General features: G+C 41.5%; 2 protein-coding genes and 1 long non-coding RNA gene across 4 annotated transcripts; 1 reads left to right on the top strand and 2 right to left on the bottom strand.

The window, feature by feature from the left end:
* Positions 1-13,562: 13,562 nt before the first annotated feature.
* LOC141009917 (uncharacterized) lies at positions 13,563-26,074 on the bottom strand. Of its 2 annotated transcripts, XR_012180161.1 has the most exons (5): positions 25,987-26,074; positions 25,725-25,793; positions 22,272-22,326; positions 16,655-16,746; positions 13,965-14,102 (listed from the first exon to the last, which is right to left on the bottom strand). It is a non-coding gene; the product is annotated as an uncharacterized lncRNA (long non-coding RNA). The 2 variants fall into 2 exon arrangements; XR_012180162.1 differs by lacking the exons at positions 13,965-14,102; positions 16,655-16,746 and adding an exon at positions 13,563-13,781.
* Positions 26,075-84,854: 58,780 nt separating this feature from the next.
* On the bottom strand, positions 84,855-87,277 carry LOC141009622 (5-hydroxytryptamine receptor 7-like). Its single transcript, XM_073482301.1, has 3 exons — positions 86,922-87,277; positions 85,448-85,761; positions 84,855-85,336 (listed from the first exon to the last, which is right to left on the bottom strand). The coding sequence occupies exons 1-3, from the start codon at positions 87,275-87,277 to the stop codon at positions 84,855-84,857; spliced, it is 1,152 nt and encodes a 383-aa protein (XP_073338402.1).
* Positions 87,278-93,001: 5,724 nt separating this feature from the next.
* On the top strand, positions 93,002-140,460 carry arfgef3 (ARFGEF family member 3). Its single transcript, XM_073481320.1, has 42 exons — positions 93,002-93,329; positions 96,430-96,481; positions 101,492-101,573; positions 102,118-102,258; positions 102,748-102,816; positions 107,826-107,942; positions 108,947-108,992; positions 110,572-110,656; positions 110,988-111,092; positions 111,474-111,566; positions 111,875-112,115; positions 112,397-112,509; positions 112,845-112,977; positions 113,116-113,395; positions 113,507-113,720; positions 113,839-114,191; positions 116,079-116,245; positions 116,793-116,955; positions 117,098-117,205; positions 119,124-119,339; positions 120,730-120,840; positions 121,888-122,038; positions 122,632-122,940; positions 124,270-124,403; positions 124,753-124,898; positions 125,208-125,387; positions 125,466-125,607; positions 125,713-125,835; positions 126,123-126,226; positions 126,345-126,489; positions 126,590-126,718; positions 127,187-127,363; positions 128,347-128,461; positions 129,136-129,238; positions 133,672-133,803; positions 134,136-134,266; positions 135,039-135,257; positions 135,352-135,523; positions 136,169-136,270; positions 136,853-137,229; positions 137,616-138,090; positions 138,715-140,460. Exons 1-42 carry the CDS (start codon positions 93,245-93,247, stop codon positions 138,904-138,906), a joined length of 6,732 nt encoding a protein of 2,243 aa, XP_073337421.1. The 5' UTR covers positions 93,002-93,244; the 3' UTR covers positions 138,907-140,460.
* The last annotated feature ends 3,719 nt before the right edge of the window (positions 140,461-144,179 follow it).

The raw sequence follows: 144,179 nt of genomic DNA, 5'->3' as shown, positions 1-144,179 counted from the left end.
ATTTAATTAGAGACAGCAATGACAAACACTTTACAGCTAAAGTCACAGACAGAAGGGAGAGGAGGAGAGCACTGCAGCTACTCACTGAGTCTAACAATCATCATCATATATTAATACATTCAGGTGCCAACGTCACTTTTTCATGCTCAATCTAACACACAGCTCCGTGCCTCTTCAAACTGAGGTACTAATCCATTATAAACTCAATCAGGAACCCTGATGATAGACACTCATGCATGCAGAGCTTTCTCTGGATATGGTCACCCGGTGAAGGTAGCTCCAGAACTACAGGGAGCAACATAACCAATAACTGCTGCTCATAATCACAATACTCTTTGCTGTAGCTATCTTTGGATCACCGTGGGCAACAAGGCTCAGCTCAACCGGGCTCAGCTGCCTCCCAGTGAACACGACAGGACACCAGACTGGAACATGAGGAGTTTTTTTGACTAAACCAAAAAAAAAAAAAAAAAATGGATCGTGGAAAGACAAACCAAGACTGTTTTGTCGAGTCTTATTACGTTCGTGTCGAGTTTGACTTAAGTGTGTTTTACGATGATTAATGAGGCGATTAAGCTCGTCTTAGTGTTTAAAGAGTCAAACAGGATGTCTACTTCGACTATTCCTCCTCCTCCTCCAGTTGACTGGCTCATGATGGAAACAAACTGTAGGGAAAGAAAAGGGATTCAGTGGACAACGTGAGAGCAGCTAGACGACCTTGACTTTGCGGATGACATAGCTCGTCTCTCACACACACACATACAAAAGAAAGCAGCAGAGGAAGGACAGACTCTCACAACCTGCGACAAAACGTGGCCCTGCACCCAAAACAGAAAAGACACAGGTGATGAAGATTCTCTTCAAAATCAACAACCCTATCCTCGTGCTCAGCCCTGCCCCATAATGCCATAAAAACAAGATGAATAAGGCTGGAGTGGTGTGTTAACATGCTCAGGAAGATCTGGAGCTCAAAACCAACACCAAAATACTCATCTTTTACTCAAATATGAGGCCGTTGAAGATGGATCAGAGACAAGGAGAACAACAAAATACACAAGTAACAGGCTGCAAACATTCATTTAAAGCTGCCGCAGGAGAACATCTGGTGGAGAGACAACTTAATCTACTAGGACCCTTGGAAAAGAGCCCACTGACTCACAAATCCGAAGGAGGAAGTGGAGTTGCATTGAACACACCCTCAGCAAACCTGCCAAAAACATCAGCTGGCAAAGCCCTTAAATGAAAACCCCCAGGGACGAGGAAGACGTTGGAACAGCTGGAGAAGAGGTGGTAGAAATGTCAGCGAGTGGACTCAACAGGGGAGCTCTCTAAAGAACAGCCAACAACTGAGAGTGCTGGAGGATATTTATCAATGGCCTACGCTCGCTGGAGGAGCTCGAGCAAATAAGTAATTAAGCTAAACCTTTGGGTGCTCAAATACAAATAAAATATAATGTGTTTCAGACCTTGATACCTTCTCCAAAGGTCTTAACCTCCTGCACATAAAGGATTAAAAGTATTTTTAACATTTGTAGTTCACAGCTTGAAAAGTGTGAAAATCTGTTGCTTGTGTGTTTTATCATAAATGAAATGGTTTGGACTCTTGGTTTGACCGACAGGGCTTTAGAAAACATTTGTTTTGGATTTTGAACAGGCATTTTTTCAAGATTTTCTGGCATTTTTATAAACTTCATGATTAATTGATTAAAAGCTGATGCATTAATCAAACACAAAACAATCGGTAGTTGTTAAAAGTTAATAGCATTGAAATAAAAAGTTAATTTCCTGGTGTTTCTTTGCGTTTTGTGAAATGAATGGAAAGTTAATTGTCTACACAGTGTTATGTCAGAGCCGCCGTCGGTGTTTTAGCTCGTTCTTATAAACTTTAAACCTCTTTAGTGCCTGCGGTTGTTCCTCTGTCGAGCCGCTTCATAATGCAGATATTTCTCATTTCCTCTCCGTTCTGCTCTGCTGCCACTGATATGTCCATATCGACTGTTGATGCACGTTTAATCACACGCGTACATTTCTTCTTAATAGCTTAGTGCCAAAATGGTCTTTTGTGTGTGTTTACAAAGTCCCTGTTTGCCCTTCTCTTATTTATCTCCTGCTCCTCTTTGATTTATCCCATCACTACCTGCTTCTGCTGCAGCTGGAGCCCAATTTCCCCTCAGGGATGACAACAACTAATCTAGTCTATTGATATTTTTCAGTGGCTTCATCTCTTATAATCCTAACAAACTGCTCCGAGCTCTCTTATAGGGTTTTCAGTTTGTCACTCCCTGAGGCCTCGGGATTTACAGATGGAGTGTGTGTTTGTGTGTGCATCCTTATCAGGCTGTCTTTGTATAAATCATTCCTATTTGTGGTCTGTGCCCTTGAAGGAAAGGCCACGCTCCAGATGCATTATTAAGATTATTTCCGATCTGCTCAATACAGCAGAGAATTTAAGATCTATTAGTGTTTTCTGGTAAACTCGTGGTAGAGGTGGTCGGCTGGTTTAGCGCGACCTCAGCAGAGTCAGTCACAGCTGGATTCTGTCCTTGCTCGTGTGTCCTTGAGCAAGACAACGACCGCCCTGAGATGACGTATGAAGATTACACCAACAAAGTCAGTTCTGAGGCAAAAAGTACAATACATCTTCAGTCCCATTGTAAGAATGGCTCTGTCTGTGCATGCTGCTGGATTTACGGCTTAAAACTGTTGGGAAACATAATGCGGCAGGGATATGTCACCCGGCTGACAACAGGCCTTCAGCGTCTGAGTTAAAACTCCCCTTTGTCCCATTTTCTTACATACTGTCTGTCTTTTAAGGTCAGCCACAAATAGATGGAGAGAATGTGCAGTGAACAAGTAATTTAAAGCTTTCATTTTCAAGTTACTTTCATTTCTTCCGCACCCGAGCCGGCAGAATTTATTTCAGCGCGGATGATTGGAAATTGCAGATCATATTCTGCATTTTGCACAGCGCTGCTGACACTTTCAGGGTTACAAAGTTCCATTCCCAGTGGATTTACACAGTAGCATGAATGCTAACAATGCATTTGAAAGAGGCACCTGGGATCAAAGTGGCCACCAAATGGCAGATTTTATGTTAATCTAAATTCACAAGGCAACATAGCTAACCTTGAAAGAGCTTTGTAACGGTGAAGGAGGGAATGTGGAGGGGTGTGTGGAGGGCAGGATTTGTACAGCCCGCGGGGGAAGCAGCTGTAATGAAATCCAGATTCAAGACAGTGCTGAACTCAAGAGGAAGGTTACGTCCATTTATTTGTGCAGCACGTTTTTAATAAAGGTGTTAAAGTACATGCATCTCTTCAAATATTTAAACTTTAAGTAGAGCCTGAGGATTAAAAGTATGATGCACGTGTCAAACTTCTTCTTGTAACGAGTTACACCCACATTACACAATCCTTTGTTTGACTGTGCATAAAATATTGTTAATTATCAATTTTCTCTTAATTAATCATCTGTGAAATTAATCAGTGTCATTTTCAATTTATTTTAAAAGCCAGGTGGGTCTGGAGGAGCGGCGCTGAGCTTTTACTCATCATCAGGTATCTAAATCTTTAGGAGGTAGATCTCAACTTCTTTAATGAATTCATACAATGTTTAATCAAATCTTTCACCTTTCTATATACAGTATGAATGCAATTATAATACAGGAGCTCCTGAAAATATAACATTCATCACAGTAGCAAGCATTTTGTGGTAATGATAAAGACTTTAAAAATGACCTCAACAACTGATTCAGCTAACTGACTTACAATACGCTCCTTCAATCTTATTTATTGGAGCAAAAATTGCTGATTTCACCCTGAGTTGCACACAAGAAACAACGCCCGGTGAAAGCATATTTATTTTTAGTGCTCGTCTGGCTCCCGCTGCCGCTTTGTTCATCTGTTTGAAAGGTGGAACACAATCAGAGCGGATGTTTCATCTAGACGTTGCTCTTCAGGGTTTCAGAGGATGAGATAAAAAGTGATTCGGTTTGATTTCTCTTGGGGAAAATCATTTGAGCTGGAATCGTAGAGAGCCGCAGGATTTATGCCATCCTCACATTGTCCAACATTCTGGCGACATGTCATCTCCGGGCCTCGGGGTGTTTTCAGAGGGCAGGTGGCTGCTGCAGCAGGGACGTCACAGTCAGTCTTCACACTTTTTGGATACTGAAGGCAAGCAGGGACAACATATCTGTTTTGCCACATGCTGCATGATGATATCCACTCCAAAAGGTGACTTTTGTAACTTTGCACACTTTTTAAAAGAAAGCTGTGATTCCTCGATGTCCTCCGTCTGAGATATATAAACACTGAGTGAATGAAAACTCTCACACGGCAACAAAAGGTTTATTTGTAACGACATACAGGAGTTTGCAGGAGGTGAAAAGAGACCAGATATGGGACTAAATGTACTCTTTTTTTGTGTTGTGCTGGTAAAGTTTTTACAGGCGCCTGCAGTTAAGAGCCGATGTGACATTATTCAGTTATCATATCACTGACAAGGAGCTATCTACTGCTACAATAGCAATTACAAAAACTGTGGGACACTGGTTTTCCTGTCCATGCAAATGAATGAACAATAACTTTTTCCCATTCTGAAAGCTTCTGTGTTTAAAGATACACAATCATCGTCCCCTCTGGGCTCATTAGCTGTGACTGTCTGTTGTTTTGCTTTAGAATAAAGGACAGAAATCTCCAGGCAGCGATCATGAAAGCACGAGGAGGGATTGACTGAATTTAATCACAAAGAAGCATAAAACACAGAGGATGACGTTAGCTGGCTGTTAGCCACCCCAGGACAGCAATTTGTTCTTGGACTGCTTTACTGACCATCTCAAACGTACCACCTCTCTGTGCATGTGTATGTACCAGCAGCTCAAAGTTCCCATTATGCTCAGCACACCCTGCAGACTACACATGACAGCTCTGGTATCTGCCTAGAGATGCATAAACCAGTAAACAAGTCACAACTGTACCCGTAGTTTTCTCAAAAAATAAAGACATTCAAACTAGATTTTGACAAAGGGTCCCTCGACGTGGATGACAAGTTTCAGCCAGAATAAAATGTCAGCACTTTTTCCTGCAAACGTCAGATACATTATATTTGTACCATGCTAACATTTCCTGCCAGGATGGCTGCTGAGTGGCGAGACTTGCCTTAAAGGACTTTGTTTCAAGCCTCCAGGAAGAGCGCCAGGCTTCAAAGAGTTTTCGTAGTCCCATAAGCTGACATCGTGAAAGAAGCACCTGTAAAAAACGGTGGATACGTCACAACCCCCACAAAATGACTTATTTCACTGAATTTGATCCATTTGGTCCAATAAAGTTTGGAAAGTCAAGCATTCAAGTTAGCCGGAGGCTAAACCGGAAGTTAGCCGGCAAAACTCTCTAGTGTGCACGCTCTGTGGGAAGATCTCAATCTATTTTGTCTTTGAATGTCGCTGAGCAGCTTTCATAGGACAACACTGTGAGCAGATTTAATGTACCTTCCTTGCTGTGTTTTTTGTCAAAACATAAAATTTTTTATTTGAACCTAAAGAAACTCAAAATTTCAACATATCTGTGGTTTACATAAAACATACATTGCCAACATTAATCCTGCTGATGGGGTTGCAAGCTGTGCCGACTAACAACAAATACACCACTAGCTGGATCAAGATTTTCTTTTTACCCCAGTATGTGGTGGTGCTCACTGCTTTTCTCCACAGGTGCTGGCAGAATCAGCACAAGATGAAACTTCCCTGTAGCTGCTTTAAAGAACCAACCCGACGTACACTACATTAGAAGAGATGAGCCCCTGATTCTGCCTGTGTAGGTTCCACTTGTTAGAAAAAAAACCCACTTCTTCCAGCACTAACACCCTGGAGAAGTGTTTATTAAAGCGGAAAGGTTTGAGCTGCTGCCAGCTGGCCCTGCACAGCCTTCTGTTCTCACCACCACCACCACAATGATGCAATCACCATTTTACTGTATAGAGATGGGGTTTTGAACCAACATGGCAATGACTCATTAAAAACAGACATGTCCTCTGGCCTGCTGAAAGATGTGATATTGGCCTCCTGCTATTGTACGTGCATGTGTGTGGGTATGAATACTGCAGCTGCCTGGATTAATAAAGTCTATTATGGCCCGAGCGCTGCATCTAATGAAAAGGTTTGACGCTCTCCCATTCATCCGGCTTAATGTTCACTATATTCCACTTTGCACTGTAAATCCAGGCCATTTGCCGCCATACAAATGGCCGTTAATGCCGAGGTGACTTTTCAAACCCATGAACCTCTTCAGCTTATATCACGGTGAAATAACACTTTGGTTGGGAAAGAGACACCGAGGAGAAAAAGTTCTGAAGAAATTGCTTTTTCCTCACCTCTTGGATGACCTGCAACTTTAAAAGTAATAGCTGTGGGTTGGAACAGGTTCAAGAGAGGAAGGATGAGGACACAGATATACATCTAAATACATAAAGATGGAGGAGGCACTGAAAATGTTTTGGGAACTTCAGCTAAAGTGGGGGATCTTTTTTATCACATGCATTTTTATATTGGTGTAATTTCAAGAACTAAAGGCCATTAATGAGAAAACCCTCGACTCAAGTGAGGAAACACTACAGCAATCAACAGACGATAATGCTACACACACTTCAAGAGAACAGAAGGAGGGAGGTCTGGTTACAAACACTTAAAAAATGAAGCCTGTTCAAGGAATGAGTATGATAATCTTCAGTAGGAATCTATGCAGAAAAAGTTGTATTGAGACTTGACATTGATTTCATTGAGCAGGATATCTTTGTTACAGGTGTGAAGGTTGGGACTGCAGGTTTAGACAGCCTTTCAGACCAAGTGTGAAACCACTCGACATTTTCAAGAAGACCACGGAACAATTTCCAGCCCATTTTGTTGGTGACAAAAACAGGTTTTTTAATCCAAAACATGTTTTCCTAAAGTCGTGACAGTGATTTCACAACATACATTTTAAAAATTCAACATAAAGAAATGCAAAGCTTCAACATGTCCGTGTGTGCATTTCCAACATTTATTTATGTGGTTGCAGTGTATTGTTCCTCAGCTGGCAGGTTGACAGATTGTTAATTAGCAGAGTTGAAGCACTACTTTTGAAATCCCTCTCAGGATTTGAATTTCATGTAGTTGTCTCCTCCAAAGCCGATATCAGACTTTCACCCCTGGTTAGAGAATAGCTACGAATAGCAGAAAATACAATAGTGGCTTTATGACATTTTCCTGATTTGAGACTCTATGTAGAAGATGGTGGGGATGCTTTTCTTTGCCACATTCAAAGCACCCGACAAGCTCCCCAAACACAAGAAACAGATCACACCGTTTGTCAGTGTGCCTTCCAAAATGGCCAAACATTTTCTACTGGGACACGCCTGTTGGCAGGAAGATGGTTCTTCTCTGCCCATCCAGAAGGTTACAAAAATGAATCACACAGATTTTATTTTATTTTTTTCAGATCTTGCCACTGCTATGATGATTTATGCACACAAACATAATTAGGGGAAAGACTCTGGAGATGATGAACATCAACTTTTGGTAGGCAACAGGATGCGAACAGTGTTTTATCATGTTCAAATGTTTTAATCCACTACTGCATATGGTTTGTTTTCTGCATCTGTTTCATGACAATATACCAAAAGTCTAACATAGAAGCTAAATGTATGAGCTATATTTCACAGCACAAACAGTCTCTGTAAAATCCAGCCATGCACGGCACTGAAAATCCCACGATCTGGACTTTAAACCGTTCAGCAGAGCCAATTACTTCCAAGAGTCATTTAGACCCTCGTTCATGTTTTCCTATTCAGGGCAAAATACTTCATTATTCTGGCTCGTTCTGGAGCTCGTGTATGGGTTCTGGCACGACTTCAGGTTCCTCGGAGTAATTAAAAATGAGCTTTAACTCCGGCTCAGCAGGGTAAAAACAAACAGAACCCCAGGCATAATTTCACATTAAGGGATATTAAGTGAAATGTGTTTTATCCTGATGCTCACAGTCAGAGGCCACTTTTCTGTAGTATTGCAGTCTCTCACATCCTTTATAGCCACAAAAAGATCCATTCTTTTTAAAGCACCTTTTGTTCAGAGACTCGCTGCTGCAGTGATGAATGTAATGCATCACTGTAGGTGAGGAGAATGGTGATTTTTCCTTCCATGTTGTAACTTTCTAAAAGTCACAATAAATGTGGGATAAATCATCCGTACACTTCACATCCAGAGTGTCCCACTGATTTATAGACGGAAACACCTTAACACCGCGAAGAACACACAAGATAAATGCTGTATTTCAGACGACTCAGAAGTGGAAACTTTCCAACCTCAAAATCAGAATTCCTACTTCTCTTCATGAAGAAGCAGTTGACATCACTGAGAGACATAATTTTGTTACTGTCAGCCAAGTTTTTTGTTTACTTACAGTACAATACAATACAGTCTTGCAGAGGGAACACAGATTTCCTTGTGAGACGTTTGACTAGGCTGGAAAGAAAAAAAACAAAACATGGTAAGGCCATTATCCCCTCCTAAGCAATTACTCTTGCTCTTCCTCTTTGTAGTCCACCGTCTCTGATCCCGCCAGAAGTAATTTGTTGTACCCTAACCCGAGCTTTAAGGCTGAGTTGGTTTTCCAGAGCTCGGCAATCAGTCGGTCTCGACTGTATCTGAGCCTCAGATCACTAAACTAACCAGTAACTCATTAATCAGCATGTGTGAACGGGACAAATACGTCTCTCTCTCTCCAGACGTGCTTATCAGAGGATGCACAGGCATAAGTATAACACACACTGCATCACTTACTAGAGGAATCCATACAAACCACATGCTCGGTTGCACACACACACACACACACACGCCAAATATGCTATAATGCATGTTTAGCACAGAGCATGTAATTATGCATCATCACAAGCATAAAAAGAGAATATTACACAGAGTGGCATGAAGTTGCATGCTTACATAAATTACAGACACACACGCAGAAAGAAGGTCCCTGGTAATGAGGCGTTGGGGGTTAAGCTTTCAATCTGCATTCTCTCTTTGTTTACTGGATGTAACTTCTAATTAATCATGTTACCACAATTAATCATTTGTCTTTGTTGAACAGCCACTCCAAGCCAAAACCACTGAAGCTGGGAAGTACAGACTGTTTTCTGTCTTTAGAATGGGTTGCAGCGCGCTTTTATATCTAAGACAGCTGGATTGTTCTTGTGGAATAAATAATTTAATGAGGCTGTATTAAAAAAAAGGGACATTTAATGGGATTGGAGCTGAAAGGTTCAGCCATGACAGAAGTATTCAGATACTTCCTAAAGCAGAAATACTAGGGAAATACAGTATACTGCAGTAACTTGTATCAGGGCTGCACGATATGGTCAAAAAGGGATATTGCCATTACGATATAATTCATTATTATTATGGATGATTATATTTTATATCACAATTTCCATTGTCATTGAAAAACTAATAAAATCATGATGATGTGGGATTTCTCTCCTGGTCTATGCCAAACAAACATGTTTTATTACATCTGGAGAACAAGTTCTGCAGGCCGGAGCGTCTCTGCAGCGCTACAACATTTAATTAAAAAACAGTTTTTTGACACGTTTTACCTTTTATAAAATAATTGCAGATCTTGCGATTTCGATTATTTTGCAATTTATTGTGCAGCCTCTAACTTGCAAGCATGTTTCTGTCTTCTGCCTGTATGAGAACAATCAAATGAAAGTGTCGACAAACACTTGATCATTTCAACTAGAAAACAGAGGTTGGACCTCTGGAGTAAGATGTTCTGGAGAACCTTCTCTTGCCTCAAAAAAAAAAAAAAGGAACCCACTATAATCCCAACAGTTTCTGAAAATGTCACATTTTCGATTGAGTCATTTCTTTTTGACAGTTTGCTTAAAGTTGAGGCCAGGTTGCTTGATAATGCTGGAATCTGGCCTCAAATCATGAAAAAGTAGTGAAAGTACAAGTACCTCAAAACTATTCTTCCTTACAGTACTTGAGTTGATGTGAGACTTCCACTACTGGGTTCAAGGAAAGCTAAACTTAAAGGACCATTTTACAGGGGAAAGCAGTAGGTTTTTTATTACCCCATAAATGCATAATTACCGTATTAGCTGCAGTATATGTGCAGGAAGTTCAACGGGATGTTGATCACACCAATGTCTAACCATTAATAAAGGTCACACAGTGATCAGGTATTAATTAATCCAGCTTTAATGACCATTTCACGTTCAGCTAGAACGTTTTTCAAACACATCTCCCATGATGTGTCTTTTCAGCTCTGTGACATCATCGAAACAGTTTTAACCCGAGTGCCAGAAGGAAGCTAATGTTCACAAGGTCGAAATTCTTCATCCACATGATGACCAACGAGCCTCCAAAATGGCTCCATATTTCTTGCTCTCTGTTGGAAGCGGCTCTCGGCTGCAGCGCTCATATATTCTCTCCAGAAATCAATAGCTGAGGCCGGCTTGCCTCGACAACTTTCTTCTCCTCTCTCGTCTGAGATATGAGGCCTAGCGGTCAAACGTCAGCTCCGCTCTCGCTTGGTGGACGACTCCAAGCGTGAATTCAATAACCTGAGTCAAGTCGGATCTCTTCAGTCCGTTCTTTTTTGCCCCTCTGTCTTCACCCTGTTTCTCCCCTCTTATCTCCCTCTGAAGGAGGCACTGAGGGAGTGAACGTCCATGGGGACTTAAACTCAAGTCAAATCACATCCACTGTAGACTTTTCACAAGAGGTTTGTCTCAACATCAGGAGTGAACTTTCTTCTTTCTGCACAAGGCCGCTCAACCCTTGTGGCTAGTACAAGACAGACTATGCTGTTGCAATTTTAATCACACGTTTTGAGACCTGTGTGTGCTGTAATTTGGATGCTAGAGGCCTAAGGAGGAAAGTGGGATAGCCCCACTGGGATAATGCCTCAAACTCTTGATTTCCATTAAACCTGCACAGTTCACTAAAACATCCCAGAGGGTCGCGAAGATAAGCAGATGATCAATCTGGCGTCCTCATGAACCCCCATTTCTGTAGGTTTTACACGTCCAGTGATGGATTATGTGAAGTTCAAATGAGGAGATGCTGATAATTGGAGGTTTAGATGCTGTAAATGGCCTCTGAGGTCTAGTGAAGGCAGTGAATATCTAGCTGGTCAATTTCCTTAAAGATAACATAAAACACTGTACTGTGACTAATAATGTGCTTCTCAAATGTTTTGTTTTTTGCTCACAAAGTTTTATTATCTTGTTAAAATCCCTGAAATTAAAATCTACTCCAATAAAAAATCACTGAATCTGTGACTATGCAAATATGTGTCATTGTGTCAAGTTTCACTCCGCCACAGGCGACGTCTCCTATTTCATTATAAAGTCTATTCTCAGTCTTTGTGCACTGGTGGCTTCAATTTTCCACATCATACCTGTGTTTGCTGAATATTGGAGCAGGATCGGCTTCCAGATGATTGTGAAAAAAAAATTACCTCCGACACGAAAAAAGTGCACTGGAACAGTCATCCAAGTCGGAAACTCGAAGATCTGCGTAAGCCAAGCTTCCTGAAATAGTTTAAACACATATGACATCACATCATTATGGTGGTGCACATAGTGAACAATCACTTTTTACCTCATATAGTGTTTGTTTTGTGAAACGTGCAGTAGATAAAACTTTGAAGTTGTCCTTTTCACTTTCATTTAGTTGATCTGTGCTCAGTAGAAGCCTTTGAGCGTCTGTATTAGGAGCCGACTCCTCCTGACTTTTTTTAAGAGCCTTCAACTGTTAAATCAGCTGCTGCAGTTGCTTGTGAAGTGTTGACACTAGCTTGGCAGCCTGGTTCCCTACAATCCACTGCCATCTCCTCCTCCCCTGCAAATAAAAAGGTAAATTATAACTCTGTTACGGATTTGAGTTTTCTTTAAAAAAACATTCCTCGGAAAAAAGTTATTAAAAAATCTATGACATCATCACAATTTCATGTCCTTGGGCTGAGCGAGAAGAAACTCTATTGTGCAAATACAGTGGGCCTCAAACCCAAGAAGTACATCCAGAGGCTAGAAACTTTTTTGCCGTATGCTCCAAGCGAGTCTGGACTGATGCCACGTTTGCATTCAGTATCTTGTTCTTATAAATCAATGCTCGTAGACAATAATACTGTAGATCTAGCAGCAGACCGCCAACACCTTTACTGCCAATCCAGTGTTGTCTGAGGCAGAAGTTTGGTCTGGTTTATTAACAGTTTTTATTATTTCTTCTTTTTCTCTGCAAGTGCTTAACACATCTGCTGATTTAAAATATTGTGGTAGTCAGAACATCTTTAGTCTTCGAGAGGATCAAACAAGAAACTGTACTTGAGCAGGGCACAACTTTGGGGGCGTTTTGATGTGATCACTTGGACAGAGGTATGACAGTGACATCTCTGGATAACCACAGTGATGTAGAGCTCTCTGATCAATTGCAGAGGGCGGTTTGATTCAACCGACACCTCCATGATATGTAATCACAAGACGGAGAACTTGGACTGTGACCACGTCACTTTTGGAAGTTTCTGGCCGACGGTTACACTAAAACCAACATCCAACTCGTCACCCCAAATCCCATTTGATGGATAGATTAATTTCCATGCCTCAGAGTGCAGGATGAAGATGGATAATGATGACATGCATTTGACATATAATTTGAAATGGCAGAACAATTACTTCAGGGATTTCATTCAGCCCAGTCGTTTCCAAACCAGTCCTAAAGTCTGCCATATTTGTTGAAGTATTAAGTTATATTTCGGAGTGAAACTCAGAATGACACTTTGATATAATGTCTGACAATATGTAGAAGCTCAACGCGACTCTCTGTGTGAAGTTTCAGGCTGCGGAGGATGTTTAAATTATGTTGTGACTTCTCAAATATTTAACCAAGACTTAAATAGAATCATTATTCATCCAGTTAGATTATACAACAGGAAAATACTCTTAATGAAATTCACATAGAGGCACTTCCATTTACATACAGCAGCACCACACACTGTGACTCACATTAGAGAGACGACAGGACCTAATTTATCCTGCATGCGTTCCTTCTTTGAGTGCCGGAGGAGCGAGTGGGTGTTTCCACCTTAAAAGTTACATGAACAAATGTATTCTGGATGGAGAATGGTTTTAGAAAAGAAAAAAAAGGGGGAAACTTTTGAATTTGGCCTCGAGAGACCATTGTGACACTTTGATAAATGTCTTTTGCTCAGAGAGGCGCAGAGACTCGGAGACGGGGTTGATCCAGAGCAGGTTCCCAGCCTCGGGGGCCGAAACCCACCAGGCAGCCTGCGAGAACGCGTTGGAGGGGCTGAGATATGATTCATGTGATCCGAATGAAGTTTGTCTTGTTGTTGAGATGTTCTGCTTAAATGAAACGATGCTAATTTGCAGTATTAAGTTACACCTAGATAGCTGGTGGGTACAGGTTTGAGAGGTTTGAGGTAATTAATCGAGCAAAATAGCAAGAAAATAAGAGAAAAAAATCAAATGTTTGTTTCTTGCTTTACTTCTGTGAGGCGCTGAGGTTGAGCAGCACTGGTTCATACGCTGCGGAGCAGAAACACAGACTTATAATAAGTCCAGATCAGATGCAACATGTCCCTCGTGGTGATGAAAGGATGCTTCATTCTGCTTCTGGGTCTCACTTTATCTCTGAATTGCATGCGTGCACACTTCCTGTTCCAACCATTTCTGGGCTGATGCTCTCATTCATGTTTGTCCAAATTACTTGCGTTGTGTTCATGCTGTGAATAAAAAGGGAATGATGAGACAGAGTGAGGGAGAATTACACGCCATAGCATTGTAATTACAGGGTTCTGGTTGGGTTCAATGTTGTTTTTTTTACCTCCCATAGAACAAACAAGTACAAACTTTTTTAATTAATCTCTTTCAGACCCTGATGAAAAAACTGAAAATGTATCCTCAGCCACATATGAAGGTGTTTATTGAGGAAGTATGCTTGAAGTATAGTTGCAACGGTGTGGCATTTTCACAAACATCACAGTTCCAAAGTTTCATGATATAGACAGGTGAAGTCACGCCCTTCCAGTGGACAACCATGGGACCTTATTTCAGAAAAAAAAAGGATGATAGTGAATGGTGAGTGACATCCAGAATAAATCAAACCAAGACCTTGAAAGTATGTAATTTAAATGACTACACACCCAACAGTCGCATAAGTGATTTACATCATTTTCAAGACAAAATCTTTGCTGTAGCTGCTGAGTTAAAAGCTTTAGCGTGCACTCCATCTGATATGGGTGCACAAGCCCGACCGTGCATCCATATCAGATCTAGGGTGTAGATTAAATGTGTCTTTAAATGACCCTGGGCTTCTGGAGACTTTGATTATGCAGGACAAGCTACATGGAGCCATTTTCCGTTTTGTTTTTTCCGCCTTAAAATAAGTCTCCAGCTACTTCAGTTGTTTAGGAGAAGGCTGCAACGCGGTTTCGCTGTGAAGCTCCAGAAATAATGACAGATTTTTCACTTTTGGGTGAACTTGTCCTGTAAAGGAACAAGAACCCTAATTTCACAACATATTATGTCTAGACAGACATGAAACTTAAATAAATGTAGCTCTTTTTTGTGCTACTCACAAACACCATCAGTCCAAAACATTAATAATGCTCATTTCACTTGAAACGTGCCTTAAACCTTTTAAACAAAGCAAATACAAACCCTGAAACAAGCGGATTCCTGGAAACTGTTGAGTGAAATGATCCGCGAGCACAGTGAGACGAATTCATTACAAACAACTGAACAACAAGTGAAATGAACCTGCCGTAATTATTCCAGCCCTCTGCCAAGTTTGTCATTTTCTGCACGGCGATCCTCAAAGCAGCGCCGACACTCGAATGCCAGTTGAGCAGAAATAGAAACAGTGTGGGGGAGTGATGGTAGTTTGTAAAAGGACGGCCTGAGCTTTGTGCTGCCTCCGTGTTTCTTCCGGCGTACATCATTAACATTATTGTAAGTGTGAGTCAAAGGCCTGTGGTCAGCTACATTGATCCAACATTTGCAAAATGTATTACATTTTTGGGGAGCTCTCCTACCTCGACTTTGAAAAATTAGATTGAGCTGTGACAGTGAAAGTCAACGATTAAGGTCATTACATAGTTTATATTCTCTTTTAGCTTTTTGAAGACGAGGCAGTTTCCTCCAACTGCCAATGGTTAGAAGTTCAGTAACTGTCTTTGCATTACAGCTAAAATCTGCTACTCTTATCCGAAAATTACAGCAAAGCTAAAGTCATCTCCACCCTCATTGTTTTTGATATGCAACAATCAAAGTGAGGCGTCATTGACTGTATAGGTAACATGGTTGTGCTTTATTACCAAGACAAACTGACCTGAACAAAGATAAAGTTAGCCAGAGCCAAGTCAAGTCAAAACTGTTGCGGTCATCACTCAGGCCCTAAATATGGTCCAGTTAACTCGCCAGACAAAACTTTCTCTCTCGTTGCCTCGCCCTACGTTACCTTCCATACATGTGTGCACTACAGAAGCCCTGAGGAGGAAGTGAGGATTTTTTTTCTCTGTTCCATTTTATAAGTCGGGTCTAAAGTAAATGCTCTCCTGTGTTTATGAGTTGAGATCTGGTGGATTAAAAAAAACAAAAAAACAAGTGAAAATCAGATTTTTTATGCATCCGATTTTTTTTTTTTTTTTTTTTGGCCTGGAAAAAAATGATTCACTCTGGTTTTTTTTCGCTCAGTTCCACAAAAAACAAACAAACACTCAGTTACACACACAGAAAAAAATAATTAGTCAATTTAAACACATTTAAAAACCCCAAAAAGTTTTCTCCTGAAAAAAAACACAAAAAACAATCACTCAAATCACGTTTTCACAGATGGAAAAACAATTAAGGAAGTTAAGGAACCAGATTTCAAGTCATAAACACAGGGGAGAAAATGTTTCAGATCAGACTTAGAAAACTGATCACCAGAAAAAAAATTAAAAAATTCTCTCTCGCCCCTCAGGGCTTCCGTAGTGACCAGATGAGAATGGGTGAAACTCAGGACAGGGGAGTTGTGGGTGGGCGTGGTCACACGGTCACCAGGTTCCACGTCAGCAATGGATGGTTTAATTTCCTTCCACAGTCGCTGTTCGTTAACCCACAACACTACTGTACACAGCTAAAGAAGAAAAAAAGAGTCATGTAGGATACGAACTGCTGTAGCCGATGCAGAGCCGGCTGCAGGGTGACAATCTTTTATTAGGCTATAACTAATCAAAACTCTGGTTATTCTTATTTTCTGGACAATTAGGACAGGATGCGGGATTCAGGACAACCGCCTCTAATTTGGGAAAGTCCCAAATTTTTCAGGACGTCTGGTCACCCTCGCGTGCACCTCGTTTATCTCCTTAATTTTCAGTTGGTCTGAGCCTTTCCAAGGTCGAAACAGCCGCCTGCATTCGAAAGCGCTGGTTCCTTTGCAGACATGTTGCACATGAGCGTAAAGTGTAACTGCTCCAGTTGCTTAATTTGCAATACTGCTAACATTAAAGAGCAACATTAAGTTGACCTGAGCCTGAATGGTCACTGCACTCCTTTAAAGGCCATTAGATGTGCGTCAGTGTGTGTTGAGTCTGGAAGCTCCGACAATATTCACCTGCTCTGATGAAGCTCGTTATAAAAGGACATGTTCTGCCTCCCTCATCCAAAATAGAAGCTCACATACGCACAGAGCTGACCCTGCACAGGCTACAGAAGGACAGAGAAAGACATAATGAGTGTAAATGTGATGTAACATCATCCCTGACGGTGAACTAAAAGAAGCCTCTCATCCTTAAGCTGTCTGGATTTTAGTTTTGTTTTGCGGTCGCTGCAAAAAACAAACACTCTTGAACCCTTTTCTCTGCAACTGAGTTAAGTAAATGCTAAATTTTATAGAGGCATAAGTCAAAACTCTCCATATACAAGCTCATACGTACCCACAGTCTCCTGTGAAGATACAGACACCTGAAATATCTCAGTGTTTCTGGGTCAGCGGTAGAGAAAGTGCTAACGTGCGTGATGAGGCGAGGAGGAGGTCGGAGCAGCGCTCTCGGTGGATGGATGGATGATTCTCTTTGATGTTCACGCTACACTGATGACCGACTGTGCATCCTGGGAAGTTTAATGAGGACCTATAGATTGTGTTTCTGTTGTTTTGCTTTCAAGATGAATCCAACAAAAGTGAGCTGGACCTGGATTGTCAGATTAGTCAACAGGAGCTGTGACTGAGCAGGAGTAATGCCAATAAATGACATGGAGGGGAGCATTAAAACATCCTGAGGAGGGGTTTTTGTCGCCTGGTGTTCTGAGACGAATGCTACACATCCTCCTCACTCTCATTAAGATCTCCATCGAGGAAAAACACTGACATATCTTTAAAAATCTGATTATTTAACCACATTGTACTGAAAATATATGTATCTGGGTCGACCTGAGCATGTGAGCTTGGTTTAAAACTAGACGTGACATGAAAACTCAACACAGAATCATGCAGGAGAGCAATAAAACGTTTGAAATTCATGCCGATGATAAATTGAGTCTTCACTTCATGCTGCTGCTACTTTGGGGTCCTATTTTTTTCCCTGTTTTGAATCGGAAGTAAACTTTTACTGAGCTCCTCTCTGAGCAGAGAGCTCGTTTCTGCCTCTGCTCACACTGTTTCTCTGGCAGGCTGTTGACCTGTTGATGAGAACATCCTGTTAACTGCTTTATTTGTGGCCACAGGGAGGCTCACTGGCAGGGCATTCAGAGGTTCGTGCAAACACTTTAACCTAAATTAGACCTGGACCAGACTGCGGCCAGCAGCCTGTTTGGACCATGCGTCATCTTTGACCCTCCCCTCCACGACCCATCGTGTTAAAGACAGTCAAGGCGGACCTCCAGCGTCTGCGACACCAATGTTTTGACCCAACTGACCCTCTAGTACTAGACCCAGATGATGCTGTTCCACCCGGGAGCGATCGTTGGCGGTCTCAGCTTAGTTTGTCCTGTTTTTGTTCTCCAAGGGAGCTCAGCTGTGGTGCAGTCTGCTGTGCACTGAACCCTTATGGTTGAAGTGGAACATGGACAGAGTGTTTTTCTCAGTTAGAATAAGGAGCGCTCTCCCAATATGTCAAAACAAGTTTGTTTCAGTGCTTCTTATAACACAGAGTGAAGAATTCATTTATAAGAAATGTCATTAAAATCATGTACTCATCAACCAAAGGCTGACTTTTTAATAACATGTCACACCGACTCAGAAAGATAGAAGAGAAGATAATCGTGTCACTTTGAGAACTAATTTATCACACCGTTCACTTCAGGGAGGTCGACCTGCTTTATTCTGTTATTGATCCGGTCAAACTTTCCTCTTCTCTCAATATTTAGGAAAGTGCTGAGTCATCTCTTCTCCACATCTGTGTCAAATACTTCATCACATCACTTCATGGTGAATTTGCATTTACTGTATTTCTTAAGTTTCTCCTAATCTATGATTTTAATGACCATTTTTCTGTTTAGGATCATTGGAAATGGTAAAATAATTGCCACATTAATTCATTTTATTCTACTGATCTCATGTGAATAATTGATTCTGATCATTTTCTTGAGAATTTAACCCTTTTCATTTAAGGTTTTGTATCATCTATGTTTTATGCTGCTATTCCAGTTATATTACTAAACTATCAAAACACCAAAATGAGGGAATGTCTCAGATCATTCTGGCTCAAAACACCGGTTTTGATTAACACAAACACGGCTGGAAATTGTCCCGAGGTCTCCTTAAAAATATCCTGTAGTGTCACACTTACAAATGTTGAAATGTCTCGAACTGCGCTCACTGGCTTGCAGCCTTGTCGCCTAACTCCAACACCATCCCCTCCACCTCCAGATATGAAAGTTGGGTCATAAACATGTAAGTCTGGTATCTAGCCTATGACATGGGCTGGCTCGGGACTGCTGCTGGTTATTAAACTTCCTACAGTTGACCTCTACGACAACTTGCAAAGGAAACATAATGTGAGGGAATTGAACTCTGGTTCTATAACAAGAGTTATATAGTTGTGTAACCTGTAAAGCTGCAGCCGCCGTCATAGTTTCTCTTTACTTATCCTGTTTGTTCCAGACTTAATTATCAGTTGAAACAGCAGATAAATGCAGTGCTGTTTGGCAGCTCACACGGCGAGCCTGTATATTAGCCCTTCACAGCAGCACATAACACTTACGTAACCGCTATGGTTGAAAACTGATCCTCTCTCATGGCAGAAATCCCAGATCAGGATTATCGCCAAAACCTAAATGATCTGTAGGCCAAATGACATCCAGGCACCAAGTTTCTGCCAAATCTGTTGATTTATTGCCTTCTAACATGTCGTGTTCAGGCCGCCGCTGGCTGGATTATCCACACCAAATCAAATTTGGCATGTTTGCACAGGAGTAAGTGTTGGTTTACAACCACAGTCGCTTCAGTATGTGTGTGCAAGCTGGTCAGCCAGCAAGTCAAACTTGTTGATACTTTCTCTCTCTCTCACACACACACACACACACAGACAGACAGACAGACAGACAGACAGACAGACAGACAGACAGACAGACAGACAGACAGACAGACAGACAGACAGACAGACAGACAGACAGACAGACAGACAGACAGACAGACAGACAGACAGACAGACACACACACACACACACACGCGCATTCCTGCTGACACCTTTGGCTGAAGTCTGGAGAGCAGTTCTTCTTTTCTTTCAGCTTCACTGGCTCACAGTTGGGGTATCGAATAGATTATAAAAGTTCTGCTGCTACTTTTCAAAATCACTTAATGGCTAAGAGCCAAAATATACAAATGCTTCTGCTTATTTATGCTTAAAGAATACAAAGTTAACCCAGCAGCTCCCATTTATCTTTGGGCAGCAGTCAGTTCGTTAAGCCTCCAGTCAGAACAAAATGTGGTGATGCTGCACATTTCCTCGAGTGAACTTTCCTTTTGTTAAATAAATTTTAATGAAAGTCCTTGTCCATTAGGCTACTTGTCAGTTTTTATTAAGTTGTGTGGGGAATAAGGTCCCAGAACAGAGTTTGAAGACAGGACGGTGGCTTCTTACAAGGGTCCTGCTTTGTTTAGTAAGTTTATTCAGTCATGAAAATCAATCACTGAGCCTGTTTACATGCACACTAATAAACCAGATTATTCAAGTGGTCACGGTAACAGCATAATGCGATGTGCTTTATCGGATAAAAGCCATTATCAGATTATGAAAAATCCGATAACGCACCTAGTTTTTTTTGCCCAATAGTCCGTTTCATTCTGCGCATCTATACCGTTAATCTGTTTTCTTTTGTTCTTTTACATCTGCACGTGTAAAAACGTAAAAGAAACCGGATGTCGTTAAAACGCAAGCAGATGCAGATGTGATCAGCTTATACTCTCTGCAGCTACCGAGCTTGTGCAACGCTAGTGCTACTTGCATTCATGTAAAGTACATGTAAACACGTCAAATCAGATTATTAACCTGATTATTCCCAGTTATCGGATTATTGTGGTCATGTAAATGGGCTCACTGAAGATTTTTCCTCTTCCGATTAAAATTACTTCCCCAAAAACTACATAGCACAACTTTAAATCAATAAAAACAAATTCACAGAATAGAACAGATCTCCTTGTAGGAATCTAAAGATCTGAAACATGCATTAAAAAAGAAACCAACTCACTTTCTTTCCACTTTTCAATGTCAGACTACTTTCTGTTTTCACTTGTATCTAATGCACATAATCCTTCACAGCTGAGTAAAAGTGATTTCAATAGAGTGCATTATTTCCAGATGAAAATCCTGAGCTGTGCTCGTTTTGTGAGCTGAGAATGATGAGTGAAAATCATCAGCAGGATGAGAAAGAAGATGACAAACATCCCTGAAAGACAATGTGGAGTGAAATAATTAAAATGAACTCCATAAGCTTCACATTAATGTGACAGCAAACGTAGACAGTACGAGTAGACGGATGAGTTTGTTGCGGATTTGCAGGAAAACCTTGGCTCACTGTGATTTGCACATTTTGTTAAATTAAAACCTCCTGACTATCTGAATGGGGTATTTACTGAAGAATACCCACGAGTGCTCAATTACAGCATTTACAATGTGTTTCTGTAAGGTTGACCCTAGCTGAAGGTGTACTGCATGTAAAACAAAATGGGCTCTAGAGACATTCGGGGTCATCCACACTGACAGACTGCATTCAGAGAAGAAGAGAATAAAATGAGGATCAGCAGGGCAGCAGACAAGGTCACAAGTTCAGGTTCATCTTTTCTTATTCAAAGATGTCTGTTATCAATGAGCAGCTGCGCTCTTTTTAGTTCCCGAGACTCACAGAGAGATCTGAGCACAACAACAACCACCACAGTCTGCAGGCGTGATCAGACAGACGTTAGCACCGTGTGACAAACACAGCATTGACACAAAAATAGACTCCGGAGAAGAAAAAAAAGCTGCATCTCACTCAACTTTTATCACAACAACAACGTCCTCCAGCGAGGGACTGAATCAACACGGTTTGCTAGAAAATAGTTTGTATCTGGTTAAGTTTAGAAAAGCAAAGCTGACGCACAGACAAACACGATGATTGATTGATTAGCATACTAAAATAACTTGAGGCATAAATTTCCCAAAGCTATTCATTCTTGCAATCTGCTATTAACAACTAAAATATGGTTAAAAATGCTGTATTCTTCTGGTCAGACACTCACAGCACTGGGATAAGTTAGCAAAAAGACTGCTGTCTTGCTTTAATACTCAATAAGTCAACAAGTGACTTAAGGCACGACCACATAGGTTGACTACGAAATCAGCTTATTACGACCCATCCTTATGTTTGTTAGGCGATGTGGCCATAGTTATTATCACGGCAGCAAAGGAGGAAGTCAGGTAAATTATTGGAAAGGGTGACAAAGTCTGCATGTGGAGGAAGTTGGTGAGGACGATGGTTGAGTTAAACAAGCCCAGGACTGTCACCCAGGAGACAGCTGTCTGTGTCCACTGTGAAACCAAAACTCAACCGTGATTACTTCCCCTTATTAAAATAGTAAAAAGTTCTGTCTCCTACATGAATTAAGTTTTCTTGCTAAACTGACCAAACTGCGAGCGTATGACGAAGGTCCGGCAACACACACTGACAAATCGATCTACTCAGTTGTTTCCTAGGCATGACACATGGCATGATATTATTATTATTAAATGTAAAACAACGGTCTGTCTCTTACCTTAATCAAATTATGACAGACGCTGGTCTCTGGCAGGTGGTACTAAGACGTAGCACTGAAAAAAAAGAAAGAAACATTGCTACGGAAAAAATTCCAGGAAGCAATTACATTTCCAATCACAATGCAGTCAGGAGAACACATTAGTAATATATACACATAATTTGAAGGAGGCAGCGTTCATCAAATACACTTAAGTGCACATTACTGGTTAACTGTCATTGCAATGATGAGTTAAATGACTGTCGCTGCAGCTCATCCAGTGGTTAAAAAACACTTTTGCATTGTTTTGACAGATTTTCTCAAACTGAGCTGTAGCAACATGCACTTACATGCACCGACTGTTTGTGTTGTTCCTGTATTTTCTATCTGAATGTGACTTTGGTTAACAAACATATTTTTAGATTTCCTTCCCCCTCTTACAGCCACATTTTCCAAACTTGGCAAGAAATTTGAACCAGGAGGCTTACGATCCAGATCGGCATTGATCAGGCTGCCCAGTTATCTGTATTACAAAAGAATTTAGAAACCATGTGGGGGGGGTGTGTTTTCTGTTTGCTTTCTAATTCTGGCAACGCCTGATAATCATCATTGGTGTAATGCGGTTGATCCGTCTGTATGTCAAACACTTGTAGTCCTTGGCACGGTATCTCAACATTTGACAGCCAGATTGTCAAGAAAAGCGGTACGTATTATGATGGAAAGTCTCCAGTTATTATTCCCTTTTGCAGCTTAAACCAACTCACTGGTCCATCTGGAAAACTGGAAATATCTATTAAATCCTTTGAATACAAAACTTTGTACACAGGATCTCTCTTAATTTTAATTTCATGAGAATTACAGCAAACATTGCTCCTCTCCAGAGGATAATTATTGGTTTTATTGACACCATAACTGGACAATCTTCGCATTTTTAGCTCCACCGGCTCTAAGACGACCTTGATCATCAGTATATTGTTTACTCCATCTAACACTCTTGTATTGGAGGACTTTAATTAACACTGCTGCCACTCAGGGACACTAGTGGGTCAATTGGCTTTTAGTTTTCTTATTATGAGTGTAAATTTCAGCAGCAGTAGAGTCCTTAGAAGAACTGTGTGCCAAGAAAAGAAAAATTAACACATATACAGCAATTACCTTAATTACTCATGTGTGAGAGAGTTCCTACTGGACTTGAAACCAGCATAATATTAGACCACAGAAATACAGTAACATCAGTTTAACAGAACAATACTGCATATTACACCATTCTGAAATTTCACACTTGAAAATAAAATTGATCGCTTATCAATAATGTGCCCCTGATCAGTCAACTAACAACTGAACAGATCTTTTACTGAAGCTCTACTGTGTTCAAGCTGCTGTCAGTCAGAGGTCCGGCCATCAGTGAAAAGCAGACAGCTCCATTAATCAAGTGAGCTTTTTGTATTTCACAGCTCTGTGCTTTTAAATAATTTGTCAGAGAACCTTAAGGCGATCACTCTCTCCTCCGCAAAAAAATTTAACTAAGCTTAATAATGTGTCAGAGCGTTAAAGGACAGTTCATCCAAAAATCTTAAACTAAGAAACTTCATCCAACTTTCCATCAGCATAGGGAGCGAGTACGTAATGACTGGATTTACATTTTAGGAGGGGGAATTACATTAGAGAACGGGCATTACAAGTCTGTCACAGCCAGACACTTCATCCATCTGGTGCAGAAGGACTGTGAGATTTAAATGCAGACAGATGAACCTAAAATGTAGCAGAAGGAGCCACTGATGAGAAGTTAATGCTGTCAATCACATGCGAAACATAAATTAGGATTAATTGCAATAAATCTTCTATTTCTGTACATATTGAATCCATGATCCATGAAAACATCTTCAGAGTCACAGGTAAGAAGTCAGTTGCAGTGTGTCTGTTTCCCGACTTCAGGGACGGCTTCTTTCACATGCTGCGTTTCTACACTGAATGCTTCACGTTGTGCTGACGAGGCCCGTCTCTTATTTTAGAGGCTCCTTTGAAAAGCATCTGAGGAATAATGTTTCCTTTTTCCTGGAGGGAATCACCTGGTGTGTCCCACAGACCCAAGTGCATCCAGTCATCCTCGTCCACCCGTAAAGAAGTTGTACAAAATGTTACGTTCCCAATGCTGCAGTAGATACATCACGTAGACGGGTTGATCATATGGATATATTTACTTCTTGCCTGATGATTCCAACGTATTTTTAGTTCATTTAAGTCAGATTTCTGGCATCAGACCTTTGAACAACTTGACAAAACAGGACCTGAATGTGGCATTAATGCTGCTGACTTGTGTGGAAAGCGTAGGCGGGAAGCAATGTTTACTGATGAACAATGGACATGAATATGATACACATACATATCACTAGAGAGGGTGCATGCATGATAGACGCATTTTGTTGCCCCCCATACTATTTGCTGTTTATGGGGGAAAAAATGCAACACCACAGCACAAAAAGTTACAGCTAACAGATCAACCTGCTGCAAACCTTTTACTACATGTAGCAGTTACGGATGCTGATGAGGAAAGTATTTCATGCTCACAGGTTCCTCAGATGACAGGTAATAGTTCAGCACACATCGACAGTAATTGTATCTGGAAATGAACCCACAGGATTATTTTCCCTACTGTGACATCACACTCGTTGTTGGAGGTGAAACAAACAGGACAGGAGACGTCTTTTTGAACGTGCAAAGAAGATAGAGCGTTGATATTTATCTCTTTTTTCTGCTCATACAGTACGTCAACATCTCATCAGTTCACATTCCTGTGCTTTAGTCAGTTGCTCCAACACATTATTAACACAAGTTGAAACTTTGTGTACTCCAGAGCGGCCTCCAGTTTGTGTTTTGTTATAAAATGAGCAGAACACACGTCTGCAGATTCTACCTTTTTTTTTTAGAAACAGCCTTCGCCTCTTTTTCGTGGCGCGGCGCTGTAAAACAAATGCATATTTGGAGCTCCGGGCTTCATTTTTCATTAGATGCCGGTTCCTGCAGGTTCATGCACTACATCACTTAACCATGGTGATGTACTGGCACTGACAAAAATCTACATATTTCAGATTGATAACCTGAATGACCTGTTTGTTTGCAGCTCCAACACAACGGCAGATTAGTCACCATCCTTATACCAGATACCCATATCTGTGTGTGAGAAGAATCTGCACCGATGTAGAGATTATAATGTCTGCAGCAAATAACAAACAGAAAACGTCTTCATTACCTGAGAATAACAGTGCCATTTATATTTAGTCTTTCTAGTCTTTCCACTGAGAGATTTTTCTGTTGTTTAACCTAAAAATACTCTTTAAAAACACTCCTGATGAAGGATAAATCTTTTTTCCTCCCACATGCTGCTGAACTTTTGTATTTTCTGATCAACTTCATTTCATTTACATAATCAACAAGATGAAAAACAACCATACTTCCTGTTTCCTGTGAGCTCACCTTGACTGACGTGTCTTCAGTCTCAGGTGGAGGACTGCTCTCAGTCCTGGAGTCTCTTTGTGGCTGTCTCTGTATGTGAAGGACACACCTTTTTAAAATATTAGCCTCAAATCCCAACATGACACACTGCTTTGTGGAGATGTTCACACTGCAGTATTGTGAATCTCTGGTCCTCCATGCAGCTGTCATTCCTCAGTCCTTCCCCAGTTCACTTAACACAAACATGTTTTAACGTAGATTAAAACACATTTAGCAAACGTACCTTTGCTGCATTCAGTCAACATTTGTTCCTTCGTCCTTCAGTTTAAACCTCAGTTCCTTTAACTTGACTTAATTGTAGGAAAACACAACTGAACACCTGAATCAATCAGTGTGTGTGCAGCCTGTGAGTGCAGGTGAGGACTGAACCATGTGTGTCTTAACCAGAGGGGTGCAGGAAACAAAGAGAACCTGTTGATATTTATTGTTGATGTTCATTTATCTTATTGGACTGTCCAAGCCGCTCAGTTGGCAGAGTGTTTTCCTCACATCCAGAGGCTTTATCATTTGTCTTTTTTTGAACAGGGTTTGAATCCAACCTGTGGCTCTTTGCTCCATGTGTATCCCCCCTCCTCTATTTCACCTTGTTGCCTATCACTCTTCACCTGTTCCATAAAAAAAGCCATGAAAAAGCCCCACAAATATAAAAATACATTTACAAAATATTTCTTTCTACGTCTTCTACTGCAGCAAGAAGAAAAAAACAGTGTTTTTGGGACGATCCTTCATAAACAGTAAGCACATTTTACACAATCTTTAACAGTTTAAGTTATTTTTACTTATTTGATTTAAAAAAAAAAAAAAAACAGAACAAGTATTACTACTACTCAATATTAGTTAGGGATATTGGGATATGGGCGCATATAAGCATATGCATGGATATGCAATAAATAAACTATTAACTTTATAAATTTTGCTCTGATTGTTGGAGAGGTGTCTGTGAGACATGGAGACTCAAACTTGTAAATGAACCCACTTGTAATTATTGCAATTGCTGAAACTGAAACAAATTAATTACAGATTTATTTGCAGATTTTTTTTCTTCATTTTGTTGATCAAGCCATTAAAATATCTGAAAGTTTCCATTTAAATTGACCATTGCAACATTGTGTTCTGTTGCTCCCCAAAATATTCAGTTTTACAATCGAGACAGAAAAAAGAAAAGCAGACAAGACCCACTGAGAAGCTGGAACCACTGACTGTAAAATGATTCAAACAATTAATCGATTATCAAGTAAAGTCAAATCAAATGCCAGTATCACACAGCATGCTTCAAAGGACTTTATATAAAAGAAAAATGAAAAATCAAACAGTATGTCTCCAGCCTAGAGGAAACCTAACATGCTGTGCGACTCCCCCCTTCTTCTTCTTCCCACTCAAGACAGGCTGACTGCACAGTGTGAGTCGAGGTTCAAAGCAGCAGCTGATTAAGACTTCAGAGCTGAGTGGTGCCCGAAACAACAAACGCAAGTTCACTCACTTCCACCAAAGTCTCAAGAATAAAATGTTTTCTGCGAACCACAGATATGTTAAAGTATAATCTGTCATAGGTATCATATTAATATTTCTACAACACCTGCCACATCACGCTCACATTACCTGAGTATGAGCTGACTTTCACGTCAGGAGGTGGATGGGATGGTGTTGGCGTTACTAACCCGACCACAGCATTGTCAAAACGTAACATTGAAAACTGATCCTAAAGAAATGTAACGTTTCTTAACATATGATGACACTCGAGTTATTTGTCAGGCAGGATTTCTGATTATATCATCTACATCTACAAAAACCATTATGGACTCTATGTGACACTTGCTAACCCTCTGACTTTTCCCATTTCTCATGCTTTCTGCAGTTGTGTCTGCAGCAAACATCCAGCGATGTTTAATTTACTTCTATTCCTGCAAATGATCTTCCCTAATCCACCTCACTGATTGTTGTATAGAAATTGTTTTCAGTCAGTTTTATTCCCGCCAAGTTCTCATTTTCATTCTTATCTTTTTGTTGCCTTTTCCCTCCCTGATTTCATCACTGTTCAACCGTCCTCATCCTCATCCTCATCCACCTCCACCTCCACCTCTCCCAGGAGGCAAATTGCTGTCAGTTGGGGTTTAGAAAACCTGCAGTCATGCATTGGTCCAATACAGAGGTTGGCTGAATTTCCTTGCTTCAGTAAAGATAATCTATTCGACAACTTTCTTCAATTTTTTTTTTGGGGGGGAGCAATACTGGTGAAGTACATGATTTATGTGACATTGTTGAAATGAAGTGGCTGATGGGTAAATTTCAACCTCATTCAGGGAAATAAATGCGTACTCTAATCCATGTAAGGCCGCCCCCTCTTTAACCTGTTGTATCTATTTATTTTCCTTCATTTGTTTATCTCAAAGGCCACAGACTGTCTTTAACTTAGCTGCCATATTATAATGTAATCAGCACTGGAGCTACCACTGAGGACAGTGAGGCTGCTGTTTGTCCTCAGTAGTGCTTCGAGGAATTTATTTCAACATTCATAATCACACACAAACTGTGATTCTGTACAGCCAGTGTCCTTAAAGGTGACTGTGCATCGAGACCATCATACAGGGAGAAAAAATTGGCAGATAATACAACTAAATAGTTAAATGAATATAATTTAAAGGTGCCCTATAAAGTTTTGGTGGAAGACGTTTCCATGTAATGGCTCGTTGACTTTTACTGGCATAGATACGTGTTATAAATACCTACAAAACAATGATTTTGTTGGGCCTGATGCTGCTGTGTAGTTGAGATCTCGAGAGAGACTTATAGGATGTGATAAGAACAGTTAAACATCGATTTTGACTTCCTGGGAAACTTTGAGCGTTTCTCATGGGAGCTGAGTTGTGGTGAGAGAAGTTGTACTCTCAGTATTTCTAAGATCGCTGCTACAGCGCTGCACTTCATATTTCTGATATTGTCTGGGTTTGTGCCAGTGTAATTTTGTTCTTATTGAAAATGACAATAAAGATGTGCTTGACAGAATAAAGGAAGTCTTCTGAAAGACCAAAGGCCCATCTATCCCAGTAAAATGTCTGTCCTGTCAGCTGAGCAGCACATATTACAGCCTCCTCTGCCTCGGCAGTGATAGCAGGAGGGGATAAAGACTGAGGGAAGTCTGGATGAGGTGCAACAGGCTTAAACAAATGAGACAGCTGGAGTAAATACCAGCACAGACTAAGCCGGTGTTCAGCAGTGTGGCTCGCTGACATGTGCGTACGCTGATTATTTCTTGGATTGCTGATTGTTGGCGTGATTTCTCAGTCTCGATGTGTCTCACATGTCTAATTAAAATCATTCAGCATTAAAAAGAGCATCAAGTAATCTGACCTCTGTCAGCCTCCTTAAAGCACAGCAGCTGCAGCAGGAATCACAGGCTTGAAGTCTCTGGTGATGGAAAAACAACTCCGTCACATAAGGAGCTCATTTCATGATGTTTGGCAGCAAATTTGTTCTTAATTGTGACATGTTGCTCACAAAGGTCTGTTTAATCTAGATCAGTTTAAAACCTCAGAGAAGGAGCTGAAACTCCACAGAGAATGAGAAGCAGTCGATTAACTTTAATTCAATTAAAATGTGAAGAAAATAAATCACCCACCCCTGTTACAAACTGTCCAGCCAATCACAGACAAGCTCTTGACCCTCCCCTTTTCTGTTAAAGGTCGTCCTTTGTCAGGAAAAACTGTGAAAAACGGTTTTGGTTAGGTTTGGGAAAATATCATACTATGTAAGTTTCCTTACATAGCATAACTTAGAAACAAATCACACTTGACTCTCGGCCACAGTCTGGACACAAACCCTGGTCTCCAGAGAGAAAGTCCTGCATGTCTCTCTCATCATACTTCTGCATTAGAGGGGTTGCTGTATCTGACGTGTTGGGAGTGACAGCAGGCTGTAATGCTACAGCATACAATGATGTATTGAGACAATAGTGTTCTTCCAAGTTTTTGGCAACAGCTTGTGTTTGTCCCTTTCTTGTCTCAACATGATGATGCCCCTCACACACAAAGCAGCTCGATGAAGACAAAGGTTTTTGTTGTGGAAATCATTAACTGGCCTCGATCAGCGTCCGGCCATCCAACACCTCTGGGATGAACTGGAGCACAGACTGTGAGCCGGACCTCGTCACCCGACATCAGTGCTGGACCTCATTAATGCAGCTTGTGGCTGAATTGGAGCGGATCCCTGCAGCAGGTTCAACATGGTGGTAAGACTCAGACCAGAAGAGTGGAGGCTGGTAATGCAGCATGTCAATGCCCATAAATTTGGAATAATGTTCAATTCACATATGGGTATAATATGTCTTGGTGTCCATATACTTTTGGCCATGTACTGTAGTGTATGTAGTGCATGGAAATGGCCAGTTTTTCCCTAATAAATGAAAAATAAGTATGACTTTGCAACACTTCTATACTATTGTGCTGCTTCTTGGTAGCGTTTGTTGCTTCAGTCCAGGTGTTTTTGTGTTTTTGTGTTTTTCTCTTTCTCTTCTTCAGAACTTTCTGTCTGCACCTCAAACACCCACAGCTCTCAGAGGTGTCACATTTTCCAGGACACTCAGACAGCACAAGTCACACAAACAGGAGCAATTTGTGTTATTTTTAAAGTACCTCCGTGATTTGGCCAACAGTGTCTGAACTGCAAAGCAGCAGAGCAATTTTTTAAAACTGGAAGCAAAACTTTACAATCTACAGTGTCAATCATAATAATACACAAAGTCAACCCCTAATCAGGACCTGAAAGTATTAAATGTAAAAGAGTAGAGGCTGAGGGAGAGATTGAAATTGTCGTCTGTGACAGACTGAACCAACAACAAAAGCTTGATGAAGATTGAAGGATCATAAATGTGATAAACAAGCGTGCAAATTGGAAACAGAGTGATCAGTTGTTGCTGCTGTCAGAAGTTGGTTCCAACAATTTTCTCATTTGTAGGCATGAATTACAGGATCACAGAGACATGATCAGAATGATAAAATGTCTTTGTTTATAACATCGACGTGCAGATCCTTGTTCTGTTACTTTTGTGCTTCTTCTTTTGCATATTTGAATCATAAGATCACTGGATTTTATATTCACTTTAAACTGGTTTTACTGAAGCCCGTTAGACCTCAGATCTCTGAATTAAAACTGTCTTTACATTTATTAAATCACTTGATGACTGTACAGAAGAAGACAAAAAAGAAAACATGTGGAGAAACTCTGAAAAGAGTCATTTAACCCACAACACGAAGGGTTAATCGGGTAAATAAATGAATAAAAACACTGTTGAGATTGCCTTAGCGTCAGATTAAAACAATTTAGTGCTATATAAACATAATTTCAGAAAGGCTTCTAATAAAATCTGATAAATAACACTCAGAACAGCAGAACAAGACTTGTCTTTGCTCTGAAGTCAAGTCACAGTTCTGGTATTCGATCACGTTAATCTGATCTATTCTCAGGCTTTTAATTTATGAATTTCTAATCAGCCACTAAAGGTTTATTGTGTTGGTGTTTCTTTATCTGTGTGTTTTAGAAGCAACTGATGCTCATCAATGCAGCTGTGCACACAGGGCAATGTGTGCATACAGACCAGGCTGCCACTGGGCAGAATGTCTTGGAGCACCTGGACTCATAAATATGGATTTTTTAAAGAGCCGTACAGCAGTTTGAGTCCAAATGTAGAGGACCACTGTGACCACTCATGATGACAAATCTGTCCTATTTACTGAACTGGACAGCGTATATATATTTACCTTGGAGCAGTTTGAGAATGAAAGTCAGCGAGCTTCTAAAATATAGAAAAGACAATAATGGATCCAGTATAAGATGAGTAAATAAATGCACACTAACATCATCCCCTGAGTAATAAAGTGAATGAGGGCAACAAGAGGTTAAAATCATAAAAGAGAAAACGCTTGTCTGTTGAAATTTAATTACATACTGTAAGAATTTAATTACTTCCATCCTCTTTATGAGACAAATTGGCAGAACGTTAATGTGAGGTGCAGTGTTCAGCTGAGACCAGAGCTGCTCCTCAAAGATAAAACACATTCCTGCCTTTGAACGCCTAAAAACGACTACAGCTGTGTTATCTACTTAATTTACTCAATCATCCTAAATGTTTTCAACCATGTTCAAACCCGGAGAAATGTGTAATTCTTCTTCATCAGTAAATTTTTGTGACAAGCACGAAGGCATCACGGTTTTGAAATAGGACGTTTTTGTGACTCCAGTCCTTTAAAATCTGTAACTGCTCTGTTTGTGTTTGTCATTCGTTTGTATTTACGCCCCTTCTGTAATGATCGCCCATCAGGTTAATTGCAATTGCACCAATGTTCTGCAGATGAAATGAGTATTGATGTAAACAAGCCGTAATGCGATGAAGACTGGGGAAGATGGAGACATTTTCTAATTGCTTAAATCACTTTTGTTTCCACATACGCTCCGAGGTTAAAAATGGAATTCATGACACAGACCGCGTTTTTGCTTCTTGTCAGGAAACACATGAATGAATCTGAAGGATTTGTTTGCACATGCACAACAGTCACAACGCTGGTCATTAATTTGCAAAACAGTAACCCAGAGAAAATGCCAGCATGTGTGTACCGGAGGGCATGTCGCTGCAACTCTGTCTGACTGCATTCAAACTGAAAACACGCAAACACATCCAAGCTCTGTCAGGTCCATTTAAAAATATTCTGAATATGAATGCATTTTTTTTAAACAAACTGACTTATATATATTCAACATATGCCTGATGGTGCATGGAATTTAAATTCCTCTTCACATTGACCCAACAAAGAAGTGACAGTGTGACTCCCCTGCAAGAGAAAACAGAAAAGCGAGGAGTGAGGGAGAACAGACTGGTAATTAACACGGCTGTCATGCTCAAAGCTATTAGGACCCGCACTTTAGAAAGTAGCACTCCTCTGCAGAATCGAATATAAGACACCAGCCATTATGTTTATACCGTTGAGTCAAATGTGATTTAGACTACTTTGAATTTCTCCATTTAACCTTCCAGAATGGAGAGGGTTTACGTTTTATAGCCTGGCTGTGGGGCATGAAATGAGACTTTAACCACAAAGCATTTTGATTAGTCATTAAGAGAAAGACAAGAAGCGGCTCCACAGAAGCATCGCTGCTTTTAGTGTTAAAGTGTGTGCAAAATTGTTTTGTTTCACTTTAAAGAGGTCACGTGATGTTACTTTGTTTCTGTGTGTTTTATTTTAATCACTGTGCATTACATAGATTTAAAGTGTTAGAAACCCCGACTCTGGAATCCAATACAGCAATTAAATACACAATCAATTTAGAAAAAAAGAAGTAGTAATGTATTGCAAGTTTTATGCGCTGGTTTTGTGCTGCTGTGGTCATCTGCAGAACAACAAACTGAAAGTATTGGACAGCTCCTTCACTGATTAAATAGCTGTGGTTGCCACAGTGAAACATCCACACCGATAAAGGACAGTGGTTGTTTTAAGTCCCATTAAAAATAAATAAATAAAAAAATATAATGTAATATTTGCTGTTGTTTGATTAATGGTTGATTAAAATGTCCAGCGTTTTTAAAAACAAGATTTTTAGTAGGAACGAATGGCCTCCGGGCTGACGGGCTAGGGAGGACAGAAAGCACTGAGAGACTGACTAACACATTGCTGACGCCGTAAGAGGCCACTATGCTTTTTTTTTGTTGTTGTTGTTGCATGCACTGCCTGAAGCAGTCATATCTGATGCTACAAAAACCACATATTTGGGAAAATCTCATACAAATTATGGTCAAATGTAACTAATTTTCACTTTTACGATATGAAACCGGACCAGTCGCCAGAATAAAAGGTTAACATTGTATGTTTCTGCAAACCACGGACACATTTAAATCTGTGCAAGTCTTGTGTATCATATTAACATTTCTACACTCACATTACATGTGCTTTATATAAGTTGGGTGTGATGGATGTCAAGCAAGAGATCACTGTTTGCATTTCTAAGTGTGAAACCACTCGAGATGTTGGAACATTTTCAAGCTGTGTTTGCAGTGACAAAACAAGGTATTTTAAGCCTAAACAGGATATTTTCCTCACCCTAACCCAGTGGTATTTGTGCCTAAACCTAACCAGACCATAAGCACAGCATTGTCACAACATAAAACTGAAAAATTAACCTAAAGGCACATAAAAGGCACAAGGCACAAGGTTTCCACATATGGATGGTCTGCAGAAATGTACATCGCAAACATTTATTCTGGTGACTGGGTTGAGGAGACACGGTGCCAACAATATTATGTTCACTGGCAACATTTGATCTAATTTACGATCTAATGACATTTTTCTGTGGAGGAAAGTCATGGAGAGGATATCTGAAGGCAGACGGCTTTAACATTGCAGACTTTACCACTGTACAGTGCTGTGCTTTGAGTCAGTGGTGACTTTTGAGCCCATTTGTCAGGATATACTGTAATATTAGCAGTGAATGTTTCTGCAAACCACAGATTCGTCCGGGGTTGACATGTGTACCCTATCACATTCACATGCTTATTAACTGACTTCCACATCAGGAGGTGGAGGAGGTGGTGTTGGCGTTATTACACTCCGAGTCACTCCAGTGGATATTTTTAAGGATGCCTGAGGATATATCCAGACGTTTTTTGTGGTGTCAAAAGCTGGTGTTTGTTTTTTAAAGAGCTCTCTGGATAATTACAGCGTTTTATTTGCCAACCAAAAGCCTCTATTTTTCATGGAAAGTTGGACCAACCCCATTTTTGATCCTGGCAACCAAAACAGGTATTTGGTAAGCCAAAAGCATGATGTTTTCCTAACCCTAACCAAGTCGTTCTGTGCCCAAACCTAACCGGGAACCAAGAAAATACAACCTAAACAAACATAAAGTTGCAACATAAAGAAACATATAGTTTCAACTTATCTGTGGTTCTGCAGAAACATACTTAGCTACCATTTATTCTGGCGATTGGGTTGTGTTTTTGTGCTATCACTATACTGAGGACAAATATGTAAAACTATGAACATTTTTTTATGTTTAATGTATAGAGGAATAAACCCACCATATTTATTCCACAGTCGCAGAAAACCTTCACCATCGTGGATCCTCCTTTGAGCTCGAGATTGGCAAGTAAAGACCGACCGAGTGCTCGGTCTCCTGGGAACGACAGGGGGTGTGAAAACAAAAGCAATCAGCAGTGTCACCGAGGCTGCAGAGAGATCCTCTATATGGAGACAGAGCCGTGGAGTTAAGTGCTTCAGGAACACAAGCCAGGGCTTGATCGACCCTGGAGGGGTTGGCTGGGGGGCGTCTGATGTTGAAATAACCCCCAAAACCCAAAGGCCCCAGGCTACATGCCTGTGCCTGCTTAGGGACCAGTGCAGGTGCTGTGACTAGAGGAGGTTTTGTCTAAATCTGATTTGACTGTCTGCTGTATTTAAGGATAACTTAAAACTTGTCTGATTATAATCAAATTTAATGGACAGTGATTACACGTAGCAAAAGAGGAAAGAGATTAACTTCATGTGTAGATTCTGATCCGTTCGTGTATCTGGATCATTTTTCTTCCGTGGACTGTGGTTCTTAAGTTCGGTGAAGTGATTGATGGATGCAGTGAGTGATTGATGTAATGGCTGCGAGACATAATTATTAAATCACAGGCATTGCAGGCTAGTTTGCTCTCGTTACATTATGTCACACTGCTTCAGAGTTTTGATTTGAAGGATTTCTGCAAGAGAAGAAATGACAGATAAGGAACTTTTTACACTACAAACTAACAGTTCTTTAAGTGGATATTACACATAATTTTGATATTATAGATGATCCATTAAGTTGGTGACTAAAAAAAACTGTCCCAAGACGTCCATCTGGGTCTCAAATTACACCTCAGCCATCACTTACTTTTCTTTTCTTTTCTTTTCCTTCTCGATGTGATCCCCCACCCTCACAACTGTCCTGAAAAATGACAGCAGCAGAAAGAATGAATTTGTGAAAGTCACAAGCTGTAACATCCTGATGTCTCGAGGCCTTCGCTAACACCGGTTCCGTCTGAATAAGTCTGAGCTCACTTTTCGGTCGCGTGAAAGAAAATGTTTGCTGCGTACAGATAGTAGACTCCTGACCCATTACTCTTTCCCCAAAAATAATCATGTTACACTCCATATGACTGTGTGAGAGCAGAAATTAGTTTCATACCTCATAGCTTCAGTGCTCATGCTCCCACTGCATCACAGGCTGACAATTTATTCCATGCATTTCCATCCAACTCAGTGCGACTATTTCATGGTGGCTTCTGCTGCGTGATGGACTCACACCAAACACGCCTTCCAGCTCCAGCACGAAACACAACCTGAATACATATCACGGCAAAAAAACACATAGGTGTGTAAAGTTGTATGTATAGCTTACTGCCTATCTAACATCTTTGGACTGAATATAAGGCTGTACTACGTCTCTATCGTGTGACGTCTCTCTGATTGGGGCTAAAAAATGTTCAGGATGACTTATTAAGATTTCTTCAGGGTGTTGTCTGAGACGTCCCTGCTCAAAGAGCTGCCGGCTGATTTAATGAGTCAATTCCAGCGAGCTATTGAAATGTTTTCTATTGCTTTGGTAGTTTGGGATGTAGACTGAGTCGTGGGGTTGATTGTGCTAATGATGACAAGAGTGATGAGATTTAATGAGCGTGGGCCGCAGGGCCAGGCTAAAGACGCTGAAAACAGCCCCCAAGCTCTGAGAGCAGAAGAAAGTAACAGTGTTCAGTTTGAGGGATTGTTTGACTCTTGAAAAATGGTTCACATGTATTTTTAGTCTTGAGGGATTGAGACATGACTCCCTGAGCTGAGCTGAACCACTGACTGTAGAATGTGGACCAGGATCTTCCTGGTCTACATTTTTCCTAATGGCCAGCAGGGGGAGACTTCTCTGGTTCAAAAAGAAGTCTGACTGTATGTAAGCTTACGAGAAAATGACTTTTGTAGGTACGCAAGACTATTACTAGCAACTAAAGGTCACTCACAGCTGGTCTAAATTACGATGAAAATTATAAAAATCAATTGATAATAATTATAATAGATATCTACGTTTGGTGAGCATCTTGGTCCTTTACACGCCCAGGGAATCTATGTAAAGTGTATGGTCTCACTCTTCATGATGTAAAAAAACCCTGTGCACTTCAAGTTTAGGTGTTTTTTCTGAAGTTGACGTTTGCCACGACTGTCGGAGCAGCTGAACTGCACAGGTTGTCAGAAGTAACGTTACATAGAAAGTGATGGTAAAAGTAGAAAATTGTTCACTTTTGAGGACAAATGCAGAGATATCGTAGGGAGATGCCACCACAGTAATGTAAATACTTCTGGTACTTAACACCTTTAGCGCTTTAGCTTTGCATCGCTGGGAGCAGGAGGCTTTCAGGCCCCAGAGATTTTCAGAAACTTTCAATATAAAACAGGAAATCACCTAAACTAAAACCTAGCACTAAGGAGAGTAAAATAAATCCAGAATTCCTCAAATGTTATATTGATAACATGCAAAAGATGGTAATTTTTCTTGACAAACTCAAACTTCCATTAAAACCTAATTTGAGCAGAAGAGGTGAATCCCTTGTTTCTCTGTTTATGGAGATGAGCTTCCTGTCTCCACTGCAGCCACACTTGATGATGTCGACTGATTTCTGCAGGATTAACATCGAGCTGAGGGACTTTACAGCGAAAACTACCCAGCTGAGAGAAACTGGCAGAGTCACAGAAATGCTGATGAGATGAACTGTCCTTGTGAAAATGAGCTCAATGAGGTAAAGTGGTGAAATTGTAAAAATATGACTTCGGTGTAGTGTGTTAATTATCCATCTGCTCTCCATTTTTTTTTCTCTCACACTCGTTCCTGTTTATTATTCGACACTTCTTTTCCCCGCTGTCACTTCACCCTTTCATTCACTCCCTCATTATTCAGCTGGAGCGAAATCCATCCACTCCACTCCACGCTGGCCTTTTTCCACTCCTGTTGCCGGGATTATTTTGGGATGACAGGAAGCTCAATGGGACGTGGGGGGGGTTAGGCTAGGAGTCCAACTGAGAATGAAACGGAGAAGAAGGGTAGGAGGACGAGGCTGAGGAGAGGAGGCGGGGACTGGATAATGAGATTGATGGCACGAGAAGAGGATGCAGTTGGCCTAATGGGATGATCAGTGGTCGTAAGGAAAAAGAGGACGAGCTAATGATGAGAAATGGTGTTAATTCAATCTGGATGGAGGAGGAGGAGACAAAAAAACGCCTGTTGTTTCATCATAGTTTTCCTCCTCTGCTCTTCCTCTGAGTCTCACGCTGACAGTAAATCACTAAGTCTTACTCTGATTTTTACTGTGTCCTCTCGGTTTTGGACAGTTAGTCAGACAAAATAAGCACATTGAAAACATCATCCTCAGGCTCTGCAAAATGAAAAAAATTCACTGCCTTCTTACAAATTCAAGGAAAAAAATAGCCGAGAGCTTAATCAATAGAGGAGATAACTATTAGATGTGGCACCAAGTTCATTTAATAAGCGTCAGTCATGCAGGGAAGCACTTAATACAGAGCCGTCATAGCTTCACGCCACCTTTTCTCACAAACAATCAAATAAATGGAACGAGGTCGAATTACAAATCCTCCAGTAATTACAGAATGTTTTGGTTGGTGTCTTCACAATGAGATTTAAACTGACTTTCACACCTTTTTTAGGCGTTAAGTAAGTGTAACATGAATGAACAGGATTTGGACGCACGGATAGCAGCCTGACAAAACAGATAAGATTAGAAAAAGAAAAGAGTACCATGAGCTTATAGTCACAATCAGCAGGCGCACAGTGAGGGTTAGTAAATCCAACAGGGGGGTTTCAGAGGTGAACTGAGGGAGAAGGTCAGAACCAGGAAGAAATGAAGCCGAGAAAAAAAACTAATCTGTCAATGTCTCTGAGGAACCGGAGATCAGACTGTCCTCATTTTTAAACAGAGTACGTTGTATTCAGGGCTACGTAATTAGCACGGCTTTACTGTTCAGTTTTAGCAGGGTTACTTAGAAAATGTATAAATTACTCACTTTAAAAGGGTAATTCACTGACCTTTAGCAACCAAAGTTAGCTCAAGTGACTCTATGCAAGTCCCACGCTCACTGTAAAACCTCTGATTTCATGCACCTCCTCCCTCCCATGCTTAACTTAACACAGTTTAAATATCTTGGTCACATAATAGTTGAAGAAACCATTTGTTGATTAGAAGATTATCAGTCGGCAAAGGTTTTATTTGTCTGTTAACACCATTTGGAAGATGAGTCTTGTCGATAGGTCTTTTTCTCTTGGACCGCCGGGATGAGGAGGTTTTGAGGGATGGTTGTCAGGGAGGAAGACAGATTCAGGACAGGAGAGGCATGAAGCAGCAGAGGAGTTTTTTTTTTTTTCGAACACTGCAAGCTGACTAGGAAGGAAAGTCTTTAGTCAGGAGTAGCCATGAAAAAAAAATCTGATTTGTGCTGATCTTCACTTTGTTGCAGTGATATGCAACAGCACTGCAAAATGACAAACAGCAGCTCACTGACTGGTCGGCAACATGCTCGTCAATGAGGACACTGAGGCAGCCGTCGCTACATGGATATTGTTTCTGGGCTAATGAAGCACTCCACATCACCGTGTTCAGGGGATGAACATGGCAGGTGAATCCGGGAAAGACTCAGCAATGACACAGAAGGCTGAGTGTTTGACAAAGATTAATTAACTTACCGATAATAGATTAATGTTTTATGTTGGGTTGAAGTGGAGAAAAAGTTGAGAACAAAATGTGTCTAAACGCATGAAGCGCTTCAGCTCGTTCTTGACTAGTGGGACAAATTCAACGGACGCTCGCTCTGAATCACAGCTCAGCTTCCTCGACAGGTGGTGAGCAAGAAATCTGTAAAAAAAAAATCAAGTCAACAGATGGTGTAATCAGTGTGAACAAGGGGCACCAAAGACCAGTGAATAAGGAACTTAACGCTGCTAGTTGATAATAGTCAATATACTTTAAAACAAAATCAGCTTAAGCTCATCTTCACTCAGGTTTTTCATCATCATAAACCTAAAAGTTTTGGTTTCCTGCTGCAAAAAGAGATCACAGACAAAGTCCTACCTTTTCTACAGTGTGACCTCTTTCTGCCTCGCTCAATCATTTCGCTGTTACATTTAAAGGATTACCAAACTAAAACCTTCGTCAAATCCTTTGGCCACATTTCTGAAGGAGGCTTTTAAGAGTTTGTCTTTTATCCGGTGAAAACAGCTCCCTGTGTACCCTTCCACCTCCTCATGAAACCCAGCCTTCACCATCTTTCTATAAATGTTAAACATCCAGCGGCCTGCGTGAAATACACAACAACATCCTCATTAAAAAAAGATTGTTCAGATGGAGGATTACACAAAAACTACTGAATGGATTTACTTGAAACTCTCAGTGCAGATCTGAATAAAGGAACAGATCTGGTAAAGATAGGGTGTTTGTTTCTCAGGGTAAAATAATGGATCTTCATGAAAAGGCTGATTTGGGCTGGTATCTCTGAGTGAGTACAGTCTGGTGCAGATCCTAGCTCTGGTGAGTTTAAATCATGGTTAAGCAGTTATGGGTGGTGTCTATCCAGTTCAAAATTGGATTATACTCGATTGAATTAAAGGAGAACTGCTGGACATTCTACTGATCCTGGTTTATCTTTTCACTTACTCATTTGTTTATCATTTGTTTTATTATGATTGTTTTTTATCTTACAATATTGTTGGGTATTTTATTCCAACTTTTTTGTGTGTATGTTTTTATTATCTGATATTATTTTCCTCTATACAGTACCAAATGTTTTAATCCATGTTCAACCATGTAAAAACTATAACTGTGTGCTGCGTAAATAAAGTTTTTTATTATTGTTATAGGTGCTGTCCTTGTCTGAAAATGCAAATATGTTCACATGTTCGTAATATGTGATTTTCACCTACTTACTTAGTCGTCCTCCATTTGTTTATTATTCAAAGAAAATTCCAAATAAAAATGATTTACATGTTTTTTACAGGTTGCCAAGTGTGTTTCTTTGTTTATTTATGCATGGAGAAAAATGTCACTGACATTTACAGTTTGATTAAACCAGAGTTCCCTTCATGCCTCTCAGGTTGATCAGGTGTGGCTGTGAGCTTCAACAAACTCACACAGGTAATTTATTTCTGTCTCCAGAGCTGCTCTGCTGCTTCCCAGAAATGTTTGTCTGACTAAAACTCCATGTGACATCGCCTGATGTCGAGGGTCTGAAGAAGAGATGCAATTAAAATTCAAATGTTGTTATGGTTGCCAAAGTTATTAGCGACCACTATTAACTTGTCAAATGTAATTCGAATTTTAATCATTTACAACAACGAGCTCAAGTGACAACAAACTCTGAAGGGAGTCGAAGCGACTAATGTTCCGCAGAAAGTGAATCCAGGTGCAATTTGACTTTCACACGTGACAGCTTAATGGGTTTGTTTATGTGTGTGTGTTGTGTGACCGATGAGTTACCTGTCACCCTGTTCACAAGTGAATGAGCGCAACAGTGCCACCCGCCAAGACGAGTCGACAGACCTGAGCTGTCGTTCCCTGCAGAGAGGAGATCTGGCGTGATCCCGGCTGTGTTTTCTTGGCGAGGTTCAGGTCACAGAAGAGTGTGGAGGGTTTCATTCCAACCAAACGCTACAGTGATTAACACACCTTCGGTTCAGCTGCTGTTGTGTTTCGCTGGATAGGAAATGGACGCCTGGTCATGGTTCAGGGCCAGGAGCAGGATGGATGATAATGAATGTGGTGTAATACATTAGAGTATAGAAAATGTCAAAGGGAAAGGAAAATCTATGTGTTTTTCAACCTGGGTCATCATAATTAAACAAATCTCCTGGACTAACTCCTCTATTCAGGACTCCGTGGCCAGAGTTATTCCACTTTTTTCCACCGTCACCTGGGGAAAGCGACCGGGGACAACGATGCCTCGTCCTGCTTTGGCTGTGTGATGGCAAATGTGCTTCCTTTGTGCCGTAATCTGACCTTTGTTTGGTTTTAAAAATATTTTTTAGGCTTATAGGGAACCAACGTATACTATATACTATATACGTATACGTACTTTTACTCGTGCATGACTTTGAGATAGTTTTAACATCACTGCTCTCTCCTGCTCAAGGTTTTTCTTCCTCCTTCTTATAAAAAGCAGACGCAGATCTGTAACATATAGAGGATGTTTTTTTAAAGGAACTTCCTGTGCACGGCAGGATATTGTAAAAATCTTGACCTTTTAAAAATTGCATCTGGCTTTTAGTGACTTCACTGATCATCAGCTCTCTAAAAATGATCAGATAGCCTTTCACAGCGCTGCCATTCATTGAAATGCAAGCTTCCTCTGCCTCGTCCCTGCGGAGGAGTTGGAAAATGAAGGGGTGTATTAATGCCCTTAAATCCTTTTCATTCGATATCCATTCAGCTCCAGAGGAGAATAGAAAGTGTGACCTGTGTGATCTTGGTAAAGCTGCAAATAAAATTAATTTTATTATCCATTATCTATTTCACCATGGTCTCCAGGTTAATCTGTTTCTGAAAATGTCTGCAGAGTTTCTGGATCTGATTCATGTGAGAGATGAATGCAGGCTGCAGTTCAGTATGTCAGCCTATGTGTTTCTGGATGTCCACCCCCTCCACTCAGCGCCATTTCTGTTATTTTGGAAGGTTTACATGAATATCCTGATCGGGACCTTGTGGTCTGACCCCCCGTGGTCTCCTGACTGGCATTGAGATGGCGGTCGTCTGTTCCTCCCACAGCAGAAACCCTCAGCTGGACGTCCTGTTTTTCCTTGGTTTGACTTCCTGTTTGCTTGTGTTTGTTCTTCCCACTCACAGGGCAACACAGCGGGTTTCCATATAACTTATAAGGAAACTTCTGCCCGTGAACCAGATGACCCAGTGGGAGCAGCGTGAACTGTGTGTATTTAGCTGCAGTATCTTCAATAAAACTGTTCTTCAGTCATCCTGAGGCACAACATCCCTTTTTCAGAACTCCTGAAAACTAGGTTACAAATTCCTAGTATTTTTCTGCAGCATGTTACAGTCACAACCAAAGACGATTACATTTATTTTCAAATGTCAGGACTGTTTTGGAGTGGATTCATCATATTAAATATCATATCATCGATCGGGACACAAAACTATGTAAAAATCATGTTTTCAAACTGAGCTTCACCCACTTCCAACTATTTAGAAGAGCTCAGATCAAAAACACAAATACAGACATCACTTAAATGCAATAAATGAGCTATAACTGGTCTGACTTTGGCACCAAATTGTGTGTTCATAGAGGACTGTATCACTTGCTGTCATATCCCCACATACAATCAGTCATTTTTGAATACCAGTGGCATCCTCGATCCATTTCAATCAGAGTTTAAACTCTCAACAGCACTGAAACAGCTCTGTTAAAGGTGATGGATGACCTATTGCCCTCTGTGGTCCTGGTTTTACTAGACTAGACCTCAGTGGTGCCTTTGATGGACCATAACATCATCACAACACATCTTGTACAGTGGATTGGTATTAAAGGTAAAGCACTAAGCATGGGACGTTCTTGGTAGATATGGGCCAGTTTTCTGCCCCTGTCACCTCAGTCCCTCCCTATAGAATATAGGGATTCCCTACAACTTCTCTTAGACCGTTTCAAAATAATTTCCTTCAGCTAGAAACAATAAGACTGAAGTAATTATCATTGGTCCCCTTGAAGTCCAGGAGCCATCTGGCCATGCAAAAACTATGGGTGGCATCTTTGATTCTGAGCTCTGCCTTGAAAAACAAATCAGTTTTGCTGTTAAAATCAAATTATTTGGTGCCGCCCTGTTTACTATCTTTTGTGTCTGTGAACACACAAAACAAATTCCCGGCAACTGTGAAAATTAATGTAACAAGTAATATCTGAACCTGAATCTACATTCCTCAGTAACAACGTGATTTGAACAAGCAGGAGTGAGTTGCTCACTAAAAGAACTGAAACTCAAAGTTCGGTCCAGTCGACTCCTGTAATATTTACATATCAACTCCTGTAATATTTACATGTCAGACATTAAAAAGGTAAAAGTGCACTGTTTGGTCATTAATTAAGACTGAGGACAGCAGCTCTGTGTGCAGAGGGGAGGCACAGAGTATCTGCAGAAAGCCATATTTATACACCAACTCTCTCATCAGTGTTTGCTGCAGGCGGTGTGACAGTGAGAGTTCAGTGCAGCAGCAAACTGTGAAGGAGATGTATTGCGCTGAAAACACATACACACACATACAGAGAGAGTTAGTGATGAAGACCAAAGTGAGGAGCAATATCCGGTGTGTTAAATTGTTATTCAACATCAACAGGACATTTGTCCCGAGACTGAAGATAAGCTTCCTCCTGAGAAAATAAAACTCAAATTTATATGTAAATCCACTTCCTCGATGGAAACTAAAGTGATTCCTTCCTGAACGCTCTGGAGTTTCTTGAAATTTATCACATTAACGTTGTAGAAGTGTAGTTTTTTTAGCTGACACTCTTGTTATCCTCGGCTGAACGGCCCAAGGAGACGAGCTTTATGATTTACTTCTCAATTTATCCGTGTAAATTATTTTATAGTGAGAAAAATAACTTTGTTAGAGCTGTCAGTGTGAAATGAATGCTTACTGCTGCTGTCTGTCCAGTGCCTTTCCTGCCTGTAATTATCTCATTATTCAATTAGTAGTCTTTCTGGGAACAAAGTCCTGGGAAGGGCCCACTCACTCTTCTAATGTATAGTTATTGATGTATTAATTGGCGTTTTCCCTCGTTATTTCCCTACAAGTCTCATATCCTGCAAGAATTTCAGGCAGTGAAATTTCCTCTGCTGATCTGAGCTCGTCTCACAGTTCATTAACCGAGTCACCAAGCAAGAGCAGGAACGAAAGAAAGAAAATAAAAAACACATTAGGGTGGAAATGATAACCATGAAAATTGAATGACAATAAAACAAATTGTGGTGAAAACAGAACAAATAGAGCCGGTAAATATGTATGATCCCATTTTTGCTATAATAATAGTTTTCTCTGACACTTTGGACTGCAGCAGAAGATGAACTGTATCAACAGATGGTTTTACCCTCCATGAGTAATATTTAAGAGAATATACCAGATGTGACCAGATGTTACAAGGTCACTGTTTCTGAGAGTCTTGACCACATGTGAAGCTGTCATGACTGTCCTCACTCAACCCTGTTGTTATCTGAGATAGTACTAATAATTTCACAGTATTTCCTCCTGTACAGTGATTTAACAGTTACCTAACAGTTACATTTAAGCATCTATAAAGGCTAAAGTTTCAGAGCACAGCAGTACAGTTTCTTAATTTATTAAGGTAACCTGGTTTGGACTTATGTCAGTCTGTATCGTAACACGGCTGGCTACGCTGAAAGGTCGAGGTTTTGTTTACCAGGAACACAGATGGATGCAAATATACAAATATTGAAATGCTAGAACTGCAGTCACTGGCTCCACCACCATCCCCTTGACCTCCCGATATGAAAATCAGGTCATAAATGTGTGATGTGATGTGATTTGATGTGAATGTGATATGATGCATTTTGTAAAATTGTCAATATGGTATGTAGTTTATGACACATGTATGTATCCATGGTTGCAGAAATGTCAACCACCAACATTTTATCCTGGCTGAAGTGGCTGCTCTGCCATAGAGGTCCAAAAACTATTGTAAGTGCAACAATGAGCGTCTGACTAAATCTCACATACACCGTCCTGCTGGCCAGAACTTTGTGTTTAACAAAAAGAAGAAGAAGAGAGTTCATCTCAGATCATGTAGGACAGCGACAACACTGGCTGATGAACTGAATGTAAGAGTAGAAACATCACCAAAACTGTAGGAATAGGAAAAACTGTAGCTACAATACTATCTGCCTCACGCTGGGCACCATGTACAGCATCGTTTGATACCTCGGATGCCACACTCCCTACCAGAGCCCTCTCTGCTCTTACCTTGTTTGCTGAATCAGCTCATCCTGGCGAGCGAGGTGTAATTACTGGGCCTGTTGCACGCTGTACCTTCGCTCGCCGTGAATAATTCAACCTTGAAATCTGCATCTATACATACAATACAGTCATACATTTGATTAAATGCTACAGCAGCTTTTTACTTACATCCACACTCCCTACAAGTAGTTGCACATTTCTACATTGCGCTCTCCAGTTTAATGACAACAGTTTTGTTGTGAGTGACACGCCTCGTTTCGTTTCATGTCCGTGGTAAACCTGTGTGATCTCTGATGTGTTTCAGCCCAACTTTACCTCCAGCACTTTGAAAATGGTGAATATACTTCCTCCGTCCTTGATTAAGTTGGTGCATTTTAATAATGCCATATTTTTTGAGTAGTGGGTCAACGTTTCAAAACCTTTAAAATCAACTGATTGTATGAATGTAATACAGCTCTAATAAAACATTATGAGGCAAAATTGTTGCGGCACACATACAGTAAACTCCTGAGCAAAGTGTCGCTCTAGCAATAATTAACCTGAGCAGAAAAGCACTGCAGGGTATCGTCTCTGCTAAAGAGCTCCAGCATCCTATAAGTGGCAAACGACAATGATGAGTGTGTGTTAAATCTCTAAACACAGAGCTACACAAGCAAGTTTCTGTCCTCAGAGAGAGCACAGACTGTTTCACAGACATGTTGCATCTGTTTCTGCAACCATCAGCCTCTGCTCTGATGTCTGAGCTGACATGTGTCTGTCATTCAGCTCTGCTGCATCTCTGCTCAGACAAACCTGAGTCATTTACACTTCACAGACATACCTCCTATGGAGAGCAGCACTGCGGTAGGTGTGATGTGGTTTTAAGCTGTTATGTCACGACTATGGTGCTCTGGAGAGTGCATGTGCTGTGCGATAAAGCTATAACTGACACACGGACTACCTTGTAATCACAATCTGAGGAGTTTGAGATGAAGGCTAGCAGCTCGTCTAATGCTTTCCCATCTTTAGTGAAGTCAGGAGGGGCTTAAGATGTGTCTCATGAGGGAGAAGTGGAAACGTTCCTGCTTTTTGGCCAATTCTCTGCACTTTATCTCCATTTTCTCTGCGGTAAAGTTGGATTCTCAAGATAAATCTATCGAGCCCCTAAAGTGCAAAACATGACGGCAAGTAAGAGAACACAGCAAATTAGAAATCAAATGAACAAAAGAGAAAACACAACAACATTAACTTGGACCGGAAAACCATCTATCGACAGGGATCGGTGCTGATTGGATGGATGCACTGATGAGGAAGAAAAGTTGTGATTTGTGTGTTTGTATGGATCCCACTGTTTTTCTTGTAAGACCTGTCAAACTCCACCCCTCATTGGCTTTCGTTTCGTTGAGAGTCTCAGCTGCTTTGTGGTCCTGACACTGGTACATTATGTTTTAATGACGTAGAAAGCTTTCTATAAATCCCCATTTGCTACCAAAATGCTGCAGACTGCTGCTCTGTTGCTTTCAGCTACCAGTCCCAAAAATTGTGGTCATTGAGTACGCCCCCACAACCCACGCAATGTTGTCCTCGTCAACTTGTATACATCAGTGTCTTTTGGTCCAGCCAGTAAATTCTAATCAGCAGCTACAAGCCGCTTAAATCAGCGCAGAGCAAACCAAGATGATTCAAAAATGAATAAAAACACCAGCACGGTGCCAGAGAAAATCTCTATAAACAGCTGAATTTTCTGCCAAGGTTTTGTAAAATAACATGCATATTTCGAAAGCACAAATTCCTTCAGCGAAGGAAGGCGAGTACCACGGACAGCTCCTGCATCCCTGACAGTCGCAGGCTCAGCACCCTGGACAGCGGCCATGACACACTGCAGCAGATTGTTGTCAATGATCACAAACAGGAGGTTCTTTACACTCACCAAGCTAAAACTAACAACCACCGTCATGCATTGAATCCTACATTTATGTGGGCTGTAATGTTTAGAGAGGTGATGATTCATCTTTATGGTCATCCTAAAGTTGTTTGTTGTGCTGTTGAGTTGTATTGTGTTGTACCGAGAGGTCGTTCCAATGTTTTTACAACTATCATTGATAAAAATGGGGCTGGCACACTGTCCAGAAGATTTTGTTGCACAGTAGCAAAGCTAGACTCTGTTTTTAATCAGCGTTGCACACAGAAAAACAAGTGATTTTAGTCTTAAAACATCCGTCTTCCTATTTAGTGTGGAGGCGATGTATACAAGATAAGATAATGTACGATATGATGAGACTTTATTGATCCTGCACCAGGGACAGTTAGGTTTATTTGCAAATGTATAAATGTTACTACTTTAAATATTTTAATTGTTTATACATCTCATTGTCAACATATGCATCTTCACTTCTCAATAGTGTTAATTATTATCAACGTATTCTTCCTTCATCATCCCCTCCACGCTTCTATTTTACGGATTTAAGCTGCATGTGCTTTAATTTTATATCTGCGCCTCGTCAACACTGCAAACGAGGGTTCTCCCTAAATGCATTTTCTCTGAGGATTGAAATAATTAAATGTATTAATTAATGAGTCATCTAATGTATTTCACATAATGCCAGTAAAGATAATTAAACGTGAAAATGATGTTATTGCTCTGTTGTAATGAAAGCAAGCGTAGCCTCTATTTCAGCAGGTATTTCAGCCCACACATGTGGAGCAGCTTTTGTGAGCTCATTTCTACGTCAGCAACAGTGTCAGAGTATGTTTGACTTAATGACACAGAACGGTTCAGGATTTGTTCTCGTTTCCTTCATTTAGTACATTTCTGCAGGGTTTAGAGGTGCATGTGCTGTGTGGAAGAATCTTTGCTTTAATATCTGACAGTTTGAGAAAGGTGGCACATATTTTCTGTAGTTTTAGGCAGCTGGATTTTGGGGAGCAGAACTTTAAAGGGAAGAATTAATTCTCTCTGTCTTTTGTCTTTTGTCTCCCTCCCATGCTAAGCTGCACCCAGTGGTAGAGGAAGTATTCATACTTTATAAAAATAAAAGTAGCAATCATTCTCTGCAAGAATACTGTTGCAAATAAAAGCCAACCTTTCACTAAAGTAACAGCAAAAGTATTAAAGGTATTATGGCACTTAAGGTATTAAAGTACGTGTTGGACAGGAGTGACCCCTTTCAAAGAAAATCATTACTGATATATTAAAGAAACAGTCATTATTATTATTCACCCCCTTGCTGATGGAAAGAGCTTCACTGCAGCGTTGCAGCATTCTGCTAAACAACTGAGGTAGCTGGGGACTTGTTTTAAAATGTAAAAAACAACCCAAAAAATTAAAAAGACTCCATACAGCTCGTTGGCAAAATCTCCAGAGTGTCCAGATGCCCCCCGCGATCCCAAACTGATTTGTAAAGACATTATGTACACCCTCCACATGCAGTCAAACTACATCAGCTAGGGTGCCTGCCAACATTTTTAAGTCAGCGGTTATGGTGTAAACAGCACCTTTTAAATCAGTTTCCATCTTTTGGGCTTCTAGAGACTTGGATTACGCCTGTATGGAGCCAGTTTACCTTTTTCAGTTGTTTTCTTTACATTTTAAAGCAAGTCTCCAGCTACATCAGTTGTTGAGGAGAATGCTGCTGTTTTGCTGTGAAGCTCCAGAAATGTTTTGTGTTTGCATTTTAATGTTACAGCTGTCGGTGGTGGAGCACTTTTCACTACTTCATATAGTGTTGGATAGTTTAATCTGTAGCACAGCATCATATTTTATAAACTGATCATGTGCTTTGTTCATAATCTGTAAAGTAACTTGTACCAGCTGTCAGATAAATGTAGTGGATTAAATTGTACAATTAGCTCCTTTGAAATGTATAAAGTAGCATAGCCTGAATTTGAGCACACATTTAACACATTTTTCTGTATGAGATGGATCCTGTCTTTTTTTCTGATCATTGACCTGTTTGCGAAGCCTTTCTCTGCTGTTTCCACTGGTTTTTTTCCTCCCTCCAGCTCACGATATTAATACACTCATCCGCCCACTTCCTTCCCCACCACCAGCCGCAAGACTCAGACGATGATGGAAACATTTTGCTTTCCAAATTCCGTGGATTTTTTTTCTCACCTGTATTCATCTGCTTGCTTGTGATAGAGCATAAGCCAGAATCTGCTCATGAATCAGTAAAACCTTTAAACCTCTCTGATTCAAAATTCCCCTTTCATCCCGGCCTAATGAAGTCTTGTCAGCGCTTGTCTCCTTCTGTGATCATGTTGTTAGTCAGCCCCTCCAGTCTACATGACACATTTACACCTTCGAGCTCCTCTGAGAACGATGACATCTGCCTTTGAAAGAGTTCAGGTCTTGATGATTTTCCAAAAGGGAGAACATTAAAGAAGTGCCTGCCAGAATGGGGTCAGAAAAGTGGCGACTGCTCAGATTTCAGGAACAGGTAGTGTCTGCCAAAAAACCTGACCAGGCACTTTGCGAGTGAACACCTTTGATCCATTCAACTGCTCAAACAACTCTTCTGCCAACACACGGCCTAATTTCACTTTGTTGTGTCTGCAGGTAGTCTGCTGCTGCTGGAGGGCACCGACTCTCTGCATACACAATCTTCTGTCCTTCAGTTTTCCTCTAAGTGGAAGCCGGATTCTTCTCAGATCAGCTTTCAACCTTATCTTGTAATCCCTCTTCGGTCCACTGACTCTTGCTTGTACGCAGCCGGCGGTGTTGATAGATTTCTTCCTTTTTTTCATTTAGCCAGGTACACGGTAACAACATTCACAAGTTAGCTGTCATCCAGCTGCACACACAGTATTCAGCCAGACTCATGCACAGGGTGCACAATCGAAGCATGAAGAGAACTGGATGCAGGAGCACTCTGGTAGCTGAATGGTTACAAGGCATGTTGCATGGCCGCACAGTTGCAACCACTGTTTCATTCCAGCTGGCGACCTTTGTTGCATGTCATACCCGCCATTTCCTCTCCTCAACCAAAAAAGTGCAAACAATAATCTTTACAAAAAGAAGAGAGAACTGGATTCAATCTTGCAATTTTAGGTTCCTAGGAGTGAACGTCACACAGAACCTGTCAAGAAGAAACTCCTGTGCCAAGTTCTCAACAAACTTTTACAGAGTAGCGGTAGAAAGTCTTCTCACAACAACACCAACTAAAATAAAGGAAATAAAAATAATCAGAAGAAAGACTTCATGTCCCTGCTGTCCTTCATGCACTATAACTCTAATTATGTCCATTAATGTATAATGTCCATTGTGTCCAGTATCCGGCTTTGTTTTCCGTTAGCTGTCATCACTGAACTCTCATCGCCCTCCATTTACCCTCCAGATGCATTTCTAGGGTTTTAATATACTTGAGCTCTCAGTTACCTGTCAGAAATGTGTTGAGCCTCCTGATACCTCCTCTGTCTTTCTGCAGCCTAGTTGTTGTGGTGCTTTTACCAGGGTCACCTACAGCTGATTTTATCTCCTGGGGAGAGAACTGAGCATTTGGGCCGTTTGTGTACTTACAGCTTTCTGCTGCACTGTCATCAGTGTCTCACTTTGGAGGTTGAAAAGGTAAAATAAAGGGCATTTAGTCTGCAGGCTCAAACAACTGTCAAGCCTCTATTTCACTGTCCATTACTGCATTTACTCTGAATGTCTCCCTGTTGATCCCTGAAGCTACAAACCGTTAAACTCTTTTGATGCTGTATAGCCGAGTTTAACACAGTTAATAACACGGAGCTGGAGCACTTTGAGAATCGGTTCAAACTTGCCAGATTACTTTTTACGTTTGTGATGTTGCGATTGTCAAAAAAAAAGAAGAAGAAGAAAAATTCAATTTTACGAAACAAATTGTCTTCGAGACGGCGTAATATTACAGCAGGCGTACAATAAATGTGACACTTCTACAGCGTCTAAATGTAAGTGCTGGAGAAGTCAAAGTGATGGAAATCTGCTCAGTATTCATATCCTGCACTGCAACTACAGTCCTTAATCCTTTTCACACATTGGGACACAGCAGTGGGAATGAGATGACTCCCTAATGGGAATGGATTGCTGTCTCGAGGGAAGAAAGTGAACTGTAGGGAAGAGAGATGTGAAGGAGAGCAAAGCTCGACACTGTGACTTTGACATGTCATTTCTCTGCTCGTAAAAATACACCAGCTGAAGTTTCAGGAGCACTCGAGTCTGATACAGAGTTTGATATTACAAAAACAACAACATAAATAAATTGCTATTTTTGCCAAATCACATCGCAACATGTCATGACGAGTAGTTGGAGTTGGAACTTTTATAAGATTTTTGTCATATCAAACACAATTTTTAATGTCTTGCTTTTTCTCAGCAAAATCTCTTCAGTGCAGAGGAGTCCACCATTAACACTCATGATTCACAAGATAATTACATGTTGCTATGAGACATGATGTGTAAGACAAAAGCCGGTGGTGGTTAGGCCAAAGCTGGTGAGCAACGGCAAGCAACTAGGGTCTAATATGGTAATAATAATAATAATAATAATAATAATAATAATAATAATAATAATTGTAAATTGTAAAATCTGTAAATTCCAGATCTGCACCTGAGTTTCTCTGACAGCGCTGGCACTCAGCAAACAGCTTCTCTACTGATCAATGCCTCTGATCAAATGTAGATATGATGTGCATTAAATTGGAAAGGCTCTTCTGTCCTTGCTCTATCCTTTGAGTCTTTCAGCTCAATGTTTTGGATTTACATTCCTCAACTTTACTGTTCTGGTTCAGTCTCTCTCATCAGCACCAGTGGAACATCTACAGTAACAGCTTAAGAGCCAGAGATGTTTATCAGGTGTTGGTGGAGATCAAATCAGAGCTGAGAGGAGAGTGAATATTTCATTTGTTAAAAAGAAACAGCACTGATTAAGTTGTTTTGTTTTTCTGTTTTAAGAAAATGACAGGACCGTGATGTGTTGAACGCTTGTTCCTTTGACGCTTTTAAAGATAACTTTAGATAAAAAATACAAAGTGACGTGTTCAGAAAACTGATCTGACACATGAAGCTTGTTGTTTGCTCAGACTTCTGTTTGAACCATAGATATGTTGCATGTTACAGAACTCTGATGTGTTTCTTCATCCAAAACCAAACCAACCAGATGAAACAACTCCAACAAATACAGCAAGGGATTATGGGTTATCAACAAATGACTGCTGTCGTGTGATAGTCAACAGTTACTCATGCATGTAAAGCTGAGCTGCACCAAGTTAAATCTGGACTAATGGTCAGATTTAAGTCAATAGCTAATCCTTCATGTCCTCTCAACTGGCAGTATGAACACCAGAGAGGGTCAATTTATAGGAATTTGTGCCAGAGGAGGAAAATTAGCCACTAACAAGCTGCTTCTGAGTGACACGAAGCAAATCCTAAAAATGTATCACATTAAACTTTTCCACTCAGACTCAGATCAAAGAAACCTGGATCTGTGACTGCAGACTGATTATACCGCCGCACTAAGTCACTCTGGATAAGCGCTTCAGCTATACGACATGTATTTCTGGCAGAGAGGAAGTCGGCTGAAAGCGGGGGGCAGGAGGGATTGACAGACAAAAGGCAGTGACAGACAGACGCTGAGAATAAAGCGGAAGAAAGACACCAAAGTGAGGGAAGAAAGACGGAGCGACAGGGCAAAGAAGATATGAAAGAATGGCCAGTGGGAATGAATGGGGAGCTGCGAGGATGTTTCCGGAAGCTGTTTAAGAATTAATCCAACAGCGAGCGGTAAACAGAGCACAAATACATCACACCCCACCGCAGAGCTCCCTGTGCTGAGGCAGCTAAAAGGGAATATTATAAAGATGCAAATGTGGCCCATTTACAGAGGTGCAAAGGCTCAGATTGAAATTTTGGGTGTTTGTGCTCGGTGTGTATATACGCATAAAATCAAACACAAGGACAGCAGACTGATGCACACACCACCGATTAGACGTATGAACAACTGACATTGATATAATATCCCCTCGCTGCTTTCTCTAACCTGACATAACACATAATTTCATAACATAATTCAGGTTTATGACATTTTGGACCTTACACAGCGGAAACACAGCGTCATCACTGTAACAAGTTTGATGAGACAAGTAACTTAAGCAGTAAGAAGATCAGACAGACGAGCAGGTAGGACTGAACGTGTGTGCACCTGAAATCAGTAATCCGGTAATCCTTCTGTAATCCCTCGTCGCACAGGAAAACTGAGCGCAGACTATTATGTAGGTCAAAGCTGAAGCAGAGTTAAAGTCAGAATAGATGCAACAGATGTTGAATTGTCTTAAATATCTCCTCTGATTCCAGTTTGTCTGCCCTGTTGGTTTGTTTGGTTTCAGTAAAAGCTGTTAAAGTGTGGACAGATGAAGCTACAGCAGCCTGACAGGACTGTTATGGGTGCACAGAAGGACAAATGTTCAGAGATGCTGTCACAACATCAGACTTGAGGAATATACGTCTTCAGTGACGTCATGAGGGCCAAAAAAGCTGCCAGAGCACGACTGAAACTGGTTCTCCAGCAAATTAAGGTCAACAGAACCTGCTAGTTCCTCACCAGTATGCTTTCAGAACCATACGATCCACAGTAGTACGCCATATCCGCTGGCCTTCACTCAGTCTTCACACACCTGGAGAATAAGATTTTGCGTCCAGTGTGAGGCCAATATTAAGTGGTTACTGTTTTCAGGATGAAGTTATTAAAGTTATTAAAACAATGATCTTTCTCTTAACTTAAAGTAGTTTTGCTGGCTATATTTTGAAGACATAACGTGACGGTGACGATGATGGACCGCTGGGTCCATTATGCGGGTCTGTTGTGATACCAGCCTAAAATATCTGACAGTTGTTGGCTTGTTGCTGATTGTATATGAGTCTAACAAATCTGATCAACCACAACAATGTTTATCAATCTTTTACCTTGATTATCAAATGTTTGCATCATATAGAAATACTTTTCTTAAACCCAAGACTTAAACCTTAAACAGAAGTTTGAAAGGGCAAAATGTCCAAACATTACAGACTCTCTGTGGTTCCTGACTTCTGAGTTGGATCGGGTTTGGCTGTGTTTGGCTGAAGTTACCCAGCAACATTCATACAAAATGATCTGATTCATGTGAAAAACTTAAGTTAACTGCTCTGGGGAGGAATTACTGCAGCTCCAGAGTTAAATGAAATTGTGTTGTGGGACAGAAACATGACTCAATATGACTGTTTAGGGAAAAACAAAAAAGAGAATTACCCCCTGGTCCCAAACATAAATCCACCAACATGAACACAATGTCCGGCTGAATAAATGAAGCAAAACAAAAATAATTCAGGTAAAACACTCTCAAGGTCTGAAACTCAAATTGGTCCTCACTGAGACAGAAATACATGAGCACACGCTCACACAAACAAACACATCCTCACTTCACCCTGCTCTGAATAGATTACCCCTCCTACATTTAGAGGCTTGGGGCGTTAGCTATTAGCTCTCTGCCACCCTGAAGGAATCCAAACATTAGAACAGCCACAAAGGTCCAAAAAGAGCTGTGGGGAAAAGAAGATTCTGCCCACAGGAAAACTTTCTTACAAAGGCTCCCCCATATTTTCACAGCGTGCACATTATCCCAGGCGAGTACTCAATTCCACAAAACCTTCAGGGTGCTGTCTGAACAAACGCTCATTAGAGGGTTTCAGTCGAATAGTAATAATTCAGCTGTACTGCTGAATGAGAGAGGTGGCTTTAAAAAACAAGTCACCTTCTTCTCTGCTCGGCATTGTGTTGCTCTCCCTTTGTACGCGCCGATTGCTAAGCAACGATGAAATAACGGGAATGAAAAAATGCCGGCCTATTCCACCGCTGTAATTATTTTAGCTGCTGTCTCAAAGTGGCAGCTTAATGCCTTCCGTTATAATTATAATCAGTGCGAGAGGGCGTCACACAACTACAAGGTCAACAATTGAAATCCAGGAAGAGCCAATCGCATCGCCGTCAAAGTGCACGAAGCTGAAACACTTAAAACACATTAAACTTGCTCTAATTAGAAGATCGCTTTGAAGATCATCAAGCGTCTTTCTTAATTGTTTGTTCAGGCTTGACCTATCTGAACAGTAGTAGTAAAGTACTGGTTTAATTTATTTTAAGGAGACAAGCTTCTGTTGGGAACAATTAGAATAAGAATTATTAAGTAAATCATGGACGAAATGTGCTTTTCTTACCTCTGCAGAACATTTTGTTTTGGTTTAAGATTTAAACCCCTGTATTTTGTGACTCTAAACAACCTGTGGTTTGATTTCTAGAAAAACAAACTTACTTAAGACTTGGTTACGTTTAGGAAAAGATCATGTTTCTGGGTTAAAATAGCTATGTTACTTATGTTAATATAATTACGTAGGAACCTCACTTATGTAATTTATATTCACACAGTCACACACAAAACTAAAACCCCAGAGTCCAGAGGGGAAAAGTCCTGCGTCTGACCCATCCAAGCACCGCGACCACCCTCCAACTCAGACTCTTCTCACTCTTGATGCTGCAGTAGTGACAATGTGCCGGTTAATGTCTACATTTTTCTGAAATCTGAGGTCAGGACTGTTTTGGAAAACATCTCAACATCCACAGATCTGTAAGCTCTAAAACAACAGACAGAACTGTCTTTGCTTCCCAAACCTGTTACAAATCACTGATAAAACTGCCTCCTTTGCTTCCGTCGTAATTCCTGCGGCCGCTAGAGGGTTTGTCACTTGAGTACGCTCATTAGTCTTTACACTGCACTAATGACACCTACAGGGTGGGACACCGGGTCATCACTGCCAGGTGACCATGAGCCACAGTTAGACGTGACGACACTGTGCAGACGGACGTAAGCTTTCAGAGCTGTGAGAGAATTGGAAGAAGCAGATTAAAAAGCACTCATTTGGAAGATGCTTTTATTCAAAGCGACAATAAGTGCATTCAAACCACTTAGAAACAAGAGATATCATCCATAATTGGGTGTATACCCTTTTAAGCAAACGACTAAAAGCCTGTTCAAAGACAATGCACCACTCCTCACACTTTTGTTCACTCTTCACTCGTTCAGCTCTCAGTTCTGCCTCATTAGTGACTCGAAACCTGCAGCTCACTGTGAGGAAACTTGCAGAGTTCAGCACCACGGTCAGCTCCCAGAGCTTTTTAAACCCACTGCAACAAAAAAAAAGCATTTAACTGTCTATTGTCTTCTCCGTCTGAGTCAAATAAGTATAGATTCAACTTGATGTTGTTGTGGGCGGCTGGAGATTTTCAGTGACGCTGTAATTGATTGCCTTAAACTGTGGGTTCATGATGTCACTCTGCATTTTCTCACATATATTAAACTTTAGTTAAAGTCGAGCCTCTTTCACAAAAGGTGTCGTGTATACTCAGAAGAATCAGCCACGTAATGATGATATGAAATAATAAAAGTCACATCATTCCTCATATATCCTGCTTCATCCTCTGTTCTGTCCCGACTCTGTCAGTCACAGAAGAAACTACAGAGACAAGGTCATTTATTATGAGCAGCGTAGAGATCTTAATTAGGCTTTTGACAGTCGACGAGCGTGCGGCAGACTTCAGCTGTCATCTAAACTCTGCTCCAGTGTCACTAAGATTGATTGTGATAGTGTAATTAATATTTTAAACCAGGGTTACTCAGAAGACATTTTTAAATAATGGCTTCTCTCCTGCCCTACAGGTGCAGCGTGGGTAAACTTTCCTGCTTTTCTGCTTTCGTAAGATCTTAAAAACTTTAAAACCAAAATTAGGAACTGGATTATTATAATAGTAGTTTTGCAGGTGCATTTTTTTTGGTTGGATTATATTTTAATTGTATGTTTCTCTCTCATTTTAAAGAATACGTGTGAAGTGTAAGTGAGTAACAGTCTGTTTTAGATGGAGGGTTGAACCTGAAGCTATGTTTCATGATCAGCAGAGACAGGTTGGATATTTTTGATCAGAGTATTGCCTGAAGGAAGGTCAGAGGGAGTATGTCTACCGGTTTTATATGAAAATCACAACCAGTGATGAGATGTAACTGAATACACTTCTGCATTACATCTTCAAGGCCTAAGTTGTACTTTTTACTCCACTACATTTATTTTAATAACTTTTAGTTACTTGTTACTTTGCAGATTTCCTGCTGCATCTGAGCCAAAATGTTTTTTTAAATGACTTCATTTATTGGCAATCAGATTAAAAAAAAACAAATAATCACAAACTTCTGTATGAACGATTCAGTAACTAATTTAGCCAATAACAAAATGTCTTTTGCAGTTTATTTAAGGTTTTGGCTGTTATAAATAAATACATGTGCAGTTGAAGCCACAACTCACAGTAGAAATCTTATCGCCTGCTCTTTAATCTCTACATACACATTATCAGACTGAAGCCAGAGTCGATCAAGATCTTCTGAAGAAATACCAGGGAACAGACAGGTCGCTGCGAACACGGAGCGTTAATGAATGTTGTCCTTTTAGGAGCAAACAACAGAGGCTGCATCTATTATTTACACAACTCAGCGGCTCAGCGTCTGAATACTAAAGAAATACAAAGGGCAGCGGAAACGACACAACATGGAAACTCACAGGACACAAACACACACAGGAGTGATTACACAGACAGCTGTGATGCATTTAATTTATCATTTGAAAGTCTTCATGAGCTCGTTCTAATGTTTGCAGGATGGCAAAGGATGGAGGGAGTCTCAAGATGTCCAGATTGTGAAGCCTCTTAAGGAAACTGATGATTTATTTAAAATTTACTCAATATCACAAATTCATGATTTGTGAGTGGGACATTATTTCAGGAAAAAAAAATACAGTTAATGGCATGACGTAAATAATTTCACAAGACAACCCGGTTTGAATTGTGCAATTACACATATCACGTCGATATAAACGATAATTTTTCAACTTTTCAACCCTTTTTTACATACATTTTCTTGGCCGGGGTGATGGCCATGTTGGTGTTGGTATTTTCCTTTCTTCATGACATATTGTGAATTTCCTCACACTTAAACCTAAAAATATATTAACTAAATTGATGAACATCTTATGTTTAATTCATGGCACAATTCAAATGGGATCAAGAATCATTTGTCTCTCACCGACCCACTACTGATGTACACATTTTTTCCCATGAGGCACGCAGGAAGGGGCAGGACTTCGACTCTTAATTGCATTTATTAATCCACATTTAGTGCACATATAAGTATTTCCTGTAGTTTGGTGTATGTTGGATTGAGTCAGTATAATGGCAGAATGTGATTTTAATAGTTTTTGACCAACAATGAAGGAATAACATATGTCAGGCTTTGTTTAAAGAGGCAATAATTCTGTAAGTCTTCTTGTGATTTGTTAACTTTCGGACAAAAAGAAATATCACCAGACTTGTTAGGGTTTCGACAAACCATCTTTTTATCTAGGCAGCAGCAGACATGATGAAACTGTCTCCTCTCACTGTTGTGTCTGGCGGTGTGAGATCCCACAGCACAGCTGCTGAAACATTAATGTGACAACGACAGAACAAACCCTGAGACGTGACCGAGTCGCGTGTTGGGTCTGTGTTATTTTAGTGTCACTGTCAGGTTGAGTTGCCTCTCTCTCTTTTTCTGTCTCTCTGTGGCACACACACACACACACACACACACACACACACACACACACACACACACACACACACACACACACACACACACACACACTACAAAGAGTTGAAAATAGCACTTTCCTCGTGCTGTAATCATGAGAACATTTGCATACAGCAGACTCATTCATTCCCCAAAACCCTGAAGTAAAATCTTAATGATTATCCTCGTTGACCCAAAATCTCAAACATACACACACACACATACGCACACTCACACACGTCTGCAACAACAAAGACTTCTGCTCTTTCTGCTATTTTTGGCAATAATTAATTCATGAAGGATGCTGTGTTTTATGTCTCTTAGCGATGGCCACTGGTCATGTGACCTGACAGCTCAGGCAGGAACGGTCGGGTGCAAAGATGCTGGACAGCTGGCCGCTCTGTGGGGTGTGTGTGTGTGTGTGTGTGTGTGTGTGTGTGTGTGTGGCATTCATGCATTTGTGTACGTGTGTCTGAATTTCGGTATATCCACATTTGCATTTATGCATTTTTGTGTGTGCATGTGTGTATTTCAAAGAGGTGGGCCACTGGGGAGGTGAATAGGCTCAGCTCAACACATGTGGCTCACTTGATTACATAAGAGCAGAGTGATGTTGCAAGAGAAGGAGGGAGGACGATGAAGAAAGGGATGGAGGGAGGAGGCGGGAGAAAAGGAGGATGCTGGAGAGACTGAAAGAAAATCTCTCTCCATAGAAATGTAACTGCAATACCCCCAAATTCTGGAGGGTTTCATCAGTAAACTCCTGCGATGCTTTTTGGTTTCCACTCTGAGGGTCTGTAATATTTTACACTTACAGATATCACAGGGAGCAGAGTGGATCTAGTGAGAGCTGGAAAACACCAAACTGTTGGGGACACAGTGTCATCTGTTAGCTTGTCAATAACAAACAGAAAAAGTCAATTAAATGAAGTCTAGCAGAGACTTGGAATCCATTTTAGGTTGGAGGAAAATAACACTGCTGTGTCTTCCCAAGAAAACTACCTTGCTTGTGTCCCAGCAGCAGCAACAACAATAAGACTTCAGGCACCAAATCATCCTCGTAAAAGAATCATAACTTCAAAAACTAAATTACCAGAAAACTAATCTTTTCTCTGATCTATAATATGTTCCATGTCCCCTCCAGGACTCTGACCAAACACACCTTGAGCTCAATTTACACAAATGTCTTCAGTGGAGTCAACATCAGGTCAACATCTGCACTGATATACAAAAAAAATCTACCAGATTGTCTTGAAACTTACTCAACAGAGGATGAACCCTTTTTTTAATTTCAATGACCCCATAATCCTGAAACACTTGATGCAATGACCAGCTTTGATTCTAAAAAGTATTATTATTTCACTATTTTGGGGGGAAAATTGTTTTTCTCGCTGTCGTACAATCAAACCAGAAAAAACCTCATACATTTGAATATCAGAGGGAATCTCTCTCATTCACATGTATTATTTTCGCAGCCTCTAAAATTAGAATGCTGCAGCTCTGAAATGGTAATTCAATATGTGTATCACATCACACATTTAATCAGACCCAGCTACGATTTATCTTATTTAAATAAGTCAATAAAAACACATGAAAGCACCACAATAAACAAATATGTAATAAAAGGCATAACATGAGTCGACACAGACATAAGACAGGAGGGAAACACAGCCGGCAGGGTTTGTCTTTTTAAAGTTTTATTGTTCAGAGGACACAGACACAGTCCAAGTCTTCAATTGATCTTTTTTTGGTTGGAGTTGATTGTTTTTTGTTCAACTTTGTGTGTTATGAGTTGTGTTGCTGTGGTCCTGTGTTTGGATAAAAAGGTGAGAAATGTTTTTTTTAAATCAATAATCATTTTAGGTAAATACTTACATTTGACTGTTTTGTACATTGATGCAGAAAAGGAAATGAAGGTCAGTTTATTACACGTTTGCCAGAATGTCATTGTGTAACTGGATGACAGCAGATGGTCAACGGCAGCCAGTGATGCAGAAAACAAGGTTGTGTCTGTGTTGAGGCAGTCATGCCTTTGCAGAGGAGAAACACATGGGCAGCAATTGATATAATAAGCATTTAATAATAATAATAACAATGATAATAACAACAACAACAACAATAGTTCGAGCAGTCATATGAAAAAGGCCTTGTACAACGCCTGCATTACTGCTTAAGCCGCACTTATCTGCCGGTCCATCTCACACATTTGACCCCCACTTGAGAACAAGACCACGAGAAACATATTTATTTTAAATACAGAGGGGAGTGTTAGAACGAGCAGCCACAGTGAGCTGTGAGATAAAGAGCTGCAGGCGACGGACTTCACACCTCTAACTCCTCATCAAGGTAAACCAACTCCGTCTACTGTGTCCTGCTGTCGAGTGGAAAACTACTCACACTGTGTGCAGCATGAAATCAGACTGCAGTCGCAGTTATTTTTGACTCGCTTTCTGATAGAGACAACATGACTTTGTTAGAGGCTCCTCTGTTGCATTAATGACAGAGTAGTTACTTGCTGCGACCGGCAGTATCAAGCCACGTTCGCTGTTACCGAATCAAAGGCGTTGGTCTTGATGAAACGTTTAAAAAGTTGACACAAGACTGGGCTGTGTTTATCATTCTTGAAGCAGAGTGTTTCAGTAGCCTTACGTCATGGCAGATGCACGACAAAATCCAAAGTGTACTTTGGATCACCAAATAATCTGTGTAGCAATTACATTTCCTCACAAAATCTATGAGACACAAACTTTTAGTAGTAATAAACATTTTAGGAGACACAGTTGAACCCTGAAGATTCTCCCATTGGGAACAAAACCTTCCTTGTCGTTGTCGTTGTCCCGCGGGGCCTGAAAGACATGGTAATATGCTAACAAGCCAGCTGTCATCATGTTATGTGTCACTTTGTCATTTTTATTGTCGTCATGTCCTTGATAAAGAATATTCCTCTAAAAAAAAAAATCTATTTTCCTGACAAGGGCAGGTCAGCTATTCATACTCCTCAAACCTCATCTGTCTTGTCTCCTTTTCATGAAAAACTCATTTACAAGTCCTCAAAACCTAAATGACATAACAGGTTATTTGTTTGGCAGTATGAGTGCTCCAAAACTGGCTCATATGAGAGTTTTCTGATCTGCGTTCTCTTATAAGCTTAAGTTAAGTGTTTAACTAAAGCTTAACGTAAGCTTACGTTTAGTGGCTTAAACATGGTTTATTTTTGAGATTGACTGGAATCATGTTTAGAGGAAACCATTGTCAACTGTTGGAAGGAAACAGAAGTAGTGGTAATCATCAGCAGTAAGATGCTTTAATTGCATGTAACTCAATACAGGCGGCTTAATGCGTCTGAAGGAGAATCATCAGTAAACAGTGAGCACGATTTCAGTGGGATATAATTACAAACAGAAATGCTTGTTTACATGCAGCATCACTTCCTGCTGAATCCTCGATGTGTGTGTGTGAAACATTTGAAATCCATCACAGGACTCCATTCCAAAGAAAGTCATGACGCATACCATGTTTTGAGAGTGGCCTCAATATAACCATAAAAAGAAAAAAACATTAATCACGCTTTATTTTCAGCCAGAGGAAAACACATAAAATATGTTGACAGTTAATGTTGTGCAGACATTTTCATTCCATCAGCAGCATAAATAGTGGATGGAGCTGAAGGCAAGTGAATGCAAGCCGGGCCAGCAGGGGGCGACTCCACTGGTTTCAAAAAGAAGTCTAATTGTAAGTAAGCTTATGAGAAAATGACCTTATTACCTCAGTAAATAGTTCCCTCGTGAGTTTATGGTTTAAAGTCTTCAACACAGCATGATGTTCAATTTGTAAATTATGGTCCCATTAAGAGTAAAATATAAGTATAAGTTGACTGTTCAGGCAGAATTTTATGACCCATGTTTATGTTTCTTTTGTCGGCGGTGACATCGAGTGGCCGTAGTGATAATTACAGCAGCACAGGAGGAAGTCAGATGAAGTAAAGAGTGACAAGGTCTACGGTGAAGAGCACAGGCTGGGTGTTTGGGCGTCCAGTGTGAAAACAAAAGTCAACAGTGCATACATGATGGAGGATGTTTTCCTTAATCTAACCGAGTAGTTTTCTTGCCTGAACCTAACAAAACTGCAAGCATACAACGAAGGTCTGGTCCGACGATGAGCCAACTTATTCAGTTGTTTAGGTTTGAGGATGTTTTGCAAATCTACTGACTTTATTGAAGTGGACATAACTTTTAATTTCATTTTCTAAGACTTCCACTTCTTTGTGGCTCATCGATTGTGTTTTGTTTATTTGATTTTCAAGTTTTAAATTACGTCTTTAAATGAAGTCACTAATGTGCACTAACAACATCAAATCAACATTAATGCAATGCGGATATGTTACGTCTGAGCCTACTAATGTAATGGTAAGTAATGCTAATGGCATCCAGGGGAGTCTTTTGTGTGCATTGAGAACAAATAAACATAATTCAGACGCACACAGAAAAAACATCTTTAACCTCCTGTGGTTTTGTATATTTTCTGTTTTGTGTTGTTTGATTTGATCGGATGAATTGCAAACAAACTCAAGCTGTGACACATTAATCATGGATAAGCGATGCAGAGACACATAAGCACGGGGCTCATAATGCATTTCATAAAAGAATGAAAAGATCTAAGATCCAGTTTCCCACAGAGAGTGAAGAAGTGCTCGCTCGAAGAGAGTGATGTATATATAGATGGAAAGAGCTTGTTGGAAGAGAGTGGAAAGGTGAGATAAAGAAGTGGGGGGAGAAAGAGAGATGGACAAAGATAGAAAGAGAAGGAAGACAGATGCAGCTATTCTTTTGGTCCCCGTCCAAAAAAAAGACTTTTTAGTTGAGCTTTTAAATTCTGAAAATAGGATCCTCCTCAAGGGCGAGACAAGTTCAGTGAGATATATTTGGGCAAAGAATCCAAAGCCCAAAATCATACATCCAAGCAAATACTTCAGTTTATTAGCTGGCCAAAAGTATGTGGACGTGTATTTCATCATTGAACATGTCATTCTAAAAAAACTCTCTTTTCTGGTTCCAGGCTCTCCGTCATATCTGAGGACCTGGCTGCAGGGATTTGCTCTCGTTCAGACACATGAGCACACGAGAGGTGATGTTGGCTGATAAGGTCCGGCTCACAGTCAGTGTTCCAGTTAATCCAAAAGGTGTTTGGATGGGGTGGAGGTCACGGCTCTGTGCAGGTGTTTTCATGTTGAAACAGGAAAGGATGTTCCCCCAAAAACACACTATTTTATAAAGTACCTCAGGGTGAGTTTATACTCGATGCAAGGGGGTAAAAGTCCCGCTGTAGATGTAATATGTGATCAGTTGATTTGATGCTTTGCAAGTTACTTCCAAAATGTAATGTATTACACATGAATAGTTACTTTTAATTGAACGTGATAAGTGACTTAACAATTATTACTGTGTTACGACTCTGCAGCCATTTCACCAACACAATTCTTCTTCAGGGGATATAATTTCTGTTGGCGTGCTGGTTTAAGTGGCCTGGTATGGATACATTTTTTAAAAAACATCAGCAAACGCAAACAAGCAGGTTATTTTACTCTGTTACTGCTGAAGATAATATATTGCTCTCACACATTTCTTTGTTACGACCTATCCCCGACACTTTTCTTCATAGTTATTATGTCCATATTCTTTCATCTTCATTGCAACATAAAACAAGAAAGGACTTCACGTGTACATATAGAAGTGTAATTACATCCAAGTAACTTATTTTCTCCCTTATCTCATATCTGAATATGAGACTAATGTCCAGCAACTTCCACTTGTATGTTTTTTCTTGATCGCAGTGAGTAGGAGGTAATCAGTGGCAACGGTTCCATAAAATGTGTTTGTGAAACCGAGCTGATCAGAGCCTCCTTTCTCCTGAACCGACTCCATGTTTTCATGACTGTGAACTGTTGTTGCCGCCTCACTCTGATGTTTGACCTTTACTGTGCAGAATGATGTTGGAAAAATGGAAACTTGGTGGAAATAACACGAGCAGCTCAAACTGACTAATGAGAGACTTTTACATTTTCCATGTTGTATCTCTGTAGTTACATCTTTGGAGGAGGGCACGTGTCAGATGCAGTATAACTTGCCTTGACACAGAACTAACGAACCACTACCCCCATACAGGGGGCTGTGTGCGACAATCTTTTTTACTTCTTTCTGAAACAGACAACTTTATACAACGAGGCAGGTGTGCTGAGGTGTGAGCAGAACGTGGGGTTTGTTCTTCTCTCTCAGGCATTATTTTTTTATTCCGGAGGCAAGAATATCTTCAAGGAGAGACTGGCTGAAAGTATGCACCGTGATCCTCATTTGTACAGTTAATTTGCATCGAGAATAAAAAAAAGTTCTTGGAGGGAGATCAGGGCATTTTTTTTAAACCAGGGGGAGGCAGTGACAGCAGGCTTTTAACACCACATGTCAGCCATTCAGAGCAGGTAAGAACAGTTTTCGCTTCAGAGCTGGTCGGGCGACATGTTGCGTGACCAAGTTCATTTACTGAAACCTTTAGACGTCCCTTCATTGAAACAAAAGTAAATCAGCGTGTTCAAGCACTTTGACCATAAAGTCTATATTTTGTCAAAGAGCCCAGAATCTGCATCTTATCAGCCGTGTGGTGTTTTGGTCTGATGTGTTCACATCTCCTCATGAAACTCACTTTGAGTCAGACTCAAATTTTTGAATACTGCCACTAATGAGCAACCGAGCTGCACAAAAAAGAAAAAAGATGGTCATTAACAGCGCCGTCTCCTCCTCATGAGTCTCTTCGCAGACGCTTTCATCCATCAGAGTGGCAGGTAATAACACATGATTTGTTTGGAGGTATTTGAGGGTCTGTTCATATGTAAATGAGGATTTTAGAAAAAGAAGGTGAACTGCAGCGGGGCTCAGAATATTGTTTATGGCCATGTTAAAAATGTAGAGTAGAGCTGAGGTGAGGTTCTCAGCCAGCGGGGTCGGTGAAGACAATTTACGATCCGATGAGATAAGATGATTCATAAAATGCATCATTACTGGTTTTATGTCTTCCCAAAACTTACCATTTTTGTGCGTGATGAAGAGACTCCACGCACAAAACTCACACATTAAACCTCAACCAGGTCCAGACATGAGATAATTTGTGCTCTTTCTTTGTTCGAAGAGGATCCTGACGGTCTTCAGATGTGAGTGATGTGCCTGATCTTTCAGCGGCCGCCCACAGACTCCAGGCCGATGACCTGTGACAAGCTTCGGTCTGGTGTTCACAGACAGCTGCTGATGCTGGTTGTATTCTGTGTTCATTCAGAGCCAGATTTACTGCCACTTTGTGCCTGATGTTTCTGCCCCAAACACCACATTAGAGATGCAGTTTGTTCCTCTCTCCTAATTGCATTTCTGGGATCATTGTGCAAATAGTCCTTGATAGTACCTTGGTTATATCCTTTAAATAGTTTTGTCCCAGGGGAAAGTCAGTAACTCGAATTTACCTGAAATCTTTTTTATAATTGGTCCCTGCAGCTGATAAAACACCGTAAAGAAGAAGGTGCATGTGTCAGATTATTCCAGTTTTTCCCCAAATAAAATGATCAAATATGTCCAAAGATTTCAAAAGGTAACTGAACTAATTCATTACTACTGCACATGAAGAAAAAAGTAGTATAAAGCCTTTCGTGGCTCCAGAGGAAGCTGCATGAAATCTGATAAATTGGCTCCAGTGATGTCACTTAGTGACTGAGTTGCACCATGGGTAATGTAGGCGTCAGGTGAAAAGCAGTCCACTGGTCTAGCGTTGCACACCGATGACACTGTTACACTCATTGAGGGCAGTTTAAAAACAAATGATCAAAATGTATCCTTCCCTGGCAACTACATTACCCACAATCCAGCTTAGTTTACCTGCAGCTTCCTCTGGAGCCACAAAAGGCCAGAGTTACCCTTTAAATTGAAAGCTAAAAACACTTTTTCCCCTTTGCGTTAACCACAGAATTTCTTCTTTGAGACCGTCTCCTTTCAAAGTTTGCCTTCAGGAGGTTTCATTGTTTTTCCTAACAGAGTGAGCCATTACTTTGGCAGTGAGGACATGTTGAGACAGTAACTTTACCTTTAGACTTTCATTAATGTTTCTTTTTGCTGCGTCACGTCTGCTGTCTCCTCTCAGCAGACACGACACATTCTTAGCGTCTGAAGCTTCTGAAGCATCTGATCAGCATTTTAAAATGTGTCCATCTTTGTGTGTTTCGCACCAAACACATTTGAATTTCTACCGAACGAAGTCAGTAAATCTTCTAATTGACTCGTTGCCTCATCATTCATTATCAGCCTAAACTCACCAACAGAGAGCAGAGAGCTCTTTCAACTTAACATCATTCTGCAATGCGTTGCATGAAGAGGGAAAGCAGGAACATGAAAGGATTTTGCCTTTTAATTGGAAATTTCGGGTTAGTAGTACTTTGAAGATCCCTGCTGCTTCCCAAGCAGTTTTTGGGGTGTAATATTCCTCCCGACCCTGACCAAAGGCGTATTTATTTGTGGGATCGTCTACATGTCAAACTCTTCATACTCATCCTCGCTGCTTTAAAAACCCTTGAAGAGGCAGAGGCCAGCTGCTGCTTCCTCTGGACTTAAGATTATTTTTTTACATATATTTTGGACTTCTGAATAACTTTTGGAAATTGACAGTGAGAGCACTCAGGACAGCATAAGCTTTCAAGTCCCGCCTACATTGTGGTACAGTACAATTTATCAGAGTGACGAGGCTCCTTTTTTTATGCCAGAGTTAATGGGATTAGCCCGGCTGAATCCACCGTATCATTCCTTTAACAGAGTCCTCTGTGCTCAGCGTAACACCAACTCCTGCCATGGCTGCCGCATGCGATGAGGAAGAGGTGAACAGGATGTAGAAATGAGTCACGGATGAAAAGAATATACACAAAAGTGAAGAGAAATGAAAACACCAATTTTACAGTGGCTTCTTCTGAATGTGTGGAAAGAGACAAGAATATGAAAGATAGAGAAGCAGTGTATGAAAGCTGAGAATGGAGAAACAGAAGGACAGATTTCAAGCAAAAGAGACTGTCAGAGAGCATCGAGGCTGCCGAGAAGAAAAACAGATAGATTGTGTGAAAGAGAGAATGAGACAGAGGCAGAGCAGCACAATAACGGCAACGAGAAATCCGATTTTGTGAATGAAAAAAGAGGAAGAGAGTCAGAGTCAGACGTCTGGTTCGTGCAAGGTAAAGAAAGCCATACAGGGAGAGAGCGAGAGACGCAACCCGTGAATGAAAAGGAAGGAAAAATAGAGAAAGAATGAAATAGAAAGAGGCAAACAATGAGAGCGGCAGCCAGATAGATGAGGGTGAATTAAAAATAGAAACGAGTGGCTGAGACGAGAGTTTGTGAAGACGACAAGAGAACAAGAGATCAAATCATTAAAACGTGTGAAAGCTGCAAGACAGATGAAATTTTAAATCAGATGAAAGAAGATATTTGGATGAATGATGAGAACAGAGAAGATGTCAGAGGAGGAACAAGGTCGAGTTTTTTTTTTTAAATGGCGCAAAATGTGAAGAATGATGATGACAAACTGTTTTGAACTGAACATCACAAACGTTTTTAGGTCACAGTTGCACAAAACAATGCGAGCGGCAGCCTCCGACGCTGCTGACATGGTTTATTTCGGGGGCTTTATTCACACAGACTTTCAGAGTGGGTGCTGCAGAGTGTCATACAAACATCTGTTCAATGTGAACATGTTTCCCTGGGAGGGAAAATTTGTGAATAAAGCAACTGTTAGAGTGTGTGTGTGTGTGTGTGTGTGTGTGTGTGTGTGTGTGTGTGTGTGTGTGTGTGTGTGTGTGTGTGTGTGTGTGTATCATTTCTAAATGAGGATCTGGCTGATCCTCGAAAGCAAAGACTGACATTAGCTGTAATTTTTTAACCACCTTAAAAGCTCAGATGGCGATTTTAAAAAAAACCTTTCAATTCATCAAAAGTTAAACTCATGCATTAAGCCTCAGCATGGAGCGGGGATGTAATGGAGTGTGGGCATGTTGTGTTTCATACTGTATGTAAAGTGGACCTCTATGAAAATTCATAATCTTTCATTATTCACAGTCTTATTCAATAGGGCATGTTAACCTACGTGCACTTTAGTACTCTACATGTGCATGTGTGTGTGAGTGAGAGAGAATGTAATGATTGAATAAATGACTCTTGAGACATAAAGCAATCGCCATCATAGAAGCTTTCATACCTTAAAGTGATTTCAAATGTCTTCGTTGTATCTTAAAATGGGCTCCTCACATCACCCTTTTCATAAATTGCATGAATTGATTTTTCTTTGTGAGGGCATTAGAGGACAGAAGAACAGTTTACCAAACACCAGCGACACATTGTTACTTCACGGCATTAACAGATGTGCGATAATTATCGTTTTTGTATGTTTAAATGTGTTCTGTAATAAACAAACATGTACGATAGTTTAATATTTTCCATGTTTAACAAACAGGTACAGACACAGAACGACATAAACATTCATTTTAAGTCGTGTTTGAGTTTACTATCTTGGCATTTTACGTTTCTGAAAATCACAAACACGTTCAAATTTGTACGTGTCACATATGATCATATATAATGTCAACATTTCTTCTTTATGTGTCGTATCACATACACGTTGCATGTGTGTGAGCCGGCTTCCATGTCGGGAGGTGGAGGGGAGGGTGCGTTGTGACATTTCTAAGCATGAAACCACTGGATGTTTTTGACAAGACGTCGGGACAATTTCCAGCCGTGTTTGTGGCCACAGCAACACGTTAGCCAGACCACGATGTTTTCATAACCCTGCCTAAAAAAACAACAACAAAAAAAACAGACTGTAAGCACAGTAAAATTCACAATCGAACTTTATGCAGATGGCAAAATTTAACAGACACCCTCATCTGGTCACATGGAATGATCCCACGCAGGCGGTCTGCTCCTGAGCTACAAGCAGAGCGAACCAAACAAACTAAGACTGGCCCAAGTCTGGGACGGATCCAGCCCACCAGAATAGAATGAGTTGTGCTCTGGTTTGGGTCCGATCTGGTTTATTTGGTTCACTCTTGGCTGACATCTGCCCAGGTGCCATCATTCTACGCAGTTTGTGGGCCAGATGAACGTACCCGGCCAGATCTGGGCTGCAAACGTAAAGTTGCAACATGAAGAAATGTTGAGAATTGTCTCCTAACAACAGTCAATAGGATACAGATATTTTCCTCAAACTAAACCATGGATCATGAAAACACTAGGATTTGTAGATTTTAAAACTATAAAAGTTTAATGCAAGCTGGAGGGATTCAGCTCCCATTATTAAAGTTCCCATTATCTAACGTTGCGTTTAACTCCTGTCTCCCTCTGGTGCAGCCCTGTCAGGTGTGAACACATGGCTCTGAGTGACTGATTGGCAGGGTGATGCTGATGGAGGGCAGACGGGGTCGATCTTCGCCTCCACTGTTGATAAATGAAAATAAAATCAGCCCCTTCCTCCTCGCAGCCATGGGCTTTAATCACATAATCAGTCTGATGGCCGTCCAGATGAAGTCACTGCTGCCTCCTCACGCAGTGACTCATCATAATCAACATGTCTTTGACTCATCGTATTAACATGGCTAGTTGACTCACGTCATAGCAATAACACTAAAAGCCAATGATTCAGCGCTGAGTGACTTTGACAGCCCATCCACCAACCGCCTCAGTCCCCTCTTCATCTTTCCGTAGTTCATTCATTTGAAGCCACTCTCCCTCGTGTCTCCTCCCCTACCATCGCCACTTTCTCTCCTTTTCTTTCACATCATATCACTTCCTCTCCACTTTCACTCTGCCCTTCCTCCTTTCTCTACATCCCACTCTTTTCTTTCTCTTTTGTTTCTTCACCTCTTTCTTTCCATCACTTCCTCCTCCTCTCTCCATCTCACCAGGCATGCAACACTACTCACTTTTTGACTCGTGGGGAAAACAATCTTCTCACATCGGCGCTCACAAAGCCAAGCTTTGCCAAGGAAATAAAGTGCAAAAAAACACAAAATCCACGTCTTCTTCTTCTTTTGTGTTAAAGTACATTGCAGTAGGTGTGAAGTTCTCCTGGAGTTTCAGCTGCTCCCCTGCTGTCCGCCATCTTTTGAAGAAAGCAGAATTCACTCTTTATGATATTTCTGAGCATGAATGTGGGCAGGCTGAATCAATAGCAGCCGCTCATGTAAACACTGCCCTGGGTGGCCAAGTAAATGAACAACAAAGTGCGTCACATCAATCATAAGTGCACTTTGATCAATAATAACACAGAATCAATGCAACTACAGTATCTGTCACAGTTGCCAACAAAGCTGAACTGTACTTTTAGTGCGACTGCTGGCGGTTATGATGCTGCTTTTTATTTTCATCGATTGCACTTTCCACAGTTCGTGTGGGTGGCCGCGTCCTCGCATGACCAAATGTCCTTGAGCAAGACACCAGGTGGTGTGAGCGGCAGCCCATTATGCTGAGGGTTGCCGGTTTGAACTCTGCAGTAGGTAAAATATTCTTCTCAATAACCCTGCAGCTGAGTCAAAAACGGACCGTTTCTTCTTTGCGTTTGTTGTTGTGGTCCTGCAGCTCCCTCTGTGGTCGGTGGTGTTTTAAAGGTGGAGTACGCAGATCTGCAGAGAGATTGTTTATGTTTGAACTCAGACAGTCAAACAAATTGGCTTTCTCTCCTCCTCTCAGCACTCCTGCTGAAGTTACACCCCACCGTGATCTGATCCACTTTTTGTGTTTCCTATTTACAAAGACAGGGTTGTACACAAACAGATTTTATGTTCAGCACACACACAGAGCGGACCACGAGCAGCTGGGGAGGAAGTATTTGCTGACTTTGACAAAAAGTGTATTTGACTAGAATTGCTGACTGCATCTTGGTGTGTTCAGACTAAACGCAAAGAGATGATGCTGTTCTGTACTTTGTAAATCCAATCTGATGCTCCACACTGAAACGAGACAGTGGCTGTTCAAAGAAGCTGAGTCTTGCTCTTTCTGAATTAATTAATTAATGGGACATCTGAAGTGCAGGTCAGCCACTACAAGGAGTTTTTAACTGGTTATGAAACCGTCTCAATTTAATACCGATGCCACTTTATGACTTATATACTGTAAGCAAACGTGACCATCAGCGAGAAGATGAACTATTTCCAGACTGGAGGAGCCTGTGTTTTAATATTCACAGGCAAAGTTACAGTAAGTTATACGTTAGCCAGTTAATAAGAAGAAAGAAGAGATTTTTCTTTAGATCATTTTATTTTTGACATTATATTTTGTGGTTTTGATGGTGGAAACACTACCACATTTGTCCACAGGGCCCTCCAAAGTCAACAAAATATCAAAGTCTCTTGAAGTAGCTTTAAAGGTGTAATATGTAAGAAATATCCAGCATAACCATTAACTCCTGCTCATTATACTCTTTGCTGTGGCTATTTTCAGCTGTAGCGACTAGCTGCTGTTAGCAAGCAGCTCTGTTAGCCGTGGAGCTAAGTGGTCCTATTAGCTGACAGTAGTTTGCTCAGATCCTGACCTCGGATCACAGGGGGCAGTTACCACTGTCAGCAGGGTTTAGCTCAACTGTGCTCGGCCTCCTCACAGCGAACACGGATGGACGCCAGACTGGGACTGAACACAGCCTCCAAGACGAAGTGAGGTCAATTTGAAGACACAGGATACAATACAGAGGCGATTTACAGCAGCTCTGACCAACAACACCATGTCTTTCCATGACAATGTCCTGGTTATTCTGGATTTTCATTAATTATTGTTGTTGCCATATCTGGTATCAAATGTTGATCTAAAAGCAATGTGACTGATGACGTAATAAATAAAGTGATAATGTTCTTAATCAGCATTATATTGATTTAATGTTTTTACAGTCAATTATAGCAATGTGTTGATGTGTTTGTGCGAGTTCTATTATATCATGCTTTAGGACACTCATTATGAGTTGCAATTAGAATTAATGCAACCGCTGTCCTGCTAAAAGGTTATAATACATCTTTAACGGCGCCACCGTGCAGCAGTGTTACGTTTCCCCAGAAAGGAACACCTGAATGACGGGTCGCGGATGGGGAAACTAACAAAACACTGTACAAATCACTAAAAGGGGTCAAAGCAAATTGGTCCGTTGGTGTCTAAAAGGTGTCGGTAGGAATAAAACACACAGCCACCCGCTGATTCTATCAAAATGATAGACGAACAAAAGGATTGAACCCTGAAACCAAAGGTGACGTGGGAGTTGCTCGACAGGGGAGAAAAAAAATGTATGGAAAGTGAAAAATCTCAAACAAAGAGCAAACTGATGGTGTTGACTCCCAGAAGACACACAACCAACTGAGCAGGGTTCAGCAGCAGCCCTCTTATATAACCTCCCAGCTGACTGATTGCAGTACATCACAGGTGCACCTCATATCTCCTCACGACCCGTGACCTAGATCTTGGGTGAATCTCTGACCATAACAGCAGCTTTTTTTGTGAGACCAGCATGAAATGAAAAGTTTTGGTGACAAAATGATGTCCTAGTTTATTTTTTTGGACATGATGTGACACTGTGTGCTCTGCTTCAGATGAGAAAAGGCAGTTGATTACAAAAGATAGAAGATATAATGGCTTGAATACAGAGCAGTGAATCACCCGTCTGTCTCTTTCTTTTTTCTCTCCTCGTTTTCTTGCCATTTTATTTTCCACTAATATATTTTGGCATCCTTTCTCCAAAATTACACTCAGACATTTTAAATCTCATTAATCTCATTTGATTTAATAATAACACGGATTTAATTATTTATTTCTACATCAAAGAGGTGACTCATCTGTCTTTTCAGAGATGCCTCGGTCTTGATTAGTGTCTGGGATTCATTCAGATCACTGCTGTCGGAGGGAAATGTTTTGTTATCTTCTTTTCTGATCTGTGACAAAATCAAATCACTGCAGTGAGTCTTATCGTTCTCTTTTGTTCTGGGAGAGATTTGAAGGAAATTCATATTTGGAAGATAATAATTAACAAGTTGTTATTTTTTGTTTGTAATTATTCCCGCATTTAAACACCTAAAAACAACTAGACCTTTGTTCTATATTTTTGTTGAGCTGTGCACGTACATTGTCCCAGATGTTTCCAACATTTTTTAAACCAGAGAAATCCACAGGTTTACTCAAGGTAACGGTGCATTTCATTTGGTTGCCTGTCACTATAACTTCCAGGAGCGACTCGGAGAGAATAATAAAACTGTGAATAAAACTGAAACATTACCTCGTCTGTGAACATTTGTACCTGGATCACATCGGATAGTTTTTTTATCAGCAATTGTGGTTATTTCATGGAGTGTTTTGAATTCAATACATAGCACATCACTCTTAAAACTGACCGACAGGTTTTAATGTCAGCTTATAAAGTATAAAAAAAGGCTAAATTACATTTTTCTTGTGTTTTTAAAGGCATGTGTACATCAGTAGTGTTTGTACAGAAAGGATTCAAACAAACTATTTGAATTATGATATTTTTTCCATTACATTTGTAAATATACCTGTAGTTTTCATGGTTTAAACTAATAATTTAGAATTGTTATTGTTATTTTTATTACCTGATACTAAACTTACCAAAATTGCAGCTACACAATTCTTCTCTTTGAAATGCTCAGCTGCCCCTCACCCGCACCGCCTTCATGTGTGTTGTAACATGAGTGGAAAACGATTAATCCATCAGGTTACAGTCAGTATTGACAGGGAAATGCAAATGAATAATATTGACGTGTTTGCAAAGAATACATCGATCTAAACACTCACTGAGGGGAGAACGCCTGCCTGCTATTTCAGTAACATTAAATGAATTTCCACATAGAACATTTGTTGTTGTACCCACAAGTGAACACTCTGCACTCACAGTGTTGCATAACAGAAATCTGTCAATTTACAAGTTCACCACCACTCTCAGGACCACTGGTCTGTGTTTCAACACGGCATAAATAAATTCATATAAAAACAGATTTCTCTTTTTAGGCCATATCTGAATTTCAGACTAGAAGCAGAAATATTTATGGCAGTAATAATTTCTTAAACCCTGGTGAATAGAGAGAACTACTTGTTGTTTTTACAGTGCAACTTCAATGATCAGCAACAGTTAAGTACAAGACCCACCCATGGCAAAAAAACCTGAGACATGAGTGGAACGACTCCACCCACAACACACTGTTTCCTTAACTAACCCAACCAGCGTTATATCTTGTACGATGGCCACAGAAACAGAATCATTTGCAATTAGTTTCATACACAAAATCAATCAGTTGGACATAAGTTAAAAGGGGAATTTTACCTTTCCAAAACTGACAAAAAAAAACAACCTTTCGTATTGTTAAATAAGCAAGGACACGATTTGTCAAGGTGTTTTTTTGTTTTTGTTGTTGTTGTTGTTGAGAAATGTTGAATTGGCAGCCTGTCATACGCCGATGCAGTATTTGACGATCTGGGGATGAGGCTCAAATATCTTTCTCCAGGAAGTACCATTGTGTTGCTTTAAAGGAAAACATACTGTAACATGGCAGCAATGCACCCGGCCTGTTGGAAAACCACAGAGTAAAAACAGTACGTCATCAGCGTAGAGTGTCCATGAGGTACGCTGAAGTTTGAGCGAACGACGGCGCCCAGCCTTGCTTCCAGTTTTGCCCAGTTTTCCAGAAAATTCCCCTGCTGCTCACTCATTTACATGTTCTTCAGTTAATTTATTATTTGTAGGGTTTTTTACCCCATGTTTGTTGATTATTTTTACCCAGAGTGTGGCTTTGCTTCACATAAATGTTTAACTAAAACTCCAAGTTGCAAAATGTATATATCTGTCTCAACCTAAATCTTTAGAGCTCCATTTAAACAAGCATATTTTCATCTATATTCCCCAATAGTCTCAGTTTTGCAGCTGGCTAAATGTGTATCTATAAATGTGTTTTGAAAAATGCTCATCATGGTTCCAGGCTGTCCACACATCCTCTGCATGAGAGGAAGCAGAAAGAGCTGCTAAATACACCACTTACTCTCATCATCAGTTACACTGACGGCTTCTGTACTGGGTGCTATCTGGGGTTAATTTCTCCATCATCCTAGCAACGTCCTGAATCAATACCATCTTTAATGCGTCACAGATAAATGTTGTAACAGACACTTGTATTCGTACAGATTCATGAAACAGATGTTAAATCATTCTTATAAAAACACAGGTGTCTTTCATCAAGGTTCACATTTTCTGGCGAGGCCAAAAAGTCAATATTCTACATTTAAAAGTCAATAAAGGTTTTGTCTTCTCTATTAAAGCTGTGGGACATACAGTATAGGCAAGGTCACTATAAAGGACAAGAGTTCAGTTTATGTTTACAATCATTTTATTACAAAATATGGTTTTTGCAGCTCAGTCAGAGAGTAACAACTTAGCTTGGTGATTCATTTCTGTACAAATACATAAGTAAAGATCGTGTGACAGTGTCGTGAGAGCTCACTCATCAGTTGTAGTTTATTTTCCGTGTATTTGTGCTCGGATCAGAACAGGAAGTCCTCACAGGAAAGACGGTATTCACACTGACAGAAATCAAACTTGTATTATATGTTTTTAAGTGTATTTAACCACTAATTGGATCAAATGATGTCACGCCACCACATTTGCTTGTCATCTACTGCTTCGATAAAACTATTCACACTAACATACTGTATATTTACATTTTAAACAGGCTTAAAGTGTTTTCATGAGAATATTTCCATCATTGCGTGGTCCATGTTGTCTGTTCACTGCAGTGTTGATGGTAGAACATTAAAACATGAAAAAGCTTAAAAGCTTTCATTTAAAGGCTTAAAACTTCTTAAAAACAAAAGAAAAGTGAAATTTTCTATTACTACAGGGTAGTTATAGAAAGGAACGTCAAGGTTTTACCATGACAGCAGCAGAAACACATTTTACATTCTTGTCTACAGGATTTTTTAAAATGTAATTACACAGGAAATCTGGCAATGTGATTGGTCAAAGACACGTTGCCTCAGTACAGATAAAAGCCATAAAGTATAGCAAGACGAGTTTAATGGGTCACCAGGGAGCGATGGAGTCACCTCTCCCTCCTGTTCTTTCATAATATATGTACACATGTTGGTTTACAGTATATTAAAGTAATATTAGTCCCCCGACGACTGCTCTTTTTTTCTGTGTACTTTGATGCTGCTGCTGAAAGTACAGAGTCCTGCAGGATCAATGTTGTATGCACCATTTAATCTCAGGAAAAAGAACATCCCCTTTGGTACAAGTGCTTTAGAAAAAGGTGATTAAATGCTCTGAAACATAAACTACACTGTGGTTTTGTTGTGGCCTCTCTGGTCAGAATAACTTTATGATATATACATCTTCAACTGGCTGAGCATCCCTTGGCACAAAAACCTCATTTAGAAACATTTCTGGAGAACTATTGGCAGCAGAAAGTTTGAGTCACCACCGAGGATAAGATGCTTTTTTTTGTCTCTTTCCTGAAATGGAGGATATTCATCCTCCATTTCATCTGTGTCATTATCATCTGTGTCATTTGATCTTTGGCTGGTTTCATTTTAGCTGCCACAGACACAGATCTCCACATCCTGTAGACTGAACTGTATACTAGTGGTTCCCAACATTTTTGACCTCAGATTGCTTTTCTTTTTCTTTCTTGGTTTTACTTTTGTATTTCACAATTCACAATTTTACACAAGAACAAAGCAAAACTTAAAACAAGTGGAAAAAAATGTGTAGTAGATTTCCCCCCCACTTTCCTACCACGTTAATCATCTTACATGCCCATTCTCACTCCCAACACAGCCTAGTCAGTGGCCATACACTTCATTTATGGCATCATCTTGTGTAGCAGTATAAAAAGTTTGTGGTTGGATGGGTCGTACACAAAGGTTTCAGTCTTGTATGTGACTAAAGGTCGAGGTTAACTTGTTTTTAAGTTAAGTTACGTAAATTTAGTTATGCAGGTGATATCTGTGAACTGTTGTGAGTAACATAGTTACACAAAGCCCCCAGGAACAACGCTTCAGGAAAATTTGATTTAATGGTTAAACTGCTTCAACACTGAGAAAGATGCAGCTGTAAAACAGTGGATCCATTCTTTTCAGTATCACAACCCACGTGAAATGACTAATTTTTTTAGTTTGATCCATTCTGTCTGATAACATTTGCAAAGTCTAGAAGAGCCGCAAAATTGAATTATTTTATTCCTGCTCATGTTACCGGAGGGCTACATCGGAAGTTAGCTGGTGGTATTCTCTAGTGCAAATGCTCTATGGGCAAAACAATGCAAAAGTGATGCATGGGATCTGGTAATTGTATATCCACAAAGTCAAACTTTTTGACTTCATGTGCTACTGAGCAGCTTTCATACAAATGAACAGGGCTAAGACTCCGACGCGGCATCCAGATTTCCCTTCATAGAACCGTGACTGAGACCAAATCAGATGATAAACAGTCGGCTCCAGAGGAAAAGTTGTAACAGCCTTATTTTAACCCAAAGCATGATCTTTTCCTAAACCTTACCAAGTAGATTTGTGCCCAAACCTAACTTAATAGCAACTGTTTCATGTTAATAACAACCTTGCATATGTATTGTTGTTCATTTTGACCGCAGAGCCCATCACATGCGAAACTGATGCTAGAGGGGTAGATAGATCATCACTGAAGCTTAAAGCTGCCATATGTGACAAGTTGGGAGTGTTGTCTCGGGGGGCCCTGATCCCCCAATTTGGGGATATTTTGAAATTAAGGCATAATCATTTCTGTGATAGTTGCACCTCTGAGGTATTAGCAGCTAGGTCCCACACTATGGTTCAGTTCCACTGAAATGGCTGTGAAAGTGTAGTAAGAAAGAGTGAAACCTAAAAAAGTGGCGCTCCGGTCTGTTATCAGCGAAGGTGACTGGTCTGATCAGATATATTTGTGTGGAGCGGTTTAGGGGCTGCTGACCCAGGAAAGTGCAGCGAGACGGACAGGCGTTTTAACTCTGCTCTTTTCAGTGGGAGGACACAAATCAGTAACACTTGTCAGCCAGTCTGAGGCCACAGCCGCTGAATGTCACAGGAGTGCTTCTACTTTCAATTTACCTTTTAACACATCTCCTCTCTCCAATGTCCTCCCCTGCTGCTGGTGCCTGGCCCATAATATCACCTGAAAACCATCTGTGTGGTCACAGTGAGATACTGTGTGAGACAAACTGGGTTTTGTTCGTTTTTTTTTTTTCTTTTCTTGTTTTTCTTCAACAGCCTCGAGTGAAAGTACCATACAGTCGAACTGCTGGTTGCAAAAATAGGTCTCATAATTAACTCTGCATTGTTAATAATTATAATGTATGTGTTTATAAGAGATAAGGTAACTCCACAGACACACATTAAAGTGTGTTTTCAGATCTTGGGGAGTACTACTGCTTATGTGAAGAAAAAATAACCTTTTTATGGCTCCAGAGGAAGCTGCAGGCAGTCTGATAAATTCCCAAAATGTTGCATTGTGGGTAATGTAGTCATCAGATTTTGAAAAGGAAGAAGAATGTGTGGAACAAAAAGGTGATATCTTTGATAATTTGTTTTTAAACTCTTCATAATGAGTCCAACAGTGCTGTAGGAGTGCTTTGCAAAAACTTGCACCTACATTACCCACAATGCAATTAAACCACTCAGTGATATGGAGGTAATGTATCAGATTACATGCAGCTTCCTCTGGAGCCACAAAAAACGTTATATGACTTTTTTCACATATGCAGTAGCACTCCTCAAGACCTGTAAATGCACTTTAATGTGTAAAAATGGTGGAGTTACCCTTTAATCTCTTATATACACAAAGTACAATGTGGAGAGAAATGCTTCCACTGTCTGTCAACCTGATTTTCCTGATTTTCAATGACTCACTCTTCCTTTTGTTTCAGTGTTGGACATGGATGTATGACACTGTGCTCCTCAGAGGTTCTGGATTTGATCAGTTTTGGATGGTCTTTTGGAAACACTTGCCCCGGCACATATCCGTTGGCAAACACTCTCCATATATTCGATGACAGGAAATGGAGCCGCGCCGTGCGACGGCACCGAGCCCAGACCAGAGCACACTTCAGTGGTTCTTTCCTGCTCGCTGCACCAAACATGATTTCTTTACTGCTAAGGCTGAGGGCATGGATGTGTAGAGCCGTGAACTGTGAAAGCAAAAGATGTATTTACGCATTTCATTAGGGTTATTTCAGACAAATTCACACGTTAATGAATCCAGATGGCCACAACAGCTGACTTTTCTTTAAATAACTTTAATAATAACAACTGTAAGAGCAAGAGTTTGTGAGTTTCTCTGGATAAACTTTGTGTTGTTCAGTAGACAATTTAAATTTTGTTCAAACCAACACCAGCATTTGATGTTGGCAAACTGGGTGACTCTATAGCATGTCTGCTGCAGTCCCACTTGGCAATTAAGGCTCAGAAACTGGGTGTTTTTTTTTTGTATTAAAAGATCTTGCACAGAGCAGCTTTAATTAGTGACTCGAAAGAGAATAAAGGCAGCAATTACAGTGCTCACACTCCCTCAGTAAAAAGGGATTTTTGTGTAAGTGACTAACTGCCCTCTGTCGCTCATTCTCACTAGTCGCAGTGCAAATTCAAGTTAATGAGGGCAAATTTTCAGCAGCACAAACTGTACTAATACTGGTAGGGGAGGAAAAAAGTCTGTTCTATATCCTTTAACATTGAGAACACAAAGAAAAATACTGCAGTCTTGTAAGAAATAAGAATTAATACCTCTTTGCTATGAACCTCTGTACATATGAAATATTAGAAAGAAAAAGCTGCCAGAAATATAACGGAGCATGTCCCAGCTGTCATGTTCAGGGTGCTCAACATATTCACTAAGAGCTTCTTCCTGTTAGTCTACACAGGATTAACATTACAGTTAATTATTAATAACAATCGGAATTTTAATGTGCACACATGTGAACCTGTGTTTTACAATGATGACACTCATCTCTGTGGGAGGGGCTTGAAAACACCAATGAAATACCCGCTATCATCCGCTCCAGATCAGATTTACTACATTAGCGGCCCAACAGACCGCTACATTAGATACACTCACTGTAACTAGTGTCTGTACTCAATAATAGCAGAAGATGAACAGGTGACACTCGATCCTAAAAGTCTGACACCTTCAAAGACACATAACTAAAGTTGGTTGCTATAGTGCTGAGATGATAGGTGGATTTATTAATCGTTCAGAATCAGAATTGAGTTGATTGACAATTTTAATAACCTATTAATTGTTGAACACATATTTTCTGGAACGTTTTTCCGAAATAAAAAAAATCAGACATCATCTCCTCCTCCCATGCTGATGGAAAGACAGACATCCACAAAACATTTCTGGAGCTTCACAGCTAAAAGTGTAAATGTAAACATCTTTTAAAATTGTTTTAAATTTGGGATCTAGGGGCTTCTGGAGATGAGCTGTATGGACCCATTTTATTTTTTTCTAGTAATTTCTAAACGTTTTAAAACAAGTCCCCACCTGCTTCAGTTGTTTAGGTGAACGCTGCAACGCTGTTTTGCTGTGAAGCTCCAGAAATGTTTTGTGGACTACGAAACTTCACCTGACTTTCCATCAACATGGCATCAATGACTGAGTTTACATTTTTGGGTGACCTGTTCCTTTAAGTGTGTTGGAGCTGTGTATGAAAATTACATTTCTGCAAAAGTCTGGACTGTTTGATTTTCTTTAATCATGTTTTATTTTTGCTTTTCTCACTGCTGTGGAGTGAGTCGGCCGCCATTGAAGAAGATGATGTCGCGCATGTAGCCGGGCCGCTGTCAATCAACTCTGATCAACACACACACACACACACACACACACACACACACACACACACACACACACACACACACACACACACACACACACACACACACACACACAGTCCTGGTGAAGCAGAGTGGCTTAAATATTTTAGTGTTAACCGTTTAATATATAGTAACTAAGACAGTTTTTTCCTCATAAATATTTAATATTTTCAGATCTGATTTTCAGGGGCTTTTGAGTCATTAATCAAAGAAAAAGGCCAGAATTGTGCAGCCTCCAGCTTCTCAGATTAAAGGATGTGCTGACTCTCTCTTTGTTCTATCACAGTAAATTGATTATTTTTGGGGGTTTAGTCTGTCAACAGTCAAACTTTGAAGACATCACTTTAGGTCTGAGAAGTTGAGATGGGTATTTATTTATCCTCCAGTTAAAATGTGTTTTTCTTCTTGTTCCTCCACTAAAATGTTTGAGCTTCACGGTGCAGAACGATGTGTGTGTGCAGAGTGCAAACACCAGGAGGCTGTTTTTCTTATTTGGTGCTCAAAGTGTGAATTTTCTCTGAGCTCTCTGAAAATCTGATTTTTAAGAGGCGGGGCTTACAAGCATGATCTGTGACATCACAAGTAGTTTGGAAGCCAATCCAGGACCAATATTCAGCAAACACAAGTGTGATGTGGAAACTCAAAGCCTCCTGTGCACACACACACACACACACACACACTGAGAATAAACTTTACAGTGAACAAGGAGACATCTTTTGTCCAGCAGTTCAACTTGTGAAATGAAAAATATTTGCATTTCACATATTCTGCAATTCTTTAATAAGAGAATGAATATGGGTCATTTTAAGGATTTTAATGTGCTACTTATACTTTTATACTTTTTTTTCTTCAGAAACCATGTCAGACACATATCAGTCTGATAATAATGAAATAAATAGTCCTATAATGATTGAGAGAAAAGTAGGCCTTTCTGAAAGCTCAGAGTTTAACCGTGATCCGCTCTCTAATTAGCTTTTTTTCCTGGATTGTGTCTGTTTTGCGAGCTATTGTATGACTGACCCATAATCAACTCACAGTGCCCAGGCGGCCGTCAAATCTGAAACATGAGGTGCATAGTTTGAAAAAAGACTCTCATGTGCTGCCACCAACCCTTTTACAATAACAGAGGGGAAAGGCACAGGCAAAGAGTTCTTCTGTCTCTGAACATCTGTATCTCTAGCGTTTTAGCCTCCGTCCGACTAGTTCCCCACAATGTTTTTTTTTTAATGCATGTTTGTTCATGAGTGATCAGCCAGTGATCAATTAATTGTTTGTCAATGAATAATTGGCCGTGACCAGCAACGGAAAAACCAGCCCAGTCGCCAGGATAAAGTGTTGGCAGTTAACATTTCTGCAAACCACTGATGTTTATGACCAGACTCTCATGTCAGGAGGTGGAGGGGACGGTGCTGGAGTGACCGTAGCTGGAGACTGTGTGACACCAGTTAATATTTTAAATGAGACCTCGAGACAATTTACAGCCATGTTTGTGTTGAAAAAAGACAGATGTTGTTTCATGAGAAGTCAGGAGCTCTCCTGCATGATGACAACATGATCTTTTTCCTAAACCCTACAGAACATAAGCACATCGTTGTCACAACATAACATTTCAAACTAAATCGAAGGAAACGTTGCAACATAAAGAAATGTAAAGTTTCAACATACCCCTGGTTTGCAGAAAACGCACATTGCCAACATTTATTCTGAAGACTGTTTTGGGAAAACAGAGCAGGTTTTGGCACATTCAACACAGAGTGATACTGAGAAAAAAAAACAATCTTTGAAATATATAAACTCATATCAGGTACATTAGATCTTCAGTCGGATCCGTTTTGACCTCTGAAATAATGCTTGTTCCAGAAACAGTGTGTACAAATTTTACATGTTGAACTTGTCCACCAGCTGTTTGTCCACCGAAGCAAAATCAGCTTTTAGAAGCAGTGAAAAACAGTGTCACCATGATAACATCTGGCGGTGTATCTTCACGGGCAACTGAGCTCCAAAAACTTTTTGTTGTGAATGCAAGTTTTCCTTGGCTCAAACTGAAAATAAAAGACACTGGCTAATGAGAAATTCCATCCATGGTTGTAGCCGAGTACAAAGCCAGAGTGTGGCTCCAAAAACATTTGTAACAATATTATGTGCAAAAAGATTGTTCAGCAGGGTAGCAACCAGTTTGAATGCATCAAGGTGGCAGCCGTTGTTACAAATGTTGGACGTCACCATGAGGGAAATGAGCTTTTAGTAATTGTGAGTTCACTGCAGCTGCAGCCACTACTCAGAGTGAATTCATTGCCGGTGAGTTCAACTTTCTCTCCTTTTTTTTCTCAATCCTCAATTGTCTTCTGTGCGCCTTCATGTGCATCCATTTAATTACAGCATCCCGCCTCATCTCACCTCAGTAATCATTGTACAAATTAGGGGAAATAACCAGTCTGGCAGCGTGGTGACCTTGTGCCACAGCTTAAGCCCACAGGGCGTTTCCCCTGGTGATGTCTCTGTTGTTCTGTGCAGCGTCAGTGTCGACCTACAGATTTACACATCAGTATCTGGCTTCTCCACCAGTTTCAGAGCCTCGTGCATGCCTGCCGCTGACAGCTTCCGATTGATGTTCCTGTAGCGGCATCGCAGGAGGTTACTGTAGGTGGTCCTCAGATCACGGTTGAAAAATGCATAAATGAAGGGATTAATGAGGGAGTTGGCGTACCCGAGCCACAACAGAGTTCTCTCCAGCCAAAGTGGCACACAGCTGCACTCCACGCCACAGACGAATGGCCGAGCGGTGGACACCAAGAAGAAGGGCAGCCAGCAGAAGGTGAAGGCACCGACCACGATGCCCAGAGTGGCCGCGGCCTTCTGCTCCCGTTTGAAGATGGACTGGTTTTTCCTCTTCCGGCGTTGGTGGTGCTCACCAGTCTTGAGGAGGCGAGAGACACGCGTGCTGCACTCCTCCTCCACTTCGCGCTGGAGCTTCAACGCGGCTGCCACGCAGTCCAAGCTCTCCTCCTCTTCATCAGCTTCCACCTCCTGATCAGCCTCTGTCCCTTCAACACTTCCTGTTTCTCCCGACACTGCTGGTCGGCGAGCCTCATGCCCACTTCTTCCCCCTCGGGGAGCCACCCCTGAACTCTGCTCCCCTTCCCTGGGGAAGCCGGTGATGGTGTGTTTGGCTGCACTGAGTTTGGCTGCACGGTAGATCCTGTAGTACATGATCAGCATCACTGACATGGGGATGTAGAACGCCACAGCTGTGGAGTAGACGGTGTAGCCGAAGTCCTGACTGATCAGACAGACTCTGCCATCGTTGACGTTCTGAGCCCAGCCGAACAGAGGGGGCAGGGTGATGGAGGCTGAGAGGAGCCACACTGACAGGATCATCTTGGCCATGCAGCAGCCGTTCTGCCGTACAGGATACGTCAGGGGTTTAGTGATTCCCAAATACCTACAGAGAAAAACAGGTTGAAAGTTCATAAACAGGCAGTCAATTACTCATGTTTTCTTTTATTTCCAGTCCAACACAAAGATACTGTCTTTCCTTATGCGACCCTGAGTAAGTGATGCTCCCTGACCTTCAACAAGGTGCCCTTGAGCAAGGTGCTTACCAACAATCCGTGGCTGCCATATGCAAACCACAGGTGGGAAACTGGGTCTTTTTTATGAAAGGGGAGCTCCAAGATGCCAAATACGAACATATGTGCTCAGCAAACCTTTCAGTGTTAAATAAAGCTCAGGTCTTCAGTGCACAGTGTGTGGGCAGTTTGACCGGCAGAACACACTGATAGTATCAACCCATTTATGTTCACAGTCAGAAATCTCAGTGGAAAAATACATTTACATCCTGGATTGAACCCAACAGCCTGCAGCAGAGATGCATGCCTGTGTGTTGGAGAAATGATTTCATAATCTCATTAAACTGATGCCAACATAAAAGCGGAAACATTTATTTCAATAGATTTAATTCTAAATTTGGGATAATTTGAGTCTTTTTTTTAAAGCACATTGCTTCTAAATGCTTTCAACTCCCACTCTGACCCTGTTATTCACGTCAAACATGCTGTTTAGTGAGAAAGGAATGTGTTACACAGTGGACAAAGACCCGAGACGAAAGGTCACAGGTTTGATCCCTCACATCAGCAACTGTGCCTCACCAATTTTGTCTGAATGTCCTTGAGCGAGACCCTGAGCCACAGTGAGCCTCCGCGCTCTGACCAAATCCCATGTTTCAGTGTCGCGGAGGACTGAGCGACAAAACACCATATCAGACTGCGTAATGGGATTTCTGTAAGAATATGGTGTGTGTGTGTGTGTGTGTGTGTGTGTGTGTGTGTGTAAGGGGGAGTGGGATTAAAGAATAGGATGTTGCCTAAATGTGTCTATTTCTGACTAAATCTTCACGTGGAGAATATTTTTCCAAAGCTGCGATGCGTAAAAGTAAACCAATTATGTGAACATAAGACTGCAACCTGCCCTTGTGTCTCTTCTGGCTTGTCTAAATAATACTCAGATACCTTCAAATAATCTGATTGTTTTACACATTGTTTTACTGCATTTAGGCTGCAAAAAAACTTCACTTTGGTAAAGACGTGAATAAGTTTAGCTCACCTGTCAATGCTGATTACGCACAGACTCATGATGGACGCGGTGCAGCACATCACATCCATGGCAATAAAAACGTTACAGAAGAACTGTCCGAATATCCACTGACCACCAATCAGGTCCGTGATACTGACGAAAGGCATCACGGCCAGAGCCACTGACAGGTCCGCCATGGCCAGAGAGACGATCAGATAGTTGGACGGCTGGCGCAGCTTCTTGACGAAGCACACGGAGATGACCACCAGTAAGTTCCCGCAGATGGTGGACAGCGTGAGCATGGTGAGGACCCCGCCGATTAGGACTTTCTCCACCCGGCCGTAGCTCAAGATCTGCTCGCCGCACCGGGTCCCGTTCGTCTCCATGACCTGCGGCTGACTGGAGGTGGACGGAGAAGTCGCTGCTGCCGCTGCTGCAGCCTCTGCGGCGCCCTGCGCAATCATCAGCAGCCGGGGCGCAAGAGCCTCCGAGATCATCATGTTGGTGGAGCCCCCGGGAACTTCACCACCGACTCTATCCTCTATCATGAAGGACGACCTCATGTTGCCACTACCGAAGGTTCCGTTACTCGCTCCCACAACAACCATTCTGCTGCCTTCTGTTCCTTTTTATCCATGGACTTGGAGACCCGTCCGGTGGTGACATAGACGCGCACAGATGTGCCGGTGCTGGTGTGAGAAATGAGTAATTCCTTTCCAAAGCCCCCTCAGGATAAACTACTCTGACATACCCTCTTTTCCTTCAGAAAGCCTCGACGCCTAAATTCTTCTATTTTGAGGCATACTCGTCATTACGCACGTGGCGCGCCGCAGGCAAATTCCCAAAATACCTGACCTATAAAATACGATATGATTTCCTGTTGTCTGTGACCACTCTGGCTACCATCCCGCTTTCCCGCCTGATGTGCAGAGAGACTGAAACTTAAAAACCGCAGTGCGCGCATATTCATATCACAAAAGTTGACGCGTGACGTCAAAAAGCATGTTGGATAGCCTATAGGCTGCCGAATAATTAGTGTCTGAGCATTAACTCAGTGGTCCACAGAAAACAAAAATCTCCTGGGCCTGTTGGGAGTTCATTCTACCGGAAATGTATTGGCAAGGACAAACTGTGCCCATGGATTACCGTGCGTAATTGTGCAGAATAAAGAAATGTTCTTTGGATCACAAATGTTTTTTCGTATCGCCTGTGTTTTAAAGCATTTCTCCCCCCACGCTCGCACACACGCGCGCACACAGAGGAGAGAGAGAGAGAGGAACACAATGGGAGAGATTGCACAGAATATGAATGGAGGATAAATGATGGTGTGAAAGAGTGGGCCGCCGCCGGGCATTTAAGAAAATTGCTACTATTACACAAATAATCTATCCAAGAAAACTGAGGAACATTGTGCCATAGTTTGTAATGAAAGCAGCACAGTCTCAGTTGGGGCTGTAATATTTATGATTTGTTTCAGGGTTAACTTCATTTCACTTTTAAGGCAAAAGACGCAGGATGTTAAAGAGATTTCTTTTTCATGAAGTTTAATTTTAAAGATATGTTGCTCCTTACGTAACAAGATGAGACATCTGATGTTCTGGTTTTCTCCTCATCCCCCCCTCAGTCACATTTACAGTTCAAGAAGTGACATTAAATTAAAGTTTTAGGACAAAGATTTACAATCTGCCTTCATCTCACTTCTAAAACGTTTGAGATTTATGTTGCCGGAGGTGAGAGCCGGAACCCAAACTTCTCCCGCAGCCTTTTCATCATTTTCTAATCTAAACTCAATTGTATGATAACCCCATACGTGGGTATGGTACTAATGCCGCGAGTAGCCTTGGATAGTAGCGCCCCCCAGCAGCCACAAGCCTCACCTACACGTTGCTGCGGGTGATTTCTATACATCAGTGCTGGAACTCCCACGTTTTCTCTGTAAAACATATATAAATGTATTCATACATGTATTTTTTAAAACAAGAATAAAACAAATCACCATGTAATGTATTTGATTTTGTCCCACAAGCCGTACAAATGACAGTATTCACCTATTCAATTTTAAAAATGACCAATTTAAGAGCTGTGGTTCTCAGACTGGGGTCACCAGAGGTCATCGAGGGGAGATTGCACTTTAACTTGATCCACTGGGATTGTTTTGTCAAAGGCAACACTAAACAAATCTTAAGATTCACTGTAGATGAGAGCTTTCCAGCCTGAAGCAACCTGTGAGCCCTCATCACAACTTATGGAAGTGAATTTTCTTCTTGAATTATTTGAAGGAGAGAAAATTATCCGGTAATCCGGAAAAAAAGTTTCTTTCTGGCCTCTACGTCGGCCATTACTGGACACCTTTGTTGGGCATTACCCTATCAGCCTACTCATATTATAGAGTTTGCATCTTATTACCACATGTGGGGCTACAAAGTGGATTTAAGTTGGATCCTGTGATATGAAAACATTTGAGAAACAAAAGTAAAAGTGTATAAATAATATAATCAGCAGTTAAAGAGGTGATATTGTTACTTTTACTAGACATAGTCACATTTTATCAGGGTACTACATACACAAGAGGGTGGCAAAAAATAGCCAACTCTGCACACACTGCTGCTGTTTTGACCCGTAGCAGCGGCACAGTTACAGAATGTAAACCACCAAAGGCCACAGATCGACACCAGCAGCACCTGAGGTCAATGATCCTGCTGAGTTGACTCCATACAGGAGCCCTGTGTGTGCAGCTCTGGGAATAACAACAAGCTTTTAGACATATTTCAATAAGAAGACTCCTGAGCTATGGAAAAACCCCATGCATCTATAACGACGTGCTGTCAAAGCATCAAATATGCTCACATCAGCTACATTTTACAAAACAACGTGACAAGAAATATCATATTATTTAGACAACATGATTAATAGAAGCTGGTCAACAAACCACCAGCTTAGCGGGAACTTTGGTCCGACTCTGAGTGTCTCCTCGATGTTTTTAGTTTTTATACAGTCAGCAATTTTAAAAAAGTTCCTGAGAGTCACTGACAATGTTTGCTTAAACATTTTATTCAAAACAGCTACAGATAATAAGTCCTTCAGCCGAGGAACAGTCAAACAGTCGAGCAGCAGAATAACGCCTTCAGATATGGACGTATAGCAGGTTCCAAGAACTTTTGGCCATGTTATTTTTTCCAGTTGTTTTTATGTTTTAAAACAAGTTCCCAGCTGGACCTGACTTTCCATCAGCATGGGGTCGAGTAGTCAATGACTGTTCCTTTAAATATACTATAGGCTAACATAAAAACACATCGATTAGGGAATTATTATCTGCTAAGAGCAGACAGGGCATTATCCATCTCTTTTTACTGTGGCGCTTAAACGCCCCTGTAAGAATGACATTGTCTCCAAATGGCCATTTTTTATTATGGAAGGTCCAAATCTTAGATACTTATCTGGAGTTTGGCTCCACAGAACTTTAAAATCTTCCGGCTTCATTGTCTTTTAAAACTTGTTTATTCCATAATTAAAGTCACAGTTGGATACCTGTGTCTCTGAGTACAAATCAGGCTTACAATCAGCTGCATCACTCTCATCTCTTTGCAGAACTCACTCTATTGTTCGAGCCTCTGGTGTTGTTTTAATACACGTGCTGGGATTTAATATAATGACCTTTCAGTACCTGGTTCTCACTCACCATCTGTGAGTCTTGCATTCATTTTAATTATCTCAGCCTCCTTTTGCAGCCTTATTCTTTTATTGCCCCATTCCATGATCCCGATAGGAATAGGCGGATCAAGCCAATGAATATATGAATAAATGAATACATAAATGACTGAATTTCAATCACGTCACTCCCTCTTCACAGCTACAAATTGTTTACCGAGCACATTAAACTGTATTTATGAAGGTCACGTTTGTTCGTTATGTGATGTTGACTAATATACTTGTCCAGCAAATAGTTAGGAAACATTAACCAACAGTAAAAGAACATTTAGGAGGAAGTTATGACTGATTGTGCAGCACATGCATCAACATGAATAATGTACACACACACAGTTCATGTTCTCCAAGTCGTTGGTCATGCGTTGTGAAAAATTCCTTAACTCGTGTGTGGACACAAATTATTAGTAGTGCAGATTAAATCTTTTTCACCGGTCACATAGATGTTCACTTACGCGGGCAGTGTGGCTGTAGGCTGTGTCAGTCATTGTGTGGGTCCAATACTTTGGACTGCAGTAATATCAAGTAGATTACAGATGTTCAATGATCCACAGAGGATGAACGTCAACCCAATCGCCAGAATAAATGTTAGGTAGGTACGTTTCTGCAATAACTGCATATAAGTTCAAGCTAAAATTTTCTTTATGTTGCAACTTCACGCTGTGCTGATGCTTTCACTAGGTTTAAGCACAAAACCCACCTGGTTAGGGTTAGGAAAACATCATGGTCTGGTTTTGAATACCTGTTTTGATTGCCACGATCACAGATGGTCCAACATCCCGTGATGAATAGCCGGTTTTGGCCACAAAAATGGATGGAAATGTCTGCTGGTGTCCTTGAAAATATCAAGTGGTGTGACTCAAACTGTGGCCGGCCGTTTGTCAGCCCTGTTGGCTGTAATAATGATGAGACATAACTCTTCATCAGTACACTATATACAGAATGTTTTTGGTTACTGTAACATTACATAGCTTTTATTATTATAATACTAGCATTAGCTAACCTGATTTTTTTTTGTGTGTTAATATTATGTGTTTTTTCTTTGTCTTTATCCTTAATTGTCCCTTCCCATTACCCTGATGGGTTAGTGTATATAAATGATTGAGGCACTGACGTAACAATTGCTGAGCACGAGTATCAGCCGATGTTTCGCCTTGTTAACTGCTATAATAAGATGACATTCACAGCGGCTGAAGTTTATCTGTTGAGTCACCTCAATTTTGCGTTGGCACATTCATGAACTACTGGTTTGTGATGTCCCTGACGTCAGTTCGTAAGGCTTCGTAAGAACTGAACAATTCTTATTGAGTAAAGTTGTATAGCACGTTTTGTAAACAGTTACTTAAAAAAAAAGAAAAGATTCTTTAATAGGAAAGGTTATCTGACAGGGTTTTTAAAATAAGTTTATATGATCGAATTTAAAGTGTAATGAAGGGTTGAATGACTTAAAAACAGTTTACTCATTTTTTATAATGAGGATTTTTTTTGTTTCCTTGACTTGTTGCAGACTGTGCTCCTATGAATTGGAGGACTTGTTGCAGAGGACACAAAACAGGGAACAACAACAAAAACTCCTTGGCATCAGCCAAATTGTTACTTCAAATGTATCAGGCAGAATTTTACAATCTGTGAATCCTTAAAAAGAATTAATACACCTGTATTTATTCATTTATTTAGTCATCATGTCGGTCATGTTACTGGTGAGCTAAAACTATCCGACATTAAGGATGTAAACAGAGGTGTTAGCATGCGTACATAAACGTTTCTGATTCTGAGAAAACAAAAAAAATGACAGAATTGAAGAAACAACAACAACAACAACAACAACAACAACAACAACTTGTATCGGCTATCGACCAAATTTTATTTTAAAAGTATCAGCCAGAAATTTTACAATCTGTAAATCCTTAAAAAGAAATAATATACCTGTAATTATTCATTTATTTAGTCATAATGTTGTATTGACAGGTGTTTTATCATCGTGCTTTTATTGTGAAGGGGAGAGTCACCTGAGGGCAGCTCTGTGAGCTTCCTCCACCTGTCGCCCTGCTCAGACAGGAAATCCCGTTCCAGTGACTCCATCCATCCCCCGCCACAGTTTCCGGCTGCCCCTCGGGGAAGCGGTGTAAATACTGTGTTGCCAGGTTGGAGAGCAGTCCGTCTTTCTAGCTGAGGCGCTGTGGTTCATCCCTCTGATGAGAAAGCAGCTCGGTTTGAGGGATGGAAGGAACCGGATGTGGATTGCCGTGAGGAACGGAGAGCGTCAGCTGGAACGGATTTTCAAAAACACGGCAGTGCTGAGGAGAGAAGGGCGTTTATTCCCTGAATCCACCCCCCGCTGCACGGGACGTAATCTGTGATGATCATCGGTCAGATGTCGGAGGATCGTCGCGGGTCTGTCTCGGAGCTGTAGTCGTGGATTCATGCAAAACAAGCACAGACGCTTCCTCCTTCCACCTTCGGAGGACTGACGGCTGGCCTGACATCATTGGCTGCTCGTTGGGAATGAATCATCGTCTTCATCAGGGGGGGTCAGGGATGCTGTCACCGTCACGGCACCCTTAAAAAATAACCACTGACAAGCCCCACACGTACACAAACCCGCCCAGAGACTCCACTAAAGCCGCGTTGTTTCCTCGGAGCCAGCTATGGAGGAAATCCTGCGAAAGCTGCAGAAAGACGCGTCCGGCCACAAGCACAAAGCTGTCCGCGACGCCTGCGTCTACGCCTGCGGTGAGTGCGCAGCAGCCTCCCGGCTCTCCGGCTGCAGGAAGGGGGGAGCAGAGGGATGGGGATGTGGGGGAGATCTGCGACTGTGTCCACCTGCTAGCTTCAAAGCAGAACAGAGAGCAGCCACAGTGATCTCACAGGCCTGAGCAGACAGATCTGTCACAGCGACATCTGAAGGGAAATCTGTCCGTCTCACAAGTTGAGAATTTATTTAAGGTGGTCAACCCCAAAGACCGGTAGGGTAGGGTGGAGGGGGGACCGTGTCCATGTGCTGGTGGGGCAGGTGTAGCTGCACCAGCTGTTAGTAGCTGCTGGCTCTTACTGAGCTACATGCACAGCAGAAAAATGAAACCTTTTAATTCATTTGATTTGTATTCAGCTCTTTTTAGACAGTTTAAGTAATTGGATCTGATTGGACCGTGCAGCCTCCCTCTCCGAAAGGAGCACTGTGCAGTCAGAAGAGAAAGATCTCCATGCCTAAACAAACCAAATACATTATAATAATAATCTTTATTTTCATGACCTTATAGGACAACACCAATTTCATACAGTTTCACTTTGTTTATATGTGGCGGACCCTGCCGCCTGAGAACAGCTTGTTTATTCAGTTAAGGAAACAGTTTGTATTATCACCTCATTAATATTGTAAATATTCAAATTCTGGGTTTGCATTTCTTCTCCAGAACGACACAGTGCCCCTTTAATGTAAGACGACTTTTATTATGGAGAGACATTTCTCCTGTTATCAAGATTGCACACAAATGCACCATCACTTTACACATTCAACTGCTCAGGTTATTAAAAGGCAGACTTTAATTGTCTTTACTGACTGACTGACTAATTAAACAGTTTAAAAGTCAGTTCATTTTCTTTCAGCCTGTTAAACGCAGCTTTAAATTCCCGCAAATGTCCTAATTTAATGGTTACATTTGATTTTTAGGTTGCAGTTGTAGGAGACATTGTTTGGATGTTATCAAGACCTAAAATCATAGATTTAAAGGGGCAAAGCTGCAGATGAATCTGAAAATGCCTCCAGTGATGTCACTAAGTTGCATTGTGGGTAATGTAGATGCCATGTTTAAAAAGCAGTCCTGTATCACTGTTGGACTCATTATGGACTGTTTACACACAAATGATCAAAATAGACACAGCAGATCCACAGATGTGATTTTTTTTTTATTCCACACATTCTTCTTACTTTTTCAAAACCTTGTGCACACTTTAATGTGTAAAGTTGGTGGCGTTACCCTTTAAGGGCGGACTATCTTATGTAAACACAAGTGGAATTTGAAAGATAACCTGGAGCTGTACTTCAGTCTACTGTGGCCACAGAAACAATGATCGTAGAGAGAAAAGAGCTCATTAAATAGTGAAGTTTGAGCATTTTAAAGGTGTAAACAGGAGAAGGTGTGAGATCCAAACAGATCCAGTTTCACAGCAAACTCATAGAAGAAAAGATTAAACAGCAGAACAAGAACAATCATCTGTACTGATGTTTTTGCTGTCTCACCGGTCCTCTCTTACCCAATTAAAAGTTTTCAGATGAAAACCATTTGCACTTCCACGACTGAGAGAAACCGTCAAGAGCCTTTTCAAGTAAAAAGGAAGAGTTCAGGACTTTAAACCTTCCAAAGTCTCATTAGTCTGTTTGCACAGTTCAGTGATTTTTTCCTCAGCGAGGCAGAAAAGCCTCTGAAACCGCAGTCAGAACACGAGACACTAAACTGGTTTGCAGCAAACCCAAAGAAAACATGTGAAACACCATTTAAACACGGAGGAAGCGGTTTGTTCTGGTGCCAGCGCTGCTCTTATTAGTGTTATTAATAGGCCCGCTGAGCCAGCCTGACCTTTTGGTGACAGGTGAGACAGCAGGTAGAGAATGGGCTCAGATTGTGCTGATGAGGGGACAATCATGTAATCTTACACACACACACACACACACACACACACACACACACACACACACACACACACACACTGAATTAATGCACACACACTCCGAGGCGATGTTTAAACCTAATAAGGCGTGACCAAAGAAACTGGAACCATGCGTGTGACTGCGCACACACACTCAGATGTAAGGTGTGTGTCTGGATTGAGGTGTCGTTTGTGAGCACAGACGGTACATCACGCACTACATTTCATTTCCACCTGCCCTCTGACTGATGTGTGTCCACAGTGCAGCTGAGTGCAGTCTGGGAAAGTGTTTCTACGGAAAGCAAATGGGCTTCATCAGCCAGCGAAATGTTTCACCCGCTGCCTCGAAATGTTCGCCGACACGCCCATAACATTAATCAGCGTGCAGCTTATAGTTGTCTCTGAATGTGATGAATGCCTAATGACCCTGTGAACTCCGCCTTAGACACACACACACAGACACACACTCAGGGCACATGTATGGTAATATACGATGCAGTGCAAGGGCAAGGTGAACGTACAGGAAACCTTGGAACAAGTACGCAGCGTGACAGATAGTGCAGAGTCACAGGAGTTATGTGATGTTTTAGAGACGTCAGCAAGTGTCGTAATTCAGGTTTCTAGCAGCAAAATAATCAGCAGTGTGTCCTCTGTTGGCTGAAAGTATGAAGCTAAGGTGAAATCACTGAAGGTTTTATAGACGCAGCTATCGGAGGTCATTTCAGTCTGAATATTAACATACTGTAAGACATCTGGAAGACGTCTCATTGGCTAAAACAGCTGGTTACTGCAGTTTTTAAATCAAAAAAGGAAGTGTGCATATGTTTGGGATTATGTTCATTGGCGTATTAACACAGGTGTGTATTTCTGTCAGCAGGAAGTTGTGTGTGGGACTTGTTCACATATATTATTTGTTAAACATATATATTTGTAATGCAGCTTAAGATTCATAGCCACTGTATCTGAGCTAATACTGTCAAGTTCTGTTGACATTAGCTTCGATGTCTCTTTGTGTAAAGAAAATCTCAGTCTTCCCTCTGGTGTTTCTGAGCTCAACAAACTGAACACGAAGCAGCTGGGAATTGGTGTTTTCTTTTGCTTTATGTCATTGTAATGCAGCCTACAGTATCTTCCGGGTGTTTTTAATCAGTGTTTCCTTTTTTTTTTTTGTTGCTTTTATTCACAGAAACTCTCGAGTCTCAGAATGGATCAGCCAAGATTTCCCCGTCACAACTTCGGTAAGTTACATGACACAGATTGAGTTTCCTTCCAACTCAGTTCACGTCAACTCAAAGCTTCCAAGGCACGAAATCAAAACTTGTTATCAACAAATTTTCAACAAGACTGGAAATGTTCTTTTTATGGTAACTGAAAAAACAACGTTCACGCTGTCGAACCAACGGTGACTTAATCCATCTGAGCTGAGAGCTGCTGGGCCTGAAGGTTTCTGAGAGCACCTGAAATGTTTGAATTAAGTTGGTCGATAAGTTACTTTAGTCTTTCAGCCACACATACTGTACAGCCTGCAGCGAGCAGATAACTGAATACTGAAATTCAAAATGTTCTCTGAGCTCCGTGGTTTGCACGCCTCTGTTGTACATGTGTGATTTGAATGAATTTGAATGATCAAGTCATTCCAGGGATGATAATGCAAATGTTGAACTGAGGCAGTTACACATCACTTACACATTAGTAAACACTGCAGTAAACTGGCAGAGAATATATGAATTTAAACGAACCATCCATGATGCAAATCCAACACGACGGCCCTGCAACGAATATCAATTGTGTGAACCTTTAAAAAATTACTTGAGATGGTTTACGAGACGATTTGCCCAACAATCTATCAGGAACACCTAGACATTCAAACATGAACAATATAATATTACATGAGAGCCATTTTTAATGATTATTTAAACAAGTTTTAAATAGAAAGCAGAAAAGGCAAATTCGCCCTTGAATTGTTTTGTTCTTATGTTAAAAACAGATGTGTCACTGTTTCTTCTTCTTCTCCACACCTGCACATATTTCACCTGGGCCTCCACACGGTTCAGTTTAGGGTCCACTTCTTTTTTATTAGGAAGAATTATCCAAAATCATAACATCCCTTTTCACTGCTACGCAGATGACACCCAGATCTACCCCCCCTCGGTTCTCAAAATCAGGGGACTGCAAGCAAACTACAAAGCTGTCTCATAGATATTAAGGACAGGCAGGTTTATAACTTCCTTCAGTGAAAGGAGGACAAGAAATAGATGCTACTCTTCGGCCCCTAACATCATACCTCCGCTATCCCCCAAAAGGTTTTAAAGTGTTAAATAAATGAAATTAGCTTGAAGCTTGAAACTGTGTTTTCACCACACCCAGGAGTGTTTTTCCTGCATCAGGAAGACGCTGATCACAGCAGTGCCGCAGAGTAAATGAAGGGACACAATGGGTAGATAAACTAGTGAAAACACAGTTTTTTACATACATTATAACATTTTTTGGAAGGATTTTTTCCTGTAATACTTAAAATGAAAAATAAATCACTGGATTTTATTTGGAAAATGAAAACAAGCATTATATTGAGACACAAACTAGAAATTCACTGATCTGACTTAATACCAGTGCTCTCTTAGGCCCTGTTCACACGTACACAGGTGTTTCTTAAAACAAAGCTTTTTCTCTGTGTTTTGGCCTTTCAAAGAAAAAGAAAAGACAGAAAAGGAAAAGAAAAGAAAAGATTGTACAGTCTCCTTCCTGTTTACGAAGGTTCCAGGTGTGTTGTGTGAACAGAGATTATTATTTCTTTTTTTAAAAGCTTGTTTCCAAAAATACACGTGTTTGTGTGGACTGGGCCTAAGTCCCAAATTAAATATCTGTATACCTCACTTTATACAACTCACTGGGATCATGTTTAATTAACGGTAACACGAATCAACTGATTCTGTGAGAATAATAACAGTGTCGACAGCTCACTGTAATTTAATCAATGTAACTAATAGTGGAAATTAATTGGAGAACGATATTGACAAAAAAGCAGCTTGTAACTGTGGATCAGTTACATGTAGCCGATAGCTGATCTGCTTAATAATGTCAGGATCTGCAAACTTCTGTGTAAGTTGTCAATAACAAGCTGAATGATAAATTGTGGGTGTACGCTAAAACACAAGTCTGCACGCCAGGCCAGATCTGGAGGAGATGTTTTTGATGCGGGCCTGCTGTTTTGGATTATATCATATTTTACAGGTGATCCCCTTGTTGAGTTCACCCCCATTTATACTAATTATGTCTATTTAATGAAGCTGACAAAATCAAACTGGACATTTACAAAAGCAGACAGCTGTTCAGTGGCTGCGGCCAAAAAAGCTGTGGACTTCCAGCACCGTGCGGCTGCCAGAAGCCGGGCTCAAACTTAAAAGTGCAGTATTCTTTTGGTTGAATGCCTGTGTCCTCATTTTTCAATTGCAGGAGCACAGGAGTCTTTGCATCAGTTGTCATGGAAATATTCCTGTGCATTGAAGCTCACTCAGTCATGTCAAGTGCTCCAACTGTATAAAATGTAAATGTGAAGTGAAAGGAGAGCTGCTGCTGGTAGCTGTTGGATCGCGATGAAGGTGCCATAAATTCTGGAGGCTGTTGCAGCTCAACACGCCATAAATTATTCATTCAATAACCTCCATTGTTTTATTAGAGATTATTAGATTAAATATTGATGATAATGTCTTCGTAATGTAGTGCGATGGTTCTCAGCCAGCGAGCTCCTCTGTCTCCACAAAAAGAGATTTCAAGCCTCTTATGACAAAATGGGTTCTCAGCCGCTCGAACAAAGACGACACCTACTCGTGCAAACGGACTGTGGGATGGAACAGGATGGTTCAGGATGGTTCTGTCTGCTGTTGGAGGGTTCTTGATTGATAGAATAATGATAGTTTTGATTGAGAAAATGCATGTTTGGCTCAAAAAGGAAAGTTTTCATGCATTCTGTCGTTTTTAAATAACTTAAAAAGCATTGAATTTGCTGGTTCTCTGAACGTTTCAGAACAGTTTTTAAATGGGTTATGGACCTTTCATGCTGTTCTGCGGTTGGCTTTGAGATTCTCGTCCTGATTAATCATTCTTTGTGTCTTTTGAAGCTAGATCCTCTATTGTGTGGTGTTATCTTTGTGCGCTCTCCTCATGCTCATGAATAACATCTGAACTCACTGAAGCTGTTTGGATCCAACTGTGGCCCATTTGAACCGGTGTAGTTGTGAGCAGCCCGAGCGCTCCGAGATGAAGCCCTGTAGCCTGCGATCAGCAGCAGAGCGCTGTGACTCAACCAGCTACAAATAATGAGAGGCAGAGAGAGAGCGAGTGTTCAGCAGTAAACAAAGAAAGATCCAAGAAATGGGACAAAAAAAACTCAGCTCTGTGATTCAAACACAGTTGCTGGGTTATGTAACCGACTCTCTCCCACAATGTAGTTTTGTTTTTTTCCATTTTATTTTTAACTGAGAGAAGTTATTTTTATTTTTTTTTGTGAATCCATAAATAAACTCCTGTGAGCAGTGGGCCACAGCTGACTTTAATACTTTCCACTGTATCTGCAGCTCCTGTCAGATATCATCAATGGCCGTCTAGAATTAAAAGGAAGTTGTAGGGAATAAAAGAAGGCAACAATTATAAGGAGCACAATTTTACATGAACAAGAGACGTTAAAGGCACCAGATTACTTTCAGGCAGTGTTGTAAAAAGTGAAAAGATATTGTGTTAAAATATTTCTTGAGTAAAACTCAAAGTCGCCCATACTTATTGTACTTGTATAAAAGTAAAGTGTCTGATATTAAATGTACTTAAAGAGTAAATTGTACATATATTTACGATTACTGTATACTATGAGTCAACCATGGTCCTGGTATATTGTATCCAATATACAGCATTATTCAGTGTCCTTTTTAAAATTTAGTTGCCGATAAACTATATAAAAATGTGTTACTTTGGCTTCGATGCAGCATGCAATCTGTAAAGTAACTACTTACTAAAGTTATCAAATAAATATTGTGGATTAAAAAGTGCAATATCTGCCTCCAAAATGTGGTGGAGTGGAAGTATAAAGTCGGAGAAAATGAAAGTATCCCTCAAAATTGTACTTAAGTACAGTGCTTGTGTAAATGTACGTAGTTTTGTCTCAGTAATGCTTCAGACGCATATGAAATAAAGAAAATCAGCTTCTTTCAGATGTTAGTGTTGTTTCTATCAGTCCGTAAGCGTTAAAGTTCCTCATGCCTCGTTTTTATCATTGAGTTGACTCGTTGTGCTCGTTGCTCCGATGTCTCTGCACAATCTCATTCTGAAATGTCTGAAACTGACGTTGTCAGAAAACTAATTGCATTAGCTTGTAGCAGTTATCACAGGGTCTCTGCATTTCGTCTGCACCAGCAGCCCAAAGACACTGGCTGCCTGACTGCACCTCCGGCCTCATCACTGTCAGCAGTGACAGCGCTGTGTGTCTGCAGCTCCAGGCAGAAATATCCTCCCACGGTCTGACTGTGTCTTGTTAACTCTCTTTTGGACAGTTTCCAAATCTACAGCTGCTGGTCTCTATTTATTCTTGATTGTTTCATTAATACTTGAAATCTGTTTCTCTGTTTAAAGTGACCTGAAGCGCACCACACTGATATAACAAACTGTTTCTCTTCAATTTATGTTAGACTTGAAGCAGATTTGATCTTCTAGATCTGTGTGTCTATGAAAGATGAAGTCAGAGGACAGAAGCTCACAGTTGTGATTTGAAATTCTAGACTTGAAGTACACACAGTATCGCTAAGAGCAGCAGAGAGGGAGGAGGGTCTGGAGTTCATGGTGGAGGTCAAGACGGAGACCTTCTCATATTCTGCTGATGTGTTTTGCTCCTCAGTCCTCCAAAACTTTACTTCCTATTAAATATTGAAGCTGTGGGACAACAGTAAACTTTCCTTTCAGCTGCAGCCTGGTCTGGAGAGGTGAACTATGACTGGGTTTAATATGAGGCACTGTGGGATGGAGCAGTAGATGTAGTCATGGAAGAACACAACAGGATAAAGAACAGGCTGCATTTTGACCTAACACAGATGTGATTCTGGTTTGTTGAAAGCTACAGGTACACTACTACTTTATGTCCATTTCAGTGAGCAATGTAAAACTGGAGTCAGATTCCTTGTATGTACACACATACTTAGCCAGTAAAGCGTTGGTGGTGACAGAGCTGTCGTGACCGGTTTGTGTTTTTGTTTGTGTGCTTCCAGAGAGCGTTGTCTGCTGCCGCTACAGATGGCTCTGGAGTCAAAAAACACCAAACTGGGACAGACGGCGCTTACCGGGATGCAGGTACTGTAATATACAGCAGAACTGTAACTTCCAACAAATGTATCCGTGTTCCTTTTTTTAGTCTTTTTACTTCAGTTAGCGTTCTTTGCAGAATATGTGGCTTTTAATTAAAATAAGGAATAACAATCTTCTTTTACAACTGAAAAGAAGAATTTACAGGCAATTAAATGCACCGTGCTCAGGTCAGTCCAGTCGCTACCAGACAAACAAATCCTTGATAGATAATGCTGCTGCTGTTACTGACATTATTGACTCAGTTAACTGGCTTCTCAGCTCGCAGTGCTGTTGCGCTGTGTTATAGAATTCATCATTAGCCCATAATCACCACGACAGTCTCACTTTAAACCTCCTGAATACCAGAGTTTTTTCTACTCACGCTAGTTGCAAACACTGAAAAATAGTAATATAGGGAATAAAAGACACAGCACCAGCATCAATATCAAATATTCTGCACACAAGAGCATTTTTAGTACCATACTGTAGAGAATAAAGTGTCAAATCTGAATGTATCATTTCATATTCTTTCTTCCTCTTCTCCAATCAGAAGCTCCTGTGTGAGGACAGGTTCGTGGGGGGAGTCACCATGGAGGTGGAGGTCCTGGAGAAGCAGCTGCTCAGCCAGATGTTGGAGGCCATCAGAGTCACCCCATCTCTCCATGAAGACCTGCAGGTGGAGGTCATGAAGGTGAGGACCTGGGAGATGTATGAACATGCTGTTTCTCCCCCCGGACAGTTTGTCTGTCTGCAGACGGACTCAGAGCTGATGTGCATTTTTAAATGTTCACTTTTATCGCACTCTGTTGCACCGTGCACACTCAGTCTGCAGCAGGCCTGCGATAAAGTGAGTGGATGGATGTAAATATTGTTGGCAGCTGAAGAACTCTGCATTGCAGCTTTTTCTTTGATGGTTTCCTGTTTTCTGGCTTCTTTACAGCTCATGCTGCGTTGTGTCGCTGTCTTTCTGGCAGAACTTGCTAATTTGTGTTCAACTCAACACGAACTAACTTTGTCTCGGTGCTTTTGATTGCGCTGATGTTACATCAGTTGAAAGTCTGTTTCCCTGAGTTGTGAAATTTGTCTCCCCCACATTATGAAAAAATAGCAACATTCGTCACCAACTTTATTCTTTCTCTTATCTCTCTGTCAGAAAGTAAAAAACTGTTTCTGTCTGCAGGTCCTGCTGTGCATCACCTACTCACCAAACTTTGACATTAATGGAGACTCCATCCTGCGGATTGCTGAGGTAAGACAGCCCGAGTCTGTTTTTAGAGTCACATCAGCAGATGTTTGAGATTTTACATCAAACAACAATCAGGGACTTTTTGCTACAGCGACACTAATCAACAATATGCAGAAATGATTATTTTACATTCCTTGTTCAGCTGCTGTGTTTAGAAATGCCTCTGAGATGAAGCCAAGCGTCCGGCCATCAAGCTTTCTCTTGGTGTACATCATAGGTGTGACTGTTTGTAGCCCCAGATTATTGTCTTTTTGTACTTGGATTAGACAAACTACAACTCAATGCACTTGAACAGTTTCACAGACAATCAACAAGAGACCTGTTTACCACTCAAACCTCTAGTTTTCAAAAATAATTTAAAATTATTCACCTGCACTTTTGTTTGCAGTTCTTAACTTTTACCTGATGACGAAGCAAACTGAGGCATCGACTGTTTTCATGATCGCGGTATTGATCGGACTGTCTCGGACCACACTAGTACAAAAAGCATTGCTCTTTTTATTACATATAAGAGGATGATTAACCGTGAGCATAACAGGCAGAACATGAGCTCATTTTCTCTCTAAAGAGGAAGCTTTGCTCCGTCCCTACTCAACAGAAGGCCTTGTCTCATGCTGTAATCTCATCAATTATTCAGAAGCTTGAAATGAGTGGTCCTGCACACACACACACACGCACACACACACACACACACACACACACACACACACACACACACACACACACACACACACACACACACTGACTGAAGACATTGAGAGTCTTCACAGCTATCAAAATCCATAAGAAATGATAATAACGAGAATATAATAATGCTGAAATAACGTGGAGCAGATTAAAGACTCGGTAACTCTTGACAACCTGATTCCAGTGCTGGCCCTCTCTTATGAAGGTGAACAACATTAATGTACTGTATGGATTATTAATTTTTGATAAGTAATGATAAGTAATGAACATCCAATGCTGCATCAAAACGGACAGCACATCATTCAGAGTGGTTCAACATTCTTCACTGATATTACAGTATGATGTTACCACCATCATTGTAAAATCATAACACAGCCTTTAATCAAGTCTTTCTATCCTGCAGGGTGCACAGTGAATCAGGTAGAACGTAACTTTATTTTCATGATATGTTCAATCGAACTCAGTTTCTGGTAAAATACCAGTTTCCTGTGTCAACAGCCAGTTGATCCTAAGGCGATGTTCCTCTGAGTCTCTTTTGTTGAGGCGCTCTCTGGATTTCAGCGGATTTTCTGAAGCTCTGCAGAGCTTTTTATAGCAATACTCAAGGTTTTGAGAATCTAACACCCACCACATGTAAGCTTGAGAGATTACTCTGCAGGCTTCTGAAGGATTGCAGCTGTAGTCACTATTAGAGTAGATCCCAAAGCAAAAAACTGTATCAACACATTTCCCAAATCACTCCTGCAGCATGATCTTTTCTACCAGTGGTCTATTTGTCCCACATGTGTCATGGCCAGGAGAAGAGAGAGCTCCTGCATATCGTCTTTTAACTTGCAAAAAACCTTATTGGACGTAGTAAAGCAGCTGTAAAAGACTGAAACAAATCTCCATTTAAGTTTTTTTGGAAGCACCCGTCTGCCAGAAACTGAAGGTGTGTGTGAGCTTCACAGTCAAGTTCAGCGTGTTTTTGGCTCTGTGGGGGAGAAACTTTGAGTGTTCGGCACCTACTGAACATAAGGATCAACACCAGGGAAGCAGAGCCGACTGAAGGAGAGGTTTCAAAAGTTTCTGTGGATGTTGGGATGCTTTTTTGGCAATTAAACTTGATCACGTTAGAATTCAAGCTGATTATTCCAGCTGTTAAAACTTCTCCCAGCTTCCATTCAGGACTATGTTGGAGTGAGCACAAAACAATCAACCAATGAAGTCCACACGGGACCACTAGGTGCCCCACCTGGGTGGAAATATAATCATTAATGTTTAGCTGTCAGATGAACAACATCCAGCCCTCCCTGTTATCTCCAAACATAAACCTAAATGCACAAACTCACATATTGTTCTTCAAACTACAGTGTTTGTCTGTAACATCACTCCCCTCGGCAGCAGCAGCAGCAGCAGCAGCAGCTCCTGTACTCAGGTGATGTTTGACGTCCATTAACAGCTCATAAAAACCTGGTCAACATGTTGTGTTAATGGGCTGCGAGCTGCCAGGGCCGACCATCTGGTGCGTGTGTGGGTTTGTGTTTGCGATGGGTCATAACTCAGGGTGACTGGAGAGGTTGTCAGCACCACTCCATTATCAGTAACATCCCATACAAACAGCGAGGATCAGTCCAGGCTCTTAATGCAAGGACTGGCAGCGCTGAGGGATTTATTCAGTTTCAAATGCTGGGAGCTGGAGGTCATTACCTTACCTGTAATGTGATCATATCTGTTACATCAAAAGTCATTTACACCCTCAGAGATCATCCCTGGCACCTCATATTGAAACATTTTCAATCATACCTGGAGTTTTTAAAAAGAGGTCTCTGTCTCTGTCGGCCTCTTGGTTTCAAGCTGCAAATGAATTACAGACAAACTGATTAGGGTTGGGCACCATGCCTTTAAAAAACATATTGCAACATTTTTAGGATGCAGAATATATATCTTGATATTTTAGAAATCTCCTCAAAAGCGCCCCCTTGCCTACTTAAGGTTAGCTCTGTGTGCTGTAAAACAAACCAACTAGCCAACAGTTTGCAAGGCGGGAGTAGAGATGCACGCCCAAAAGAAAAGCCCACATTTGTAGTCGAAAGGAGAAACACACCTACTTTTTACTATTATGACAGACGTGGATGTCAACAGCTTTCTGGATATGCACAAACATCACAATGTTAAAATATATAAACTGCCTGTTAGATCAAATATAATAACACAAATTGAGCGTCATTGTGTCAAACTGGTTAATAAATGCAAACATGGAGATACAATTCATCACGTGGCTGGAAATTACCACTTATTTTACAATTGAATGTGTGGTACTGAAGGTGTCTGACCATGTCCACACATCCAGTTACATAATCCTAAATTTTGTAGCTTTAAAATGTAAATTTCTTCACCTTGGTCACATTCATAATTAAACTAAACTGCAGCAGCATCTAGCTGTTTGTTAAAACTGTGGGAGCTGTTAGCTTTGAGCTATTTGAAGTGTTAATTTTGGGAGGCAGCTCACACAACAGTCCCACACAACTCACACTCACTGCGGCTGGAAGGTCTCACGATGTAGGATGTATTGATCTGTCATTGATTAGACACAGGTGGTGAATCCCTGAGGCTGCAGACACATAAAATGTGAATATAATGAGCAGACACGGTCTTTGTTTGCAGCTGTGTATGTGGCTGGGCCTGTTAGCTCTCAGTCCCTTTATTGTCAGAGGAAGGTACAGATCTTTGGTAATTAGTGAAATAAATCCTGGCTTGCTGACATGTTTTGTATCTCTTCCCTTAAATCATCCTTCTGTTTGCCTCTGTTAGAATTTGTGTAGTTCAATCTAACTTAAGTGTTGCACAAATGTAATCAGCCCCAGCTTTATTTCTAAGATCTTACAGTGAAGCCAAATCCTTGCAATGTTTTATTGCAACAATTAAAAATGACCTCAGTGAACCTCAGTGTCTCTTGTGAGGGCAGAGCCTCCTCCAGGATGGTATCGATCCAAGTAAGCTCCAACTTTCAAAATCCCAGCAGATCAATTCTAATCTTCTACCTAAACTAAACCATCGTAAACTCATACCTCAAAATGATATTTGTGGAGCTTGTTTGGTGTGAGAGTGCTACCTGGGTAAAGAATGCACAATTAACTGTCTGATAATTAGCTGTCCAAACATTTTACATGTTAATGTATGAACCAGTTTCACATTGAACAATTTCATAAAGAATGTCAGAAATCCTGTTAATCTTGTAATAACTACAATAAAAGATCCTGTTGGGACTGAATGAAGCATAGTGTGTGTGCGTGTGTGTGCGTGTGTGTGCGCATCTGCATGTGTGTGTGTTTGTGTTTGTGTTTGTGTTTGCACTTCTGAATGTGAAAAGTGAGGCACTTACACTCCTGCTGCTTTCCATCCCTTTGGGACCATGTGTGCTGAAAATACACTATACCTTCATGATACTGCAAGGCACTTCTGATAAAAGCATCAACTGAGAAACCATGTGTTATATATAGCTGTGTGTGTGTGCGTGCGTGCGTGTGAGAGCTATATATAACACATGGTTTTTCAGCTGACTAACTGCTGTCTTCCCATAGATGCACAGTGTTTCCTCTGTGACCTTCTAATCTGGTTTGATGATGTTTAACACATTGACAACACATCCCCCCCGCCCCCTCCCTCTGATAAATCCAGTCACCATGGTAACCTGTGACGCCATGGAAACCTCCCGTAAATCTCCCTGATAGCCGAGTGTCTGTCTGTGATGCTGTCCCGGGACTGTGCGTCATCACGTTTCTACGTGTCTCAGACAGAAGAAGGATCACACGCTGACAGCTGCAATTGTGTGTTCTGTTCCGTCATGCCAAGCTCACCATTGCACTTGTATTTGTATTCAGCAGATCGTAAACACCTAAGCAAAAATACAGACAACCATATTGTATCAAATATGATTAACGTTTATTTTGACACATGTAAATATTTGAATATATGACGTTTTAGCCCCATTTAGCCACAGCTCAGGCCATCAGAAAGCCACGCCCACCAACTCCACAGCACCTCTGACACGCATAAACACAGAACCACCCAAAAAAACACAAATAGTCCAAATGTAACACCGAAAACCAATAAATATATTCTTTAAAAAAAAGGAATAAGAGCGTGTTACAGTCAAGTCCCACCTGTCTGTGAGACTCTGAAGCCATCACTTTTCTTCCTGTGAGCTCTGTGTCCAGATGTTTCCTGTTTCTTTCTCTTCCTCACTGAGTTAATGAGTTAATGAGACAGGTGTGTGTGTGTGTGTGTGTGTGTGTGTGTGTGTGTGTGTGTGTGTGTGTGTGTGTGTGTGTGTGTGTGTTTAGGTGTGTATCGAGACCTACGTGTCCAGCTGTCACCAGCGCAGCATCAACACAGCGGTCAGAGCCACGCTGAGCCAGATACTGGGAGACCTGACGCTACAGCTGCGACACAGACAAGAGGTCACACCGTCATACAAAACACACTCCATACAGTAGCTACAGATACGCACACACACACACACACACACACACACACACACACACACACACACACACACACACACACACACACACACACACACACACACACACACACACACAGCTGTGTGCACATGTGTAAACTACAGGGCGAGAAAAGTAGTAGAACTCAAAGTATAATACTGTTACACTGTCAAATTCTACACTCTTACTTTAAAGGAACAAAACCAAGTGCAGAGGACAGGATGAGGAGTTCACGGAGCGTGGGACATTCAACTACTCACAACAGAAACGGGGCTAGCTCGATCTGTTTAGGAAACCTGAAATCTCAGCTGAAGCAAATAGTTGATTAATTGGTTAGATAATAAACAGAAATTTAAACTACAATTTTGATTCATAAATAGTACAATTTGTCATTTTTTAAAAAGGTCCCATATTGTAGAAAGTGAGATTAAATGTGTTTTTGAATGTAAAGCAGCCTGTATTCAGAAACTGTGCCTTTAAAAGAGGCGTCAGGTCTTTTTTTTTAAGTTGTGATGTCACAACCGCCTTCAGGCACGGCCCGAAGGACACCATAAATAAAAGTATGAGTTGAAAATGAGCATGATTTGGGACCTATGAGCAAAAAATGCAGCTCCTCATATCGGAGGAATTGTTGATTATGTTGGTTTTATGTCCTTGTACATTGTCCCCCAGAAAACCAAATTATCCTGGGAATTTAGTGAAACAAGTTAAATCATTTGAAAATGACACTGATACTTTGTGTAGAAGAACAATTAAAACAAATTGCAGTACACACACAGACACATTTAAGGCAGTCAGAAACACGTTTACGGCATATAGACGAGTACTGTACTGGGACTCAAACTGCAGTAGCCGCCAAACTGGCACTCAACACCACTTTCTCAGCTTTGCATCAAAGTGCCATCACTCTGTCACATACACCATCACAGTAAACACACCTCCTGCTGTGTCCTCCTCCACAGGGTGCAGATGGAGACGAGGTGACTGCACCACCGCTGCACAGAAGAGGTACGTGCTATCCTTCTCCTCTGCAGCTCTCCTCATCTGCTCCAGGGCCGTAATCACCTCTATTATATAATCACGCACATGATTGTATAATACACCTCTAATGTGCATACATTCTACCTTTACAGAGTTGATAACCCAGTTTTTGTTGGTGTAAATGTGTACATTTAATTACATGTTTATTGTTGATGTCGTAGTTAAAGGCGGTGGTGAAAGAATTACATTAAAGCAAATTATTATTTAATCTTATTTACATTGATGAGAGGGGCAGAATATAGGAAACACCTACATTCCTGCACAACACCATAACTAACTGTGTCCTCAATGCCAACAAACACGTATTTTGATTAACAAATCTATAATAGTGTCAACAAAAAAACATTATAGGCATCACAAGCATTGACTTAAAGGTGCAATATGTAAGAATTTTGTAAGAATTATCAACAGAATGTTATTTTAAAGACATCTGAGTATTGTGTTGCTGAGATATCTTCTGAAGTTAGCATGCTAACCAGCTCCCGAAGGACAGGGGTCGCGGGTGGGGAAACTAACAAAGCACTGCACAAATCACAAAAAGGGGTCAAAGCAAACTGGTCCCTTGGTGTCTAAAAGGTGGCGTGGGAATAAAACACACAGCCACCCACTGATTCGAGACGAACAAAAGGATTGGACCCAAAAACCAAAGGTGAGGTGGGAGTCACTGAGCAGGGGAGAAACAACATGTATAGAAACTGGCCAAAAGAAAAAATCTCATACACACTCGACTCAGATTTTCCACTCAATCAGAAAACAGAAAGCCGACTGATGGTGTCGACTCCCTGAAGACACACAACCAACTGAGCAGGGGAAGTGCAGCCCTCTTATATAGTCTCCTCAGCTGATTGCAGCCAGCTGAGGGAGAACATCACAGGTGCACCCAATATCATCTAATGACCTGTGACCTAGATCTTGAGAAATCTCTGTTCACATCAGGACCTTGGGGGAATCTCTGTCCTCTGTCCATAACATCATCATTTTGAGAAATGTGCTTATATGAATTCTTTCTGAGAAACATCAGTGAATTAGGGATGTTTCTAAAATGGCCACCATAAAGAGCATAAACCCCATTTGTTTTAGATAACGACGCAGTATATGCTTTGGCGGCTCCTTGAGGAAAAACTTCCCCCTGTGAGAATCCACAATGAGCAAAGTCTCAGCAGGTTTCTTCTCTCCAGTGTGTAGTGAGCGTCAGAGCTTCATGGAGGCTGTGGATCTTCTTTACTGTGCAGGACAAACTGTTTTATAGTTGTTGTAAAGCCTCTGTAATCAACTATCTGCTGGTAGTAAGAAGCACCTCCATAGAGAGACTGGCAGGGCTTCTTTATGACGCCATACAGTAAAACACACACACACACACACACACACACGAAGAGTTTAGATGGATTCCTCTGCAGGCAGTTTCACAGAGACTGTGGTATTGATTCTTTTTATTTATTACACAGAAACGTGGAGATGAGAGTGAGAGACGGGAGAGAGTAACAAGTATTTAATCACTTGATTGAAGTAGAAGCTGTGAATTAACCGGGTTATTGTGTGTTTGCAGACATTTCACCCACCAGCCAGGCTCTGTGTGATGATGTGGTGACGGTTCTGACAGTGTTCTGTGAAAAGCTGGAGTCAGTGGACAGGTAACACTTCTGTCTTCTGTTGTTGTTGTAATCTGGAGGTGATAATTCTGCTCGAGGGATTTGTCTCTGAATCACAAAATTTTTTCCTGTAGCATCACCGATCATCACCGAATCTTACTACACACAGCTATGTGACGGACACAAATTTAAACAAACAAAAGCTCTTAAACGTGTTAACAGACAGTGTTTGTTCGCCGATGTAGTGGAACAAGAATGAACAAGAATGAAAAACAGTTGTGTATTTGTGTTATGTGGAACAAACACTGGATATCACCAGAGGACGTCTGACTTCCAACATCTGTCGTACATAAAATGTCTTTTCTTGTTCCAGTGGTAACCAGCTCCTGCAGCTACTCTACCTGGAGTGCATCCTCTCCATGCTCAGCAGCTGTCCACCCACAATGCACCTGTCCAGAGGTTTCACCGACCTTGTATGGTGAGATTTGTAACGCTTGTAGTGCTTAATCTCCTAATATTATGCTTTCAGACTGAGGATAGAAAGAAATCACATCTTAGATTTTAAAGTGGGGGCTTTGGAGGCAGGAGGTGACCTCTGTTGAGGGAAAAAAAATATTAATAAAAGAAGATTGATACTAAGATAGAGTTATTCTGTTCACTCTGAACTGATTACTGATGCATCTGTACCACATCAAGCAATGATTTAAAACAAGAAGACTGAAAATAACTTTACGTCCAGTTAATGTTCATTTGAGACATCTTTGATAATGGTAAGTTTCATGTTGTGCATCCTATTCTGTGAATTTTACTCATTATAATGTACTGTATTCTAAAGAAAACAATAATATTCCTCCTACAGGAAGCAGCTGTGTCCGTCCCTCGTGGCCATCATGGGAAATCCCGTCAACGACAAAACCATCGCTTCTCACCACGGCTACATGGGGGCGCTAGAGCGAGATCGTCTCTCAGACAGACTCAGTCTAGGTAACTGGATATACGAGAAAAAACAACTGTGGATGCTGAACACTTGTTTTACTCAAAAACAGGAGGGCCGTCCAGAACAAAGACAGCGTTTCATAGTTTGTGATTCTGCCAGCAGTCAGCTCTGATGATGTCAAAATAAATAAACCATTTAATTAAACATTACAGATAATTATATCTGAAGTTGATTTAAGGCTCTGGCCTGCTGACTTCTTGTTGGTTGTGTGAGGAGAATGATGTCAGTGATTCAGCTTCATGTCCTCCTCTGCCAGGGATCAGCCTGGAGGTGGACTGCTTCGGCGGAGGGGTATCAGATCAAGGCAGAGGGTCCGGCTGTTCCTCCAGCGCCCCTGCCAGGATTGCACCGGTGGTGCGAACTGTGTGTTACATCGCCGCAGAGCTCGTGCGTCTGGTGAGCTGCGTGGAGTCGATGAAGCCGGTGCTGCAGTCGCTCTACCACAGGATCCTGCTGTACCCGCCTCCTCAGCACCGCACCGAGGCCATCCGCATCATGAAGGAGGTGGGAGGAGGACGTTACTGCTGGCCTCACTGCTTCTAACTTTCCAGATTGAATTTCTACCTTTAGGCAGCCATTGATTTTCTCTATACTTTACTAAAATATATTGAAGTAATTCATCTTAGTTGATCTGAAGTCAGCAACATTATGTGGGCCTGCACACATAAAAGGATTCATTCAGGTGATAACAGTGCGGCATTTAATATAATGATGACAAATATTTGTGTGTGTGTGTGTGTGTGTGTGTGTGTGTGTGTGTGTGTGTGTGTGTGTGTGTGTGTTAGATCCTGGGCAGTCCACAGCGGTTGTATGATCTGGCTGGTCCGTGTGTGGTGGAGCCTGAAACCAGGAAGCGCTCTTTCTCGAAGAGGAAGTCCCACCTGGACCTGCTAAAACTGTAGGTTTCACTTCCCTCCTCTTGTTATTTATCTGAGGAACATTTTACCTGCAGAATTTACTTTGTGTAGCTGAGCTTTCTGAAACCTCACATCCTAAAGATAGTGTTACCTTTCACATGTTTAAAAGTGATCAAATAATACATTTAGTTTATTAAGTCTGTCATTGATTGAAAGCAGTTTAATGTCTTTCCTCATAATTATTTTAGCAATCTGACAATAAAGTAATAAAAATAAATAACCAGAATAAAATCTGAATCCTCACTCTTTTCTGCTGAATACAAGTGAAGCAGTTAAGTTATAACGTACATTTGTGTGTTTGTTATTCCTTCTGAAGAGTGATGGACGGGATGACTGAGGCCTGTATGAAGGGAGGCATCGAGGCGTGTTACTCCTCGGTCTCCTGTGCCTGCGCCCTCCTCGGGGCGCTGGATGAGCTGTCGCAGGGCCGCGGCATCCAACCTGAGCAGGTACACCACTGAGACGGGTTCCACTTTGGCCCTCCAAGAGATAAAGTTGAGGCATAGACAGACGAAACCAGGTGAAAATCTGTGTGTTTGTGTTTTAGTATAATCATAAAACAGTAACTTAGCTGCTGTGTTTCTCAGGCTCGGCCTCTCCTCAGACGACTGGAGGATCTGAAAGATGGCACAGAGTCCACACGTGAGTCCATGGAGATCAACGAGGCCGATTTCAGGTGGCAGAGACACATCCTGTCCTCTGAGCAGGCTCCCTTTGACCCCAGCTCTTCTTCCTCCAACATGGCCACCACCGGGGCCACCGAGCGCAGCCCCGACATCAGCATCAGCATCACCACGGAAACAGGCCAAACCACCCTGGATCTGGAAGTGGGGGAGATCGGCCTGGGTCACACCACTCCTGAGGAGCGTGGGGAGGAGGCACGCCTCCCCTCGCCCTCATCCTGTGGCGTCCAGGAGGAGACCAAACGTGAGCCGAGCCAAGAGCCGGGCCAGGGGATCCAGCAGGAGGAGAGAGGAGGTGCAGGGGAGGTCGAGGGAAGAGTAGAGAAACAAAGAGCGGCAGGAGGTGGTGGAGGAGTTGGAGTGGGGGAGAGAGGAGGTGTGGTTCCTCCAGATGTGGTTCAGAGGAGTCACGCCCTTGTTTACCCTGACATCACCAACTTCCTGTCAGTGGAGTCCAGGACCAGGTCACACCATGGAGGAGGGTCACGATACAGCGAGAGCAACTTCAGGTACGGTATCTGACTGAAACCAGAAGCTGCCTGTAGAACAGCATGATCAGTTCTCACAGTATGATTTTAAAATGGCTAACAAGATAAAGAATGATCTACCTGTTTGTTGGTCCGTCAGTATGGAGGAGCAGGACTTGTCGCGGACAGAGTTTGACTCATGTGACCAGTACTCCATGGCTGCTGAGAAGGACTCGGGCCGCTCCGACGTGTCTGACATCGGCTCTGACAACGTCTCGCTGGCCGACGAGGAGCAGCAGACCCCTCGCGACTGCCCGGGCCACCGCTCCCTACGCACCGCCGCCCTGTCCCTCAAACTGCTGCGCAACCAGGAGGCCGACCAGCAGAGTGCCAGGCTGTTCTTCCAATCACTTTCAGCGCTGCTGCCCCGCCTGCTGGGATTGGCCACCGCCACCGATGTGGACCTGTCGCTACAGAACTTCTCATCCAGCTTCTGCTCTGGACTGCAGGCTGGTGAGCGAGGGAGGGGAGGAGGTTGATTGTGTGTGTGTGTGTGTGTGTGTGTGTGTGTGTTAGCAGAACAAACACAGGGTATTTGTTGAAGGTAGGGTGATCGGTGCGGCAGCCTCATCCTTTATTAATCCGCTCTGTCCACAGTTTCACAGACATTCACTGTTTGGACACTCAGAGGTTTTTTTCTTTACCTTTTTGTAAACCACCTAAAGTAAATACATCACACTGTGGAGACACCCTGTCTGCGATATTCAAGAAATAGGGCAGGTAAGTGAAGGGAAAGTAGCAGAAAATTGAAATAATCAAGTAAAATTTCTCTTTTTACAGTAAAGTAAAAAGCAAACCTTTAAATTGAAAGTTAAATTGGGGATAAACACTTTCCTTCACTTCACAACCACTGAACGTGTGGAAATAAAGCCACTGACTGATAAACAGAAGCTTTTTTTTTTGCTTTGATGAACACTTCTCTGTCATGGACACTCATTTAAAGGACTCATTTGTCTCTGGTTGACTCTATATGCACGAGGAGTTTAAGAAATTGCCAATTTAGCCAGAGTCTGAATGTACTGCACTGTATATCCTACAGTCTCCACTCACTTCATCACTTTTCCAGCAGGAACCATTTAATTTAACGTTTTGCCTGCGAGGCACGGCCCATAATCCATCAGTGAAAAACAGCGAGTCTGCTGGGAGTTTTTTACATCAGCAGAACAAAATTAGGAAACAAATTAAACTCTACGGTTAACTGCCTTAATGAATGTGGTCGCAGCTGTAAATCCCCAGAGTGACTTTCAGATTAAAACACTTGACTGATCATCAGCTAACAGATTATATCTCACTGTCTGCTCTCACCTGCACACTCATCCCCCGTCTGTCTCCTCCCTCGCTTTTCACTAACTTCCATCTCTTTTTTTTATTTCACTCCTGCTTTCCTTTGTGTCTGTCCTCATTTCCCCTCACTCCCCCTCTCTCTTTTATCCTCCTCCATTCTTCCCCTTTTCCTCTCTCTTTTAGTTTCCCCTTCAGTTTTACCTTTATCTTTGTCTCCCTCACTATCCCTTCATCATCCTTCTCCCATCCTTTCTCTCAGTCTTCTCCTTTCTTCATCCCTCTTTCACTCCTGTCTTATTTCCTTCCTTCCTCCCTCACTCACTAGTTTTCTCACGTTCACAGCCCATTTTTCTCTTCTCTAGCCTCCCGTCTCTGCATTCCACTCACTCTCTCGTTCTTCTAAGATCAAATTCTGCATGGATGTTGGGGTTTTCTTCTCCTTTTCTTTCATCCCCTTTTCCTTTTCTCTTTCTTCATTATGAAAGACAAGAAGAAACCAATTTAAGAACCGTGTCCCTGCAAACGGCCCTGTGAAGATCAGGGTGCTTTTCAGTGAATGTGGTGCACTGAATGATTACTGTGCTCTCTTGAGGGCAACGTGCAGGTGCTTCATTTTTGGTTTTCTCTTGCTGACCTTGTCACAGATGGTTCTTGTCCTCCACGTCGTTCATTATTTGCTGGTAACGGGACACCTTCAAGGTCGTTATCCAACTTATACCATGTGCACTTACCAAAGAAAAGAAAAGACAATTCATGTATATTTTTGCAATCAAAATATGAAGTCTTTCACAAGCAGAACCTCTGTTTCCCTGGCAACACCCGCAATAATAGGACAGATATAAACCAATCTGCTCAGCTCATAGTAGTCTTTGGCTCAGCTATTAGCCAGAAAGCTAACATTATGCTACCAAGACTCAAAGTCAATAACATTACGTACAGTTGACAAACAGTACATTTAATCTGACGGGATTTATCAACAAGACGAGCTAACCAACCATGTCATTGTCCCCAAATCAGTATCATGTCGTGGTGTTCAGAGGAGTTTTCTCTCTCCAGGTGGGATCCACTCTCCAGGTTTCGAGACAGGAGACACTCTGAGCTGTCAGTCTCTGATGAACGCAGACGGTCTCTACCTGGTGTCGTACTACTCTCTACTGCTCAACCTCAAGCTCTGCTGCTGCGACTACTACAGACGGAGAACGCTCACGCCCGTCCTCAGCCTGGTGAGCAGAGTGCTGTTTCTCCCACGGGGGTGTTAAACATCATGACGCTGCTTCAAACACACACACACTTCTCTTGCCAGTAGTTCCCATTCAGAGCCATGTTGTTTTTGAACCTTTCATTTTACCTCTGTTTACTATCTTGCATGGCAGTTTGATTTTAGCCCGTAACTATCAAACTGAATATGACTACGTAGCAGGCTGAAGACTAAAATTTGAGAAAAGACACTTATTTGACATTTCAGTGTCCGTATTTTAATTCAAAGTTCTGCAGTATTTTGATCGTTTTATGTTTTTAAATGAATTTATTTCGTTTTTAAAAAAATATTTCTGGGATTCCTCCATGTACCACTAGAGGGAGCTCGTACTGCAGTGGGAGAATAGTGTGAATAACTGTTTTTGGTTGAGTAAAATAGCTTCATACTTCTTCCACCACTGCTGGTTACAGTAGCAGAAAGTATCAATTATACTAAACTAGACGTATAGACGTATTTGAAGTGCAATTGGTTAAATCGACTTTGATGCTTGGTGTGTGTGTTTTTTGCAGAAGGAGTTTGTGCGTCTGATCCAGAGCAGCGGAGTCCTCGTGGTTCTGTCTCAGGCCTGGATCGAGGAGCTCTACCACCAGGTGTTAGAGCGCAACCTGCTGGGCGAGGCGGGGTACTGGGGCTCGCCAGAAGACCACACGCTGCCGCTCATCACCATGCTGACAGGTACTGACGTCAGCGTTGGTCCAAACGTAACAGACTCTTCAATTGGCAACTCCCCAGATGATTAAGATCACAGACCTCCTCTTGAATGATCCATCAATTTACAATGTGACCGTTTCCTTTTTATCTTCTTTTCCTCTCTCAGATATTGATGGTCTGGGCAGCAGTGCGATCGGAGGTCAGCTGATCAGGCGGGCGTCCAGACGATCACCACTCAGCTGTGATAAGGCCGGCAGTGACACTGTGATGGCAGGTCAGTCGCTCATTGTGATAAAACTGCTCCAAAGCCTCAGACATTTGAACGATGGATTAAATGAGGGATCAGTTCACCCATTTTCACAATGAATTATTCACAAGTTCCTCATCATCATAATAGAGTGAGGGATTTTTTTTGTGGAATAATGTTTTTTTTTTTCAATAGTAACTCAGGAGTAATGTTCAGAGGAGGGGCTTTTCCTCAGCCCTGTTAAAACACTGCAGGGCTCATTCACCCTGAAACTGCTGCTGTGTTAAAACGCTCCACCCACTGTGGGCTGAACGGTGGAGAGAAGAGCCCAGAACAGTGCTGCATGGTCAAGTGCTCCAGCCTTATTTTGCAGTACTTTGAATATAAGCAGACACAGATGAGCTGTCAGAGATGAGTCAACTAATATTGGGGCAGATGCTGCAGGTCTGTAACAGGGAATGTGGTGTAATTGCTACATCAAGGAACACCAATTAAAATCTACCCACGAGTAAAATATATATCCAGAAACCCTGGTGCACTACTTAGTCTAATGAGGGAACAAAATAAACTCACAAAATGTCAAGGAGGGAAATATCTTTACACCGCTCTTTTTCCTTATGAAACAGAAAATACAACCGCACAGCGTCTGAATTCAAGTTTCTCTCTTTTACTGAACCAAGACGAGCTTAATCACCTCGTTAACTCATTGTAAAACACACTTCATTCAAACTGGACATAAAACAAATTAATTCGCTGTAAGAGTCTCGGTTCGTCTTTCCACAATCACCTCTGGTTTGGGCCAAATAAATCCTGAGTTCACAGAGTAAGATGTGAAACAATATTCCTGCTCCACACTCCGTTTTCACCCGCTGCTGATGTCCGATGCGTCTGCCGCTTCATGCCTCTCCTGCCGTGTCTTCTCATCACCCTGTGTCCAATAATACCTATTCTACCATACTATGTAATATGCCAGAAAAAGATTTGGTACGTCCCAGTATGAAGTATGTCCTACTACATCGGGTCAGATTTTGCAGTATGCAAGCCAGCATGTGTTTCTGGCTATTGACCCACAATACTCTGTGCACCGGAAGATACGTCACATACATCACTGTGTGTCAGGCAAATATAACCAAAGCTGAGGGAGCAAAAACATTTGACGGCTCATTTGACAGAATAACGCACCGCAATGACAGATTAAAGCACATTTAGATTAAGTACTATATTCATAGTCCTCCATAGGAGCAGGAGGGTTCACAGCGCACTGTCATCACAAAGTAGTATGTCCCAATTGTATGCATACTGCATGCAACAGTATGTACTTTGTAAGAGCAGCTGCAGTACGTACTAAAAGTGAAGAGAAAAAGGATGCGATTCTGAACACACCCACAGTCCTGGTCAGAGCCGCTATACATCACCTCAGACAGCCAGAGATATCTACAACAAAGAGTATACGAGCAGTAGACAGCAGTTGTGCTGGCCCCTGTAGTTTCCATTTCGTACAAATTGCACCTTTTAAGCCGCTGACTTGTCTTTGATGTAACCGCAGTGAGAAGGAAAAGAGGCTGAGCAGCAAGAAAAACATGGAGGGAAAGAGTCAGAAACACAAGAGCAGGAGAGAGATGGAGAAAATGAGTCAGACCACCTGAGCTTCTGCTGCAGCCCCCTGGAGGAATAAAGAGCGGCCATTGTTCCCACTGCTGAGTCATCCCTGATGACAGCTATACTCTTTGTTTGTTTGTGTGTGTGTGTGTGTATGTGTGTGTGTACGTGCATAAACAGAACTAATGCTCCTGTTTGACTTGTCAGCATCATCAGCTGCTGTAGCCACCTGCTGAGTAAACACCCACTTTGTTTGTGTGATATGATCTCACTGAATGTCAGCGGTGGAATAATGAATGTCTGGTCTGTTACGTACAGCATCGCTTCATCCTGTGTGTTTTTTCAGGAGCCGTGTTCTCGCGCTTCATCCTCACCGGCGTGTGGAAGAACCTGATCGATGTGCTGTCCACGCCGCTGACGGGACGCATGGCCGGCAGCTCCAAGGGCTTGGCCTTCATCTTGGGAGCAGAGGGGGTCAAAGAGCAGAGCCAGAGGGAGAGGGACACCATCTGTCTGAGTTTAGACGGCCTACGCAAAGCTGCTGCACTCAGCTGCGCTTTGGGTGGGTGAAACATGTGTCACATGTGTCTGTATCAGCAGGAAAAATGAGATACAGCGCTCGTCCCTGCAGGAATACTCTGTTCTCCTTCCCTTTACACAGAGAGGTCAAAGGTCATGGTCAGACACAGCAGCCATGGAGCTGGAACAGATTCAGGTCGCTTTCAACTGCAACACTAAAAGCTTCCAATTAAACCAACCGGCCCTGATAAGAGGACAGCTTCTTTTGTAAGCTTCTTTTTATATCAGTGTCCATCCCCTCCACCAGAGCACAAGGATGCCTTTTTAAAGGAACAGTTCATTCAAGAAAATGAAAATCCAGTCATTATCTCCTGACCCTATGCTGATGGAAAGTCAGGTGAAGTTTGGTAGTCTACAAAAAATGTCTGGAGCTTCACATCAAAACAGTGTTGCAGCGATTCTCAATTTTTTGGGAGCTCCAGAAATGTTTTGTGGACTATGAAACCTCACCTGGTTTTCCATCTGCCCGGTTGTGACTAGATAATGACTTTAATTTTTGGTTGAACTGTTCCTTTAGCAGTTTTACTTTGCAGTTCCTGAACCTGAATAACTCTTTGTAAATAAAGATTGTACGTTTAATCGGTGTTACAGAAACACAAATGCAAATACAAGGCAGCACAACAAGTCCAATAAATCCTCTACTAAAGCTTGAGTCATGGCAAACAACAAAAGAGGACATCTCATGTGGATTTTGCTTGTTTGCTGTGCACAGCTGGGCGCAGAATAAAGAAATGAACATGATATAAAGACAAAAGTGAAATATAGCCTGACATATGTTCTCATCCGTGGCTCCTGCTGTGTACGCAGATTTGTTTGGAAATGTATTCATCAAGGGGGGAAGGTCTTGCTGAGCGTTGAAGTGTTTTCCTGCTTCACATGAAGCGCTCACAAGCTGCCCAGTAACAACCTGAACACTCAGCAGATCCACTGGAGGTTAACAGAGCGGTTAAGGTTGTCATACGAGAGAATATCAGGGGAAATACATTTTTATTATCAACCTCTTCTAAAGATCTGAATGTATCAGTTGTTAACAGTGACTGGCACAACTGCACGGCCGGCAGGGGACCGAACCCGACAGAAACGATCCACACAGAGGCACTGATGAAAATGAATGAACACATGGTGTACAACCTTAGCTGTTACACTGTTAGAGAGGATGGTTTAAGGAGAGAGATGGTGCAGTTTTAAGTCGGTTTTAATTGGAATGCACCCAAAGGAGAAGAAAAGCCCAGACATACTGTGCATACATCTGTGAAATCAATTATCAGTCAGGTAATGATGTTTTTAGGATGAGCGAATGAATGAAACTCAACAGCCTGTCTTTACACCATATGTATGTGTGTGTGTGTGTGTGTGTGTGTGTGTGTTATCAGGTGTGGCTGCCAACTGTGCTTCAGCTTTAGCACAGATGGCTGCAGCCTCGTGTGTGCAGGAGGAGAAGGAGGAGAAGGAGGTGGGAGAGACGGGAGACGCCATCACACAAGGTACCAAGAGAACGCTCTGTTTGTATGGAAATGTCCAGACAATTAAACCTTTAGTGCTGCCTGAGGGATGAAGCTGGGAGGATGTGTTACAGGAACAACACACACACAAAAACTTAACGCCCACTTTGAGTTGCAGCTTTGGGGTTTGGCCAAATGTTCAACAGCTATAAACAAAAAGAGACCTGAGTGGTTAATTCCTAATTTTATTACCAAAAAACTAAAATAATTTTGAGTGATGGCATCTTTTATTAAAAAAAAAATGTTAAACTGGTGCAGAGACGGGCCTTTAGTGACATCTAGTGAAAGCTGTAGAGAACTACAAACACATCGTCAAGCTCTTTCTTTTCTACAACCCCTCAAAGACCGAGACAGCTGCCGGCAACAAAGAAATAGCTATTATTCTAAAATGTTTAATGAATTTTTTGAACTTCTAATCCTCCCCATGCTTTTAAAACTCATGTAATAAGGTATTATACGTGTCTTGTTTGAGCATTCAGGGGCTCTGTGGTGAACACGGTTACGTCATCACACTCTGCAGCAGTGATTCATCAAGGAAACTCATTCAGTTTCCTCCTCTGGGCTAAACGGCATTTGTTGTTCATGTTCAGTGGATGATATATTTCTGTCTGAACCTTTTGGACACATCTTCATGGTCAGTAAATAAAATATAGGATGTTTTCACTGAGGAACATTGAGGATAGTATTAGAATAAATTGCTGTAACGTGCCCTGAATTAAATGATGAATGGGTTAGGACTGACTGACTATAGGAAAAATGGAATAAATGCAAAAGAGTCAGGCGCCCCAAAGCTTTTAATAACATGCTGTAGTCAGTTTTCTTTGTATTTTGTAAGTATAATAATGCTCATTATGAGCCGAACCCTCATTTAGAGTGTCAGGTCAACTATTACTGCATGTCGTGTGCAGCGTACATTAAAGGTTGATGAAGTATGTTTGTTTGTGACCGTTAGACATCTGTTGTCCTCTGACCTCATGTGTATGTCATATTTCTGGATGTGCATTTGTGTGTGTGTGTGTGTGTGTCCAGTGAAGCAGCGTGTTGAGCAGCGTCTGGAGCAGATCGGTCGTCCTCAGGGAGTTCGCCTCCACACAGCTCACGTGTTGTGTATGGACGCCATCCTGAACGTTGGACTGGAGATGGGCAGCCACAACCACGACTGCTGGCCACACGTCTTCAGGTACACACACACACACACACACACACACACACACACACACACACACACACACACACACTGCAATATACTGTAAACTTGCCAGCTTATCTGTTTTGGGCAGTATTTGCTTGAAATCAAATGTGTGTGATCACACTCCCCAGTGTCGTTCACGGCAGTTCTTGCTGACACCCAGTTTTTACCAGAGCTATCTAATTTTTCTAAAAACTTTTCTTAAAAACTTAAAATATTTTTTTCTAGATTCATATTCACACAACTTCATTGCTCAGTTTACCCCCCCACATACACACACAACTCCAAAACTCACAGGTAAGAGTCTTAAACGTCAGAGGGAACAGATTTACAAACATAATTCAATCCTACAGTTTTTATACTCGATACTCGCACACCTTGATCTGACAAGCCCTGAAGAAGAGGGTGGTGTCATAGTGAATAAAACAAGATTATTATACCTACCTGCAGGGACTGCAGGTGGAAATTGGCAATATGCTATAACCAGTACATTACATCTCTCCTTCTTTTATACAAGTAACCTCCTTATTTTTTGCTCCCTGTCTCGGTCTCCTGCCCGTCACTCTTCTCCTTCTCTCTGTCAGGGTGACTGAGTACATCAGTTCACTCGAGCACACCCACTTCAGCGACGGCTCCTCACAGTCGTCCTCTTTGACCACCATCACCCAGCAGAGCCAGCAGGCGGTGGACCTGGGCCTGGAGCTGAGCTGCGAGCCCAGCCCGGAGGCCTCGGAGCTGGGCCTGAGTCAGCCGGTCATCCAGCCTCTGTCCATCCAGGAGCTGCTGAGAGAGAGCAGCAGAGGGGGCCGAGGTCTGGACCTGAAGAGCGGCAGCCTGATGACCGGGACCAGCGCTGCCAAGGCTGTGTGTACGCTGTCAACACAGGCTGACAGGTGAGACGCAGATATACACTACGAGTAAATATAACAGTAATATCATACATTTATCTCTGTATCACTGTATTTTAGCCGTAGTTCACAATTATACATATTTTCTACAACATGTAAACACACAGAACAATACGTGAAGATCAAACAGCATCATAGCAGCATGTATACTTACCCTCAACTTACCAGTCTGTCTCAGTTCGTCTTCGATAAAGATCAAAGAACTCAGTACAAAATGACAATTTATCAAAAATAGGGTGTTTAGTGTGTGGACTGTGAAGACGAGAGCCACCTGAACCCTTATCAGCTTGTTAGATTCGCAGGCAGCATGACGGTGACGACTAATGAATTTCACTGTCACGTGGTGCTCAGCAGGAGGTTCTGTGGTTGTGGATCACATTGATGTATAACAGCCACAAGATGGCAGCAGCAGTACAGAGCTGCGTGTGTGTTCCTGTTTTACTTCTATCCTTGTAAGATCTTTTTTTTAAGATTGAGGGCACATTTGTAAAATCAAGACATTTTCGTCACCTCTTCAGAAGGCGGCTCGCGGGTTAAGTTTAGGATTAAATTTGAAATTAGATTCAGGTTCAGATTAGAGTCCTCGCAACTATAGAAATATAATTGCATGTGTGTTTAAAGTGTGCGTGCCAACAGTTCTGCAGTTATTAAAGTTTATTCCCTGGCACAACCAGCACATACACACACACACACACACGCACACACACTGCTGCAGTAGATATGGAGTGTGTGTTCATTCCAAGGATCATCTCTTATATAACCAGTTATCTAGGCTGCTTTTAGGAGCAAATAAAAAAAAATGTTCCCTCTGATCTTTTGGAGCAGATGGACTGAACACATTTACAAGCTGAAAGTGGTGCCAAAACATAGTAAATACTCCTCTGCACCGGGCTGCACCAAAAAACATCTGCTTAAAGGGCAACGCCGCTGCGTTTCTGCCATGAAACTCTAAAACTTAACTCCATTTATTGGGTTTTTTAACATTTTTGTTCAGCAGGGGACGTTTTCTCTTCACATAACATTTGTTGGCCTTTTAAATCTGTGGTCTTTTGATCATTTTCCAGGTTCAAGGTCTTCACTGTCCAACTATGGGACATTTGTCATGCAGAAAGTGTTCACATGACGACAGAATACAAAACGTTAATAACAACATCAACAGCAAATCGTGTGTAAATCAAATGTACGTCTATACTATAGATGGTTACTTTGATATAATGAAACACTGTCTCAATTCTGTGTGTGTGTGTGTGTGTGTGTGTGTGTGTGTGTGTGTGTGTGTGTCTGTCTGTCTGTCTGTCTGTATGTATGTTGCAGGTTGTTTGAAGAAGCAGCAACCAAACTGAACCTGGTCGGTCTGGTGGGTTTCTTGCAGCAGCTCAGGAAAGCTTCTCAGTCTCAGCTCTTTGACTCTGTTACTGAGACTGGAGACTATTCACTGGCAATGCCAGGTACACACTCACACACACTCACACACACACACATACACAGACATACTCAACTTGTCTTCATCTTTACTGCTTCAGTAAATACACTCATTTCCCATCTCCTAACTATCAGTTTAACCGTCACCAGAAACCTTCAAGACTCAAAGTATTTTAAAATCATCTAAATCAAAAAACCTGATGTTTGCTCCAAAAACATCTGGTTATAGGATTTGTATATATTTTGCTGGTTAAAGAAGTCAAGAGGGTCCATTTGCTTCCACCAGTGACAGATTTAGAAACCCAGATCTTTCAGTAGATGAAGTAGACTTGAAGGCCTGATGAGAGTCTCTTTGTTCCCTCTGTGTGTCTGTAGGAGAGGCCAAGTCAACTCTGGAGCGACGCAGCGCCCTCCATCTCTTCCGTCTGGGCGAAGCCATGCTGCGGATCGTCCGGAACAAGAACCGACCTCTGCTCCACATGATGAGAGCCTGGAGCGTGGTGGCCCCACATCTGGTGGAGGTGAGGAGCTTCAGCCAAATGTACAGCGGCATCTTAAAAAAAGCATCATCTTGAAACTTTGATGTGAAACTTGTCGGGATGGGTTTCATTTTGATGTTCATCAAAAAAATTATCATAGATGCAGCAGAACCAGAGATATCGACCTTTTTATTCCACATATTCTTCATCCTTTTCGAAACCTGATGCCTACACGACTCACAATGCAACTTAACCACTGAGTGACATCACTGGAGGCCATTTATACTTATACTGCTTTAAAGTTACCCTTTAAAACAATGCAAACACAGTTACGGTTTCTTTGTCTCCCAGGCGGCGTGTCACAAAGAGCGCCACGTATCCCAGAAGGCCGTCTCCTTCATCCACGATGTCCTGACGGAGGTGCTGACGAGCTGGGCGGAGCTTCCACACTTCCACTTCAACGAGGCGCTGTTCAGGCCCTTTGAGCACATCATGCAGCTGGAGCTCTGTGACGAGGACGTACAGGATCAGGTAGATTCTCTTAAAATCGAAGTTTCACGTCTTATTTGCATCAATCAATAAATTACTGATAATTCGATCTCACTGCAGGTGGTGACATCGATAGGCGAGCTGGTGGAGATGTGTTCTCCTCAGATCCTGTCAGGATGGAGGCCTCTGTTCAGCGCTCTGAGGACCGTCCACAGCAGCAAGACCGACACTAAAGACTACCTGCTGGGAGAATACTCCATGGGTACGTGTTCCAGACCAGTACACGCTTTTCTGAAAGTTGTCTGTTTTCTTTAAAGCAAAACCACCAACATTTGTCTCAACCCTTCTTTCACATCCTCCCCTCCAGGGAAGTCCCAGGCTCCAGTGTTCGATGTCTTCGAGGCTTTCATCAACACTGACAACATCCAGGTTTTTGCCAATGCTGCCACCGACTACATCATGTGCCTCATGAAGTTTGTCAAAGGATTAGGTTCGTCTCACTTGTCTTCATTATTTATTTTCAGTTTGAGATACTGTAAACTGTGTTTGATGTAAGATGCTCATGAAGGCATGAATGTAGGAGGGGATTTATGTATACAAGTTCACTAACTGCACCCAGTTTCTTCTTGCAAGTTCTTCTAAAGTTTGTCAGTATTATAATTTCTTTGCTTTTACAAATCTCAACATTTTTCATCATGAATAAATGTCAAAGAGTTTCTGTATCATTTGTGTCTGCGCTTGATTATAATTTCCTGCATGATGTCTGTTGGTGTGTAGGAGAGGTGGACTACAAGGAGATTGGGGACTGTGTCCATGTGTCGGGTTACAGCTCCACCGACCTCTGCCTGCCTGCTCTCGATTACCTTCGCAAATGTTCGCAGGTATGAACCCTCTGTTAAACCCTGGGCGTTACACTCTGGCAGCGCTTGTAAAACAACAGTTTGAAATTATGAATAACAAGTTCCTGATCGGTGACTTAATAAATGCCTTGATTGACAGCTGCTGGCAAAGATCTACAAGATGCCGTCCAAGCCGGTGTTCCTCGGGGCGCGGCTCGCCAGCCTGCCAATGAGGGCACAGGAACGCTCGATCAGCACGGAGGATGGGATGGACTGCATCCTGCAGGAGTTTGATGATGACACAGGTGACGTGTTGGTCTCTTTTTCTTTTCATTTCTTTCTTCTGCAGTCCGCATCTGTTTTCTCCTCCAGCCTAACTGTCTCTCCGCTCTGTGTGTCCTGCAGGTCTGATCCAGGTGTGGATTATGTTACTGGAGCAGCTCACAACAGCTGTTTCAAACTGTCCTCGCCAGCACCAACCTCCAACGCTGGAGCTGCTTTTCACACTGCTCAGAGAGGTCACCAATGTACCAGGTAACACACACACACACACACACACACACACACACACACACACACACACACACACACTCACACACTCACAGACATGTGCTCTGAAACACGTGTGAGGATGTTGGCGTCAATATCAGGCCAACAGCTGTTTTTATGTCACACAGCCAAACCATTTTCAGGACAGCTGAGGAGGTAATCAAAGTAATTCCAACCAAACAATGGAATTTTTTGGACCGCCAAATCAGTCATATGACCTCAAACCAAATGATGTTGTGCCTCACCTGCTGAAGCCCGAAACAGCTGTCTCGGTTTATTATCTCGGTTTATCACCATTCGTCTTAAAGCAGAAGAAAAGAAGAAGACGATGAGGCAGTAACTAGTTAGCTGCTACCACAGTGTGAAGCTACTACTGCTGCAAAAAAAAATCTGATATCGTGACAGCCCAGTAAGCGAACTTTCACTGACAGTTCAACTGTGTCCTCCCTGCAGGTCCGGGGTTTGCCATCTTCTCCGTCATCAAGCTGCTGCTTCCTGTGATGTCACTGTGGCTGGAGCGTAGCCATGGCGACCACTCCTACTGGGATGTGGCGGCTGCAAACTTCAAGCACGCCATCGGGCTGTGCTGCGAGCTGGTGGTGGAGCACGTCAACAGTTTCATACACTCAGGTGTGTGTGTGTGTGTTAAGATAAGCCTCAGAGAGTTTGGGTGACACAAGATGTTTAAATTTTTCACTCAGAACAATTCAGACTTTGTGTGATTGCACACCTGAAGCAGGAAGTGTCGTGTGTGTTCCCTGAGTGCCGTGGCTCCCACAGTCACCAGAGAGGTTTATGACAGTTTAAGCACCACTCTCACTCTCACCCCTCACCACTTCCTTTCCTTCAGTTTTCCTCCTTGGAGATGCAGTGGTTGTAGTTTTCTCTTCTTTGATTACCTTGATTGAGTTTAAGAGGAAGCTGAGAGGTGTTTCTTGTAGGCTGAGCATGTTGGAGAACAAACAGTGCCCTTAAAAAAAACCCACAAAAAAACACTTTTACAGTACAAACAACATGTGACGCAGATCGACAAAAACACCCAGCTGACTGTCCTTGTGTCACTGCCTTTTTGAGACAAGCCTTGAATGTAGAATATGTCGGGTTAGCAGTGCTAAGCCTTCTTTTTAAGAAGGTCAAAGTTCCCTAATGCTCCAATATTTTGGACTTTTGGTTCCTGTGACACTGTTGCCTCTGATTTTTTTTTTACTCCACACTAGTTTGGGCAGTTTTTAGTGTAGTGACTTACATGAACCACAGAAAGAAATGAAAGGAAGGGAAGGGAAGATGAAGAAAGGACCGGAAGGAAGGAAGGGAAATATACATCTGATGAAACTTTTAACCGAAGCATCTGTGACGACATAACACAACATAAGGTTCACCATCACAGCTGTGATGACCTGTTGTTGTTTGTCTTGTGTAAAAGCTGCTCCGGTGCACCGATGTGAAGTAGAGCGTGTCTGATGACTTGTTGTTCCACTGTCCTCCTCTTTAGTCAAATTAAATCGTGGCCAGTCCTCCTCTGTCTCATGTGGTAACGGCTACGTTGTGTTGTTGTGGTGTGTTTGTGTGTGTGTGTGTTTGCATGTGTGTGTTTCTGCCTCACGTTATTTCAGATATCGGTTACGAGTCTCTGATCAACCTGATGTTAAAAGATCTGTTCAAGCTCCTGGTGGCCTGTGTGTCTGAACCGGCAGAGACCATTTCCAGAGTGGGCTGCTCCTGCATCAGGTGACCACACACAACTCCTCGTCTTCTTCATCACACCGAGATCCATGTGGAAACTTTAAATCCAGGAGTCTCTCTCTCCAAATTCTTGGGTTAATTTGTTTTAAATCAAAAATAGATACACATTACAATTGCACATTTGAAATCCTAAAAGCCAACACTGATTTAGTACGTTGACTAAACTACAAAGTAAAACTCGTTGCTGTCAGTGGTTATAATGCTCTCTGTGTGTTGGTGTCAGCACGATGTACAATCAGCCAAAGATGGTTTCACTTGCATCAATTGATGGATGTCTGACTTTTTGAACAGTGAATGAGGGCCGAAGCAACAGCAACATTTTCCGACATGTCACAAATGCAAACAACTCCTCCCTTATGGTAACTCTGTTTTTGCGCCTTTTGGCCGGTGCGATGCCCGTAACAATCTTACAATGGCTGAGAGCTTAGTGGTCGATGACTGTCAGCCATTTTTTAAAGATTTACGACTTCAGAAGGAAACAATGGGCTTGCAGCTGAGCACCAGAAAGTTTAACTAACTGACTTGTTGTTGGTTTTGGGGATTTTGTTGGGACTTGTTTACATTAACAACAATGTAAAATAATGAATTATGCTCATGTAAATATTTTGGCACTGGCACTGATTCATTTTCTAATCTCAACCCGGTTGTTTTCTCTCCAGATACGTTCTGGTCACAGTGGGTCCAGTGTTCACAGAGGAGATGTGGAGGTTGGCCTGCTGCGCTCTGCAGGACGCTTTCTCTGCTACGTTAGAGCCTGTCAAGGTACACACACACACACACACACACACACACACACACACACTCCTCCACACACAATTGCATGCAAATCCCAAGTGGTGTATAGAGATGTATGCAGATAAGAACATGAGCACATATAGAATATGGAAGCACTCTGTCACACACTCAACAGGCCAGTCCACTGTAGTAAACCACATAATCCATCCCCAATCTGAAGCTGCTGTTTGGGACAGAAGTAATCTAAAAGCCTTTGCTGTTAATACTGTCAACATGCTGACACTCCACGTTAAGCTTGACAACCCCAGTTAACCTCACACACACACCGACACACCGACACACCGAGTCCTGCAGCTGTGAGCAGCAACTGTTTGTCCCCCGACTGCGTCAGGGCTTTGTTGTGTTCCACCTCTCTCCTCTGTTAAACTGATTAAACTGGGAGGAAAAATAAACAATGCTGCCTCAAAGCTTTCTGACCTTCTGTTGTCTGACGACTAACGGCTCAACCTGACTTTAGTTCACAAAAACAATGTGTTTTTTTGATACGTGACTTTGAGGGAGATAATTCTACAGAACTCATTTTTTCATTTCACAAAAGATGCAAAAGTTTTCAAATGTTAAATGTGTAAACACAAGAAGCACAACAGCATGTAGCCGTGACTGCATTGACAAAAAATATGAGCAGGCAGGCGAAGATGACTTTGGTTCTACAAACAGTTCTGTAGACTTGTCAAATGTACTTTGACCAATTAAGTTTTTGCACTCCACTATTTTTTTGTTGCTTTACAAGATGCAGTATTGAATAGAGAACCTCTGATGAGATGTTTCAGTCAACATACCTGTATAAAATCTGAAAGATTGAGATCCCTCCAAAAGAAAGTGAGACATTTGTATTAGCTTGACATCTGTCGCCCTGTGTCTTATAAGTAAATGTATGGTGACGTTTTTAAAGTTTGAATAAACTTTTAAAGTTGCAAAGTTTCCCACATTGCAGAGTCTCCTGAGGAAATGTAGTTAAGCTGAAATGAATCACTGTTTGAAGCTGTTTCATTTTCTTATGAGGTAAAGATGTTTAAATATGTAGGATACCTAATTATTAATTATTTGTTATAAGTATGGCGGGCAGATTGACAGATTGTGCATGAGGTCAGTCAATTAAGAGACCTTGGGATCCTACCCCAAAAGATTAACCTGGCAAAACATGTTTTCACCTGATCTTAAGTCACAACCACCAGACAGAAAACAGTTGAGATCTCTATAGAACCTTTTTGCATCTTAACAACACAACAGGTGTTTGCTTTTGGCCTGAGGTCTGCCGCCCGTTTTTCAGTTTTGGCCCTGGGGGGGGGGAAGTTAGGACACTTAGGCTTTAGTGGTATCACGATCCTCAGGCTTTGTGTGTGTGTGTGTGTGTGTGTGTGTGTGTGTGTGTGTGTGTGTGTGTGTGTGTGTGTGTGTGTAGATGTAATTATTTCAAAAGCTGAGCTATGATGGAAAAACTTGCTGAGTGTTCGTGACCTGCTTTAGAGAAATGAGGAGACCTGTGCTCATTTGTTGATGACGGCACCTCCCGCTGTGTTGATGTGGCGTTTTAGTGCCGTGGGACATCACAGATTTAGAGAGTACAGCCTCAGTGGGGATCCAACCCCCGCTGCTCCATTTCAGCTACACAGAGAGAGAGAGAGAAGGGCTCCTAACCTTGGCTGTGTGTGTGTGTGTGTGTGCGTGCGTGTGTGTGTGTGGAGGTGACATCGGCAGGCGTTTTATTCGTGGATGCTGTGTGTTCCTGCAGTTCGGTGGCAGCTGCCTGACTGACTGCAGCTAAGCAGCTTTACAGCTTAGAGCCACATCTGTGTTTGCGTGTGTGTGTGTGTGTGTGTGTGTTTCAGAGAGAGTGATGATGATGATGATGATCTTTCCCGCCATTGATAGATTTTCTTTGCTTGCTTCCAGAAAATATGATTTTAGGACTGTAACAGAGCAGATGAGTTGTGCTTCTTTGTGGAGCCGTGTCCTTAATGTCCTCAGCAAAGTGTCAGAGGGAAGAAAGATGAAATGTTTTCTTTCTTTGTGGTGGAATTATTTCTTACATATGAGCAACTGCACCAAAGGTGATTAAACAAAGCCTGGATGTAAACTCTTGTGTTTATCTCTACAATGCATCAGTGTTTGAGTTTTTTAGGGCTTAAAATCAGTTTAATATGTAAAAATCTCAACGTATGGCTTAAGATGCTCTTAGTCACAAAATCTGTTACATAAACAAAATGACCGCATGTCTGTCAATGTGACTGTTTTGCATGTTGGGGCTGAAGTTATTGTTTAACATTGCATCATCATATTTATATAGTTAACTTATGGACGTTTACATAAGAGCTGAAGTGTAACTCTGAGTCATATGTGGGACACTTTCTCATGTTTTACCTGTCTGTACATTAGGGCTGCACAATTAACTATCAAAGAAGCTGCAGTTTTTTGATAGAAGGTAAACTTTGTGACAGTGCAGAAATGTGCTGGTTATTAAATCTTGTTCTCCAGATGGAAGAAAACACATGTCACATCATCATCATCATTTTAATGATAGAATCATTCCCGCTAATCATAAATCATATTGTAATCGCAAAATATCTGTTGAAATAATCACAATACTATTCATCACGTAGTAAAATGATACATATAACAGCCATTGTGTTATTGTTCTTACTTATTACTTATTTCCACTCTTATTCCTATTATTCATTATTCATTCATTCATTCATTTATTTTTGATTTATTACCAGCCGCGACAGCATTGGCCTGTAATGTATTCAGCGTGTGTGGACAGATTAGAGGAACATTAGCGTGTAAGATGCAGTTACAAAACTTTACAGGTGTGTAGTTGAGATCAAGATAAAGGAGGAGTTGGAGGACGGGTGTTGTCTGAGCAAGTGGAAGTACATGCCTTCTCCGATTTCAAAGTCCTTTGCCAAGGGGCTGATAAGCCTGCCTGCCTGTCTGTGGACAGATTTTATCAATGCCATAGAGTCACAACCATGCAAGATCCAGTCATGAAACTTTACAGGCATCTAGTTAAAGGTTCTCTGAGGAACTTCTGTGTTGTGCTGGAAGCCTTTCATTATTTTATGATGGCAAACTCCATTTCTAAACTAATGTTAGCTAGTGTTGCTCTCTGTTAGCAGAGCGGACAGAGACACTGACACGAGGCAACTGAGAACATGCGTTAAGTCACATCCGACCCGAGTCCACAAAGAAATCCACGGTCCAGCAGCATTGAACATGAAAGGTCTCTTTTTTGGATGGTTTGACGATGGGTGTGGTCTAAAGTCGACAGGTTGGTGCATTCCTATTGCAAGATGATCTCTAGTTTGAAAATGATGTATGATTCATCGTTACCAGGAAGAAAATGATGTATGATTCATCGTTATCAGGAAGAAAATGATGTATGACTCATCATTCCCAGGAAGACAACATATATATTTTGTAATTTACCTGGAGGTTCACTGAAGAAAGAATGTGAACACGACTCCTCCCTAACTGTCAGGGGATGCAGGTTGACAGAACCAGATTTAATTCACCTTGGGGGCTCAGTCCTCTACTTTTTTTTAAGTGTATATTTTGCTCCACAACTGGATAAGATATTTTTGATAAGGTGCCTTTTCTTCATTCAACCACCTGTTGAGACGATCTAGAATTCTCAGGTGTGAAGCCTTGATAAAACTACGTAAACATGGACAAAGACATTTAAATGTGCTCGAAAAATATATGATAAAATACCTTGGTGTAACTGAAATAACTCTCAGATAGTCTGTAAAGTGATGCGCGGTGGTGTTTGTAGGACACAGGATGTCCTTGACATAAAGCTTATAGCATGAACGTCAATCCTTAACGTGTAGCTTATGCTTTCAGACACGTAAACGCATGACCTCTGACTGGGTTTATAGAAAAGCTGAATTTATTTTAAGCAATGCATTCAGGTCACATCCGCTGTGATGTACATATATGTGTTACGCTGTATATACGCTATGATGCATTAAACTGTATAATGCAGGATGAAAACTACATGTAGTCTGATGCTGGATTCACCAGCAGAATTTATTCATGAGCATCGTGCACTGAATGTTTATTGTTCTCAGTTTTTAATTTTTGTATTCAGGTCATGTATCTTCAAGGGAGACTCATCACAATCCAGCAGTCTGTCCAAATAATCCAAGACAGACATGCCCTGTGTGGAATAAATGTGTTACATCAAACAGATTCGTCTCGTTGTGTTTTAAACCCTGATGACGACCTACACCACTTAAAATTAACTTACAATCAAGCCATTTACACAATAGTTTGAAAGCGCTGGTTTGTATTTGTTTGACAGTTGCTGCAGACAAAATTATTTCTGAAAGGAAAATAAGATGGATCTAACTCAGTGCAGATCACTGTTAACGTCTCTCTGTCTTTCTGTGTCTCTGCAGAACCTTCTGTCGTGTTTCCACAGCGGCTCTGACAGTTTCTCTGGAGACGCCTGTGAGGTGAAGGTGGCGGCTCCGTCCCACTCTCCTGCTGCCGAGGCTGAGTACTGGAGGATCAGAGCGATGGCTCAGCAGGTCAGCATGACTTAAATATTGTAGGATAACCTGTACAGGTGTACTTCATGTGCTGCAGAGTGAGACTGTGAGGATGTCCGGTAGTCTTATTTTAGGTTTTACTTCACTGGGCTGCGTTACTGTTGCTTCAACCTTAAAACCAAGTTCCAGATGTTTATTAAATCATAAAGGTAAACAGCAGAGTTTGTTGTCTCCTTAAAAAATGTATGTGTTGGCAAGAAGTTAACAAAAATCAATAAAGTTCATGGATTAACCACGACGAAAGGAAACATCCTCCCACCAGTGTTGCTGGACCAGGAGAGCTCATTGACGCGTCGTCTTTGTGTCCCCAGGTCTTTATGTTGGACACCCAGTGCTCTCCAAAGACGCCCAACAACAAGGAGGGCTTCGAGCACGCTCAGTCCTGCGTTCTCATCATCGAGCTGCCGTCTGACCAGCAGTCCAACGGACACACTCAGAGGAGGTAGACAAGACACACACAAATACGCACACACAGAAGTATGTCCAACATGTCTACAAACTAAAACTACATTCCCCTGCTCCTGAGCCCAAAATAAAAACTCGAACCAACACGAATCATGCTGCAAGGGTTCCCATGCGTCCTAGAAAACCCGGAAACAGTTGACCAATTTTCCAGTCATGGAAAACACATGGAAAATGAGAGAAAAAGCAGAATGTCCTGGAAAATCTTGTGTTGTCCTGAAACATTTAAAACATGATTTGACTGAGTTGGTATTCAGTTTAATTTAACCGGCCTGATTTTTTTCCTTTTTGGTGAGAATTTCACAGTCAGCACGTGTGTGCAAAAAAATAGATGGCACACAATTTCCCTTCGTTTTACAGATATGATTGGAAATTCTGCCAGACTGACTCTCTAAATCTAACTCCCAGTTTGTTTGTTTTTCTTGTCTTTCTGCTGCCGTGGTTACAGGAAAATTGGGTAAGGCTGTTGTTCGTAACATCAGTGACGTTGTGTCTGTCAGATGTAGCAGTGTGAAAAGTCCTACATACAGTCTGTCTCACACTCAAGGAACTGACCTGATTTTTCTGTGTCCAACTAAGAGCCCAGAATATCAGCTGTTTATATATATATATATATATATATATATATATATATATATATGGTTTATCGCAGCCTTAATAAGGATTTTTTTTCTTGAGTTGAGATTGTCTTTATCCATTTCAAACCTTATCAACATGATTTGACTGCTGCCCTGGTTTTCTGAATCCTGCAGGATCCCGTTCCGGACCATCGTTGTGAGCCTTCTGTCCCACCAGGTCCTGCTCCAAAACCTCTATGACATCCTGCTGGAGGAGTTTGTCAAGCAGCCCGAAGGTCACGAAAGGGTCACGCCTGTGACCTCTGACCCCAGCAGAAACACAGCAGGCTTCCTGCGCTACATCTCCATGACCAATTTAGCCATAATCCTGGATCTGCTGCTGGACTCTTACAGGTTACTGCAACAAGAAAAAAAACAAAAATACACACTGACAGAGTTGGTTGATAACGATGAAACCAATCCATTCTCCTGATCTCTTCCTCTGCAGGACAGCGCAGGACTTTGACACTCGGCCCGGTCTGAAGTATCTACTAATGAAGGTGTCCGGTGTTTGTGGAGCAGCTAATCTTTACCGTCAGTCTGCCATGAGCTTCAACCTGTACTTCCAGGCCCTGCTGTGTGCCACGCTGAGCCAAGCTGACACCATGACTGCACAGCAGGTAGAAACCCATCATCTAAACTCTGCGGTTATTATGTCTCAGCGCCAACAACAGCTGTGGCCAGAGGCATTACTATACGATCTCTGGTTGTCCGTCCGTCCCTCCCATTCTTGTTACCAAACGACAGACAGACACAGAAACTAGATGGTGAAATAAGTGGATCATCTAGCAACCAAAGAGCAGGATAACTTTATAAGGCTATAATATGTCAAACATGCGTGTTTATCTGCCTGAGAAATAATTTATGCAGCTTCAAGTTAGTTTTCAGTTTGCTTTTCCAAGCTTTGGCTGGTTTTTGTTGTTCTTTATTTAAATAATGATCCAAATATAACAAATAAATGTTTTGTTCAGTTCTGCTTTGTGTTTTTGGTTCAGTGCAGGTACTTTTATGTTTGAAACAAACACATCAGAAAAATAATACATTCAAATTGACTCATTATTATTATTTTTTTTATCCAATAATCTGCTCACCTTCGCAACCATCTAGCGCCGACCTACTGAAGTCACAGCGATCACATATTAACGTCTTGGTAACATCATTATGAGCACGTAGCAACAGATTAGCAACCACTTTGAGGAAGAAACCACGAACAAGTCATCAGCAATCAAAACAGTTTCACATCTGAATATCTGATCGTTTTTCAGGTGAAGAGGATCCTGTACGAGGAAGAGGAGGGGAGCTCTGACTCCTCCCACCCCGGCTCTGCTTCATCAGAGGACGAAGACATCTTTGAAGAAACAGCACAGGTGATGTGCACAAACACACACATATGCACACACATGGCCTGGATAGGTGTTGGTATGAAAATCCCTTGATTAGGGTTAAGAAACGTCTTGTTTTTGGCTTAAAATGCCTGTTTTTGTGTCATGCATCAAAATGTTGAAACATGGTGGTCCCTGTCAAAAACACCGTTCCCTCACATCCCGACATGAACGTCAGTTTATATACATGTAATGTGAATATGACACATATTGTTGAAATGTCAATATGTTCGGTATGACGTACAAATTTGAACCTATGCTGGTTTTACAGTAACGTTAACTGCCAACATTTTATCTGGCGACTGGGCTGCAAAAGCTAAAGACAGAAAACAGTACAGGTGCTCTCAGAGGTCACAGCTCCACAGGTGACCTCCCAACGAACCACAGACACTAAACAAACAACAATAAGAGATTTACCAGGATTAGTCGTCCTTCTGCTCTGTTTTCCATCCCTCTTTACGGAGGGTTTCCTGAACTTTGCGCCCTCCTAATGTAATGAGGAAGATTCATTACTCATGTTGTTGTAATATCAAAAAATCCACTTTACTCTGTGTCTCCTCCTCTCAGGTCAGCCCCCCTCGTGGCCGGGATAAGCGCCATCACTGGAGAGCCCCCATCCCGTCTCACAGCGTGCAGCCGCTGGGCAGCGCCGACTGGGCCTGGCTGGTCAAACGCCTCTACAAGCTGTGCATGGATCTGTGCAACAGCTACATCCAAATGCACCGGGACCTGGAGAGCACGCTGGAGGAGACGGCACTGCCGAGAGCACGAGGAAATCACATCATCTTCCTGCCTCTCTTCCAGTCTGAGACCTCCACCCCGACGTCAGCAGGCGGGCTCTCGGCGAGGGGGACGCCATCAGAGGAAGGCGGGTACACGTGTCAGACGGCGGATGTGAGCACAGCATCACCAGGGGACACGCCCACTCCCAGCCCAGGATACAGGTCTGACTTCAGTCGTATCACACATCGGATGAGGCACATTTACCGTTTTCATCCAAGATTGTGATGATGTAATAATGACGAGCTTTCATTTTGACCAGTACGTTGTCTCCACCTGCCTTCAGAACTACACTTATCACCTAATAAAAAACTTCACTACATCATAGTTATATGCCTCTAGATAGATATGGATGTGAACTTGACTGGCGCGTGGAGGCATACTGTAAGGTCGTAATTCTAGTTATTCTTTGCTCTGACCAAGTGATCAGAACTTCAGATGTAAAATCAACTGTAGGTTGTGTCTGTCGTCTCTTGTTCAGTGCCAGAAACTCTCTCAGTCTGTGGCGTCATCTCTCTGGTTAAAGCAAACATTTCCTCTCTATTCGCAGCTGCACAGGCAGTCTGCCGCACCACTTTCGGACCGGCGGCGAGATGAGGGACTCCAGCCTCGCAGGAAGTTCAGCTCCTGGCAGCACCGGGCCTGGAAGAAGAAAGGAATGGTGGGAAAGCGCTGGTAACAAACTGTACACCATCGCCACCGACAAAACCATCAGCAAGCTGATGATGGAGTACAAACGCAGGAAACAGCAGCAGCAGCAGCCGCAGCAGAGCCACGTCAACATGTTCATGAAGGAGCAGGGCCGGGGAGCGGCAGCAGGAGGAGGTGTCGTGGAGAGGCGGGGCCCCGTGGAGCCGCAAAGGCCCCCGCAGAGGCCCCAGCATCTGGTGGACCAGCAGGGTCCCCCTTTGAGGCACTCGGTCAGTGCCGGACCTGAGGTCCTGAGGCAGGAGAAGAGACCACGGTCAGGATCCACCATCAGCTCCCACAGCATCTCACTGAGGGACGCTGAGGCTCAGATACAGGTACACAGCGTGAGACAAGAGAATTCACTGTCACACAAGTTTAAACATTGTTTTTGACTCTTTTGGCAAGTTACCACATAAACAATTTATAAAGAGGAAAACAGACATTTTACAATAGCTGACTTTTTTATGGGGCAAGCTTAAGAAATGGAGGAGGATTTAAGTTCAAAGTTTGAAGATAATCTAAATACACAACTCATCAAGGCCAGAGGAATCTGTTATATTGCTCAAGGTAACCGTGTGTTTCATTCGGAGAGTCAGAGAGTGAGGAAGGAAATGTCGGTAAATGGGCCTGGAGCGAAGCAGAATGTGGCTCCGGGTGTTTATTCTGCCAGAAGGTCCGGCTCTGCGCCCGACTCTCTCCTCCAGAATGGGCCGGCTCTGAGCAGCAGCCCTCACCCTCCACTCTGCTTAGCTTTTCCCGGGCAACACTTGGCAAACATCTTTTGTTTTGTTTCACCTGAGGGGCCCCGAGGGCCAGAAAATACATATTGTACATGTAAATGCAAAAACCCTAACTATAGCTACAACAAACACACCAAAGTTAGTCAAGTTCAGATAAAACTGACCATCAAGCACCTCGCATGTACAGTCATGTGTGTGTGTGTTTCTCTCTGTTTGCAGGCGTGGACCAACATGGTGTTGACTCTCCTCAATCAGGTCCTGCTCCTGTCAGATTCCTCGTTCATGGCGCTCCAGCCGGCGCTCTACCCCTGCCTCAGCCAGCTGTCCTGTCACGTGACGGATGCTCGCGTACGCCAGGCGCTGCGTGAGTGGCTGGGCCGCGTCGGCAGACTCTATGACATCATTCTGTGACACTGCAGCGGAAAGAAATGCCAAAAGCACCTAAAGAAGGATGGAAGTCCGTCTGTCAGTGAAGGATGTAAACAGATGAAAGACGAATGCCACCGTGCGTTAGAATGATGACGGTTTTGATTGGCAAACGGAGAGAAATGGCGGACTGTGACATCATAATGTCACAGGGAGGCTGATGTTAGATGATGTTACATATGGAATTTGTGACACTTTTGAAGAAGAACAGGGAGAAGATTGGTGAACATCATGTGACATTGAATTGGAGGATTTGATTGGCCGATGCAAAAAGTCAGTATGTGAGGGATTCTGTGTGTAATGGAAAAGATTTGATAGTGAACGTCCGATTTCTAGCTCTTGTTCTCCAGTTACAGTCATCATCAACATCTTTTCAAAGGGACCCTGTAGAGTTTTCTGGTTAACGAACGCAGCTTTATGCACATCATAGTGTTGCTAAATGTGTTAGTATACTACTTTTGAGAACTGTCGGTGAGTTCAGTAACACAGCGTGAGACTTTTACAGCCGTTTGTTCATTAGCTGTGTCACAATTAATTTCGATAATCAAATTCCCGATTGATAAACCCAACAATTCCATCGCTGTCAGAGATCCTTTATTGATTTGTTGGGAAAGAGCTCTACTCTGGACAGATATGAGAAACCGAACTTGAATTTCAATCTTGTCAGATCTTCCAGAGTGATGATGTTTTCGTTGAGCTCTGAAATCTTTATTTTTGGTGAATATTATCAAGCTGTTGTTGCTGAGAGATATACCTTATCTTTTGAAAGAGGAATTTGAAAATAGATGGCAGTTATCAGGGCATAAACACAGATGAAGTGATTGTAAAACAGCAGTAAAGCCGTCAGTGACCTTAAAAACCTTAATATCAAACGTCAAGACACGAAACTTCACTCCATAGCACCACAAGTGGTCCAAAACTCTACAGGGAACCTTTTAATTATTTTAATCTACACTGAGGCCATTATTGCTACTGATATATGATAACAATGGGGAATAACAATAAGTCCTATGGATGGCTGCCAATTGCCTTCCTCAATAGATCATGCAAGGAGGAAACTATGATTTAGCACTTCGAATTAAACTGCGACTAAGGATTTTTTTTTATTGTCAATTAATTTGTTGATTATTTTCTTGATTAATTGATTTGTCTTTTGTTTTTTGAAGTCCTCAAATTGTTTTGTCCACAACCAAAAGATATTCAGTTTACTGTCAATATGAATAAACATGACAGCAACAGATGACTAGCATCTAAAACCCAGTTAAATTAGGCCAGCGTTTAAAGTTATTTATACATATTTATACAGTTTTTTTTTTTTTATTTAAGTCCTTCAGAGTCAGAGTGTGAGGCCACGTTACATCCGGCGGAGACTTGTTTTGCATTCGATCTGATATTTTTATGAATGTTTTTGCGCATTTTCTATATCCAGCTTTAAAATGCCCCTGCAACTGAATGTCTTCGTTTATTATTCACCTTCTGGAATGAGGTCATGTATTTAATTTAACCAAATACCACATACAGTATGTGTATTTAATATTTAATGCCTATGATATACTGCACATTATTTTTTGCTTAATGTGCGTACATGTATTTATGTAAATGCTTTATTATTTAAAATACTTCACGTGTCATACAGCATTGTCTTTTCTTAAGAGTTGTTTTATTTATATTTTACTACTTGATGCTATCTGACACTTAGCTTTTATTTTATTTTTATTAGTTTGACTAAGTTAGTTGACATGAGCACCGTCAGGTCAGGGGTTTGACGCTGATACTGATTAATCATCTAGGTGTTGACAAGGGTTTTACATCGGAGCTGCCACAACTACAGTAACTACTGTAAGAGTTTCTTAATAGAGACATGAAGTTAAAGCTGTTGGAGCTTCAACAATGCACAAACATCATCAGTTTAAATCCATTTCACATCCTCAGGCACTAAATATCTACCTTCTTCTTTAACAATCGACCACATGCAACTTCTACACATAAGGCTCCAACTAATTATTATATTATAATTAATTTCTAATGTCAGAAAATCCACATCCAGATTCATCAGAGCTGAAGGTCATGTCTTCAAATGTCTTCAACTGTCAAGGTCACAAAGATACAAAAACATTTACAATGTTATAAGACGGATGAAAGCAACACATAGTCACCTCTGAGGTGTTTGGCTTAAGTTAATGACGGAGTTAATTGGGGAGTTTCATATTCAGACCAAAATTTCTCACTTATACACATGAAATCTAATTAATTTATGGGAGGCATATTGCCATGAAATTTTTCTGATCACGTTCTTGCTCCTCAGAGGATGAACCCTTCAGGTTTTCCTCTATTAACACCCTGATGATATCGCTTTACCATGTAACCAAAGTCTTCAGCAAGTTGTCCGTTCTGTCCTTTAGTCTTCTTACTTACTCAACTTGAGATTGAGACAAATCACTCTTACATGCCGCTCATCTGTTGACAGAAATCTGCAGTCTTTAGGTTGTACTTGTGGCAAGATACTGGAATATCTACCTTTGACAAAATACCTTGAAAAATATCAGTATTAGATGCCATTTTTAATCCCACCGGAAAGACTTGACACAACGTTAAAGCTCTTTAGATTAGACTACAGTACAGCTGAGTCTGGACAGATGATGACTGAATGAACAGCTGTTTTAATGAATGAAAGGAGAGAATATGGAAGTGTTGCTAACTTCACCAGCTCGGGCCTTATTGAAGGCAGGCAGGCAGGCCGGGATGGGGATGGGGATGGTGGGGGAGGGTTGAACTTGGAGCTCCTAAGAAGATTTACGCTTCTTTTTTTTTCACTTCGTCAACATCATTCGTCTCTCTTCACCGGCCGGCATCCTCACTTCCTCTGCTGCTTCATTCACTGGCTCATTTGTTGATCCATCATGTTACAGGGGTAATCTTTACATATCGAACGCTTGTGCCATTATACAGCACTAGATAATGTGGCAACAGAGTGTGTCTTCGGCAGATACATTATCAGCAGTGTTGGGGTAACACATCATAGTCATGTATTACTTTAAGTGGGAACAGAGTTGTATAAGGCATCTCTAACATGACTTTGGTGATATTATTAGTCATTTTGTCCAGTTACCACCAGAAATTAAGGCTTTGTTGATGTTTTTTTTAAGAGTGTTGGTGAACAGCCAGAATGGTTGCAGAGTCGTACATGTACGTGGGTCTACTCCCATTACTTTGGGTTTATCAGAGAAAAAGACAGAAACATAATAGTCAATCCAGTCTATGCATTAGGAAGCTAAAGAAACTTTCTACAGTGAGAAATAGAAAAAGTTTAAGTTCATAATTTATTAGGCTTTGGTCCTTCGTCTGCTCATCCATCCTCATTTATAAGGCTGGTGGTTTGTTTAAAAATGTCAAGGGTTTGTTGCTCTGTATCATCTTTAATACAAAGATATCATCATTAATACATAGATATCATCATTAATACGTAGATATCATCATTAATACGTAGATATCATCATTAATACATAGATATCATCATTAATACGTAGATATCATCATTAATACATAGATATCATCATTAATACATAGATATCATCATTAATACATAGATATCATCATTAATACATAGCTCTACCTGCGTGACCATCTCATCCTCAGACCTGAATGACTGAGCAGGTTGGTTGACGATACATTTGTTGTATGCTGACATGTTTGATTAGATTCAGGCAAGACAGCTACTTCAGTTAGGTTGAAGAGAACATTGTGGTTTGGATTAAAATAACTATGTTACTTTGTAACTTCCAGTAGAGTCCAGCAGATCGCCTCATAACCCTTTGGGGCAACTTCAGTCATCAGGTTTTGCCACTGACAGGCTGAGGTTGTTATTCTAAGTGTCTGATGTCATTACAGAAACAATTCCTACTCGTCCTAGATTGACCTGTTTGTTAAATAATAAGATCCTTTTTATTTGTTTTTTACCTGAAACACAAGTCTTGATCAAGGAGGAGAGGACTCACTGAAAGTTCCTCTGAACGACCATCTTGCAAGATTTCAGAGCAAGAATTCAAAAGTTTTGACTGAATATTTAACTGATTTTGACAATCCTGATGAGGCAACAACTGTACGCATCCACCTCGCTCACTCAACAGCACATTTAACTTAAACTGACAATAGATAAGTGTTTTGCTCTATGGAGTGAATATTGACTGCACAATGTAACGGCACCAGTGGTGTTTACAATGGTTCACTGCCATCGGGCAGTGGAGGCTGACTGTCGATGCAGTCAAGCTGGCAGCCTGGCACCATTTCTGTCCATTTTCACATCTCCATTGCAGACTACAGGAATGAATAAACTCATATTTTGTCCCGTGTTGTTGGTAGTTGCTAAGCAACCCGGTCCAAAACTAACACAACTTGGAAACTAAAGGTGGGGAGAAAGTTGTCTATGTCCACTTTAATATTTGACAACATGTACTGAAGACGAGCCCTCACACTGAAATAACATCAGAAAACAGAATCTGAGAAAATCTGGGTTAAAAAAAAAATTCGCCCCAATTCCTGCGAGGAAATCTATCTTGCAGGGTCAGTCTTTGCACTTTTGTTCCAAAAAGTAGTAATTTCCGACCAGCAAACAGCATTAGCATGTCTCGCCTGTCTGTCCCGTGCTGTCTCTGCTGTCCCTCAGCCCCTCAGCCCCTCCCGGTGTCCCTGACCCGTCCCCATTTGTCCCCATTCACTGCAATTTTAGGGCGAGCAGCAAGTGGACAGATGTTGTCAGCCATCAGTGTGATCAGCAGCAGTAAAGGGAAGGATTTAGTTGGTGTTAAGTCCATGACAGCGCTTCCATCTAAAAAAAAAAAAAAAAAAAGCAGTCGACTAATGTGTCCGTGTCATGCAACAATTCTTAGTTTGTGTTGGTTTCTACTTTGCCTGGTTTTCATTCACTCTGGTGATCATCCTGCTGTCAGTCTAAGGGATATTGTTTGTGTTAACCTCCATCGATGAGATCAATATTTTATCTGCACCGCTTTATTTTTACAGTTTTACCCCTAATGTATATTTGACATAGTAGCGCAGAGATTAAGGCGAGATTGAATCATGAATGTAGAGGTTGTGGCACGCTGAAGATCATCACGAGCACAAACTTCATCTGCACTCTAAGCAGATTTGATGCACTTGGGTATAGCTCAGTACTGAAGAGAAGCTCCAAATCCGTCCATTGTCATGTTTCCCATCACCAGAAAGATTTTATGAGAGGGTCTTTGCTCGATTTTTAAGCT

The sequence above is a fragment of the Pagrus major genome, chromosome 15, assembly GCF_040436345.1.
Source record: "Pagrus major chromosome 15, Pma_NU_1.0".
NCBI lineage: Eukaryota > Metazoa > Chordata > Actinopteri > Spariformes > Sparidae > Pagrus > Pagrus major.
The sequence above is the reverse complement of the archived record's forward strand: the minus strand, read 5'-3'. Positions and strand labels throughout refer to the sequence as shown.

Coding starts and splice junctions, on each gene's coding strand:
- LOC141009622 (XM_073482301.1), bottom strand. CDS start 87,277: ATGGAGACGAACGGGACCCGGTGCGGCGAGCAGATCTTGAGCTACGGC. Junction 85,762..86,921: donor TGCGTAATCAGCATTGACAG/GTGAGCTAAACT, acceptor TTTTCTCTGTAG/GTATTTGGGAATCACTAAAC. Junction 85,337..85,447: donor CCCCAGGGAAGGGGAGCAGA/GTTCAGGGGTGG, acceptor AGGAGGTGGAAG/CTGATGAAGAGGAGGAGAGC.
- arfgef3 (XM_073481320.1), top strand. CDS start 93,245: ATGGAGGAAATCCTGCGAAAGCTGCAGAAAGACGCGTCCGGCCACAAG. Junction 125,836..126,122: donor GAAGTTTGTCAAAGGATTAG/GTTCGTCTCACT, acceptor GTTGGTGTGTAG/GAGAGGTGGACTACAAGGAG. Junction 135,258..135,351: donor CTGCTGCTGGACTCTTACAG/GTTACTGCAACA, acceptor CTTCCTCTGCAG/GACAGCGCAGGACTTTGACA.